The 143,577-nt window shown below is 41.1% G+C and overlaps 4 protein-coding genes and 1 long non-coding RNA gene across 17 annotated transcripts; 2 read left to right on the forward strand and 3 right to left on the reverse strand.

Annotated features, from left to right (window-relative positions):
• Nucleotides 1–3,054: 3,054 nt before the first annotated feature.
• On the reverse strand, nt 3,055–71,853 carry ABCC9 (ATP binding cassette subfamily C member 9). Of its 12 annotated transcripts, XM_069003340.1 has the most exons (43): nt 71,731–71,853; nt 70,339–70,416; nt 65,060–65,163; nt 63,416–63,581; nt 60,470–60,611; nt 59,979–60,100; nt 58,919–59,085; nt 58,006–58,248; nt 53,779–53,973; nt 51,122–51,286; nt 49,431–49,586; nt 47,510–47,644; nt 46,020–46,182; nt 45,475–45,515; nt 44,506–44,648; nt 41,256–41,364; nt 40,034–40,144; nt 39,400–39,472; nt 37,408–37,513; nt 35,751–35,789; nt 32,303–32,341; nt 30,343–30,444; nt 28,866–28,950; nt 28,290–28,370; nt 27,224–27,361; nt 26,611–26,736; nt 25,889–25,985; nt 24,721–24,968; nt 23,687–23,835; nt 22,851–22,920; nt 21,875–22,032; nt 19,696–19,788; nt 16,939–17,041; nt 14,579–14,680; nt 11,717–11,837; nt 10,627–10,757; nt 9,958–10,036; nt 6,971–7,079; nt 6,636–6,739; nt 5,759–5,892; nt 5,438–5,500; nt 4,132–4,311; nt 3,273–3,361 (listed from the first exon to the last, which is right to left on the reverse strand). In XM_069003340.1, exons 4-42 carry the CDS (start codon nt 63,558–63,560, stop codon nt 4,174–4,176), a joined length of 4,725 nt encoding a protein of 1,574 aa, XP_068859441.1. In that variant the 5' UTR covers nt 63,561–63,581; nt 65,060–65,163; nt 70,339–70,416; nt 71,731–71,853; the 3' UTR covers nt 3,273–3,361; nt 4,132–4,173. The 12 variants fall into 12 exon arrangements, with proteins under 12 accessions (XP_068859437.1, XP_068859439.1, XP_068859434.1 ...); XM_069003336.1 differs by lacking the exon at nt 4,132–4,311 and having other exon boundaries at nt 3,055–3,361; nt 65,056–65,127; nt 71,731–71,851; XM_069003338.1 differs by lacking the exon at nt 4,132–4,311 and having other exon boundaries at nt 3,055–3,361; nt 63,416–63,578; nt 71,731–71,851.
• A 12,084-nt stretch (nt 71,854–83,937) lies between these two features.
• Nucleotides 83,938–90,060, reverse strand: LOC138104751 (uncharacterized). Its single transcript, XR_011148263.1, has 3 exons — nt 89,763–90,060; nt 89,070–89,163; nt 83,938–84,096 (listed from the first exon to the last, which is right to left on the reverse strand). It is a non-coding gene; the product is annotated as an uncharacterized lncRNA (long non-coding RNA).
• A 546-nt stretch (nt 90,061–90,606) lies between these two features.
• Nucleotides 90,607–101,838, forward strand: CMAS (cytidine monophosphate N-acetylneuraminic acid synthetase). Of its 2 annotated transcripts, XM_069003347.1 has the most exons (9): nt 90,607–90,817; nt 93,487–93,629; nt 93,859–94,014; nt 96,579–96,712; nt 97,571–97,665; nt 98,346–98,517; nt 100,015–100,165; nt 100,928–101,210; nt 101,317–101,838. In XM_069003347.1, the coding sequence occupies exons 1-8, from the start codon at nt 90,657–90,659 to the stop codon at nt 101,200–101,202; spliced, it is 1,287 nt and encodes a 428-aa protein (XP_068859448.1). In that variant the 5' UTR covers nt 90,607–90,656; the 3' UTR covers nt 101,203–101,210; nt 101,317–101,838. The 2 variants fall into 2 exon arrangements, with proteins under 2 accessions (XP_068859448.1, XP_068859447.1); XM_069003346.1 differs by having other exon boundaries at nt 100,928–101,838.
• Nucleotides 101,839–108,015: 6,177 nt separating this feature from the next.
• On the reverse strand, nt 108,016–116,561 carry LOC138104273 (sulfotransferase 6B1-like). The gene is made up of 6 exons (XM_069003348.1): nt 116,333–116,561; nt 115,351–115,535; nt 114,172–114,298; nt 111,907–112,001; nt 110,679–110,865; nt 108,016–108,805 (listed from the first exon to the last, which is right to left on the reverse strand). The coding sequence occupies exons 1-6, from the start codon at nt 116,475–116,477 to the stop codon at nt 108,687–108,689; spliced, it is 858 nt and encodes a 285-aa protein (XP_068859449.1). The 5' UTR covers nt 116,478–116,561; the 3' UTR covers nt 108,016–108,686.
• Nucleotides 116,562–136,782: 20,221 nt separating this feature from the next.
• Nucleotides 136,783–141,054, forward strand: TMEM52B (transmembrane protein 52B). The gene is made up of 5 exons (XM_069003349.1): nt 136,783–137,259; nt 137,843–137,886; nt 138,578–138,616; nt 139,510–139,676; nt 140,071–141,054. Exons 1-5 carry the CDS (start codon nt 137,212–137,214, stop codon nt 140,319–140,321), a joined length of 549 nt encoding a protein of 182 aa, XP_068859450.1. The 5' UTR covers nt 136,783–137,211; the 3' UTR covers nt 140,322–141,054.
• The last annotated feature ends 2,523 nt before the right edge of the window (nt 141,055–143,577 follow it).

Below are 143,577 nucleotides of genomic sequence, written 5' to 3' on the forward strand. Positions count from 1 at the left end.
CTGGCAGTGTCCAAGGCCAGGCTGGATGGGGCTCTGAGCAAGCTGGGATAGTGGAAGGTGTCCCTGCCCATGGCAGGGAGTGGAACAAGAGGAGCTTTAAGGTCCCTCCAAACCCAAACCATTCTGTGATTCTATGTTTGGCAACAAGGGATCTACTCCTTCTACTTTGCTGTTTCTCTTCCAGAAATAGTTATCAGAAAAATGAATGCAGATGGGATGAGAAATATTATTTAGGATCTATCACAGAGATGACTTTTGTCTGTCCATAATCAATTTTACACATAGCCAGTGTTCACATTCAAAGCTCCTTTGCAAAAGGAAGAACTTCATAGTTCTGAAGCATATCACAATAATGAAAGCTTGCTTAGTTTAATGCTTAGAAAAACAAACTAACCTCAAACCATGATGCCACTAGAGTAAGTGTCCCCCTGAAGAGCAGGGGTGTTATGACAGAAAGACAGGAAAGGGGAAAGGAGAGTGAGTGCAGAGCTGTGTGAGAGAAGAAATGGGGCAGAGGGCATGGAGCTCAACTGGGAAGGAGTGGGAGGGCACAGGCAGAATGAGGAGCATCCTGAGATAAAGGAGGAGCCTCAGAGGGCTATGATATAAGAAGATGGTGAAGAAAAAAGAGCAAGGAGTCTGTGGAAGAGAAGAAGGGCCTACCAGCAGAAGAGGCAGTGTGAAAAGAGTCAAAGAAGCAAAATCTCCAGGCTAATGTTTCCTTTACTGTGCACATGCCACAGCCTTAGGAAACTGCTCCCAAGTGGGACACATTTTAGACCTTTACATGAAACCAAAACAAATTTGTTTCACAGATTTCATCCCTTCTGCACCCTTTTCAGTAACAAAACAGCTGTGCAGCTATTGGAAACACCCTCCTCCTTTAGTGGGAAACACAAAAACTGTTCAGCCTAAGCCCTTGGTGAGTCTGTACCATCATATGGACAGCAGCTATAGCAGGAGGAGATTTCCTGTGTCTGCAGCAGGTGGTTTATGTTCTCTTGTAAGATTTGTCTGTGTTGAATAGGATTAATTGCTTTAGAAATGAGATTGTGCTTTTAAACCTGCTGGGCAGCAGTGGGACATGCTGCAGTAGTCACCCAACACTTCATTCGTGGTGAATATAACACTGGGGCCAATATTCCTGCACTCCTCCCTCCAAACAACTGGAGCATGATGAGGTTCTCCTCACCACATCAGAGATTTTCTGTTCCACATGTTCAGACAGCAGAGCTCACTTCTACAGACATGGGTGAGCAAAGAAGGTGCTTCTCACACCTGTAATGGCTCTGGGAAAAACCTAAGAGAAAAGAGGTGCTAATTATTGGCCCTCTTAAGTACTACAAGACACAATTCCAGGCCCGTGGCAACCCTTTAATGTGGTGGGAACAGAGATCTCACTGAAGTGGTTGGCACCACTTAAAATAAATCAGGATTGCATCACCACCAAAGACACACAGATCAACAAAGCTTTTTGTACTTCATCTTTGTACCAAGTCTGACAGCAGGGAATCCAATTAGCTTTTCCCTGAAGACAATTAAATTAAATCAAGAATAATTTTGGCCTTTTGGCCGTGAAATTTGTACAACAATATGTGCTTCTGCTGCAGGCATCTGCTTTTTAAAAATGTATTTTATTTGTATGACAAAGGTCAGCATAGGGAATTGATCCAGAAAAGAGCAAAAATTTTTTCACAGCAGTAGACAGGGAAATCACAGAAGTACTTCCCCTCATAAAATGTTCAAGACTGAGCTCTTTTGTTTAGTTGTGTCACACAGCTTTTATTTCCAATAATTCAGAGAAAATAAAAACCTCCAAAAACCAATTAAAAAAGATAAACCACTGTAGCATTTTTACACTGCCAGACTAAATGTAATCCCAATTTCAAGTCCTACAACTTCTCCAAAATTATTTGCATTTTTGGGCATGAGGGGAAGGGGCAAATACTGTGCCTTATGTTATTTTAATGACACTAAAAATACGCTTAAGTGCACTTCATGGTCTTCCTAAATTTTTTAGCAGTAGGTGAGTAAGAATGACCTTGAGTATTACCAGTGAAGCTGATCTCTCAAGATGTACCTTTGAAAATATGCCTGTGAAACTCCATTTGGCTGTTTACTGCCCATGGGTCAGGATCTAACCACATGTGGAAGTCAGGTGCAGGCAGCCTTTGCAAAGCTGCCTGATGTAAATATGTGTCCAACTTCACCTACATTCTTGAGGATCTAGCAATAATTTGAAAATCACACCTCCTTGCACTAGATCTGATTTTGAGGTAGGCCACAAATGTGTAAAGGAAAATAAAGATTGTCCCCAAATATAACTTGAAGGACTAAAGACATATAAAAAAATTAGTGGTTGGCTAATCACATGCCATTTTAAGCAGAATATTTTAGTGGATATGATTAAAGGATCGGCTAATATCAAGTTTATAAATTCAGATCAACTTAAATACAAAGTCTGGAGGTACTGTACAAAATTCCTCTATAAGCCTAGCAAAACATGCATAATCATAGTATGATTTGAATCTTTGATGAAAATTGGAAGAATGAATATGGATTTAGGAACTGACTGTAGGAATAAACCATTGTTGTGCTGAAATAGTTTTGTCACAACTGAAGTGTGCTTACGAAAGTGAAGGACAGGAAGAATGTCCTTATTCCTGATGAAATTCCTTTCCCTCATTCACTGCCCCTCCACTACAACTTGGAGAGCAAAGTTTATGCCTTTGGAATGCAGCAGATTGCCCCAAGCATTATGGGCTTGGATGTTTTTCCTAATTTTTCCCTCTGGGGACAGAATGCATCTGGGGAGCCTCTTGCTTCCTTGACAAACTGCACGATTTTATTGCTGGATCCAGCATTAACATATGCAGTTTATAAGATCAGTGCATTCTTTTGCTCTCTTTAAAGGAAAATGAAGTCAATAAAAAGTCTAAGGAAAATGCCAAATTCCCAAGAAGTAAAAACTTCTCCCTCTGTGTGTGCATGTGTGTGTGTGTGAAGTTTAGTAGCTTTGAATAAAGTGACATTTTTATTGCTTCAAGGCATACGTGTAGAGCAATAGGCTTTATTCTTTTGGAAGATAGAAGTGTGAAGAGAGAAGCTCTAAAAAAGCAAACCAAAAAAAAAAAAAAAAGGTAAAAGTGATGTTACACTGAGTAGAAAATATTTGCATTTCATCTGTTTAAAAATAAGCTGTTAAAATGCATCGTGTGGCTCTTCACATGTCAGCCCGGACAAAGGAAGCGAAGATGCCATCTTCCTGGGAAAGCAGGTTCTCAGGAGTATCGTATTCCAGGATGTTCCCTCGCTTCATGACAATGACCAGGTCTGCAGTGAGGATGGTGTGAACCCGGTGCTGCCACGAAGGAAAGCAAACAGAGGTTTTCATTTGGATAATTCTCACTAATGGGCCTCATGCAAGGCAAACCCCGTCAGGGAAAGGCTGTCCCTGTTTACAGCAATATTTGGAATAGATCCCTGTACTTTAACCTGAAGAGATCTTCAATTACTTTACAGGCTCTGCCACCAAGCCTAAAAATACTTCAGCATGAACTTCACTTTTTGCCATTATGGGCAGCACAGCTGTTGGAATAAATCCTACTGCCCCACTGAAACACATCTTCGCCTGTGGGAAATAGGGATGAGAAGCATCCTGCACTGTCAGGTGTTGTAGCATCTTGCTCCTTGTTCTCTGCACCCCAGCAGTCTGCTCTCCATCAATCTCAGGGCACTCCTGGGCTGTTCCTTCTGTAAATCCCTCTGAGATCTAATTTGAGCGTGCTCCAGGCAACAGCTTAATCCCATAGGCTACAGGTTTGAAACCAGTTTAATTTCAAGGCCATATGAATACAGCCAGTCAGGTATAGATGGGATAAACTCTTAAAAGTGTGATATTTCACTACACAGGCTGAAAGTCAGAGATCACTTCACAGGTTGGATTTCCTTGACATGGTAGTTTCAATGTCAGCTGCATGTCTAAGATTTAGGTATGGTCAGCATAAATAATCATGAAATTAAACAAACCCAGGAACCACACAAGAAACACCTTCTTGCACTGTCCTCTCAGAAGCTGTGCAGTAGAAAGGAAGCAGAGAGAAATGAAACTGAAGAGGTAAAAATAACTACCAAAGAGCCAGAAGTCCTGTGAACAGGGTGGACTGAGAGAGTCTACTTGTGAGTCTTCACCAAAGTGGTGAACAGGCCGTTCTCTTTGAGGAGTAAGTTTGAGGCAGTGTCACATTCAACTAGAAAGCCCTCAGAAAGGACTAGGACAAGATTGGCATCCAAGATGTGAGACACACGATGCTGGAAAAAAGAACAGAAAAACAGGTGGGTGAAGGAAGGATCAGCTGTGAATGAGGAGAAAGAATGAAGCCAGCTCCATGAGGAAAGCTACATATTAATGTGTGCCATTTCACTTGGGACACTGACTTTGGAAAGGCAAAGCCAAAGAAAAGTGAGGTTCCAGCCAGAAGGACAATACAGCATGCAACTGAAGGACAACAACCTCACCACCAAGATCTTCGTCATTTACACAGCCAAGAACCTTGGAGCACATTGTAAATGAGCTGGGTTAAGTGGCTTGCCTGACACAAACTACTCACTGACAGGCTTGAAACCAGAGTCCAGGAAGCCTGGCTGTAATCTCTAACCACAGGACTGGATTCCAGACAAGGCAAATGAAACAGCTGTTGAAACACGTATTTATCTCGTGGAGAAAACCTCTGTTGAGTAATGCCACTGTCAGAAGGTGGAAATATTCTTAATGGTATCCAGCATGTCTGTGCATGTGTATGTATGGACATGCATGGATATATGGAACTTTTGGGCACTAGAAGGGGCAGGAAAATGGGAAAGAACATCATAAACCCCTAGCTGAAAAGGTATTATTTTGGGAGGTAATTCCCATTGTTCCAGTTTTTAAAACCTGTATTGTCAACCCAGCTCTTTGTTCCAAAAGACAGAAAAGATAGCCCAACTTGAGAAACCACACCAAGAATATTTTGAAATCTCAACTCATAAATTTGTGCCGTGATTGTAGGCACTATACATACATAGCCTTCAGAGGTAAAATTCAAACCTAGATTTTGATCCAACTTTCAGTTAATGGTTCAAGCCATGCATTTGGTTTCAATTTTTTAGTGAGAATGACTTCAAATTTTGTTGGAGACAATGCAGATATTGAAGTTCCCTGTAAAGTCTTTGTTCAGATCCAAGTGTTTTAGTTTAATAGCAAGACAGCATTTACTGCAAAATTTCAGGTTGATAGTAGGTGTCTGACTTGTTCTGCTTTCATGGGAATATTCTGGACTCGTGGTTTAGTTCTGTTTTGTGATTTTTTTTGTTTTATACAGTGGTGTTAACTGGTGGAGGGCAAGATTAACTGCCTGAGGAATGAGGGAAAAAGAGCTTTTTCTGGCTTAATACTTACTGCTATTGTTACAACAGTGCGGTCAGCGAAGGCAGTCATCACAACCTTCTGCAAGATGTTTTCCTGTAGGAGGAAAAGGCTCACTTCAGTTACTTCATCCTGTTACTTCTAATTCACTTGTTTTCCACACTATCTCTTTCCTAGCAGTGAAACATCACACCTGTGAAAGCAGGGATTCTCTAAAGCATTTCATTTTATCCTGAGAGAAACAAAACCACGGCCAGCTTTTTCTGCTATGGAGATCTCACGGCTTCATGGCTGACACTTAGGGAAGATGGCTTTCTCCTGGTAGATCCATAATTAGCTAATTGCTGTACTCACTGTGGCCATGTCAATAGATGCTGTGGCTTCATCCATGATGAGGATGCTGCTCTTGCGGACAAAGGCTCGGGCCAGACAGAAGAGCTGCCTTTGCCCCACACTGAAGTTCTCCCCTCCTTCTGTGACCATGGCATCTGTAACAAAACAAGTTCCTGTGAACCTTGCACCCCTGAAATGCTGCCCCTGAGAGTTCTGCCTGTGCACTATTCCAGGGCCAAGCAAAATCCCCATAAAAGACAATAACCATAATCTTGACTGACCAGTGGGATGGAGGGATACCAAGAAAAATGAGCACAGCCTCTTGGGAAAGGAGAAATATATCACTAAACAAACAGTTGGCACAAATTGTTAGGAAATCTGGTAGGCTGCAGGGTAATATCTTAGTAATATGAATATGCTTGATATGGAAATAAATGTATGAGTTTGCTTCATGAAACGGATCTGCAATTGTAAGAAAAATGCTCTGTCAATGTTTACAGCTCTGCTGGCAGAGCCAGGTTCTGCTAAAGGAGGTAAAATTGTTTTTTTTTCTCCTTACTAATTATCCCACTATGATCATAGAATCATAGAATATTCTGAGTTGGAAGGACCCCACAAGGATCATCAAAATCCAACTCCTGGCCATGCACAGGATAGCCCCGAGAATCACACCATGATGCTGAGGTGTTGCAGGATTTTTCCACAGTGCATGGGAAACCAGACTATTCTTCAGCTTTTCAATAAGAATATTCCCTCTAGCATGAAGAGAGAATCTTCACTATTTGCCTGTCAACTCCTACATGATGATCCAGAGTGTCAGATGGGATGGATCTGTTTATTTGGGTGCCTGCATGATCCCATTATTGGCCCATGGTCCCAGAGATTGGTTCAGACATACCAAGGCCTCCTGGCAATGACTTGACCATGTTCTTCAGCTGAGCAATCTCCAGAGCTTCCCAGAGTCTATCATCGGTGCACTTGCATTCAGGGTCCAAATTAAAGCTGCAAAGAAAACAGTAATAGGAATCTTGCTACTGCAATTACCTTCAGGCCTTCTGCAAATTAACACTTTGGCATTGTGTGTGTCACTGGGTGTCCCTTGGGCAGGCTGTGCAGATGGATTGGACTGAGCTAGGAAGGTTCCTTGCCTTTTCCATCCTCTCCTGTCGCAGAGCTCCCATGGCAGGCAGGCTGTGCAATGCTGCCTGCCACCCCCTGATGGCATACACCTACCGGATGGAGCCACTGAACAGGATCGGGTCCTGGAGAATGATGGAGAGCCGGGAGCGGAGCGTGTGCAAAGGCAGTTTGCTGATGTCTATCCCGTCAATCACTATCCTCCCTGTGTCAAACAACACGCAGAACATGTGAGGGAATTGCACAAAGCACATGATCCACAGATAGCTGGCAGAAAGGTGGGACAGCCCCTCTAGGCTGGTGTCCAGAGGATGGGACACTGTCTCTGTGAGCTCTCAGCACTGTCAGACACAGGGGGAAGGTGAATGTATCTAATAACACAAGCCAGGGATGTCCCAGCTTAGCAGTGACACTGCCACCTTGCTCTTCTCCTTTTTCTTCCCCCCACCCTCCCTTAAGGGAAATACATGGGTTCCTTGCTATGTGATTAAAGATTGAAGGATAATTTATTATGGGTCAACTTGAGTTTTACAGCCAAACAGAGAAAGAACAAGAGCAACTTAGGTTGCTGTGCCCTTCTTTGTTCCCCTTGAATTCAACAGTTGCAGAAGATATTTTGAGATGTGCACAATTTCTTTTGCTTAACATATATATGTATATGCAACCCATTCACCAGGAGCCAAAACTATCCTTCTGACTCCAGGAGGAGCCAGGTAGCATTAACTTTGTAAGGAGAGGCAGATCAGGAGAACAGAAAGGATGTTCCGTTCCAGGGAATTCTAATTCCATTCACCTATAGCTCAGTTTCATTTGAGTGTGTGGTGTGAATTAACCACTTATTGTGCTGCTATTGTGAGATAACTGGGAGCAGTCACATTAATCTTCACCAACAAGAAGTTGCTGCAGCAGCTGGGATAATTGGTAAAAAAGGGGATTTTTTTCCATTTCTAGTCACTACTTCAGGTCAATGAACACATGGATATCCTCTGAAAATCTGATTTACGATGTGATGGGTGTGGCAACTGCTGATATCTAGGCAAGGGAGATGGGAAAAATGTACAAGAGAAACTGGTTGTTCTGTAAGTAGAAGATGGTGAGAAGGGCAGAAGGAATCTTTTTCATTTAATCCTCAGGTAAAATCCAGGAGTGACTGACCACACTGACTTCCTCTGAACATAGAAACATCTTCCAGTTTATGGGGAAGGGGTGAGCTAGGACAAACTGAATGAGGATATGGTAAAGGGTATTTCCATCAGGCACTTCTGCAGTTTTCATGTGGATTGCTTCACCAGGCAGCTGCACTCCTCCCTGGGATGTACCTAACCCTAATTTCATCAGCTCCCTCTCCCAACAGTAAGAATTTAACCATGAACTGGCAGGCATGTGGATATTCAGAGTTGTGTATGTGTGTCCCTTCTGTCATTCCCAATTCTCATGATTCTGCATTTTGTAGGTTGTTCTCTGACCCTGGTCCGGTGGAAGATTTCATCCCCCCCTAGCTGGACTACTTCTATTATTTTAGTTTTATGCTTTTATTATATGGCCAGAAGAATCAAGATTTTATCTGTAAGGTGCAAAGTCCAATTATTTTCAGACTTCAAGAAAGTCCAAATCAGGTTATAGGACTTCTGCTTGAGGCATTGGTGATTGCATAAACTTAAGTAATTACTTTTCTTCATAAACAAGGACATTAGAGTGGGTTAGCAGAACATGAGGTGGAATAAGGAGGGAAAAATTAGTTTGGCATGCCTGGGGAATAGGGAAATGCATATTTGATATGGAGCTAGGAAAAGAAAAGAGGAGATGAGAGGACTAAGGGGAAAAGTAAATTTGAGAGGAGTTGGGAAACTGGGAAGGGAGTGAGAGATGGTCAAGCAAGACACAAGAGAAATGAGAGGTTGTTTGAACAGAGGGCAAGAGAAGGGAAACACTAAACAACAGAGATGCAAAAATAGGGAAATAAAATGGGACAGTTACAAATTTAAGAAGATAATGAAGACCTAATGAACAACATGAATGAAATCCTGGCTCTAGTAAAGTTACTCGAAATCTTGTTATATAACTTTTATTAGAGTCGGGATCCCACCCAGAAATGGACCAGCACAGAGGCCAAATATGGGTCCATCTGGGAGAGGGATGTGCACAAAGGATAAACAGAGCTTTGTTAGAAAAGGCTTAGACATTCCCATTGGGAAAAATCAGGGATACAGAAGAAGGAGACAAAGAAAAGATACAGAAAGAAGACTTAAATAGAAAGAAACTTCAAGCTGGCCATAAGCATAGTTATTATTTCTTTGCAATATTTATATATCCAGGAATCCTGGTCATGAATGAGAAGCCTGTGACCAGAGACGCATACAGGCACAGAACCACAACAAAAGCAAGTACTAGCTGCATCAGATTCACTTATCCTCCCACATCCTACTGGGCTTTCCCAGGCAAACACTCCATGCACAAGGGCTAAATTAGAAACGTGGAAATCTTTGAAACAAAAAGATGACTTTCTAGTGGTTTTCTATAGTCCTGCAACAGCACACATGTATCTGTATTATAAATCCTGAAAAGCAGTTCCTGCCAATTAGCTGGAACAGTGAAATGCTGCAGGAGTGAAAACACAGCAACATTTCCTCAACCCTTTAGTCAGAATCTGCTGCAGTTGTGGGAAAGCACAATAAAATAAAAAAAGAAACAAGGGAATGGACTTGTTGAGTTCTACTTTCTATTCTGTTAATATTTTGACAGCTATAATAAGTTTATGCTATCATTCTTTAGGGAGAAATTTAGACTCTAGAGAGTTACATATTTTTTTGTCCTATCTCAAAAATTGCAATTTGTTTTGTCAGACCATACGCAAAAATTTTTTTAAAAAAATTAGAAATATAATCTGTGCACAACATTTCCTGGAAGAACCAAGAGCTACTCACAATAGCACACTTTGTACTTTGAAGGCATGACACTTCCAATCAAGTATCTTCTGAGCCAGAGAACCAGTTTATAAACTATCAAAAAGGCTCCTCACTTCTTCTGAGGAAATAAGGGGGGAGCAGGTTGAGGAGTGACAACATATTCTGGGGAAAACTGACCATCAAAAATGTCCACCATTCTGAAGAACGCCAAGGACAGGGAGGACTTGCCGCTGCCGGTGCGACCACAGATCCCAACCTGCAACAAAAGGAGGATGTCACTTACTCACAGAGTACTCACTTACCACTTACTCCTTGCTCCTTACTTACACCTGCAGTTCTTTTGGGAAAGCTGCACAGATTGTGCTACTGATGAGTAGAAAGGTCCTTCCCAAGGGCAAGTGGCACACTAGGGAAAACACAAAACAGCACAGCGAGCGCACTCCCCTTTTCTGCCCCTCATCACAAGGATTTGTCCTGGGAGCATTTCAGCATTTTAACCAGGATGCCAATGACACTGCATGCTGAAATGTGAGATACACTTGTGTTTTTACACAGTCCACTTTGATGTCCCTCTAATGTATCTGCCATCTAGGCTCACTTTTATGCAAGGAAAATAGACTTGGAAAGACATGGGACATTCAGAAGGAAAACTGATCCCAGCCAAGAGTAAGCTTTTATCAGTGTAAGTTCTTGATCTGTGCCCAGGGACCTCCAAGAGGACTGTAAATGTATATATCTGCCACTGCAAGTTGTTAATCTTGTTCTTCTGGCACTTTAGAAAGGAAAACACAGTAACAAAGGATCTGCACCAGAATGAAGATGATGGGCACTTGCTTGACATGATACCTTTTGCCCTGGTTTGATATAGGCCTTCACATGCTTCAGAACAGGCTTCAGGTTGTTTTCATAGCGAACACACAAATTTTCAATCTTGATTTCCCCCTCCTGGGGCCAGTCTTTGGGGACCTGAGAGGGATCTGAAATAGTTACAGAAAAACAAACTGAAATGAGTGCTGCCAGAGGGTCACCCTTTATGACAGTCCCCTTTCCCTCTCTCTTCTGCCTGGGCACCTTCCTTTAAGCCACTGGAGAAACGGAGCCCCATTTCCCTGTCAAGGGGAGGCTGGGCTGGGAACTGCCTGGCAGGCACTTGGCTTCCAGATCTCCACACATGGGGAGAGAGGACAGATACTAAAGCATCTCTTGGCACTGCAACAGGGAGAAGCCAAACGAGCAGAGAACGTGGTGTCAGGGCAGTGTTAATGTGGCCTTGGATCAGTGACCAGCACAGGAAGGGCAGCTTGAGGAAGGAAGTTGTTACTGCCACGCAATGTGAGCTGCTGACATTATCACAGCTTGTGTTTCATCCTGATTTGTGAATACACAGCAGGTTTTGTCTCTGGACTAAGGAGCTTGGCTTTGCAGGGAAGCTTCTTGACCTACAAGCCTTTGCTTGCACTTCAACCACTTCTAAAATAGCAATCAAAGCCAATTTGAAGTGTGTGGAGCATGAATTCCAATGTGAAGCTCAGAGAAGAGTAGCTGAGATCTGCTTGCCAATATGGCCCTATCCTGTAGTCCCCACCTGCTACAAAGATCAGAGATTTTGAAGAATGTGACATTTCTAAATTTTATCCCTATTTTTGTTTTCTTAATAACTTACATGGATGTTTTGTTCATCTATAACTGCAGCATTTTCTGGTTGTACTACAGGATCCTGCTCTGTCTCCTTTGATAGGATTTATTTTCATGTTGACTAACATGAGCAACATATTTCATAGCTCCTTTTAGCTATCCTTGTCACTCACACCAGTGGCTGTTACTACACCTCAGTGAGAACAGATTTTGGCCAGAGAGGTGTGTACATTTTGCATGACCAAGTCTACCATTCTTTCACATGACCATGTAGAGCCCCAAAAGGATTAGAGAGCAATACCCAGGTAGCCTTCGTAGTTCTCCGACTCCATGTTCAGGAAGCTGTGTACTTTTTTCACTGCACCCATCTGCACCTCCAGATCAGCCAGATTCCTCACTACCCAGTTCAGGTAGTTGGTTATCTGCATCATAAAATGAAGACAAGGACAGGGTTCAGCCTTTTTTCTGTTCATCTACCCATTTGGAAATAAAGGTTGGATACACTTGTGAAAATCCTTGGCCTGACCCAGCACAGTGGGACTCTTTAACATTACAGCAGTTCAAGACCCAGTGCAACAGCATCAAATCTGTAAGAAGACAGTCATACTCCAACACTATTAGCCCTAAGACAGTAATTTAGTGCTTGGTATTCTCATCCTTGTTTCTTGAAGGAGAAGTATGGAAAAGTTGTACCTAAACTCTGACTGACTGAGGAAATCTCTTGTTTTCAGCATCTAATAATCAGCACTGAAACGTGTCTTCTTTAAGCACACAAACAGAAAAGAATCAAAATTGAAAGTGCTGCTTGGAAATATTTTCTATCATATATATTCTAATCTTTCAAAGACTGCAACTAAAGATTAAGAAAGTTCGCTGTTTGCAAATATATTGAAAAGATTTTATGATCAGTTCATTTCTGCCTGTGCATATTTAGATAATCCATTTATCTCTGTGGAAAATATGAGAAGATTTTAGGATAGAAATATATGAGGGAAAAAATGTGTTACCAGTTCAGCAATATTTCCTTCCTGGTTTTTATTCTCATTTGTAATGAAAAGGATTTGATCAATAATAAAATCAATAGTAAAGATAATACTTTCAGTAGATAATAGCTGATGATTAGTTCTCTAACAATACTCAGTAGCTCAGACAAACTCTTTTCTAGGACTTACTATTTAAGGCTGAAGATTGGAAATCTGTTTCCTAAGTCTGTATTGAGGTGCTGCTATAAAAAAGAACTGATCTTATTAGGAAGATTGCCAAGAACCATTAAAAATTGAGATATTTTATGTACCTGAATGAAGGTTTAGAAACTTAAAAATAAAAACACCTTATGCAGAAACATATTCAGAGAAAGGCTTTGCCATTTTTTTTTGGTGGGTGCCAAATAAGGACTTTATTAAGAATAAATCACCCAGTCTCACTTCTTTACCACTAACCTAATACTGATGCAATAAGCAAACGGTAAATAATTTTAACTGAGATTCAGAAAAAATTGTTGTTAATTTAGAGAACTTGGTTGCTTGCTTTATCCTTAAGATAGAGTTCTAGATGGGGTATTCTCTCCTTCACATTCAGAAACCTGCTCATTTGGTGTCCAGCTTTTGAGTTAGGAAGTTACAGAAATGGGAAAGTTTGCAGATGAGCAAAACATTGTGGAACTGCTGCTTGCAGTGGCAGGCTGTTATCCTAGATCTGGCAGATTTGCTAACACAGCCTGGCACCCAAAAAGCTCTTCCCACTATCTCAGGCTTCCTCACAGTTGTGCAAGGGAGTTGGCAGTGTTTATAAAAGAGGAGAGAAAAACTCAGGATGTCCACTGCAAACACAGCCTTGGTACAAATGGTTTACTCTCATCCAGGTCCAAATATCAGCCCTCTCTGAGCTTCAAAGAGAAATTATAAAAAAAATTATGTCAGGGGACACAGGTAACGATCCAGCTGCCTTCAAAAGTTCATCAGGGTTATTGTGGGGCCGGAGAGAGACAGGTGATCCCTTGTTGGCTACAGCTCTTCTTCACCTTCTGTGCCAGACTTCAGCACATGCCTATTTCACATTAATGAACTGTTTGCAAACACAGGCTAAAACAAAGAAGCCAACGATGATCCAGACATCCTGGCGCTTCCAGATCCCTGCTAATGAAGCAGCATTACCAGGAATGTTTTCAGAGTGAAGCTGAAGCCCTGGGACTGATTCTCAGTTGTTGACAGATTCTCACACTGTTGCAACAGCAGCACAGAGGGGATCTAAGGCCACCCTAAGGCAGCTGCTGAGGACTTTATTTTGTAGCCACGGGCTCACCAGCATTTATGTGCAAAGTCAGTGTTAGACCCAAACCTTTAGCCCTCCCTTACAGCAGTGCTTCAAAGCAGCCAGATTTTTGCCATGCCAGCCATGGTTTCAAAAGTTTTCCTGCCACTGTCATCATCCTGCCTTTGTCCCCACACTTGTGGTTCATGCAGTAATATTTTCTACTTTCTGTGGTGATTGTCATTCATTCTGTGCTCATGATAAACACTCAGCCTCTCTTGCAGCCAGGTACACTAAAATACTGTTCCTTCTTCTCACTGCTAATGATAGTGGCAAAAGTAACCAGATACTGGACCACCACAACCTTGTCATCTCTGACTCCATCACCTCTGAATTCCTAGTGCTGCCTGGCATGATGAACCATGCCCACAAAGATCCCAATCCCCAAATCCATTCATAATTGCATGGACAATCTTGGGCATCTCAGTAGTTTCCCTCCAAAGGCAAAACTGTTAATTCTGTTTCTTGGGCAATTATTTTATTTGATCTTTGGTTAAAGATTACCCAAATGATGGCAATCTGTATTTCCTGGCAGCTTTTGCCATGTAGAGGTGGAACCAGCAGTGTGTTGTACAAAACAGAGTGCACAGCAGGTCCTCTTACGCATTTTTAATTTTCCTGCTCCGCTTGGGAGCACACAGGGCCTGGGAATGGTTGTGTTTTTTTAATTGGCTCATAAAACCTGAAGCTAGTCCAAGTTGCCCTGAACTCTCTCAGCTCTGGCTCGAGTCCATTATTTTCAGGATTCTTTTTTTCAAGATGAAGAAAGCTGGGAGATGACTGTGTACACATAAAAATATTATAAAAATAATGTGTTGGTCTGCAAGTTCTTACACTTGGCCTTGGCACGTACCGTCAGAGCGTACAGGAGACCCAGCCCCACAAAGCCTGAGTGTGGCCCTTCGGTGATGGAAGTGACAGCAGCAGTCAGGACAATACAAGCACCCAGGTAATCCTGGAATGAGAGACAGGGGGACAAAAAAGGGAAAAAATGCAGCAGCCAGAACATTTCTTTACCTGCAGAGAAGTTTTGCTTTACCAAGAATTATTTATATAATGACACCTAGTCCTTAATTTTGGCTTGGTTTTTTCCCTGGAAAAGGTCATCGTTGTGATGCCCAACCTGAAATACTCAAAGCAACTTGCTGAACACAAGTGAAACAGGCCAGTAATTGCTGCAAATCCATTTGGGCTAGGGCATCCCATGGTGGCCACCCCAAAAAGAGCAGGGATCAAAAAATCTAATTAGCATATTAAAAAAAGAAATCATGAGAAGACTATAACAGTGACACTCCTAATTCCCAGCACTAAAACAAATCAATTCCACTCTCTTCACTCTCCTTCAGGTCTTCTGAAATATGGGTTTGCCTCCTCAAAAAAAGGAAATATCATTGACTTCACAAAGTCCATGAAGGCTTTTGATAGAATTTATACAGGTCATGCACATGTTTTATTGGCAGAAGCTTTGCAGGAGCTGGAACCCATTTTCTTGATGCCTACCTCAGGTTTGAAGTTATGTAACATGCCATCTCATGGAGTCAAGGTGCTCATTAATGGGATATAGTTGGTATTCCCACTCTCCCACTGCTGCCTGCATTACATTTACTTTGGATCAAATTTTCCATTCATTTTTCTCCTCCTGTTTGATAATGCCCTGTCAGGAATCTTCCTTCTGAGATTTGAAATGAGGGCTGCCTAGTTCATCTGTCTATAAAATGTGTTGATGAGCAGAATACAGACTCAAATTTTAGGGGGGAATGGATTCAAACTGACAGAGGGGGGAGTTAGATTGGATACAAGGGAGGAATTGTTCCCTCTGAGGATGGTGAGGCCCTGGCCCAGGTTGCCCAGAGAAGCTGTGGCTGCCCCATCCCTGGCAGTGTCCAAGGCCAAGTTGGATGGGGCTCTGAGTAACCTGGAAGAGTGGAAGGTGTCCCTGCCCCTGGCAGGGGTTGGAACTGGATGGGCTTCAGGGTCCCTCCCAACTCAAACCACTCTGTTATTCTGGGATTCTGTGACTCACACCTATGGAGAATTACAAGCACAATGGTCTTGAACCTCTGTCAGCAGCTTGGACAAGATTTAACAGCTGCTATTAAATCCCACAAACTTTTTGGTGATCTTAGCACCACTGTGCCATTAGGCAGAGCTAACTGAACTATTCCTTGGCAAGACCACATTCTTTCTAATGCTCTGGTGAGGTGAGGTGTATTCTTGGACCAAATTCATTCTGCATGTAAGCAAGTCTAAGACTATGAGACATTAGCAGGCGTGTTCCAGGATTGGCTGTTGCTCTGTTATTTATCTGTCTTAGATTTGGAAGCAATTTCAGCTGATCTTGGATGCTGTAAGAAGCTGAAAGCTTCGAGCAGAAGGGAAAGCCTTGCCATCATGAGAAATGGAGAGTAACTTTGTTGCTCCAACAGGAAAAGAAGGTGAATATATAGTCTTTGATGTGAGGATTAATCATGCCTGTTGCTATTTATGTCTAGCAGAATCAGGCCACTGCTCTGTTTATCCACTGCTCTTTGTGTTTCAGATAAATAAGGGAATCACAGTTACTTTGCTTGCCTCTTCTTGCCTCACAGATCAGGAAAGTCCCTCATAGAGAGCCCCCACAAAAACCAGGAGCCTGTGTCACTGTCAGTGGCTGCATTGTGCCCTGCTGCCATTTTCTTTCTGGAATCTAGTTCTGCTATCTTCCGTGGTATCAAATGATAAAACCACAAACAGCATGGCATTGCAAGGGTTTAGCTTACAGCCATGGGATGAAACCTGCTGCTGGAGAGATAGTTCAAACCTGGGAGATCAGTGTGCCTAAAACAGCCCTGGCAGAAGGATGGCACAGTTCACAAAACCACTGAAAAGCCATATTCTGCCTTGAAAGCAGTTCCTGCTGTGGCAGGTCTGTGGATGCTGCACAGTAGTAGAGAAAGCCTTGTTTGAAGTTATGTAAATGTTTGTTCTTGCACTCTCTTCAGACGCTAGACAGCACAGCAGCAGCAGATGAGGCAGACTTGTATTTTCTTACTCCTGGCCAAGAAAGCTGAAAAACCCCTCTGGGTTTAACATAACAATCCTGATCTATTTTAAGGAACTGTGTGTATAATCTCCTCGCGAGATTAATACTCGTTATTATCTTCTCTGCATCAGGCAAAGTCTCTGTTTGCTTCCAAGGTTTCAAAACCATGGCTGGGACAAAACTGAACGTACCGTCCTGACCTCCAGCCATCTGTTGGCAGCTGACAGAAATAAGTAGGCAATGTTGTTCGTGTCCGTCAGCTCCAGCATACGTTGTTTAAATCTGGCTTCGTGCCTGCCGAGACCAAAGTTGTTACATTACAACACATTACACACTCATACACAAAAGGGTGAAGCATTAACTCTGCTCTGCCTCCCCTCCCCCCAGCCCAAAACTTTTTGCCCTTCTGTTTTTGCTGAAGTTTGGGTTAAAAGCTCTTCCCTGAGGATGCGTATCTGCTGCCACAGCTCCCCATAGCCAGAGCGACATATAGAATGGGGAGGAATTTGTTTGACAAGCAATTCTGTTGGACAAGGGTGTGGACCAGAGGCTGTCCCCTCAAAGAGATTGCAATGACAGGGTGCTGGGAAATGTTTTGTTTCCCAGAGCTGATCCACTTTTTATAGCATTGCATTGTAGTGCAGTCCTCCCTCCCACAGGTGAGTGCTGCTGTGGCCCCTCAGCTCCTCCTCATAAGCTGCTAGCAAAGGTAGAGGGCTCCTCTGTCTGCTTAAATCTGATTTCAGAAGTTACCTGGCCAGCCTTAGGGCTTTTCAACAGGGTTGAAGGTTTCAACATCCCTAAGGTTTCAGGTAATGTGGATGTAGTGATCTGTAAATCAAACCTTTCAGCTACTCAGCTCAGCTGTTTTCTCAGCCAGTCACACTTTGCAACTCAGAAACTACATTCAGGGAGAGCTACAGATCACCTCTAAATTACAAAAATGAGTGGTTTTACCTCCACTGTCACTTGTTCCTCTCTCCCCCACACAATGCCATCAGATTTAAAAACCAGGATGCCAGAGCACTGAAGAGCCAAAGTACACACTGGGAGGGGAAGGGAAATCTCTATTGGTACCAGTGTATTAAATTCATGGAACCTTGTATAGTCAGATGGAAACCATGTTGTTGTTCCATATTCTATTGTCTGCTGAATACCCTCACTAGAATAAACCAGCTGAACTTCAGTCAGCAGCTCAGTGTCTGTTTTATCTTCCATTTCAAAGTCTCAGGGCCCTGCTGTGAAGCACCTGTAACACGTGTTCTTCCAGAAACTTCCTTTTTATTCCCTGCTAGTTCCCATTGATATTTTATTTCCCTCTGCACAGCTTGTAAACATGACAAACAGCCTCCCCAGAACAACTGGTAACCATAATGATGTGGGGAGGAGCAAGGATACACTGACTACTCTGCTCATCTGCCTTCCTGGCAGCAAAACTACTGCTCTCTTAATGGAAAATCTGACAATGCTCAATCTGTGTTCTCATCCACGTTCAGCTCATCTTCTGGGCACTTTCAGACTTTTATCCTGTCAGATGACGAACAGCAAAGGTCACTGAGATTGCTCTCTGATCCAACTGTACTGCTTTGTGGTAAGTTATGTGAGGAGCTGCTCAGTTTTATCCTGGAACATACTGAACCCAAACTGCAGAGAATGACTAACAGGACTATCAGTAAATACGAGCTTGCAGACAAAAAAATGCAGGAGTCTTCATGTTTGGTGGGCAGTGGAGCACAGGCAGGAAAATGAAATAGCTTTGACTAGCACCAGAGATCCTGAAAAACTCAGCTGTTGAGGTGCCCTCAGGCTGCCTTTTGCTCTCTGCCATCCAAGCCCACGTTGCCTTTTTGTGAGGCAAAAAAGAGTTTTTTGTGAGGCAAAAAAGCATTGAGAAAGTGCTGAGTTCCTTTGTCTTCCTCAGGAGACAACATGAGAAAGGCCACTCTGAACCTCTGGAGAGGTACTCTGCATACATCAGCATCAGGCCCTAATGATGACTTCCCATTTCATTCAACATCATTCTGTTGATAAAGCTTGTTAAAGAATTTCCTGTTGACCACTGGCTCACATCTCTTCAACACAACAATGTTTTTGCTTTTCCTTCCACAGGCTTTACTGCAACTCTCTCTGCTAATAGCTGAGGTCCTAAAGTATAGCTTGACTTGAGGAAACAGCCTTAAGCTGATCAAACAGGTGTGGAAATGGCATTGCAGTGGGATCTGCTCTGGTTTGGAATTCTGTATAGTGCAGAAAAGGTGCAGTTACTGGGGGAAAAAACTCAAGCTGGCACTTTGACAGAGTCATGATAACCATAATGGAGTGAACACAGGAGGACAGTTTGGCCTGTACTTCATGTAGTAGAGAGAAAATATATGCATGGAAAGCTGGCAAAGCTCTCTGGATCTTAGGGGATGTATTTTTCAGTTTTGATTAACAATGGGAGGTTTTACAATATTAAGATCAAGTTCTGTTCTGCTGCAATTTTCTTGGAAAGTGCCTCACGTTGCACACTGTCTTTCAGCTGGAGAGTGCCATAATGATGTCTCCTTGCTTGGGAAGTGGGTTAAACACAGAGCTGATTCAGGGGCACTTGGACATAGCAGCCGGTTTGAAGGGGCAGTGCCTCTGCCTGCTTGGAAAACAGAGCTCCCTGCTGTCCAGGTTAAAGGCATGGTTAAAATAGACTCATTAAAAGTTTAAATATCATATCTTAAAAACATAATCATCTTTAATTCAGTGGAACACCAATACGTGTGTGTTACTGAAAATATGCAAAATGTTTAAGAGGCATGGCAAAGCAACAGGAAAAAAATCTATTCTCTTTTTTTGAGATAGCTTAATAAAGTTCATCAAATTCAACAGTTTGCCCTCAGACATGCTCCAAGGAAGCTGCACAGGCCAGCCTGACCCCCAAGCCTCCCTCTAATAATTTGTTTTACAGATTTTACCCAAATGCTCTGATGGTGGTAAGGCCTTCAGCTGTCTCAGAGAAGTGACAGAGCAAAGGGAGCTGGGTGCTGTCATCAAGTTCCTGGAGGTCCCTGGGAGCATAAAAAACAGCAGACAACCATTACAATGTAAACATTGTCTGTAGAAATTTTGCTGCACAGCAGACAACAGTAGACATTCTGTGTATTGTACATATTCTTTTCAGGATCACACAAAATAGTATTTCTATAGTACAGAAAGACACTGGCAGGAGAATATCACATTCCTTTTTCACCACAGGAGCCTTTGAATCCTCTCCCAGCTGCCCTCTCCATCTACTTTTGGTCACTTTAAGTTTCTCTTGTCTCCCCAGGGATAATGACATTATCATGTGTCTCTTGGATAAAAACCTGCTGTCCATTTAAGACAGATCCTAATTACCTTTTATTCTCACAGATTCTGATATATTAATAAAATTAACTTAAATTCAGAACCATTGATTTTAAACTTTACAGAGTGCTATTTGTGGCTCTTAGGTCAGGTATATAATAGCTAGGGTCTGTGTATCAGGAAGTTTATATATTTTATGATAACATCTGGCCTAAAAAAAGGAGCTGTATTTCCAGATAAACCTGGCCTCATTCTCCATATCTGGAAGTACCACAACTGAAAATAAAATAAAACAGACAATAGCAGATCTTCTCTTTGTGCTGTTAACATTGGTTGTAGCAGAGACAGCACTGACAGAGAAATCATATGAATGATAAATTTCCCTAATTACTCAGCAATGGCACTTCCAAGACCTGCATGGAGCAACAATATTTAAGTCCAAAAAGTTCCAGTCTTTTGAAGCAGGAATGTTTTCCAAGCCACAGGAAAAAAATACATCTTTTTGTAACACTCTGCCATTGGCATAGCAGCCAGTTGTACAAACAGAAGAGAGTCCAGATCATGAGAGATTAAAACTTATCATCAAAATCCTACTAATTTTGCACACTGTATTAAATAGGCCAGGAGAAACAACTGCTCAATGATGCTGGATGTTGCAGCACACAGAACTGAATTTGCTGCTGATGTTTTGATGATAAATATCTCTCAAATGTATGATGGAAAATACACACAAGTTTTCAAAAGATGTAATGGAAAATACAACAAAGAGTCAAAGTCTGCAAGAAATACTGTAAATATTTGCATTTCTAAAAATTAGTGAGGCTTATATGCCTGCAGAGGACTGCATGCAAGTGAGTTACAAATACTTGCTGAAGCTATTCCTTCATCCTACATTCCCCAAGACTAATTTTTATAGAAATAAATTGGATGTTTTAATTTCTACTGTGCATCAAAAGAACACAAGTCAAGTCTGAATGCCTCTCAAGTGATTTAAAAGAGTTTATTTTAACAGATTAATTTGAGAGTGAAAACCGTGTCTCCTGATTCATCAGCCACCTTGAGATCTGGTGTACTGCTACATACAGCTTCAGTTTGGAGGCTTGGTGGGGCAAGAATAAGGTTTCTGAAAAATCTCAGAGAAGTTAAGCAAATTATTTCAGAATTAAACATTTCTGGTTGGTGAATTCTGATTACAGAGTTTTCTTATAAATAAATCTTCTTGGAAGATTCTGCCTGATAACAAAAAATTAATGGATTGAATGTAAGAAAAAACTTTAAATGCCTTGCTGAAGATGTTTTATGAAATTATAGAATGAATTTAGCACTAGAAGCATGACTTGCTTTTTGCTGAAAAACTGTACTCTTTACACCCAGCCAAACCACCCTGAATATGAAACACTGTACAGCAGAAATGACTTTCTGTGGAGCTTTTTTCCCCAATATGCAGGAAAAGCCATTTTTGATGTTAATCCAGGGAGTTATTTTCCATTCTCTACTAACCCTCAAATGTCAAAGAGGAGTTTTGACCAGATACAAGCTCAGTTGATTAATAAACTTCATGCTCATCTGACTCTAGAGCCAAAAAAATTGATTCAATTGGTGTTACTTCCTCAAATACCCCATTTATAGCCAGGTCAGTTGAAAATATTCTCCAATGCATGTCTCAAACTCGTGCCTCAGAATCAAAAGCAGGATGCCATGGACATTTCCCCCTTTTTTGGCTCCTACAACCTCACTGTCTGTTCCGCCACAGTTCATATGTACAATATTTCATGGAGGAAACTTTCAGGAAGGTTCTTTAATACGTACTTGGAAGCAACCCTGAAGTATTTCTGGATAAAGTAAAATGCTATGCCCAGGGGCACGAGGGCCACAAGGAACCATGGAGTGGCATAGGAGATCATCCCAATGGCTGACAGGCAGAGCAAGGTGGATCTGGTCAGAGACTCCAGCGTGGGAGGGATGTGCTAGTGGGAAATGAAAAACATCCATGATGCAAAAATCCCTGTAAGTACCACTAAAAGCCTTTTCCTATAGGAAAAGTGGAATAATACCACTATGCACTCAATGATATTCTCCTAATATCAGGAGTCTTTCTGTTTCTGTGGGTCTCATAGGCAAAGGTACAGGGATTAAAAAATTAGTCAGTAGGTTTTTGCTTTCTAAAGGTCAGAGTTTCAAAGATCATGGGGAAATAGGAGCCATTTCAACCTCATTTATATATCAGGCAAGGAAGAGAGAATTGTTCTTGATATCCCAGATATTTAGAGAAATAGAATGCTCAGAGTCTCATAATTTTTATTCCATGTTCCCACCAACCTTACATTCAGGATTATTGTTCATCCAAAAATTTTAACGCACAGCCATAGTGAAAGCAGCCCTTCCTCTCCCTGAATGCTCTAAATCCACATGTGCTGCAGCCAGGGTGGAACATTTATTTATCACATCCACTCCCACATATTCAAAGTTGTTATATTCTACTTTGTTTCCTGTTTTGAGCCCAAAATCTGATGTTTTCTTAATCCAGATCTTCCACCAGAAGCAACCAGTCTGCATATGAAGAAATTAAGAGCCACCACCTCCCATTATGTTTATTTTAATGGTTACCAGTCCTCATTACTACAAGTGTGTGTACTTTTTACTTTGAGTGTCCCTGTTATCATTCCCAGAGTGTGGTTTTGCTATACCTTTCCCTACTGAATATTTTAGTACATCATCTTATTCAGTATCTACATGAAAATTTGCAAAGCCAGGATAATAAAACAGAATATATTGATACATCTACCTGATCAATGATATTTGTATCAGCAGAGAAGCGATTTAGAATCAGCCCCAGCGGAGTCATATCAAAGAACCTGTTGGACAAATTAAAACCAAAAAGTTACCTATAAAGGGATTCTAGTTTTGGATTAAAAGTCCAGTCAGACAGACCACAGAGCTATGTACAGCCATTGTCCTAAACCAAGCAGTAAATATGAGTAACATACCAGATCATCTTATCTGCATCCTGACCGTCTAAATGCTTCTTTTGGCATTTTCCCCGGAAAAAAACTTTTGTCTCCTCTTCCAAAAACCTGCTGTCTTGTGTCCTGATCTTTCTTTCCTGCTCCATCAGGATTTAAGATCCCTTCCAAAGATCACAGCTTGTTCCTGGATGCTGCTCAGCCTCCTTCTAATGGGCACCAACCCCAAATGTTTCACTGTAATAACTTTATTTGTTATCCAGGCACCCTTTTTGCCATCCTGCTGCCTTTGAGACCCTGGCTATTGTTCATAGAAGAAGCCTTGGTGTCCACATGACTTGACACCATGGCCATGGCTCAGAGATGGGGCTGGGTGCCCTGGAGCCTGAACTGCCCTCCGAGCTGTCCTTGATGTCCCAGCCCTGAAGGGGTGCCAGCTTTCTGACACATTTCAGCCAGATAATAAACAGGGGCAAAATGTCACATGTTCTCTCATGGAATGTTCCCCCCCTCCCAATTGCTTCACTAACTATTTTCACTTCTTGAGACCTTGAAGAAAACAGGTCAAAACCAAGATCTTTTCATAGGAGTACCCTTGCAGTTACAAGAGGACAGGTTTTGACCATGTAGCTTTGCAGGGGCATCATTTTTGCTGCACCTGATTGGTCCAAGGATGATCTTGTTGAGGAGATTGTGGTGTAGGTTCTTGGCTGCTGTGAGGCCCATCCACTCCACAGTCAGGGATGTGATAAGGCAAAGGACAATCCCGGCTCCAGAGAGGATGCTGAAGACAGCTACATGATAAGTCTAATAGAATGACAAATACATCAATCCTAGAAATAAATACCCATTTCTCTTTCCTTCTAGGAAGTTCCCAGGGTACCTGATACTAATCTCTTATATTACATAGTTATAGATCATCTTTGGGAAATAAAAGAACTATGATGGAACTGCAATTCATCAAGTTCACATAATTAGAAGTTCTGGCAGTTCTAAGATCCCTCACTCTATTTTACCCCTCAAGACCTTGAAATGGTAGTTCTTAGAACTGTGAAGACTGACTATGTGGACAAATACAAAGGATTGTTAGCCAAGAAACTTAGGGGACCCAAGTAGAACCTCTCAAGAATTAAAGCATCTGAGAGATGTTGGAAAGTTCCACTTTATTAAGTTCAAGCATCATAAAATTCCCAGTGCAAATCCTAAACTGATCTGCCAGGGTTATAACACATTTAAAGCCTTCTGAAAGTTTAGTAAGTGGATTCCAGTGAGATACTGTACATGAGTCAAATTTACAACTAGAAGCAGATTGTACTTAAGCAGTACAATTGAAGACTTCCATTATTTTTTTTCTGGCAGGACACTACTCAACAGCCAGTACTTAGGAAAGTAGGGTCATTGACTTAGAAGACCAGTTATAAAATCCAGATGGAAAAGTTTAGTGTAAGGTTCCTTCCTTTGAAAGGCCAATTATTTTTCTACCCTCAAACATGCTTCTGTTTCAGTTTTGCATGTTCAAAAAAGACTGATAAAATTTGAATTGCCTTCTTTTAACATTAAGAATTTGTCCATCCTGTATAATAATCTACCTGTCATTTCAATCCAGCTGACTTCTAGATGAACAGCAAATAATTACTTCAGAACATGTTTTCTCTCATTTTTTTCCCTGTCAGGCTCCAAGATCTGGCTCACCTTCTCTGTAAGCTTATCCTCATCAGCATTCCTGGCTTCATTTGCATTGTCCATGGATGTCCATGTAGCAAGCCAGTAATCTATGGCCACGATAACTGAGTGTTTCAGCAGCTTGGAGAAAATCATCAGAAAGAGCAAGAAAAATCCTCCAGAGGTTAGATATCTCCAACAGGTTTTCCAGGGCATCTTTGTCCTGAGCCTCAAGACAGTTGACATGTTATCATCTTCATCGTCTTCCTCTTCCTCCTCTGTGACTCAGACATTTGATCAAGTAAGCTTGGATTCAATACTAAGAATTATACCTTGTTTTACCAGATTTGGTTGATTTTTTTTTCTTTTGAATTTAAATTTTAAAGTCATAATTCAGTTTGTCATTTAATAACCGCAAACACTTCAGACAATTTTCATAAGAGTTCCCCTGTGCCCTTTAAGCAATTCTATAGTTTGCCAATCTTTGACTTGTCACAGTTTCATTAATAAAATTTTTTATAAACCAAGTCTTCACTACTCATTATTTATAGCAGAGGCCAGGCCAACCTGTTCAGCAGCTTTTATTACACAGTCAGCAGAGTAATTTTGAAGATTTTAGAAAACCCTCCAAACCTTTCCATCCAGACTCTTCATCACCTGTTTGCATGAAAAAGTTAAACTTTCTCTTCAATCAAGAGTACTAAAATGATAATTGATCACATTCTACTGAAAGACAAATGGTGGAAGACTTCTGCTATGGAAAATACGTATTTCAGAGGTGTATAAACGTGAAGTTTATTTTTTTTTCCCAGATAATAAGAATATGTATCTCACAGGCCTGCAGGCCTCACTTGAGGAAGGGAAACATTGCCCTCCTCTTGACAGCTACCTCAATTTGTTTTCTTTACAATCCTTTCTGTTGTTGTACTTCTATCTAACCCATCAGTAACTCCAGGCACTGTGAGTTAGCAAAGAAGCTAACTTGTTTTGGTACACTCTTATCCCTGCACAATGTTCAGGGAAATATGTAGAGAACCCCTTAAACAAGTCCTGTTGTAAACAGATCAAAATGTTGGACTTTCCACTCTTATTGCCAAGTGTTATCAATAGATTTTCACTTTGCTGCTAAGAACTGTTAGCTATAAAAGTGGAAAGACAATGAAATATGGTGTTCATTAAAGTGAAATTGTAAACAAACCTTCATCTTCATCTTCCAGCTGTGACTTGGATTCTCTGGGGTACATGGCCCTTCTAAGGGTTTTTCTCTCAAGAGTGGTCTGGTCAGCTTCCATATCCTGAAACAATTAGGTTATCATTAATATTAATTAATTAATAATAGGTTTTATTAATTTGAGAGATCATTTATTAATTTGAGAGCTTAGCTGTTCACCAATTGTAGTAGTACCTGCAGTAACCTCAAAGAGAATTTATCTGGATCATATAACTCACAGAATGGAAAAATACAGTATTTTTCAATTTAAATGTCAGAAAATTTAGATTTGTCCACTTCTTTCCATCTCTCTTTCTGCCATTTTTTCATTCACTGTCTTCTGGAATAATAAAAACTTCCAAAATAGTCTTTAGAGAATCCTAAATGTTAATGGCAATAACAGAATAAAAGGGTAAGAGATACCACAGGAAGTTTCTGGGTCCAACCCCTGCCCCACCAAAGGATCAATTGTGCACCACATTTCCAAGGGTTATTTGCCTTACACATCCTTATAAACCATCCATGATGGATATACCACACACTTCCTGGAAAATCTATTCCAGCCCCTAAAACTGCTTACAGGTCATGTGGTTTTGCCCTAAAGTCAGGTTTAAAACTTGCTTCTGACACAGTTTGGTGGGTTTTTTTTAAATTAAACAACAAATATTTCTTTGCTGAAAACTCATGCTTGCCTAAATGCTCCCATTTACCTTTTCCAACTCTTGATCTTGGCGATTCATCAGAGTTTTCCAGTGTTCATATAGCTCAACATCCTTGTTTTGGATATCCTTTAGTGTCCCTTCTCTAAGCACCATTCCATCCTTCATTGCTATGATCTAGGGGAGAAAGCACCAAGCACTCAGCATCACAGATACCATAATCACTGACCCAGATCCTACAAGACATGTGTCGTCATTAATGACAATACCATTATGCAAATTTCTGTCTTCATTTTATTCAATATTTTATTAAAAACTTCTTAAGTTTGCTGGCACAGCTCATGAACTGAAACTCCTGTAAGTCATGCTTTCCTGCACGTGTAAAAAAGCATTGAAAAGAAGGGATAGACATATTTGCAATTTGATCAAAATTCTCCAGGCCTTTCAATTAACAAAAACAAAATCTACTTAAATAATGTAAAAATAAAATAGTTCTTCCACTATAAAATCTGTGTTAGTTAAAGTGGCAGTTAGTCACATGGCATATGGAATAAAGGAGGGACTCTGTTGCAGGGAAAAGTAATAATCCCATTAAATGTTATGGTGTTAACTTCAAGTGTACATTCATCCTTAGCAAATTTTCCCCTGGTACCTCTTCTCTTACCCAGTCAGCATGTGGCAGATATTGTAATTTATGTGTGACCAGAACAAGAGTCCTCTTGTCTTCTTGCAGGAACTTCAAAATCCCTTCCTGCATTAAGTGATCACTCAAGTGAATGTCCAGTGCAGAGAATGGGTCATCCTGCAATCACATCAAATTGAAAAATACTAGAACAGGATTCAACAGTGAGGATTATTCCTAAAATAGTATTTAAAAAAAAAAAAAGCATCTGTCTTTACTGGTGTTTTATCTCTCTCTAGTGACTAGGACCCAGTCAGAGGGCTGCACTCCAGTGAGCTGGAATCCACTGCTCTTCAGTTCACAGCAATGGACTCAGTTTCATTTTTTGTGTCTGGCTGAGTGCAGTGCTGGTGCCTCACTGAGAGTGCAGGATCACCAGAACTGAAATTTCCCATCCAAATTTGAAAAAGCCAGGATCCAAATACAAGCTTGGGCCCAATTTTGATGTGAAACTGGCACAGGAAAATTACATTAGAGTTAGCAACTCTTCTCATTTCCTCCAAACTAAACTACAGACATGCTTGGTCTTCACTTTGAGTGAGTGTGGCTGGAAATAAGGCAACATTCAGATAAGGATATCAGTATGCAACCATTTTTTTTTCAAGAAGTCTCTACTTAATTTTGAAGAGGTTCAAACAGCCCCCAAATTCCTGATATGCCTTGAAATTAATAACAGATAAGGGACAGTCTGTCCAGCTCCACAGCACTCTGCAGGAGACTGCTGAGCCCTCATACTGTTCATTATGGTTCCTTATCAGAAATCCTGCTGATTTCTGTGGGACTCTGCTGATTGTAGGTCACCACTGAGAGCAAGGAGAAGACAACCTGTTCCACTCTTCCAGTGTTAATCTGTACAGGAATTCCCACCTTCACCAGTCTCCCAGGATGTTTTGATGCTGCCTCTGATGGACGCTTATTTCCTATCTCTATAATTGGGTTTTGGAGTTGAATACAAGTCCCCATAGGTCTTCTAAACATAAACTAAAGATATGGAATTACAGTTTTATTACTAACTTCCCACACTCCATGTGAAAAAGAAAAATCTTACCAAGAAGACAATGTTGGTGTTCTGGTAGAGTGCTCGAGCTACACAGATTCTCTGTCGTTGGCCTCCACTTAAATTAATCCCCTAATGAGTAAAATGGATCAGAAATAGGCATCTTTGAATAAACATTATGACAGGCCTTTGGAAATGTGGTTTTTTACAATTATAGAGTTCCAATAAAAATAAAAAAAACTTCATTAAAATGCTAATTCTATTGATAAACAAGCATAATCCTCATATAATATCAGAATAAAAGTTATTGTTCAGGGGTGAGTGTAAATTATGAAGAGCTGCTCTGAGCACAGTAGGCTTTTTAGATTGAAAAAATGTAACCAATATCAGCATCAAATTCTGCAAGCAAAATATGGGAGACTCAGGCCAAGAAATCCCATTTGAGAAATACCTGAAGAAGCAGAAGAGATTTCAACTTCTTTTGTGGCAACCCTTGGTCAATTACAATTATTTACCAGTTTGGCAGTCCAATACAGACTAGAAGTGATGTCACTAGTCTGAGTGACATCAGGGAGTGTCTTCTTAATACAAAGGTCAAGCAGAGATTAAAGAATTCACATTATTTACCCTTTCTCCAATTTCTGTCTGGTCACCAAATGGCAGTAAATCAATATCAGGCTGCAGAGAACAGGCATCTGTAACAGCCTTGTACCTGGAAAAACAATATGGTCATTGCAATTATTTATGCAGCCATTGACTCTACCAACACAAAAACCTCCAGCTAGAGGTCACCACGAAGTGTTTATGGCTCTGGGATGGCTAGATAATTGCAAAAATAAGTAGGGCAAAATGATTATTCAGAACTAATTGTAAATTGTAGGAGCATTGTAAACAAAAATTGACATATTTATTAGAGATCTTTATTGGCAAGACTGCTTTTTAAAGGTTTAATTATGTAAATTATTGAGTGCATTCTTCCCTGTCATGGAGTTGTTTTGTTGGACTCTGGAGTATTTTAAGCTCTTTTCCATTGAGTTTTTATTCTTCCCCCTTTAAGTGCCTCTTCATTTTGTTTAGAGTGATATTACAGGACAAAGGATTCTTAAGTTCTTCTGATCTTACCAGAAACAGCAAACCACTTGCAAAAATTTGAAATTTTTTGTGTGAGATTTCTGGGTCTGTGGCAGGTGATCTGCTGATGAGCAGCTGGGATCAGACTATTTGCATGATGAAATTTAGCTTTTCCCCATTGAAGCTAGTGGAACAGGCTGATGGATGCAGTGGCGAAGAATTTGGTCCCTGAAATTTTGGTGCTTTTCTGGATTTTGAGGTATTTGGTCATGGTTAGGTTTTTATCAAGTCAGAATGGAGTCATATATCATAACACAGCACAGACTGAGAGGAACAGGGTGTATTTCTGATAACTGAAAACAGAAAGAGTGTTGCCTTTGAAAACATCAGCAATTTGTTTTCTTTAGGTCCAGTCACTTTTTCCACATTTGTTAATTGACCTTTTAGAAGGATGCAAGAAGCAGGTGCTGGATAGGCACAATACCAGCTGTGCACCTCAGCTTTCACACTCCCGTCTCCTGTATTTTTAAAGGAAGAATTAAGGCCATTCCCTCGAGGCACCCCATCTTCATAAATATTGTTTTTGGAAAGTGGCTGCTCCAGTAAATTGATCACAGCAGGATTAGCACATAAACTCAGTGGAAACATGCCTAGAATCCCTATTTCCAGAGACCTCTGGTAGCCTCAGGCTCCATTAAACAAAAGAAAAACATGTCAGTAGTCTCCAAAGATGAGATTCATCTCACCTTGGCAATGACACATATGGCTTCAGCTGTGTTCCACAGAGAGCCATGGCCACTGTGGGATTTCTCACAAACATCTTGGACACATACTCTGGTTAGAGGAGCAGCCTTGAAAGACTAACCAGAAACCTTCCTCTGAGGTGAACAAAGTCAGGTCGGCTAAATCCACCCCGGTTTTAGCATGCACTGATTGATATTTACCAGAATCTACAAAGTTCCTCCAGAAGATGCTAAAAAACCCTCTTTAAAAGGAGCTGCCAGGTGTTTTTTGCAAGAAGGTGGATATTTACCTCTGCTTATTAAAGGGGCTGCCAAAGATGATGTTCTCCTCCACAGTGGCATTGAGCAGCCACGGCTTCTGAGCTGCATAAGCCACGGAGTACCTGTTCCTACTGCAGACAGACACAGAGCTTTAGTAAGAATCAAAGCCCTCACACTATGAAATGTCTGATAATCAGATTTTTTTAAAGTTAATTTCATGAATGTGGATTTAGAAAAATACAGGGAAACACATAAGCAAAACAAAGTGAAGGGAAGAGTTTTAAATTTGATGTTTTTGTTAGAACAGCACCCAATCTCTCCCCTGATGGCAAAATCTACACTCTAGGTTGTATTCTATTCTACTATAAATGCCTGGTACCTACCTCATTCTAGTAACTGCAGTTTAAATCCAAAGGCAAATTATAAATAACAGTAAGAAATATTAAATTCTCACAGGAAAAGTTATTTGGCATTATTTTCTCTAACATCAGAACAGGGGGTGAAAAGGCACTGTTCAAATGGCTTCAGCACACTTGAATTGCTGCTGTCTGAAGTTTTAGATTATTTTATGTGGCCACACATATAAAATACTTTTTTCTCAGTGAATACTTTTTTTTCCTTTCAGGCTGTTAGATCCTCAATGATACTGGAATAGAGAGCAGTTTAATACAGATTGGGAAGGAAGCACTGCAGTCTCCCAAGGATTTATTAGACATACTTTAGATGTGTCTAAATGCCTAGTGACATGTGTCAATAGAGGCATGAATGCTCTTTACTTCTGGCTGTTTTGCCAAGGTACAGCAGCAAAAAAGGTCATGCAATTTCAGACATTTTTCTGAGATGCCCAAGATGATGTGAGGAAGGAGGTGTGAACTGGTACTGGCTCATGGATCCGAACACTTATCATGGAATCATGGAATGGTTTGGGTTGGAAAAGACCTTAAAGATCATCTCATTCCATCCCCCTGCCATGGGCAGGGACACCTGCCACTATCCCAGCTTGCTCAGAGCCCCATCCAACCTGGCCTTGGATACTGCCAGGGATGGGGCAGCCACAGCTTCTCTGGGCAACCAGTGCCAGGGCCTCAGCACACTTACAATAAAGATTTTTTTTCTAGTATCCAATCTAAACCTGCTCTCTGTCAGTGTGAAGCCATTCATCCTTGTCCTGTCACTCCAGGCCCTTGTAAATGGTCTCTCTCCATCTTTCTTGTTGGCTCCCTACAGGTTCTGGAAGGCCACAGTTAGGTTCCTTCTCAGTCTCTTTGATGGTAATTCTTCCAGCAAAGCATTTGCTTAGCTTCATTTGTAAGCATGTAGGATTTACTATTGAGAGAGGAGATGCTAGGGCAGGAGAAACAGCTGGTTAGAATCTGTCAGCAATATCCCAAAACTTCCAGGAGTTTTAGCTGTTCATATGCACTCGTATGAAATATGTCCTTGAGATTATGGGCAGCAAATCATTGTGTGGCTCCCAGCCACATCTCCGTGTGCCACTACCTCTCTGTCATTTGTGACATGCTTTTAGTGGAGCTTGTCCTTCTTTTAAACCTGGAGCCAGGGGTGGAGTCCGTGCTTGGCTTCAGCTGGAGCTGAGCTGGCTCCCTCTGTGCCCTGCTCCATCCCATCCCAGGTTAGGCACCATGGGGAACCCGGTACTGGGCAGAAAACTCAAAAACACACTGAAGGAGACAACTAATGATGCCTCATACCTAGAGATCCTGTCTTGCATGACAAGGAGCACACTAAACTCCCACTGAGATCAGCTGGGAACTCAGCATCTTTCAGAAAAGACAGAGGTAGTGGTTCACTGGCTGGAGAAGTGGGGGATCCACTGGATTTGCACAATCTATCAATTAATCCCACAGCAAACAATTATCAACATGTTAAGGAAACACAGAGATGGCTTAAGAGCACAGAGATGAGGATTTGGGGAGATTCTGAAGAAATTAATGAGTGTTTTATGATACACTAGAAAAGAAGTAATACCTTCTGGATGCTTCAAAAGAAGGTTCAGTTTCATTTACACTGTAAGTTATGGTAAATGACATTTAGTAAGCAGGAAATATAAAGAGTAACATTTTGTGCTAGTTTTACATACAGTGAACCTGGAGTTAATTACATACTTTAAAAACTCAACATAAGTTTGGGTTTTTTGTTCTTGAAGGGAAAGCAAACAAGGTCTAAGCAAAAGCATAACACTTTTCTAAATTTGACAGTTTCATATCTACAAGGCATAGAGGCTAAACAGGCAAATTACATTGTTAGAAAATGCATTAAAAATGAAAATTGTCTCATAAAACCTTTTAAAAATTAAAATATTGATATTGCCTGGCAAGCAATAAGTTAGCTTCTCCACACAGTTCTGCCAATGGCCTGCAGAAGTTGGTGACTAATGACAAATTTCCCCTGGAGTAAAGATAAACTTTGCAGCTACACTGTAGGATCAGAACAGATTTTTAATCTCTTTGTAGCACTAAGGCTGCATAAAGCTGTGCACAGCACTACAACATGTAAGCTTTCTTTGTCATCCTCCACTTCTTAAGGATCACATCCCTAAGAAATGCATTCTGAAGAGCATTCAAATGGCAGCAATGACATAAATGATTTTGCAGCTCCCTCTATTTGTTAATTGATTTATTAGCAGTGCCAGGGGCCTGGAATGGCAGGGAAAGCAGTTTTGGACCAGCAGTGATGCTCATTCCAGGCATGGTGATGCATGTTTTGCAAAGTGCAAAACTTAAAAGAGATTATACCAGGTGAATAGAAACAGGCATTGGAAGAGGGTGGAAAACTCATGTTACGTCATGATTTTCCTGACTTTAAATAAATGGCCATGAACAAACAAATCCTCTTCTCTCAGGCCTATGAATACTCCAGATGAAACTCTTTAATGCTGAGACAGAAATGACTGCTTGACTGCTGGGATACCAGTAAATGCAGCAGCACTCGTTAGCAGGATATCCAAGTCTAGAAAGGGCATAAAAATTCTAATAGCAAGCAGAGTCCTTGTAATGCCAGACTCATGTATTAAGCATCTTCCCAAAATGCCAGAACTGAGACATGTTGTTTTTTGTGCTGCACATCATCTCTCTGAGGACTTGGATAATTCAGGCCTCCTAAAATGCACACTCTGTGTTTTCTTCGTGCACCAATTGTGAGAGAAGGTGCTGCATCAGAGGGGAATAAGTCCCAGAAGTGTCAGAGAGCCACACATTGAGGCTCAAAACAGAAAGCCCCTCACTTTAGTGATCTCTCAATCAGCAGAAGCTTCCAGTCTTCTCTACCATGGAAAAAAGTTACAAGAAATCAAAAGATGGAGTCTAAGGAGAGATTGAAAAGGAGCTTGGAATTAGGTGAAGGCAAACAAGAAGAAGAAACCCTAAATTTGCTCCATTCAAGACCCCCAAACTTTTATCAGGAGAGCACTGCAGTGGTAGAGAAGGAGAAAATGCTTTCAGGTATAAGTTTGGGAGCACCTTCTGAACTACAAGTTAACAAAAACCGGGCACAAGCCTTGCAAGACTCTTTGCAATTCCATACCAGATTTAGCATGCTTGCCATTATAACCAGAGTATCTCAATGGGCAAGGACTAATTTTAGGATCTTGGTTTCTTAAACCCTTTTTCCTTGGTTAGAAATTTCATTCCCGGTTTAGCTTGACAAACAGACTTTGATTCTCCCAAATTATGAATGAGATTTCTGTGAGAACCCACATTCACCAATAATCCCATGAATAAACACAGAGAAGACCTTTAGTGAGCTGGGGCCTTCCCAAACACGGGGATTAAGTATTTGGTTTTATACTTTATTACCCTGCTGAATCTGAGAGAGTAATGTGATTGCAGGGCATGGGAGTGGGCTGAAAATGAAGCTCCTGAGATTTCTAAAAATGGTATTTTATTTGCCTGAGGGGATTAGCATTTATTTCCTCTACTTCATTTATTTATTGAAATGTGGCTATTTATACTGATTTTTAGCTGTACTATAAAGTATACATATTGCCCAAAATGGGGTGTGGTAAGTTCAACTCTGAAATGGTAGGAAGGACCAAACTAATTAGTCATTTTATAGGATTTTGAATACATAAGATGGAAAAAAACCAAACAACAACAAAAAAATCAATTTAAATCAAGGGTTTAAGGAAAAGTAAAAAAGACACCCTGTTGAGGATTATACACTTTTATGGTAACTCATAATGTTTTAAAATAGACTAAAGCATCTCTAACCAGGCCCTGATTCCCTCATCCTACAAATGAAAAAGGGAGGAGAAAAAAGGTGTGTAAAATCTCTGCGATAACCTTGGAACCACAGAATGAGCCATTTCCTCTGCTAATATAGGCTGGAAATTGAGGCAAGATGAGGACAAAGCATTTACACGTATTCCATCTAGGAGCTGAGAGAAATTTAGGCCTGTCCCTGCAACCAGAACTGGTAGTTCTGCTGATTTTGGCAACTGAGATTTATGTGGATGATCATTTATCCCTCCAGTGCCCATTATGTCCTTCAGTGCCTTCTGTGAGCTCCTATGGTTGTAATCTTTGGGTGAGCATTGCACTTGGCAATCCTTCTAAGGGGAGCACTGACCTTTCCTAATTTTTGTCACATCCTTCTGGATACTAGAGGACAGAATAGGTGATTTGTGAGGACCTATTTAATAGTTCTTGTGTTTCCTGAGCTTTTCACTTAGTATACAACAAGCTGTTTGCACAGAAACCATTAAAATGTACAAAAACCGTGTAGCAAGTGAAGGGTTTCCACTTAGCCCCTCTTGGCTTGGCAGTCTGAGAAGATGGTTCTGACTGTTTGGCTTGATGTGCCTGAGGGGAACACATCTCTGCATAATTCCAAAAAATTAATAAGAAATAATAATAAATAACTCAGATCTGAAACAGGCTTGGCTGAATGACTGCACCCCAACAGCCCCACGCATCAGTGTCTAACAAGCCTCTCAAGCTGATTGCTCACTAGGAAAACAAAAACCCAGCTCCATGTCTAAGGATGTCACATTTCTGGGACATGTCTCATATAAGTGGGAAAAACTGAGACCCAGCCCACAAGATTTGCCCCAGCCAAGATCTTTTACAGAAAGATACGCTGCCATGCTTTATTTCCCTGAGATGCCAAAGCAGTGACAACCCTGGCAGCAGGACACATGGCTCTCACTGCAGCCAGCCTCCACACCAACAGGGTATTTGAATCCCAGTGATGCCTTGCAGGATTGTCCCAGTATAACTGGGGCTGCAGTCTTATCCATGCTTACAGTTACTGTGTTGTTACAGCTGAATTTGTAAAGGAATTCACTTAGCCTGCATTTCATCCCTGGATCAGTAGCTGCGTTAGTCATGCATGGAGAATCACAGGGAAAGGGACTTAAAAGAGTAAATAGGACCTTTATTATGGTTTTGCAAAACACAGGATCCACTTAGTTAAATACCTGAAGTATCCTTCTGTATTCATCTGTCTGCCAGGTAGTCTGAAATTACCAGCAAAACATAACCATGTTTGCATCAGCTATATCACAATTATAGTGTGCAGTGAAAAAAATGTCTGAGGTGTTTGCTAAACCCTGTGTTGTGGTTTAGCAAACAAACCCACGACACCCTGAGTTGCCTGGTGATCTGGTGGTGTACAGACTAATCAACTGACAGCATGGTCCTATCTCTTGAACAATACTAAACTTCAACTTTTATTTTTTCACAATTCATAATTACGAAACATTTCATAAGCTGTACCTATTAGGTTTCTAAGACTTCTCATTTTTCTAATCTCTCCAAGGTTCCATATCTTTATCTAGGAAATATCTGAGTCTTTCTCAAATACATCTTTCAAAACAGTTATGAGAATAATTTCAAGGTACATTCTACTTACTCCTGTCATTTTTTTAAACTACTCAGAAAAAAAAAACTACTCAGATGGTGGTATGAAAACCTTCATTACATGTCTCAAAGAAATTAACTGTGGTGGGTCACATATTCTTCTTCCTTCAGAGCTTAAATTCATATATAATTAAACTAAATTTAGTCTAGCCTTGGCTTCAACTGTACCTGCTACTCCAGTGAGATCATATGTTTAGAATAGCAGAAAGTGAAATAAAGCTAGACTGCAAAAATGCCATGGATACTATCACAGGAAAAGCAAAAAAAAATACAGTTTACAACATTGCTGTAAGAAAAATATGACAAAGGAGGTTACTAGTCAAGGGACAGGGCAACAAAATATTGGTCTCTGTGACAAAATTCCCTCTTTTCTCAGCAAAAAAAAGCTAATTGAGAGGATTTTGGCTTGGTAGTTTTAAGGAAAGAGAACTGATCTTTAAAACCAAAGAACAAGTCTTGGGGTTACAGCACATCACTTCCACTGTCTCTGTCCTGCCTAGGCTTGAAGAGTGCTTGCTGCCCCACTCTAGTTTCTGTAGGAAGTTCTCATTCACTGGTTCCTGAATCCAAGGCCTGACCTCATGGGCAGTTCTCCTTTTAGAAACAGCTTTTTACCAGCCTTTGCTCTTAAGGTGTTTGGTGTGTTCAGGCTTTTTGAGTGTATTACTGTGAAGAGTGACACTGTTCCATAGGTGGGGTTTGTGCAGATACCAGGGAAGGAGAAAAGCACTGCTCACATGTAATTACATTTTTTTTTCTGCCAGCAGCAGCATTTCTGAGTGGGAAATGCATCCCTTCCTTTAGGCTGGCACCCTACACATCCCACTGGGCTGGAGAAGCTCCAGCCTGTCACACTTTCACTGCTGGGTACAGGAACAATGTGACAATGCTGACTTCAATTATAGTGAGTACTGAAGCTTATTTGATAAAAGGAATAGCCCATGCTTTCTATCCAGGCCATTTGCAGGCCAGTATATTAGATATTAATCACCAGACTGGCCTCCTTCCCTTCCTGAGGCACCCTGCTCTGCCTGCTCTGAACATGACAAACAGTGAAAAATCCTTCCTGAGTTTGCAGGTGATGCATTCCAGAGAGGATCTGGATGATGGTAATCACTCAACATGCAGTTCTGAGGGATGAAGTTTACATTTCTCACAGCAAATCTCAGCCTCCTCCTTAAATGAATACAGCAATTAATAGCTATATAAACATACTTGCTCCAGTGAACTTTTCCCTCCAGGGTCTGCATCTCTCCCAATATAGCAAGGAGAAGTGAAGACTTGCCACAGCCAACTTGGCCCACAATCATTGTCATCTGACCTATGACAATAGTAAAAACAACAGAACACATTTTAAAAAGAGAAAAAAAAACCAGTTATACTCCAGTTCACAAGGCCCAGCTAGGTTCAGCTCTAGAGCACTTGAACTGATTATTATTTTTTTAGCATCCACTACATAAATGGGCAATATTGCCTATATTCATCTGTGGAAACATTAATGGATTGCAATAACACACTAATCTCCAAAAGAATGAGACTTTTGCTCTTACCTATATTAAAATTTGTTTTATGGGACTGTGTTACTCTGGTAAAGTTATTTAGGGTCAAATGATATACGGTGAGGAGTGATTATTCAGTCTGAAGTTTCATGAAAATTTGGACCAATCTAACAAATGAACTGAAATGAATTTGGGCCAATCTAATAAATGAGCTGAAAGAAGACCCATAACTCTTCTCTGCTTTGCTGTACTTCTCCTTCCCCTCACAGAGACACTTTCCTACCTCCAGACCTACTCTGCAGTGACAACAGTGCTTCTCAGATCTTCCCATAACTGATTGAATTCACTAACTGAGCTGGCCAGTGCATTTCATAGACTTACAGAATGTGTTGGAAGGGACCTCATGGATCACTTCATTCCATCCCCTGCCATGGGCAGGGGGACCTTCCACTATCCCAGCTTGCTCAGAGCCCCATCCAACCTGGCCTTGGACAGTTCCAGGGATCCAGGGGCAGTCACAGCTTTTTTGGACAATCTGTGCCCGGGCCTCACCACCCTCACAGTGAAGATTTCTTTCCTCATATCCAATCTAAACCCACTCTCTGTCAGTGTGAAGCCATTCCCCCTTGACCTGTCACTCCAGGCCCTTGTCAAGAGTCTCTCTCCATCTTTCTTGTAGCCCCTGTTTAGGTACTGAAAAATTCCAGTTAAGCTTCTCTCCAGCTGGGAAGCCAAGGGTCTTATTCCTTCCATAGGAGGCAAATTCTGGCTCACCCAGCCTGTGAACCCATGGCCTCAGACTGTAAACTCCTTGGAGCAAAGATATTTTGCTGGTGACATTCAATGCTACATGGAAACAAATCATACAGGCTTAGGGATTACTAAATTACCATGTGACAGCAACCTAAAGTAATACTCTATTTTAAAACTAAGCCCTTGATTGGAGATCAAAATAAAGCATAAGGCTATTCAATAATACGAAATGCCAACAGATGGTGTTATGAATTCTACAGCATTAACAACAACAAAAATAATAAATAAAATTATTTTTGTTATTAATAATAATAGAAAAAATTAGTTGCTACTTTTCACATTTGTTATGCAAGTCTTCCAAAACAAACGAGCATTTTGTAAACCTGTGGATTTCCTAGCCAAAGACATTGAGGATGCAAGGAATTGCAGCAACTCAGCTTGACAAAGAGAAATTCATTGAGAGACAAAATAATTGAGGACTTCTTGACAGAAAAACTGCATTCTCTGAATGAAAATAATTGTGAACTGGGAGACTATAATGATGATAAATGGCAGGAAAAGTATAATACAGAAGTGTTGCTGAAAAATAATATTCTGAGTTAGATGGACCTTTGGTTTGAATGAGTCTGGAGTCCTCCCTCTTTCTTTTTTTTCAATTTTCTATTAAAAATAATAACTAATTTTTGGCAGCCATTTTTTCATGTTTATTCTTACTCTTGACTCAGTTTGGGCTATTATAGAAATATATAAATTATATAGCTATGTTAAAGCCATATAATTTATCTAATTATATTGCTATATGTACAATACAGGTCATGACCTTGTATGCACTTTTACCATCAATTTTTATTATAAAATTCTCAGTGTGTAGCTTTGTGCATTTCAGACTCAATAAATGGAATTAATAACAATCTGACATTATATATTTCATGTTGAAGGTGTGCTTTCATCCTACCTGTTGGAATTCTAATGTTTATGTTGGACAGTGTAGCTAAACCACTTCCCCATGAAAAGTATCCATTGGTCACCTGCAAAACAATTACGACGAAACAGATATTTAAACACTGGAGGGGGAAAAAATAGAATGATTAGTTTAGATTTAAAATGCAATCATAAATACCTGTGATTAATAGATACAGTGTGGTATGGTTGTACACACACAGAAGAAAACTAAGCCAACTTTGTAAGGATTGCCAAACCCACAAAAATTGTGAACAAGAAAAGATAAATACACAAATACATAATGTATGTAATGCAAGAAAGGGATGTGCTTGAGCTGAGTTCTATTTAACAAACACTTTCATTCTGTCAAATATGAGACTAAAGACTTAGACTTTAGACTCATGATGCCTCTTTGTTTCCTGAGAAGACACAAAATAACTACAAAAACTGGTCTGAAGCTCACTCTTCTCAATGTAAATTTGGCTAAAGTGCTAACTTATTTAAGGGCTTGCTCTTGCCATGGAAAATTTGAAACAACAGCAGCAATTGGGCACCATCAGGTGCTGTTGCAGGAGGATCTGCTCCCTGTTTTCATGAGGGAAAACATTTTCATCTCATTTTTCAATGAGATGACATTTTCAAACCACCTTAATTGCCACATCATCGATCTCCACAGGCCGTGTCTGCTTCCTTGCTGGCTGCTCGTAGTTTTCCAGCTGATACCTCAGAGGCTGCCTCCTGTTGATGGCCTTGGTGTGCTACACAGAGAGAAGTGAAGGAAGGAGAAAAGTTGGACTCCTCCAGGGAAGACAGAATTTGGTGCCCTGTAAAGCAAACAATCCATTCCCTTTCCTGCCATCATTCCAGCTCAGGAGAAGCAGCCACTGCTTTTCAATATGTGATAATACAGACATACTACTGTCTTGCACACTTTTTAAATGTTTGAACACCCTTAACTGAAGCACAGAAAATACTGGGATTTTTTTGCTTCCTGTGCATGACCATCTCAAATTTCAGCTCTGCCATCCTCCTCAAACACTCTCCCCATCATCTGGACTTGGCTGTCTCTGTTGGACTAAGCAAAAGGTGGACAGGACAAACAAAATAAAGGCTGAAACAATCTCATTTTTATTTCTTTTGTTATCAGAAAACCCAAGAAAGGTGTTGTTTCAGGTTGGAAAGCTAAAATAAAATTTATTTTGTGCTAATCCTTTCTTTCTATTGCCATTTCAAGTTTCAGTCACATTTCAAATTGTACGGTCAGATTGAAACTGCTGAAATATATAGCTTTAGAAAAATGTCAAAATGAAAAAAAAACACCTTTTCCCAATTCATCTTTGTTGTGGGTTTTTTTGTCCTCAAATTTCACTCAAATTTACTCTATGTTTAGTACTCCAGAAACAGCATTTTGGAATTAATTCCTATTTAACAAAGATTGGTGTTGTTTTTTTCCACCTTTAATTCTGGATTTCCCAGAGCAGGAATTGTTCCTCCCTAAGGATGACCAACATAAGATGCATTGTATGGGCAATATACAGTACAAACCCCATAACCACAGGAAATCTACCTGGGCCTTTTATTAAAAATTAATAATGTTGAATTTTAGTAATATTTAAATATGTTGGTGTGTTATGGTTCTTTTAGGTTGGTTTTTTTTTTACTATTGGCACTTCAGCAATGCTTAAATGCATATGGGGACCCTTCATGTCACAAAAAACACAGAGAGTAAGACAAAAGAGGAAAAACTGGTCAATATTAGAGCCAGGCTAGAAGCCACAGCTCTTGGGCTTTGTCAACTTGGCCACTGGCCCTGTATGGGGCTATGTGGCCTCTCTGCTTTGAAATTCAGTGTCATGAAGCAGAACTTACAAGTCCTGTGTGCTTCTTGCAGGATTCATAAGGTACAGAGCTGTCCCCCCCTCTCCAGCTGTCATCTCCAATCTCATCACTCAGGAGAAACTCATTCAGCTTCTGTACACTTGAAAGAAAACAGGACAGTGAGTTTCATAAACCCAGGTTTCCACGAATACATTTCCTTTTTTGTGCAGTCACGCCAGCAGGATTTATCAGAAATGTTCCAAAAGGAGTTCATGGGATCTTTTCATCTGCCACCCTGATGGCAAATGAAGATTTATGTGTGTTGAAGAAGGACAGATGAAAATAATTAAGCATTGTACTGGTAGCTGGGAATGAAGAGCAGAGAAAGTCATGAGGGTGCCAAGGGAGCTCCGTGGGAATGGCTTCCATCTTGGCAAGCTTATCTCTTCCATGCCTTTCTCATGCCTGTGCAGTCAGAGTGCAGAAATGAGTCATTCACCCACCTCCATCCTCTGGAACTGCCAGGACAGTGGGTGCATCCTGACACCGCTTTTGCTTCATATAAAAAAAGACATTAAAGCTATTAGAGACTGTCCAAAGGAGGTCATGAGGATGGTGAAGGGTCTGGAGGGGAAACCATATGAGGAACAGCTGAGGTCACCTGGCTTGCTCAGCCTGGAGAAGAGGAGGCTGAGGGCACACCTCACAGCAGTTCTGCAGCTTCCTCATGAGGGGAAGTGAAGGGGCAAGTACTGATCTCTGCTCCCTGTGACCAGTGACAGGACTCAAGGAAACAGCATGAAGCTGTGTCAGGGGAGGTTTAGGTTGGATATCAGGAAGAAGTTCTTTACCCAGAGGGTGGTCAGGCACTGGAATAGGCTCCCCAGGGAATGGTCACAGCCTCAAGGCTGACAGAGTACAAGGAGAATTTGAACAATGCTCTGAGGCACAGGGTGGGATTCCTGGGGTTTTCTGTGTAGGGCCAGGAGCTGGACTCAATGATCCTGATGTGTCTCTTCCAACTCAGCATATTCTGGGATTCCATGGTTCTATGCACTCCATGCACACAGGGGCTGGGTACTGCACACCTCAGCACAGCTGTGGCCTGGAGACACACAGCAACTCTTTGGCTAGCTCTTAAAATTGTCCACTGGGAAATATAGTGTGCAGGTTCAATTCATTCTTCATCACAGGAGGATTTGATCCTCTTTCTGTCCCACTTCCTTTCAGAGAGCTGTAAGCACTTGGGTCATTATCATTCTGGGGAAGGGATGAACAAAATCACACACCAGTTGTGGTGAAGCTGTTACTTTGCAAAAACTAAAATCAAGGTGCATTTGGCGAGAGACTGAGAAAGCAGAAGGACATATGCCTCCAGATGAGTTATTGGAACATTAATCTGCAAATGGGAAAGTAGTGCATCTCAAAGCCTGTCTGTGTATTTTATATTAAATTATCAATACACCTTCAAGCCACGGAGATACAGGTTAGCAAGAAAGTACTGCTGTTGTCATTATTTCCTCCTGCCAGCATGCCTGTTCCCATCTCCTCTCTTGAACAGAAAATTTATGTGACACATAAATTCTGATATGTTTCCATATGAGAATTTCAGTCTTACTTAGGTGACTAAGCAAGAATTCATTTTTTTGTAGAAGATACAAGACCTTGTTTTGATCATGCACCTAAGATGACATCAACCCTTACTTTGTGTTTGAATGAGGTACCCTCAGAAGTTTTATTGGCACTAGAACTACTCTTGAACAGAAAATTGAGATTCTGACCAAAGTATAAGCTCCTAATCACAGAAATAATAAGCACATAGTCGTGTATGTATTTGATTGAGAATAGAGTCATGGAGTGGCCAAACACACAATCTTTATCCTTCACCTGGGGGACATGATGTTCATGGGAGAAGGATGTTAGGAAATGAGTTTGAAAAAAGGATGCAGTTTGTTTTGGCAAATCTTTAAATATTGCCCTGAGGGGTGGCCAGCAGTGTTAAGGAAAATATACACACCATTTTGATATTAGGGCTATGCTAAACATTGTACAGAGATGTAGAGGCTTGGATGATTTATAGAGGAGCCTGGAGATTTTCCACTACTCAGAAATAATTTTCAACCTAGGGAAAATGTCTCATGTGGCCTTGCTCCTGCTGCTGCTTTGATAAAAATAAACTCTGTTTAATTATTTTTCTTTTTTGAAGTCAGAGCATCCATGACTGTGTCCATAGAGGCCACTGACACAACACCCAAAAGCCTGAAATTTGATTTATACCAACCAGCTCCTTTGAGAGTAAGTACTCTATAGCTCAGCATGAAGGAAGCTGCTCTGTTGGGCTGTTTTGCAGAAATAAATACCTGGAACAGGATGCAGGACATCACTAAATTCTCACTTATAGCCCAATGCACCTTCTGTGGAGGGGGTTAAGCCAGTTACTCTTCCTTGCTTCAGAAGGGCTGGTCTCACTAGAAAGCTTCACACCAGCCTCTCTCACCCCCTCAGTGCTGACAAGAGCCCAGAGAGTGCTAGGGAAGAGTGGTGGGGGGTGGCCACACTGGGAGAACAGGAGCATCTCTCAAGGAAGAACAGTGCAGCTCTGAATGTGAACTGCTAAAGTTAGTGAAATTGTAAAAAGAATGGAACATTAAGAATCATAGAATCACAGAATGGCCTGGGTTGGAAGGAATCTCAAAGACCACCTGGTTCTGACCCCCCTTCCACCAGACCAGCTTGCTCAGAGCCCCATCCAACCTGGCCTTGGACACTTCCAGGGATCCAGGGGCAGCCACAGCTTCTCTGGGCAACCTGTGCCAGGGCCTCAGCACCCTCACAGTGAAGATTTCCTTTTTAATATCCAATCTAAACATCCTCTCTGTCAGTATGAAGCCATTCCCCCTTGCCCTGTCACTCCAGGCCCTTGCCAAGAGTCTCTCTCCATCTTTCCTGTGGGCTCCCTTCAGGCACTGCAAGGCCACAATGAGGTCACCCCAAAGCCTTCTCTTCTCCAGGCTGAACAATCCCAATTCCCTCAGCCTTTCCTCACAGCAGAGCTGCTCCATCCCTCTGCTGCCCTTGGTGTCCCTGCTCTGGACGGGCCCCAGCAGCTCCCTGTCCTTCCTGTGCTGTGTTTCTTTGTCTCAGTGTCCTGCAGTGAAAAGGAAGGGTCACTGATTTCTCTCACATCTTTAGCATCAGAGTCCCACTTCATAACACTCTTCCACTTGAGCAGGTAGAAACAACCATTTCTGTTATTGAACATGGGTGTTCAGGAGTTGGAGGAAGGAGAGGGGCCACTTACCTCACGATGGCCTTGACTGCAAAACGAACCACGGTGGAGAGCAGGAACAGAGGTGTGACCAAGATGTGGAACAGTGACAGGGATGCAAAGGCCTGGGCGGGCTGTAGTGGCCTGTCATTGGTGTATGCATAAGTCACAAAGGTCTGTCACATCAGGGAAAGAGCACGTCAGGACAAGGACTCTTGAACAAGATGGACAAGGACAGCAAGAAAGATATTTTGCTCAGCTAAGGCTAATAACTACCACAGTTCATTGGGAATCAAGATGAACTGAAGAGAAAGGTGTGTTGTGTTAAAGCAAAATAGATTTTAAAATCTTGCCAGTGATTTCAAGAGGTTTAAACATTGAAGAGTGAAAAAGTTTTCACTGTAAAATCTAGCATTTGATTACAGCTTTGTAACTGACTTTAGGGTTTACAGGAAACACACAGCTCAGAGAAAAACCCAGTAAGAATCTAACAAATCTTAGGGTTTTTTCACAGATAAGACTTAAACCTGGCTAGAGAACAAGCAAAATTTATTCCTCTTTAAACTGCAGAGTACCCTTTCTTGAAAACTGAAATGATGCCTCATAATGCATTTTGAAACAGGAATGAGTTTTCTTGCTAAAGAGACAAGAAAAGACACTCAAAACCCCTTTCAAAAAGAGCTTTTCAAAATGGGTCTTCTTTCAAGTGGTAATGAATTCTTTCTTTCTTTCTTTCTTTCTTTCTTTCAAGTTGTAATGTTTTTTCTTTCTTATAGTAAAAAATTATTTTTCTCTTTGGTTTTGCCAATCCACCTTCTGGGAATGACAACTTCCAGTGTCATGCTGTCCTACAGTTAGCAGGGTCCTCTTAACTCATCTGCTGGTTTAGTAAACAGTAGGTCCTACAATAACAATGGTGTCCTGTTCTTCCTTTTTACACCCCCTCCCCCCACTTTTCTCTCCCATTTTTATAAGGAAAACTGAAAAAAACCCATATCTTACTGCAAGAACAGCTGCTATTGGTATGGCTGCATTCATAAAAACTGGGAAAGAGAAACAAAATAAGCATCAGATTATAGGAAATAAGAAAAAACAATTTTACAGTAAGCGTATGACACTAAAAGGATCCAGTTATTTCCAATTCAAGTAATTAAAAAGCCCAAAGGAAAATTACTCTGCAGGAAGAAAGACAACTAAAACATTACTCAACCCTTCTACATTGCAAAAAACACAATTTATATGCAGAAAAATTTTTGCTGCAATCAGAGCTGCCAATATTATCTGGAGCCTCCTTACTATAAAGCAACTCCTAACTGTAATGTCACAATGAAGGTAACAGAAAAACTACTGCAAAAAAAATCAGCAATATACATTTTATCCCTTTGAATGTCTGTGTTATGTATTTATCATGCCTTTTTATTTTAATGCCATTACACACAGACAGAAGTGTCACAGGCACAGTTGTATCTCTCTTTAGTTGAAGTTGGGAAGAATGTTCACATGAAAAACAGGATACTCTTCCAAGCACTAAAAACACAGTTACTTACTGGAAAGAGACGTATGGAGTGCAAAGGTTTTGAGGCTGGTGAGCTCTTTCATTCTTGTTTCTTCCACACTTGTACAAAATATGTGCTCCCAGGCATATAGCTTTAATAGCTTAATGCCTTTGAGTATCTCATTGGTTTTCTTTAATCTCTCAGTAGAATAGTCCTTCATTTCAAAAGAAAACCAGAAGAAAAATTGACTGTTTGTAGTCTTAATGAGAACCCTCTTTTCTCCTCACTTCTGTTGCAAAATTCATTAAAAAAAATTATTGTTTGTTTGTGATTTTGTACAGGCACCGTACTGAGAAAAAGAATATAAAATTTCATTTTCTTTGCAGATATTAAAATATTTACAACCATGAGGGGAAATTAAGTGACCTTTTTCTGCAAAGAAAAATAACTCAAAACATCCCAACCCTTCAAAGAGAGGATGAAACTCAGGGAGGTGGGTTAGTAGGTCAATGGTGTCCATAACAACAGACAGAAACCTAAATGTGTGTATTTGTTGATACAAGAAACATTCTGGGATCCAGTTGTGCAAATAATTGAGATATTTATCAATGTATTTAGCTAATTTCCCCTCATTAAAAAACAGTAATCATAAGTTTTGGTAAAATCATGGATTTTGGTAAAATCATGGATTTTGGTAAAATCGTAGTCCAAAAGATGTTATGAGTCAGAGGAAGTCAGAATAGAGCAGCAGGAAAGACTGAGATTATTTCTGAAATTATGCAAAGATAAACCCTCTGTTAAATTTTTACAGGTTATAAAAATTGGCACAACTCAACAGGATTGAAGTGTGTTGCAATTAGATCCATGCATGTCTAATTTGCTTACTGAATGTTAAGATAAAAAGGATCTCTAAATATTTGGCAACTTAAACATCAAAGACTTATTTAAAAAGTTCAAGGGTCACAGCAATAAAGTTAAAAATTAGACAAAGGAGCAGAAAACATTTCTAACTGCTGAACTAAATTAGGCAGCAAAACAAACTTACAGCACTGAAGAATTTAGATATTAATAGATAATAATCCATCAGTACCAACTGATTTTTAGAGAATACCAAAGCTTGGGCTGAGATTAAAAAGTCTCTAGACTTTACAGAGGGAGGTTGTGCACATTCTTTAATACTTTCCTGCTATAATTTATCAGTCATTTGCACTGTTTGCTAACATCCCATGAAATACAACATCTGCATGTGGGAATAACACCCTTCCATGGAGTGGAATTCAGACAAAATTGTGCTAGTTGGATTAAAAATACTCTTTTCTGAGAAGGCACGTCAAGGCCCACATACTTTTTTGAGATTCTCTTCTGACAAATGTGAGGAAGGAAGAGACACTGAGCCTCAGAAAAACAGACAGGGAGGGACGGTGGAATTGAAGGATGGCCTGCCCAAACACACACAATGGTTTTCACTAACTGCAAGAACAGAATCCAGAAACCCTGTTCTCATTTCTGGATCACAAATATCACTGAAATAATTCACTTACAAGAGTGCTCTTCTGAGCCTCAGCCAGCTTGGTGGCTATGAAGTACTGGATGGGAGCTAAGAGTACAATGACAGCGGCCCCGACCAAGGCACTCACTCCCAGTAGGTTGTAGAGGAGGATCACACCCATTATTATCTGTGAAGAAAAGAGCAACACAGGAGGAAAAAAATGTAGATTTCAATAAGCCAGCACCACACCAAGAGAAAAATGTTTGTTCTTCTAATAAACACTTAAATGGTTCATAGGAATCAGCTGAGCCCATACTTCAGGAGATCACATTTGGAAAGTGTGGGAAATAAACCCAGAAGCCTTTCTTTCTGACATTAACTAAATAGTTTGTGTTAGTGCCTGGTAGTTCTAAATCCAGACTGGGTTTCCACAAAACTAAAGGAGCATTAAAATGATGGTGCTTGCCCCGAGGCATTTTACAGAGTTCCTGGCCTCAAGTCCTGTTTACACTAGAGCTCCTTACCTCACTCTGGAAGCATTCAGAGGTCTTAGGGCTGTCTTGGATCACATTTGCATTCTGTTGTAGTGTCCCTGTGCAACTGCAGGCAGAGGGACATCTCAGATAGGCACTGAAGCACAAAGCAGATGTGCTGGGACTGACACAAACTGAGCTTGGGCATCAATACCACGCAGCTCTGGAGGAAAATGCTGCCTTAGTCCTACAAAGGGTTTGGGAACACTTCCCACAGAAGTTTACCTGGGAATGGCTGTGATGCAACTGCTGTGATTCTGGTTCCTGAGTTAATTCAAGCTCTGCTATATAAATATTTCTATTAAAAGCTCCACTTTGTGGTAGAGAGATGTCCTCAGTGATAAGAGGGTATCCAGAATTAGTTGCATATCTCATATTTTTATCTCTTAAACAAGTCTGTCTTTAAATCTCCTTTCTTATTATACAACATCAGAAGTAACAATCAATGGAGTTTAACATTTTTAAAGCAATATTTAGCTTTTCAGGCTCCTGCACTGCAAATTGCCATACCTAGCCACAGCAGTTAGATCACCTGACAGCAACACTTCCACCCACTTCACTGGATGTGAAACAGTGAAATGAAACCCTCTATATTATTTTTAATTTCTGTTGCCATGTAACCTTTTTCGCCTTTTATCCATAAACTATTTCATGACACTCTAAACCCTACCCAACCCATTAGTAGTAGTAATATTGCTGACTAATGAAATAGATTACACTCTTAGGAAATTCAGCAGATCTACTGTAAGAATTGGTTCTATCCCCTTTAAAAACTCTTTAATGTCACTGAGATCACTGAAATGTAAGTCCATGCCAAACACAACCTGAGCTAAAATTCTGAACATGCTACAGGAATTCAAGCTTCACAGAAAATTCAGGATGGCTGAGGTCCTTAAGTAGGTCCTGGCACTTTTGAAGATTTCTTTCAAGCTAATTATCCCAGCCTTTCCTTCCTAGAGATCTGCCTCCAGTTCTTTCCCAGCCCTGTTAAGAACCAGATGTGTCCAGTGACTAAGTTTGTTTGGAAGAGAGCTCCTCTGAGCATTGTCAGTGCTCATGTCAGTCATGGAGCAGGATTCAATTGCTGTTGGTCCTGCCACAAAACCCAGTTACAAGTGGACACTGCAGAATCAATGCTTAGTTCTGATGCCAGGTGGCAAAATAAAAGCAATGGATATGTGTCAGCAGTGGAAGAAATATGAGCAGGAAAAGGATTGCAGGTCCTACAAGCCACAGACATGGAAATCCTGCTAAAAAACCCCTCTCTCTTCACTGGCCCTTAGAGAGACACCTTTCCAGCCCTTGGGCCACCTTTTTGCTTGTCAATCTTAGTGGGAAGTGCAGGTTCCTCTCTGGATTTTGTAGTAGTGTCCCGGACATGCATTCTCCTCACCCAGGCTGGAGGATCTCTGAAATCAGCCCCTTACTTTGATGCTCTACCTGAACAGGCATTGCCCACAGATTGGGGCACAGGAACAAGAACCACATTAACTGGTTGGTTTCTATGGCAACCAAGTTATTGATTTGTCCCAGTGTCATCTCTCCCATGGACAAGTTGGATGTAGAAAGCCTCAGGATCTTGTTATATATCATTGCCTGTAAGAAAGGGGGGGGAAAGGAAGTTATTAAAATAATGTAATTATAAAAGAACAGTAGCAGTGGGATGTTTCAAACTGCATCATCAGCCTTTACCTAGGACAGCCCTTCTCCCAGTCTCTCACCTGAGACAGCGAGAGATGGAGACAGAGTGAGAGAAAGCACAAGAGAGAACACTGACTTTAAAAAACTCCAATTCCTCTTAAAAGATTTGTTGCTTAACGCAGACCTAAAACAGAACAAAAATGACAACAAAACATCAAAATTTAGGAAATTGGCCAAAGAAACTTTTTTAACAAGCATTTGGTGAGCCTGCTTTTCTGTGACACTGTCTGTCAAAGAGATCCTTGTTTCTGATAAGACAGTTAAATTCACGCTGTGAAGTTTGATCAGAGTGGGTATGTATTCCTTTGGGTTTCTCTCCCTTACCTGGCCATTCCTTTCCATAAAATTTGTAGGAGCTTAACAGGGTTTAAAATGAATCAGGGATAACATCTACTGGATTTTAAAGACAAATATTGTGAGCCCAGTTTGCAGTTATGACCAAACATGAAACATTGCAGCTCCAAGGAAGTTTTAAAAATAATTTGTCCTTTTTGACCCATTTTCTCCATGAATAAAGTATGTCCTGCAGAATTAATCAGAAATGCCTGGTGAATTAAATCAGCTGCATATGGCCCTAAGAGTCCCAATTTTGCTTAGTGGGTGTCACAAAAAGGAGTCATAAAAGGAAACAACCAGGTGCTCTTTCATCCCCAAATCTGTACCATCTACCCTGGGAGAAGGCAGAAAATGTTTGAAGCAGCTCCATCAATCAGGGTACGCACACACACACAAAAAAAAAAGAAGCTTCCATGCTGAGATGATATTCCCATGGTTAGTTACATCTGGCAAAACATCAGTTCCAGCTTCTGGAGTGCTACTGTTGCCTGTGGAGTTTGGTCTGTGCAGAGCCCAGCTACACCCCCACCACGTGCTGGGCTGGAGCTGCTGGCTCCACTTCATAAACAAGGCTCTCACAGAGGGTTAAGGGATGCTGGGGTTACAGACACAGTCCTGCAGATGAATCACTCCCATCCCATCCCACAGGGCTCTGTGCTAAAGGGCATAAATATCCAGAGTCACCACCCCCGATGCATGCAGAGTTCCCATAAAACAAGGACGCTCTGCAGATGACTCCATCCACAGTCAGCAGAAGCAAACCCATAAGCAAACGAACAAAGCAGATGCAGAGTCAAAATGACACTGCTGATCCTCATCTATCTCTCATTGTCTGCAAAGATGTATTTTTATATGCATGGGTTTTTCTGGGTGTTAAACTTCCGCAGGTTAAAATGACGGGATTCGTTTTTAGCAAAAGGAATTGCTGCCAGCAGTTTGCCAGCACTATTTTGTCCAGTTTTCTGTATAAAAATACAGCACATATCTTCTCTGAAATCATCACTTCAAGCTTGGTCTTCAGATAAAGAATGAGACAAATGAAAGCACAAAGCTGGAGCTGTTATTAGTGAATCTCCTGGCAGATCTTTGCTCACCAGTAAAGCACCCCGGAGGTTGATGCCAGTCTCTGTAGTCACATAGTAGGAGGCCTGCAGGAATGTCCTTTGCAGGATAAGGGCCAGGAAGAGAAGGACTGCCAAGACATAAACATTCCTGAGGAAATCCTCCAAGGCAAGGTATGAGTTTGATGGATCCTTTACCTGAAAAGAAAGGAAAAAATGATGCAAGTGCCATAGGAGGGATTGTATATTCCTGAGGAGCTGGAAACAAGCAAATTCAATCATTGCATTAGAAAGAAACATACTGGTGGTACTATGGGAAAGCTATCGAAATCAGATTTCTCATTGACCTCTATATCAAAATTATTTGGATACAAATTAAAAACTCCACTCCTGTTCCAAAGACTAAGGATTGAGATCTTTTAGCAGTTCTAAAATGTTTTAGTTTTAGCAGGAAAGGAACAATAAGATCACCATGTCTGCCTTGTCTTTAGTTTCCTCATCAAATTCTGGTGATTTGTAGGATAGAAAAGCTACTCAGTAGAAAATAAAGCTCATTCCACCTGTATCACAGAGAAGCTGCAAGAAAATATTTTTTTATTGCATGGGATTAGTTATTTATGTTGCATTTGCATATTATGGAAACAATTCCTTCCAGGAATATAGTCTATGATACCCATAAAATCTGAATAACATAAGACTATACATGCCAGTATTCCCCACAAAATGAGATTTAAATGCCTCAACATGGAAGAGAAAAAAAATCTTGTTTAAAGCCCTTTGTTTTCATTTTCTAGTTTTTGTGTTCACTGTTCTGCTCTGTTTCAGGCAGAAAAGGAAACAAATGTACCAAAATACTCCAAGGAAGACTGTTCCTTTGGTATTTCCGATCCAGCTGGAAGCAGGATGTACTGGAATTCTTACAGGGGAAAAAAAAGGAAAAAAAAAAAAAAAAGAAGGAAAAAGCCTGTTCTACTGAAATATCCAGCCTGATTCTGAGATTAAAGGTTTGGGCAATATAGGAAAGAAGGCCATCTGCCCAAGACTCATTGAAAAAAGGGTTGCTTAAGTGCATGGTTGGTCAGACAAATATATTTGAAAACTTTTCTCTTAATGTTCTGCTGCATCTAACTTCCCCTTGTTTTTATAGTGGGGATATAAATAAGAAAATAACATTTGTAGGTACCTTTTTTCAATGTATATAGAGTTCTCAGGAATTAAGGCAGAAGAAGCATAAAATTAAATGTATTCACATTAATTGGAACTAGAGAGAATTTAAAGGAGAAATGTTTAATAGCAAGAACAGCCAAGAGAAAGTTTATCAAAATCCATAAATTAAAGGCAAATGTATTCTGAAATGTATCCAAGAGAAATAGTGACTGTCACCAAGCCAAGTGGTTTCAAGATCTCCAATGATTCCAACCTTCTCTTTAGCCAATGCTGATTAAAACTTTTTAAAAAGCCACAACTGAAACCCCTCCACTGAAGAGTACAAAAAGATAAAGGAAGCAAAGGATTCCTAAATCTGAGATCCAGAAATTATTTTCAAGCTTAAATACCTTGTTTATTCACCATGAAAAAAACCCCAACATTTTTGAAGGCAAAACATGCACTTTGCCCTGTAACTCTGTGGCTCAAATCCAGCTTGTGCAGGTTCAAGGATGATAAAAAGCTTTGTTTGATAAGCTGTACAATTAAACTCTCCTTCAGTGCAGTGAAAGCCTCAAGCCAAATTGAGACCATCAGTCAAGAAAATTAATGTCAGGAGTGAACAGCCAAGAAAAAGATATTTGGGTAGTGATGATAGTCAAATACTTTATCTGGAGAGGAAAATGCTATTCCATTACATACCTATCTGCTCATTCAGAGACAAAACACTCCAGAAACTGTATGGAGATGTTTCTCTATCAGAAGACAAATGCAGGAAAATGTCTTTGTCATTTCTTCTCTGCTGTCAGTAAAATAATTTTACCTGTATCTTTTAATTAGTTACTAATAAATTCTTTTTCTTGTAATAGAAAATGTTCTGTATCAGAGGCTTGCTCAGTGTTTAGAGGTGATCTCAGAAAGTTCAGTCTCAGTGAAATGTGAAATGAGCAGTGATCTGGCATCTCTTGTGCATCTTTATTATCAAAAATGCCATTGAGTAAAGTGGATACTTTTCAATTTCTCACATGTGCCAACACATTTCCTCACAGCAGCAACCAACACAATCAGCTACAAACAGGGACTGGCTACTCTCAGCTTCCCAGTAAAAAAACAGATTTCAGAGAGCTCAGAACTGTTAATGAAGTATAAACTGACAAATGGATAGGAATTAAGCAAAATTCCCAGGCTGAATGCATCACTGAGGCACCACCAGTGCGTGTCCTGCCTGAAACAAACAGGCACACTTGAAGAGGAGCAGAAAAGTCGTTCCTTCCCAGAACTGCTGGGGTGACTCCATCAAGACAGGCAGCTGGGGAGCTGAGGGGAGCCACCACAATCTGTGTTCCATTCCTACCCAAGGCTCCCACTGCTCAGGTTTATAACTTGACTGTCTCTCACAACAGAAATATTCATTTTGCTTGAGAGAAACCACAATAATACAGTGATGACCACAGATCTATCAAAGCATGCAGCCAGCTGTCTTAAATACCTGCTATGACTCTAAAACTACTACCAGAGCCATTCAATCCACGTTGTCAGGTTACCTTTTCTGTGGTATTTGTATTATTAGTTGTATTCTGGAAGCCCTGGACAATGCCAGAAATGCACAGTGGCCCAGCAAAGCCCAGCAGGTCGGCCAGGTAGCGGAAGGTGCTGCTGAGCAGGATTGGCCGTCCAAAAGCGCTGTACATGGCCAACCAAATGGAGGGGCTCCGGTTGGGATGGTCCTCCACCTTTTTCTGGAAAACAGAAACAGGTACCCATGCATTAAGAGTAGCCTCCCAGGCTCTATATGGCAACATTCCTGTCTGGATGCCTAAATGGTTCCAGAAAGGTGTTTTGGACCAGGTGAGGCAGCAAACACATTGTAATTATCAACAGATTTCAGGCATTCTTCACAGCAAGTTCAAATTCTGCCTCCCCTTGCTAACTGTGGTTTCTCACCTCTATATCCTATCACTTTCCTGAACCTGTGAACACAGGAATGCAAGCACAGATTATCATCCTGGCAGGCAGCCATTGTCCCTTGTACATGTGTGCTCAGGGAGAGCTCTGACCTTTCAGTCCTTTGCTCACGTGGGTAATCCTGGTTTCACAGTAGCTGTGAAACCACTTGATCCAGTAAAGGCTTCTGATTGCAGGAAAAATACATGACAATTACAAGAACATAGTTTAATTTAATTTACCTGGAATTTTTTCCATCTCTTGGATGCCTTCCAGGATGACACACTTCAACCAATCAATGATAACTGTGCTCAAAAAATTAAAGCAGCAGACCAGGATGGGAGGCAAGATTAATTCAACCGAGGGTCCTTTCTAGCCTTCAGATCTGTGAATTTACACAGTATCACAGCTCTTGGCTAAAACACCAACCAGCAGATATGTCTTAGTGTAATCAGAAGAGTTCTGATATCTCTGAGGTCCTTTCAATTTAATGAAGAAAGAGTTTTACTGACCAGAGCTATGCTCTGCAGAGTGCTTCCTTGCAGTTCAGGCGGCAGCTTTTGACACTTTAAACAAGCATCTGTCATTTCTCAAGCAGCACAGATGCCTGCAAGCTGCAAGCCAAGCCAAGCCCTTTTGAGCCTTCACAGAGACATTTTAAGCACAGCCAAGCAACAACCACCCCCTGCCCCAGCAAATTCACAGAAGAAAAGCAAGTGTTTCTGTAACCTCCCTGGCTGCCTCGTCTTTTTTTCCTTTTTTCTCAGTTTTTCCTTTTTATGCCATTTCCACAGTGAGATGGATCATGTGTGTGGTGCCAAAATGTGCAGGTGGACCAGGTGGCTGCCAGAGACTGGGCCAGGCCAATGCCAAGGAGCTTAGGAAGGAGAAATAAGCACCATGAGGTCAAATCAGAGCTACCATTCCAGAAAGGGGTGAGAATGAAATTGCTCTCTCTGAGGAGGTAAAGAGCACTAGGGCCTCATGTGAGTTGCCCAGAAAAAAGGCTCTGAATTTGTGGCCTAATGGGTTTTGAGCTTGAGTGCCCTAAAAGGGTTAATCATTTAATAACTTGAACAGCTTGAGAGGAGCTAAGCTAATTTATTGGGTAAACAGCTGCCATCTTTTGGAAAAAAACTGTTGTATTATTCTGGGCAGAATTATTCAATTAACAGTAAATTTGGTAAATGGCAAAGGTAAATTCTTATTTCTCTAACAATTTAATAGCCATTTTCATTATTACTACAATTCACACCTTGGTCATCGCTACGTGAAATCTGTTTCCTTTCAGTTGGAAAAATACTAATTAATTTATCTAATTTATTGCTAAACACTGTTTTTTCTTCTTTTTAAAATCAGGATTTCATATTAGCTGAAGCATGTAATGGGAAGAGGGGAGAAAGATTTTTTCTAATCATAATTTATTTTCCAGAATGGTCCTTGATTGTTATGGGCTTGCATAGAATGTTGCTGTGTTGATTAACCAGTCTGGGCTACTGTTCTCAGCTGTGGCACTTGATCAGGTTTTCCTTGTCTTTGTCAACTTCCTTTCAAATTCCTGTAATTTTCTCTACCTTGGCCAATCCACAGTTGGAATAAAGGGCAGTGAGACAGTGCTTGCTGATAAATCAAGTCACCTGTAAGGTTTGCCTCAGTAAATGTGGAAATCTGACTCTTCTCATAGTTCTGGAGCTGGCAGTATGAGCCTGGTGATGAAGAGCAATGCCCTGTTTCTGTGATTTCTAGTTAACAATTTCATTCATCCTGGTTTTTTGCCCTAGCAGGTAAGATCCATAGTGGATAGCAGGCATAGGAAACTAATGGCCCTTGACTTTAAAAATTGATTTTTCTATTACATGCCCAAAAGAAAAGCTTTCTATTGACCATTGGGACAAATTATACAGGATTTAGGTTGGTGGGCTAAGCCAAATGTAATATCAATGTGCTAAATCTATTTTTGGATATGTGATAGATGATGCACTGGTATGTGGTGTGAAACATGTAGGCTGCTTCTACAGAAACTGAAACAAAAGCCAAGCAACAACAGACACAGGATCTCAGAGGTTTTTTGGGCAGGGGGGCAGTAAATGGAATTATGTGAGAATTGATACAATTTTTTCCATTTTCATAGCATGCAGAAGAAATATCAAGACAATGTGAGCTGTCTCAAAAGCATTTTACAATATAGAGTATTCATGGTCATGTTCAGCACCTTTCATCAAGGTGTGATAAGAAGGGTTTGGGAAGGAACAGGAGTTTTCTCTCTGCAGGGCCATGGAGCACAGCTGAAATCAGCTATTTCCAGGCACAGGCAGGGGTAACCCAACTTAATCCAGAGGAGGCTGTGGGGCTCCCCTCCCCAGTTACAGGAGATTAGTGTAAAATACACACTTGGCAGCAGAGACAGTGGCATATCATCTCCTCCAGACTGCAGACCACACTCCAATCTGAAGAATTTTCCTAATTATGTGGCTGTTTTCTGGCCCAACCAGGCACAAGCCAACGCATTTCTGGACAGGAACGAACTGCAGTGAGTTCCACTGCCTGGCTCCTTGGATCTGCTTTAGCCATTTGGTTTACTTTAGTGTTATCTACAATTACCAGTTTACTTCAAGGTTACAGCCTGATTTTGAAGAGTAGCACAAATGTGTAGCAATCTCAAGTCTTTGGACAACTACAGAACACAAAATATCTGATGTAAGGCAGCATCAGAAATGTAGGTGAGTGTAACTGCATAAATAACATTTATGCAAGTGTTTATATGTGCATGACACACACTGAGGGAAGCTACACACTGAAAGTTTGTGCTCATGCACACAAGCAATAGCACGTTTAACTTGCCTTTTGGCATCTGAACTGCATTTTTGGGCAGGCACAGACAGCACCTGCAGATGTGAATGAGCTACAGACAAATGCTGGCACCCAACTGTTGTGCCTGTCACAAAGAATGGCACAGACTCGGGTCCTTGGGTCATGTAGGTGCATATCCCTCTTTAAGTAGGGTTTAGGCACATTAAGGATATGGCCTAAGGGATGTATCTCTCCCAAGCTGCTGTGAAAAGCTCAGTTCCAAAGACTCAGTAGCTTTCTGCCTAAAGCAGAAGGATCTTGATGTCTGGTCTCTGTAATCCTCGACTGCAGAAGGAAAGAGAAGCAACCTATATCTATTAAAATATAACCAATTGTACTGATCATTGTTTCATCTCAGAAGGCACAGAAAGGAGCCTGCAGCTCCATTAGGTGGTAGGAGCAGAGAGCTGCATAAATGCATCCAGAAGTTTCCCTGGAAAATCCTGCCCTACCCAGTGAGTTTTCCCAGCCATGCTTTCTGTACTGGGTCTGGCTGGGTTGGAGTTAATTTTCTTCATAGCAACCTGTAGGGTGCTGTGTTTGAGTTTGGTGACTAAGTCACTGCTAAGACACCAGTCTTTTGGCTATTCTTGATGTGTGGTTTTGGCTATTTCTCTGTCTGGAGAAAAAAAGATGAAGATGAGTGTTTCCAGCTGAAATTATGGACAGAATGTCTTCCAGTTTCATAAGTAGCTAAGATTTAAACAAATCTTTCACTATTAAAATCTAGCAAGTGATCAGTCTGTTGTGGTTTTAGTTTCCAGTTGCACTCAGTTTGGCAACTCTCTCCTGCTATAAATCCACTTAAAACCAAACAGTAACTATTGGATTGGAACTTCCTAGGCCAATGTTTCACCTTGGAACAAACAGTCCTAAGTTAAAAGTTCCTAAAACGAGGATTTCATGAAAGCTGAAGAAATTCAAAGTGACGCTTTGGCTTTCTAAGGCCAAACAGTGACACAGACATCTGTGGTTACCTTTTGCTCCTCATAGGCTTCTTTGAGACAGACATAATTTGTCAGTGCTCTCATTGCAATTGGGAGCTTCCCGATAGCCTTCAGGTCCACAGGTTTCTTGTGAGCAGATATAATGAGAGTGTTCATCCACCAGTAAGTTGCCTTTGAGAGCAAATTGACAAAGGGCTGCAGGAACCTCACCCCGAGATCCTGCAGATCCTCTGGAGGCTTTACTTTCTGAGGGTTCATGAAGAACACATACCTCTGGAGAGGAGAAAACAGACAACATGGGCTCAGGAATTATCTTATTCATAGTAATTTTTTAGTAAAAACGATGTGCAGGACAACCACAAATTTGCATTTAAAGGTAATTATATGTTGAATTTAAATATAAATTTGCATGTAAATGGGATCATTTCCATTTTGACAGATAAGTGGCAAACAATTGACCAACATGGGATGTGGATACAGCTCTGTACCATATCAGTACCACTTATCTCGAGCTGAGCAACAGCAAAAATTAATTCTTGGGAAATAATTACATTTTAAATTATCATGGCTAAGAACATATGCTGGCACATTCACTACATAAATAGTTCATCAGCACTAACACGCCACATATTTTATAGATTGCATCCACACACCTATACCATCCTCATGTGCACAAATACACATCTATCTATACAAATATGTGTGCACTTTGTGTGGGTAGATACACACAGGCACACACACCAAGCCCAGGGGATACATCAAGAACATACATTTTAAAGAGATTAAATCACCACTGATTTCCACAGAATTAACCAAACATTTATGGCCAAGCTAAACTCGGGCCTAAACTTGACACAAGCTGGAGTTCCTGGGACTAAGGACCCATCTTCATCCCCATGATACCACTGATGTTTTTCCAGATCCTGAGGAAGAAGCCACATACCCTGACTCGGATGACATTGATCTCCACTGCCATCAGCAGCCCATAGAGGATGACCATTATTCCAGTGATGCAGAAACGCAGCTGAGAAAAAGGCACCCCGTCCTGGCAGTATCTGACAAGTTTGATGGTTTTGGTGACAAAGGCCATTATCCAGTAAAGGAAAAGAGCTGTAAAACAGTGCAAGTGCATAATTTAAAAATAAATAATAAATAAGTGTAACTACACCATTTTAGCTTCCATGGCTTGGTACAATGCAGGCCCAGTGATCCTCTATGTCACCAGCCACTGTTTTCTTTCCTGGGCCACAACCCTTCAAAAAGATCCACAATGGCAGCTCTTCACACGGGTAGGAAAGTCCACTGAAGGGGATTTCCTCTGAAGAGGAACTTTGTTCTTAAAGTGAAGGAAAAGGCACATAGCTTAACAAATGTCATATTGCCTCTTTGAAAAAGCAAGGTGCCTCCCAAGTGAGAATATGGAAATGTGCTCATTTTGAAAACGAGTTTATGGAATGTAGTGTCATCCTGCATCCTGGCTGGTATCTGTCAGGGGCTTGTTCAGGTGGTAGAGTTATAGGCAGTTTGGACAATATACCTGTATGGAACATTATTCTGCAATGTCTAGTCTGACCATCTCCTGACTGAGAGAGCGGATGGGATAATCTCAGAATCAGCTGCAAAATATGTTGAGAAAGAGCAGCATCTGCACAGGATGGTTTGTGGTCAGATCACTTTTCAAAGTGGCCTTTTGAAACAGACCTTTTGAATGCAGACAAGGTTTTCCTCAAAATAATGAGCAGTGTCAAAAAACACCTAAAAGCTCATGACAGAAATGCAACAGGCATGCAAGGCTTTCTCTTTTGTGATAAATTTAAAAGCAGTTTTCAATGTGTACCTTGTGAAAGGTGCAGTAACTCCTATGATACTACCAGTTGGAAGAGCAGAGAATTATTCCTCTCTCTTTTAATATTCTCTTCAACATCCTCTTCAACCTACACAAGCTGACTTTGGCTAATATACTGGGATTTGTAAGAGTAAATAAATTTCAGACATAGACTTACCCAGCAATAACTTTGGAAAGTTGGATGTTTCAATATTATGGTAATAGACTATGGATACAGTGGCAGCCACAAATCCCATTATAGCTGGTAGAAAGAGATGCAGGTGGCGAGATTTCATTTGTCTGAAAATAAGTAAGGTACAAATTAGTGAATTTGGTGCCTTTTTTTCAGCATTGTGTGAAACCATAGGTGCTCTGATAATCTATTTAAGAGGACAAACAGGACTTTCCTAGAGACAAAAAGATTTTTGTTCTCATGAGTGCTTTAACTTTTGGTCAATATTTGCTTGCCATTATAGCTCAAAAGAAGAATAAATGCTAAGAACAACAGCTTCACCTTCATCCCATTAAAACCTGGGCAGTTCATGAAAGGATTCTATGAAGTTTTTGGGGGAAAGCCTCCTCATGGCTTACTAGCCAGCCCAGCAGGCATTAACACTGTTCATTAACAAATGCAATTAGCGTGGTTAGCCACCACACTCTGCCACTTACGTGTCAGAAACAATCCCCTCCGCTATTTCACACACGTGCACGAACAGCAGGGTGAACGTCAGGATCCACCGCAGGTTGTGCCCGGGGAAGTGCAGCCAGGTATTGTGGTGAATCTGCACTTTGGAGCTCTGGCTTCCCCAGCCTGGGAAATGATAAGATGGGAAGAGGAAGGTTGTCTCACAGCCAGTCAGTGACTGATCTGGTTATCAACTTTCTGGGCATACTTATACGCAATCAACACAAGACTACAAGGGCTGTTGTTACTAAAAAGATGACCCAGCAGTGTCTCAGCTGCCTCATAATTTAAATCAAACCCTGAAGACAAGGAGACAATACTTTTCCCAAATTACAGTCAAAGAGAAGTTATCCCTGGCCGAGAAAAAGGATAAGAAAACAAAAGAACCCCGGACATCCCAAGCGTCACGCTCAGACAACAGGGACTGACAGATTTGAAATGATGGCGTCCTCACGTCCTTCACAGTCACAGACAAGAGCAGGAAAAAATCCCAAGTGATATAAAAGCTGGATCCTCAGACGAGGCCTCCAAGATACACTTACTTGAAACAAGTAACATTTTTGATCTGTTTCAGGCCTGTTTGGGAGCACAGTCTGAGGGAACGCTGAACAGTGATTTCACAGCTTCTGTCCCTCAGGCACAGCCCAGCCTCCTAGGCCTCTGCATTCCTGGCCCTTTAAAGCTCCCAACACAGTGCCAGGACTCAAATTAATCAACAAATTAAACCTGAAGCCTATTTCCGTGTCATCACCTCAGATGTCACCTGTCCTTTCCAGGCAAGATCCTCTCTGAAGCCAGCAACCCAGCAAGAAGGGGGACACAGAGGATCTGAGGGAGGTGACAGGGCTGGGGGAAGCTGAGGCCTGACCACAGGCTGACTTCTCATGGTGGCGAGCCTTGGCCTCTGTCTCCTTCCCACACAGATACAGGGTTGTCCTGAGTCAGGAAGCCCAAAAGTCCCTCTTACTGTAAGGCAACTCCTGGAGTTCCCTGACAGGCTTCCCAAAGCCCATAGAGAATCTCAACAACAGCACATTTTGGGGAAATAAAGAAACCAAACAAAAAGAAACAATTTTGATTTTGATTTTGTGCTTTTGATACACAAGGATGCAGCATCTCATTGTGCTTAGAGGCTCCTCAGGTGACTCAGGAACACACAAACCAGAACCTAAGTTAATTCATTCTTGGAAACTGTCAGGATTTCACCATTTCATCCTCGTTTAAGATGCAAATACTGCAGGAACAAATTATTCTCTCTTCTCCTTGAGAGAAGCATATCTCAACCATTTTCCATCATTCTCCGAAACTTTTCTAATCTAATGTGGCTTTCTTTGACCTTGCTCCTATCTTTGTCTCTCCCAAGCCGCTTTTCATTTTTTCTCTGCCCATATATCTGCACAAACACAGCTCATCACCAAATTTCTGGTTTGGAGTCAGTCTGTACTAGGGGCTCCAGTTGGCTTTCAATGCTCTGTTCAACAACTATTTGTCCTGATAATTAGCATACAAAATAGAAACCAAATAATTGCATACTTACATAAATAACATACAATTTAAACTAATTTTTTTGTCCTAACTTTATTATGAAATAGAAGGAATTTTCAGTGGCTGCAGTACTATTTCAAAATTGATTGGCTAATACCTCTAAAAACAATCGAAGCAGCACTTGATGTTAGAGTGTTCTAAAATATTATCTCTGCCCTCAGACCTTGCACTGTACTTCCATCAAACACTTCTGCACAAAGCCCTGTCCTTCAAGGATGACTTGCATCTCACCTCAAAGGAAGAGCCAGCACTGAGGTAAAAATCCAGTGCTGTTGGAGAGAGTTTCCATAACCCTGGGGTTTCTTTCTAGTCTTTGGTTATTAATTTATTAGAATTTGTTTCTTATTCTCTTGCTTAATTATTTAATTAGTTTTTAGTCACTGGATCATGTCACAGTTAGGTAGAGAGTGTCTTAACCCACAGGTTCCTGTAGCCTTTTATTCAAGCACTTTGAAGTCTTTTACATAATGAAACCCCCTAAATCTCAAGTTCAGATATAGTCCCAAATTCAAATCTTCCTTGTGGAAGAAATTAATACAATGTACATATGCAACACCAGGAAGGTAACATGGAAGAACTGACATGGCCATTTCTCATGCAGTTGTCAGGAGAATATTAATTTTCACTAATACTTTTGATGGTTATACAAGTCTCTTGATCTCCTATGATCAGTTAGCCACTGTTTGACATCTCTGGAGAAGTATTAAACTGCGTTTATTTCACCACTGCAAATTAACTGGGATAAAAAGACCACTATAGAACAAAAGTATCATTAGAGTACTAGTTTAGATGGGTTTTTTTACAAGACTGTGTGAATTAGAGCCCCTCCACTGTCCTAAATTCCTCAGGAGGGATTTATCATTTCTTATTATTCATTCCCGTGGGGAAAAAAATTCTCTCTATTGCTCTACTTTCATTTACAAATGCTGGCAAAAGAAGGAATTATTCTATCTTAAATATTTCCTACACTTCTCCTAGCCTTGGATCCAAGGTGAACATTTTGGATATTCTCTAGAATTCCTGTAATTTCAAGGAAATTCAGACCCACTGCTCTAAGTCTTCTAATATCTAATAATAGCAAAGGTTGCAAGTTGCCAGTTTCAAATCTGAAGAAAACTTCTACAGAGAGGTTTCACAGCATTTGGATCTGATCTCTCTGGTTCTCATCCATCTCTTCATGCTGATTAGCTCAGATTTGTATCTAAAATTCCCACATTTCAGTGGGTTGGCCTCACATCCTCTGAGTGAAGCCATTCTGACTCTTCTTTTTCAGAATTCATAAATACAAAGCATCTAATGGTTTCACCAAGCCCATGCAAACACGACTGAGTATAAATACATGCTCTAGTGTTTGTGGGATGGCAGAGCTCCATGGAATAACTCACCAATGAACAAAATTGGGAAGGTGATAAAGAGCAGGAAGACATGAGGGACCAAGTTGAGGGCATCCACAAAGCAGACGTTCCTGAGGACGCCAGCACTGATGTTGTAGGCTGAGGTATTGTCATTACCACAAAATGCGAGTCCCATCTCTTCCAGAGGGTCTGGCTACTACAGAAAAGAGAGAATTGTTGACTACCAAGAGTGCTGGCATTCCCCTTGGCTAAAGACAAAATAAATATAATAAAGAAACCGGGAAGGAACAACCCATAGAGAATAACACAGTCGTATTTTGAAAATTATTTTGGGCTATGTCAAATACAAGCACATTAGAAGGCTATGTTTATATGACATTAGTATTATTTATATTTTGATAATATTCTTTATATTTAGCTGCATTCATTATTTAAGTGCTATTTTTAAATACATTATGCTATAACTTCTAGTGCTCATTATAGGCACAAACACCATGCTGCAAAAACTCTGTAAGAATATAAAGAAAGGAAGTAGAAGATTTGAATAATAAGTATTTCCATTTCTCATAACAAAACCCAAATGGACAGAAGCTGATTTCTGTGTGTTGCTGTTTCTTTGGTGAGCCAACACTGTCTGTGCAATATCTCCAACAATTTGTTGCACTGCATTCCCAGTGCAAGTTCTGAACCTTTGGTATTTGTGATCTGGCAGCCTTGCACTCACTGATATTTTGTATTTCTTCATTGTCACATAGAACAATGGACACATACGTGAGACATTACAGATAAATGACAAACTCTTAACCAAAGTAGATTGCCTAGGCAGTAAATCAGCACTTATGCTGGATCCTGAACACCCTTATGCTTAGACTCATCCCAGCAGTCTCTGACTTCCATGATTTCTTGTGAGATTATCTTTGTATACCAAGATAAGCTCCTGTGTTTGTGCTTGCAGAGCGTGGGCCATAGAGTGACCCAGAATTATGGCCAGGTTCCGGCTCATGGCAACCTGTGCATCATTTATTTTCATTCTTCTCTATAAGAAGATCAAACAGGATTGCAAAGTCTTTGCTTGCTCATTTCTTTGCCTGAGACTTACACAGCAACAGTGCTGAAGAATAAGTTATGCAAACTCATTCACCCACACCTTTTTCCTTTCTCAAATTTTACATGCTAAAATAGAAGGAATATATTTAATTCAGCAGAGCATCTGTCTGCAGCAACGTTGGCATTAATGAGTTTTGCAGAATCAGAACAGGATAGAGATGCAAAAAATGCATGAATGCTGTTTAAAAACAAAAAAAATCAGCTGAATGGGGAGAAAAAGGTTTCCGTCTTTCCTCAAATAGTTCAATTAGTTCTGTAAGTTTAAACAAGGTAATCATAACAAGGTAAGCATAAACAACACAAGTAGTCCCTTAGAGACAGAATAAACATGCAGACTTTCACAACGATACAGAATTCAAAGAGGCACTTTGAACCTCTGCTAAACCCCCTTCTCGCTTTTAACCAAGATCTTTTTGGATCTGAAAGCATAACCCATATCAAAACACGTCAGTGAAGAGGAGTTTCTTTGAAAGGAGTGTGATAAATGCATTCCCTTTCCCAAATATATCAGCAGTTTATAGCTGAGATTTGCCAGAAGTTAAGCGTAACTCGCATTCACGTACTCACTGTGAGGCAAAAGCTGAGGCTCAACCAACTCAAACTTCAGGAACCACCACCTGCTAACAGTCCATGTGCTGTAACACAATTTGATGGAGAGTTTGGCCCATTCTCTATAATGAATAGAGTGATATGACTACTATCATTCTATCAGTTTGTTTCTCTATCAAAATACATTCATAAATGCATAAGGCTAATAACAAAATAGAAACATTCTGTTAATGTGGGCTCTGTCTGAATATATCGAGGAGTTATTAGCAAAAAAATATGGAATTTTAAAAACAAACACACAGAGGTTGTTTGGGTTTAATTTGTAAAAGCTTGACATGTCTTTTTTAAGGGAAACATAATGATAATGGTAATCTCTTGAAAATCAGAAGTGCTGTTTCCTCATTTTTGTCGAAGGTCAGAAGTCCAAGGGAGTTCTGCTGGGAATTTTCCTCCCTTTCCCACAAGGATGACTCTTTTCTGAGGCAGCATAAGATGCTGTTGTGGTCTAGTGGTTGGAGTGGTAATGAAAGGCAGGAGAATCCTGGGTTCAGATGAGCACTGAATCATTGACTCCCAGTGTAGCTTTTGGCTTCTAGCCAAAAATCAATCTGGGAGAAAAGATGAAAACCACATCCAAGGGAAGCTAAGGGAACTGGTGGTTTTTTTCCAATTTTTCTGGAAGGGAAATGGAATAGAGGCAGCAAATGCTCAAGTGAAGGACTATTAACTGCAGGGAGGGTGTTTTCTCCTAACTAGAACCCACCATCAGTTTGCAGATGTTTCCTATTCCACCTCAAACAATAGTCCCTGAAAGCTCTCGGGAAAGATGCATCTTTGAAGAATCACATCTGAATCTTCACAAGAATCTGTGCTGTGCCTGGTTTTGTGATGGAGTATGTCCAGTAACACTCTTAAAACCAATTGTCCTTCACACATTGACAGGGCTGAGAAAAGAACCTGGTCCTATTAGTTAATATTGATGTCTAGAGACAGTGCCCATCATACTGGTGATATTTTTCAAGAGAAGGTATGGGCAGTCTTTCACCATACTTTTGTTACAGGTTCATTTCAAAAAAAGAGAAGTAGAATTTAATCATCTTCTCTTAAAATGTGAGAGAAAGTCAAGCCTAGGTTGGATAGCTTGAAAAAATCCTCAGAAAATAAAAAAGATTACATTGCAAATGAAATGAGATAGGGTAATTGACACTAAATTCCTAAGATTTTTAATAGAGAACTTCATCATGAATCAGTTTATCTAGTCACCATGTTCATTAAACTTCCACAGGCTTAATGTCTATCAAAATATTCTGATCAGTGACGTGATGCTGTATTGAGTATTTTTGGCCAAACCACTACACCAATACAGCTCATAAAATGTCAAATCAGAAAATGTACAACTTCCTTGCTTAGCAGCACCCTGCTCAGGACACACATCCAGTACAGTTTGGCACTGACAGGGAAGCATTAATAGTCCAGTGATCCCTCCTCCCTCCATTCCTTCCTTTCTTCCACCTATTTGTCCATCTCCCCTGTGCTGGGAATGAGCTGTGGCTGGAAGTGGAGGACTCATGTTCTGCATCTGTTGGCACATCCCAAATTTCATAACACAATCTGCTGCTGGCAGTTCTCTGGGTATTCAAGAATGGTGCATGAAAACACCCTGCACTACCTTAGAGCTCTGAGAAATAATGTCATCTCCAGTGTGCCTTGTGGGGAGACAGGAACCCCTCCATCATTCCCTTTCCACCCATTTCTGGTCCAGAAAGCAGATCCAACACACCCTCCACAGTTTTGTGACACAAACCACTGGATCTTGCTGTGTTTTTTGGAAAACTTAGACACAGAGGAAATTCTGCAGGTGGAGAGATGCACAGACCCATCACCCCCTGGAATAAAGCATGTAACGTAGTTCCTACCTCTTGGCTCAAGTTTCCTAGATAAGGGGAATATACTGGACGAAGTTTTGCTGATATCAAAGGGAGGATGCTTTGCATTTACAGTCAGTGCCCTTTGGTTCGAAGCTGAAATTAGCCATTACTTTCCGCTGCATCAGGGCATGCCCCTAGAAGATCATTTTCATTAGCCTCAAAGTTTAACAAGCTGTGCTCATCTCCAAAGAAGGACAGAAAGAAAAGCCCCTAAGGCAGAAGAACAGGGCATAGATTTCTCTAGACAGAACAGGGCATTTTTCAACATTGCTTTTGCAGCTCTGCTAAAAATAACAGGAGTTGGACCATGACAAGTTTTCAGATGCAATAGCTCATCCAAGAAAACAGTGCAGCCTTCAATCTTTTTCAAATAAAAATTTGATAATACAATGGCCAAATTCCTTGTGTGCATACTCAGATCCTATGCTTGGAAAGTTCAGTGTAGCTATAGAAAGACACATTCTTAGGGCTGCAAACAGTGTAAATGGCACGTTCAAAAGCTTCGGACTAATTAAGAGTGTCTAAGTTGCATTTTCAAACAGTATTTCATTAGTGGGAGTTAATGCTAAAGAGATCTTTAATAATTCTAAGAATTTTAAAGAGTTTTAAAAGGCCTCAGCTGCACTGACTTTTAATGAGTCCTAGTGAAAGCTTTCACTCAAAAAACTGAGCCTGGAAACTAAGAGAGATTGAAGATCTTGACTGCAGTGACTCAGTGAAAGGATGAAAAGACACCATTCCCTTCTTTCTGTACAACCATAAGATTCCATGAAATGAAATGAAATGAAATGAAATGAAATGAAATGAAATGAAATGAAAATGTGAAGAGGAAGAACAACAAATTAAAAAACCAAAAGAAGATGAACAAGAAGAACAAAGAATTGCAGTTGTGCTTACTGCTGTAACTCATGAAAAAACTGCAGCAGGAAGGGAAGATGGAACACTTCTATGACTGACCACTGAACAAATTTGGTTCTCTTAATAAAAATAAAATTATTCTTCCCTTGGCTTTAACTCTTCTAGTAAGCAAATGCTGGACTTCAGTCAGAACTAGATCTGTAGAGAGGGAAATAGAGGTATCTTGCCCATGTGAGGAAGTGCTGTTGGTTTCTCTCCACATAACTAAATACACTGAATATTTTTCTGGTTTCCCCACAAAAAAAGACAGAATGCTGATCACAGAGAACAGCAAAACCTGTAATGCTGAAGGTCTTTGAATTAGACCTAAGCAAATCAGAATATAGAGCTGACTCAAGTTTTCCCACCCTGTGGCCAAAGGTGATTTTCTCCTTCCCAAAGATGAGGAGACAGACTTTTTAGGTGGCAGTAAGTATGCAGGGAGAGATCAAAGGGGTAAAACTGGGCTGCAGAGCCACATTAAGAGAAATTTGAAGAGATTTCTGTTGTAACAGGGATGGAAGAGATTAAAGCCTTTAATCCTCCATCTCAGAGGTTATCACATTCCATAGCAGCAGCTGCCCTCCTACACCTGCCAGGACCCTTCCTTGGGAGCACTGGCAGCAGCATAGAGCCAGCCTGGCTGGGAGGGTACACAGATGAATTAAGCAGCAAAGCCAGGTGGGCTTATCACCCTCAGCAGTCTGCCTGCCTTGCTGTGGACTCACAGTCCAGCAGAGAGCCACGCAAACATTAGTTCAGTCTCCCAATTAACAGTCTTAATCTCCGTGGTGCTGTTCACAAGATAAGAAGCCCTGCTCACATCAAGCTTGACATCAGAGCTGAACTGCTGCAGTTACCCTACCTCAATTCCCAAGTTGGCTCATGCAGGACTTCTCAAGGACATATGAGTGGAGAAATGTCCACCAGCCTCTTAGCAAAACTTTATCTGTGGGTCCCAAAGGAAGGGAGGAGGCGCTGGAAAGCAAAGGCCTCTTCTCATATGGATTGACCTTTTCTCTAAGCTCGTGTTTAGGCTGGAATCTTTGGGGCTAAAAGTTTCTCTACAGGAAGATGGCTTTGACTGGCAAACAGCAATGTCTGAACAAAATGGGAGCAGTCTAACTGCCACACTGAGAAAAGAAATTGTGTAATCTAAACATTAATATTCTGGAAAACAGATGAAGGGGTAGCAAGTTAGTTGGAAATTTGTTGGTCATCTGCAGTTATGAACCACTACTTCTCATCAGGTAGTAGCAACTTTTCCAAATAACTGTTGAGGTGCTCATAAACTCATTTAAAAAGAAAATGTTATTCATAGTCATTACAAAAAATGGCTTTCCCAGAGAAAATTTCACTTGCTGTTGAATACAGTAGGCCAACAAGTTATGCTGGGGTGACTGCACCAAGGTGGGTACACCACAATGTATTTGCTTCACTGCTAATTATTGCAGGAATGTTATACTTTATAATAATGTTGCCAAGCATGATAGGTTTAATCTATCATTTCGGACATGGAAATGTAGTAATGGGACAGAGATCATCTGATAACCAGCATGTGCCATCTGAGGACACCAGCTGCATTCAGCAAACCCAGCAGGAGTGCCGAGTGCCAGGTAATTTTTTGTTTTAACACTTGTAGGCTGGCAGGCCTTCGTCCTTCAAAGTTACTGTCAAATTGCTCACTTTAACTTCTGTCTTTATGAACTCTACAACTCATCAGAGATTCTCAGAGGTGGTTTTTCCTTCTCCCTTTGAGAATGGCCTGTGCTGAATAGTCAGTATGAGCTAAAGCTACCAGCCACACTTCACAGAGGAGGGAAATGGGAAGAACAATCTGGAGGATGGGCCCATGTTGGTACCAGTGGAAGGCAAGTTTCATCTCTCCTTTACATCATTTGGGAATCTGATTCCCTGTTGGTTTACTTTAATGAGATGTGAACTATCTGAACAGCAGTTCACCCTTCAATGAAATAGCTAAAAAACCCCTCATGTTCTTTAACCATTTAAATTTTTTGCTAAGGTCCCCATTACTGGCAAGTCGAGACTTCCCAGTTTTAGGCTAAGGTGGACAGACACAGTTGAAAGAGAATAAACAGAAAACAGCACAAAAGGGATTCATTAATAAATATTCACTGGGAAGAGGAGAGAAGTTTTGGGAAGAAAGAAAATAGGTCAAAGTCGTAAACATGGAAATGACAAAACATTGAACCTAAACACTCACAAATCTCATTTTAACAAGCATAAATGGGGATTCTCAGGGCACTAAGCCAGTTCATGAGATATATTTTCCATAAGCAATTCTGAAGAAGACAATGGAAAAATGGTAGATAATCTAAATTTCCATTAAAATTATGAGAACATCCTCACCAAGTACAAAACTATAAGAATTCTAATTAAAGACATTTTAACTACCTTAAGGGTCTTTTAAAGTGGACTTAAAAATCTTCATATTCAAGAGTTTCATCTTACCTGGATTATCACTCTGATCGTCATGCTCTGCAAGGTACTTATGACTATAAAGAGTATAAGTACACTCCTCAGGTGGAGCTTGTTTGGGGGAATAAGAATATTTTGAAAAACATTTATTGCAGTAGTTCTGTTGTCCATATTAAAAAAAAAAGATATAAATTGACAGTTGCACTTCCTAATTAAAATATATCCATTTACAGAGCATACTTGTGTCTCAGTTCAGATCAAATTTAATTTTGGTCTTACATATAATGTGCATTATATGCCCATATATACATATAAACATGTATGTATATACATATGTGTATGCATATAGGTGCAGGGTGGAGAAAGTAGTTTTACAAAAGTACTTAGTTCTTATCTTCTGAAGAAATCACAAAAGCAAGAATTTGTCTTTCCTTCTGGAATTTCCCATAGTAAATTTTAACTAAGGACAAATGATTAATTTAGAGCTTTGAATGCACACAATGGAAGGCCTAACTCTGAGGTTTTCCACAGATTTTAGGTTAGTGCTCTGAATCTTTTTCCTTTCTAGGTTTAACCCTTCTAGTTTGCTCTTCTTACCTTCCTAAAAGCACTGTAACCCAACCGATGTGATCTACAGTCTTGCAAAGAGTTCTACTGAGGTAACGGCTTAAAGCACTGCCCCTTTAAAATCTATTTTATCAAAAATGACCCAATACAAAATACAATTTTCTTTTTATTCCTTATTTAAGCTGTGACCACCTATGCTCCACAGACCCCTCTTCCTTGCTAAGCACTGTCCCAGCTCCCCTGGGCCTCAGGATGATGAATTACCTCTGGTGCTTGTCAGCATTCGCAGCGCTAACTGCCGTGTGCTACAGCCTGATCCAAACGGTGCTGAAGTCAATGCAAAGAATCTCATTGACTTCGGGAGCCTTCTGGATCAGGCTCCAAACACAGGGAAAATCACAACAGCAGTGGTGCTAAACAGGCTATTGGCACTGCAAAGCATTTCACACAAACATCTGCAGTGGTCTCACACATCTAAATACATCGCTTTTTTTTTTCTTTCTTTTTTGGAAAGCTTCTCCACACAATGCGATCCCCAACACCAGCGTGCTACGCTGCCTGCTGTAAAACCTTCGACTTCACATTGCCAAGACAGGACAGTTTAAAAAAAGAAACAGAACCCTGTGAACAGCAGCAAAGAAAACATCAGCAGGAGGGGACGGTAAAGGCTGAGAATGCCTGCGGATGGAAAAGGAAAAAGAGATTGGAGTTGTAATCCCAGGAAAGAACAAGGAGCAGCCCTGTCCCACAGATATAAGGGGAAGGAGGAGGAGGAGGTGGTTAGTGGGAGATAATGGGGGGAGGGTCATCGCATGCCCCGTTTGGTTGCTGAATGTTAGATCAAACTCTGCAGCTTACCTTTGTAAACACAACCCCAAAATACCAACCCAAAGTGTCACTCGGTTGTGCTATGTGATCAATATCATCCCGATGGCAGGATTTTCCTCCACTTAGTGAAGCCGCTCCAAGCCCTGGAGTGGATTATTTTTAGGCTGGTGATGGGAAGATCAGCTGCTGCCTCCTATCGAGTTTCCAAAGTGCACAAACTCTTCTTGCCTTTCTCATACGCTGAAGGGGGCAGGAAACTGGGAAGAGACAGGCAAGCAAAAAGCACCAATTTTTCGCCTCCTGAAGCTACAGTCCCCTGGGATTTCTTCTGCTTGCTTTTATTTTCATTTTTCCTTGTCTGGAGCAGTAAGATTCCAAGAGGCTGCAATGCAGCACATGGACTATTAGCAAATGGCTGATCTGAAGGAATTGATTTAGACAGGTAGTCTAACTTTTGGCAGGATTGCGGACATTCAGCTTTTTGATTTCTCTGGAATTAATCTTGGATAATTTGAATTTGGCAACATAATTTTGCATCTCTTCCACCATCTTAAGCAGAAGAGTCTACTCAGATATTTTACTTTACTTACTTAGCTAAATCCCTCCAGCTTTTTTGCTTAAAATACAGACCAAATCTTGCTTTTTGATCATAGAGGTCTGTTTCCTTTGACACAGCTTTTTTAAAACTTGAAATAAAATTCCAAACTAATTTGATGCTCCTACCAGGAATATAGTTTTGAATACAATAGCCCTTATTTACATGGGATAATATTTTTTAGTTGCAAAATCCATTGTATATGTTTACTTAGAGGTAAGGAAGTCCCAAGAGAGCCTACATGCGGTCGGTTGGTTTGTTTGCTCATTTTCTCGCAGCACCATCAAACAAAGACAAACCAAAATTCAGATTTTTCCATCGTGACAGCTTCACTTGAGCCCTACAACGTGAGGCCATAAATTGCAAAGATCTGGGACTTGTGGTGCAGCACAGGACATGTGGCAATGCAGGGTGGTTTTGAGTACAGCTGTTGGAATCACAGAATACCCTGAGCTGGAAGGGACACACAAGGATCATCCAGACCTATTCCTGTTCAGTCATTAGGTCCTAGAGCTGGAGGCCCCTGGGACAGAATTTTGCTTAGACCTTGCAGAATCCAGGGATTGTGTCAAGATGATTAGAGAGCAAATGGTTTCCAAGGGATTGAGGTCAAAGTTGTTACCATGTTTCCATGAATGGGGTTAAAGTGAACTGTGAGCTGAGGATGGAGTTGGATGGCTGAGGCCAAACACTGCAGGATTTATCAGAACCTTGGCAAACCCAGACTGCTCCTTTTTCTCTGATGTTTCAAACCTGACTGTTGTAGGGATAAGAAATCAGAAACCTCAGAGCTAGAGATAACTAGTACCTTTTGTTAGCTCCCATTGATTTGAAACACCAACACAGCTTTACGCTGAGCAACTGAGACAGACCTCAGCAGTCCTCCAAGGCACGTGAAATCTTTGACTTGAGTTTACTTTTTTTTCCTTTTATTCCTTCCCTTTTCATGTATCAAATGCTTTAGAAAAAAGATTGTGGATTGGAAGTCTCTGAGCTCTGCTATATATCTATGTTCGTTAAAGAATATTAAAAAAACCAATTTTTAACCTATCTGATCATAATCTGGAATAGCATTGTCATGTGATGTTTTTGAAAATACATATAATTTCTGACAGAAGTGCATGACATTTATGGTCACGATTTTCTTTACCAAAACATGAATATTTAGTTCATTGTTATTCAGCTCTGTTTTTTCTACAAAATTGTTTAAACAGGAAGGAAAAAATAGCGCAAAATGAACATGGAATCAACCAGCATGTTTCATTTTGCTGTTTCTAAATGGGGTGCTTTCAGTCCTCTACATGACAAGCTAAAATGCATTGAAATGCATTTTAAAAGGATTAAGAAAAATGAATGGCTCTGAAATGTCAGAACACTCAGCCCGGATCTGGCATTTTGTTTCAGTGCTTTTCGATTTGCCAGGCGGAGGGAGGGGGGAAGGAAGGGGGAATAAAAAGGTAATTACAGGAATCCAAAATGTTTCAGGGAATGTTTGGACCTTTAAATGACTGGAAACAACCACAGGCCGATCCTCAGGTACCCCCACGTCCAGCACGTCACCAGAAGACGAGCTCTGGTACCAATATCTCCCCACGCCGGAGCTTCTTCGGCTGCAGAGCTGCCAGTGGTGCGGGACCGAACCGGGCACCGGAACGGCGGGACCGAACCGGGAACCGGCACCGCCAGCACCGGGACTGCCGCCCGGGCAGCGGGTGCGGGGGGGGGGAATGCGGAGAGGGATGCGGGGAAGGATGTAGGATGGGTGCAGGGAGGGATATGGGGAAGGATGCGGGGAGTGATGCAACGACGGATGTGGGGAGGGATGCGGAAAGGGATACGGGGAAGGATGCAGGGAGGAATGCGAGGAAGGATGCGCCACCCTCTCGGGCGCCCGCCCCCGCCGCTCCCCGGGGCACTCACCGGCGGCGGGGGTCCCTCCGCGGGCTGGTGGCCCCGCGGCCCCGGAGCGAAAGGAGTGCCTGACCATGGCGGATGGGCAGCTTAAAGGCAGAAGCTGCTTCCCCTGATGGCTTTGGGAGGGAGAGGCAGAATGCAAAACATTCTAAGCGGATCTTAACAGAACCTCTGAGTTTTGGCTCCTTTGTTCGGTAAAATCCACAGCCCGGCTGGCACTGATTTCCACACCCTGGTGGGCTTCCATCAGCTCGACCAGCTGAACCCAAAAGAACCAAAATGGTGGAGGAACAGCGTGTGTGGGAAAAGATTTTCACAAATTAGGACTCACCGATGTGAGGAAAATGACCCGGCAAGCGCTGCAGCATGGATTAATTGATGAAGTGTAACAGAAGCACCTCAGATATACCCTACTGCAGGTCCTGGCTGAGCACTCTCCACCTGAATTGTCTTGGTTTATTGAACTCACTAACCAGGAAAGGAAAGGCAGCTGCACTCTGGACAGCGTTCACACCACAAGCTGTTCTGGATTCAGCTGCCAGCAGCTCTCTCTGCCATTTTCCATATTGTGGACAAATCCGTGGGTCTCCCTCTACGTGTACTTTACGGCACTCCAACACTTGCCATCAAGGCACGGGGCTCTAACGAGTTCCCATTCATTAGCCAAACTCAGGGAGCTGCCTGCAGGCTCCTTGTCTTTTCCATTTCTTAGGTGAAGAGCTGAAATCACCATCATTTCATCCACTTGTGCAGGTTGTCACTAAAGTAGCTGTTTTGGAAAAAACCTCTCATTGTGCTGAGCTGGATAAATTCCTTGACTGATTTTAAATCAACTTACATAATTCATACCAGGGTTTTATTCTAACAGAAATACCAAAAGATATTCAGAGTAGATTATATAAGTTATGGACAATCAAGTCTTTATTTTGCTTCTAAATTTGTCACAGTGACAGAATCCCCACAGTGCTGTGTCAGAACTCGTGCCACCATATAAAAAGATCAGACTGACACAGCTTTCAAGATTAATTTTACTTACACTTGCAACCCTACTTAAAAAAAAAAAAAAAGTTCTGTATTTGTTTTAATTATACATTGCTCATTTTATCAAAGAAAAATTAATGGATCTACCAAGAAAATTGTAATGCAGTAGCAAAGACTTAGTTTTTAATTTTAATTTTTTTTAATGTAGTAGAAAATGCAGCCGGGTCTTTGGATAACTTCTCTGGCTGTTTAAAATACTTATTGTTATTAAGCTTGGAGTAGGGAAGCAGCAGAAGCTTAAAATTATTTGAAATATTTTCCACAGCTTTTTTTAAAAGTTATCATGCCTGGTTTCTATGGGGAAAATTGTTGTGGAAAATATATACAGCAAGATTTCAACAGAGCAATCTAAGCAGCAAAGAACTCTATATGGAGAAGGACGACAAAATCCCAGACCTCAGAGCTCATCTCTATAAAAGGTGTAGAAAGCCACAGGCCTTGAACAGGGATTTACAAACCTTCTGATCTTTGAGGGACAACGGCGCCATGGTGGAGTCAGAGGCACCAAATGCAATGCTACCATTTCCCTTGGTAGCTCTTGATCTTTGAAAAAGTTAGATCCTGCACACAATACAAATTTTCAGATCTCCAGGTTTATTTGTTCTGTTTGAGAAAGGTTGTTTTATTAAAAAAAACCAAAACAAACAAACTGACCTGGGCAACCAAACGTGTGGTTTGCATTACACTCTTTTGTTTCCTTCAAAAACCCCACAAAATCTGAGAGCTATTCCTTTAATATTAGAGGGCTTTTCAAGGCTGTCAAGAATAATGGAAGATTTCCACATCCTCTGAGTGTAGAGGAGTTGCATCATAAATATCACAAAGTAGACCTTTTGTACTATAATTTAAATTCTACCAAACCCATAGATCCACTTTTATTATCCTTAACAATGATATTGTGGATTTTGCATGTGTGTCTGTGTGTGAGGGACTGGGAAAAGGGGGATTCTTTTTGTTTTTAAAGAATCACAGAATCATTAAGGCTGCAAAAGACCTTCAAGGTCATGAAGTCCAACCTGTGACCAGTCCCTCACCTTGTCACCCAGCCCAGAGCACTGAGTGCCACATCCAGTTGTTCCTTGGACACCTGAAGGGGTGGGGGCTCCCTCCTCTGTGCTCTAGGCTGACACTGGACAGTTCAGGCCATTCTTTTGCATTGCCCAGAAAATCTTCTTTATCTCTAACCCAGCAAACCCACCAGTCAGATTTTAAACCCTCTGCAACCAAAACAGAACTAATGTAGGATCAGGTTCATTTTCTCCCATTAAACTCAACAAGGCACCTACATTGTTTAGTCCCATTTACAAATGTTGGCTTTTAGAGATGCAATAGTCAGAAATAAAAATTTTAGGTGTTTAATTTCAGACTGAATGCCTGAGAGGGGCAATAGATACTAAACACAGAACTCACCTCACCCAGGATTAAATGGCAGATACTTGACTGCTTGTGTCTCTGACTGTTACTAGACTCCCTATAGAGCATTTGGAGAGAAAAATACATTTTCAGATGATTATTCTTTTCATCCTAAACCAGGTATAGAAGATCGTGGGAACTACTTCCCCGCTGGATATGACAATGTCACCCCGTGGAGAATGACAGTGTCTACATGGTTGAAGTTTTGAAAACTTTACTTGTATCTTTTTCTTTTCTTCTTCTTTGATGTATGGAAATAAATTTTCAGCCTGATATATTTTTTGCATGTATCTGCCTTACTTTGTACAGCAAGAGAATATTTTAAAAGGGTAATACCCATGACAAGTGTCTTGTAGAACTCATCCCCACCATTTTTACTAGACCTGGTAGAACCCACACAGAATGTCTCTCCCATCCCTTTCCATCTCTGTAATTCCGGAAGTTTTCCTACTTGAGCCCTGCCACATTCTATGTTGGGAAAAATGCGTAGCATAAGGGAAAACAAACCATCAAAACTATAAGAAATCTCTTCTATAGGAAAAGATGAAATTCATTTGCCCATAGTAACCCTGAAATCTGACATCTGTTGCATAAAAAATACGGTTTGGGGTTTTTTCTGTTATTTGTTCCATACAGAATACATTCTTTAAAAATCCACTACCATAAGAGGATGTATTTAATCCTTAAGAAGATCCATATCTTTTTTTGCAGGCAAGATATGTAGCACAGTGCCTTGCTTTCAGAGAAACATTCAACCATAAAGGGTCCCACATCTGCCTTTTATCTAAATCCTCATCCTCCAGTCTCTGGAGCTGCATATCTGTAAGCTGGAAGCTTCTTAACAAATCTCTGTTCAGACTTCTGGGAACAGAAAAGAACTTCTGTTCAAATCCATTTCCATAAAAAGGACAAACCCCAAATACATTTAAAATTATTGTGATCACATTTTATGTTGTATTTCAGTTAATAGTATGTCATCCAGGTAATTCAACTGCTGCAGATTAAGTGCAGTAGTTCAGGATTTAATACACACTGCCCTGTTCTTTGTGTTATTTGCTACCCCTGTATTTAGCACAAAATACTGATGTCCTGGATCTGGGATCTTTTCTTGTTCTCTTCTTCATGATGTCATCTGCTACACTTGCTGGAAATAAGGAAATGGTAATGTAAATCTAAATTCCATTTTATAGCACACAGAACTTTATTAAATCTCACTTTACATGGATTAAAATTGGGAATGAAAAATTAATCAAAAGATCGAGATTAATTAAAATAACTCTACTCCATTACAGTAGGAGGTGTTAATGGCCCAGCAGTGGAAGGCAGTGTCTTAGCAGAAAACAAATTTGAAAACAAATTAAAACTTCATAAATTATCCAGTAATCAGCAGACTGCAGAAACTTTATGTCACAAGGAATGTTGCACCCACAGACTCTCCCAAAACACTTTCTGAAGCTCCTGGGTAGGGTATATCTAAGGTACTTCTCTTATACTTCAGCACAAGCCTGTGACACCATTCTGACAGTGTGGTTAGAGGGTTTATATAAGTAAAGAAAAAATGGGAGAAATTGTTACAACACAATTGGTCCAGGTCCAATACAGCAGCAATACCATATGGTACAGAAATTATAGAAAATTAAACAGCCTTTGTGGTGAAAACAGCAGTTCCCATAGAAGAGCAGTAGCAAAACACCTCCCTGAAGTGCACAATGCTTCCAGGCAGACTCTTGGCAGACAGAATAAGATTTATCAATGTGAGTTCAGGGACATTTACATCAGATTTGCTGTAATAAAGCAAAGGGTCTGAGAAATGTCAAAGGGAATTAAACAGACTTTCATCATTGTTCACTCTCTATTTTACATCTTGTCCCTGTAGCAGCCAAGATCAGCACCATCTCATTTCAAGTGGCCCAATGGATTATTTTGCAGTTTTGCATATGAAATACTGGCACACTGAGGCAATCTGGACACCACCAAAATAATATGACCAGAACCACCCTAGCCAAATCTTCACTTTGTGAATTGGTATGTAAATGGGCTGCACTCAGCTGTTCTGATGAAGTAATTAATCCCTCCTCCCAATTATCTCAGGAAGACCCCGCTGGTCTACGTGCATTGCTGTGTGCAACGTGTTAAGCATTGTCACTCTAGCTGCAATTAAAAATGAACCTCATCTGTAGAACCCAGATCCAAATCTGGTCTGTACATGTACAGACATGTACATCATCATCCAGCAGTTGTTTACAATTATGGGGTTTTATTTACAATGAGACAGATTCTGTGAGCCAACTTGCAGCAACTAACTGGGATATGGGACTGAGGGATTTCTGAGAGCAGTCAAACATAACTGGGTTTAAATTTGAACCATAAGACAACAGCCACTAGTGGTAAGAATCATACACATATGACATGTTCTGCCTGAAAAGATTAAATGATACCTTCAGGAGGTCAAACCCCCCTTTCCCTCTTCAGAAAATCCTAGATGGAAGTACAAGTTCATATGTCCAATACTCATTTCATACATTGTAGGGTGCCCTGAGCAGCTGATGTGAGTGTGCACTCTTTTATTTAGACTAAAAAAAACCCACAACAAACTCACTTTATCTGTTGCTATGGCAATACTATGTTGGAAAAAAGTAGCTAATGATATTTTGATTCATGTTGTTCCACAGAACTGAGAAAGAAACTGTGAGAAAAAGGAGAGATGCTTTAGAGGATGTCTCTGGGAATATTTTTGCCTTTCAGAGAAAACAGCTGCACATCCTTCTTACCTTAATTGATCAGACCCCTTGTGGTTTCATCTGAACTGGATATTTGGCTAAATCACCACTCAGCCCAGGTAGCTGGTGTTTAATTAAACTGGTTCAATGCTAGTTGATAGGAAAACCACAACTAGCAGAATTGGTTGGAATTTTATTTTGAAAAGCTTTTGCCGTTCTGCCTTACTCATTTAAAAAACAAAAAAAAGCAAAGTATTTCTGTAATGTATTTACTTTTTGCTTACAAATATACAATATCTTTTCTTATTTCTACCTATTGCTCCCTCTTTTATTTCCTCCCTCCTTTTAGAAGCAAAACACAGAGCAAGAAATTGGAAAATCTTATTTTTAAGTCTTATTGTGGACACTTTTAAGGTCCATAGTACCTCATATTTGTTGAGATGAAAATTATGATAACTCTGTGAAAAGTCTTACACGTGAAAAATTTATCTTTCTCTTTCCTGTGACATTTGTTTCAGCATTTTCAAAATGCAATATCCTAGGACCCATATTTTGAAATTTTTAACTTGTCTTCTTAAGAGGCAGTGCTAACAGTGCTCCTACTGAAGCTGGGAGGAGATGCAGATTCCTGAACCCTTGAGGAATCTTCCAGACCTAAAAAGAGAGATATTAATTAAAGTAATAGAAGATGGGGAATATATGGAGGCATGCAGTTACTCAATGTATTAAAGCATTTTATGATGTCTGGGGAACCCAATAAAATGAGATCCTGATAAATAAAACAAGATTAAATGTTTATTCACCACAATTTCTGGACACACTTTGATCAGCAGAAAACCAGACTCTTGTTTAGAAAGTTTTCTCTCCTGCAAATAAGCATTTCAGCTTTCACCAAGAAAATTTACAAGGGTGGAACAGTTATCAAAATAGTCTGTGTTTTGGTATCAGATATCACCAGTAAAAGTGACACCACAATTTTGAAACAGCCTCCTTTTCACCCTCAGTTGGAAGCATTCAACACTGGTACCTGAACAAGGTGTACCAATACCCAGGCATCTTACATCTACATAAGGAGCTGTGGGAAGAGTGATACAGGGGGAAGCTCCTCCTCCCTACTAAAAACTTGTTTTCAGACCAATGGCTGTCATTCCTCCTGAGTTCTGAGAAACACATCAATTAAGACAGAAAGTTATTGGTTTGAGATCACAGAGTACTTGATTAGGGAAAATAGGAACACAGACAGGAGGAAAATCAGCCTGCAATTTAACCTGGAGACAAAAATGGTTGATGGAATAGTTGTGTGCTTATGGTCAGTGTGGCCATGATCAGTGTCAGGAGGAGCTCTGGCTCCAGAACAGCATCCCCTTGAAGCTACCTACACTTTCTGCCTCAGTACATCTAAGCCAGCCTAAGAAAAATACGTATTTCCATGTCAAAGACATATATTTTAGGTAGTTTTCACAGCTGGTGAGGGCTAAAGGAGATGTAATGCCTTTCAAACATTCTAACAGGTAAGAGATCTGATTGGCACCATTCACAGTACAGGTCTTTGCAAGTGCTGTACTGTCAGTAGTTACTAATATTTTCCAGGAGTCCCTTCCTTAGAGACAAAGCAGAGGTGTGATGTCTGATTGTGGTTTAGAGTATGATTTGAGGTTACATAGTAGGACAGGTTAAAGTTTGAGTCCCCCATTACCAAAACCTCCTGGACTGGTCTCATTTTGAAAAATGACAAAAACTTGCAAAGGCAAGGGTAAGAGTATCATAATATGGAAGATGATAAAACAACTAGATAATGTCTGTCTCTAAAAAGTAGAGCTTTCTGTGTCCCACTATTTTCCAAGACTTAGCAAGGAAAAAGTCCAGGGTACGAGTCACCCAATGTCCTTTTAGTCATCTCTTGGCCCACATGGTCACCCCAGCTTCCTCTTTCCCCTCAGGAGGTACTTCAATCAAAATTGGATGATTGAAGCTCATCACCACAAATCAGAGTTAAAGCAATCAAAATTGCATGACTGAAACTACTTAAAACTAAAACCAACTATAAAATCATTTCATAGTACAGATATTTTGAATGTTCTGCGTCTTCATGAAAATATAAAACCAATTACTTACTCCACAATCAGCACAGTACTAATTTTCAGTAGGGTTAATTTAATGAAAAATCAAAATTTATCACAGATGTCCTATGGCTGTGTGCCTCTAGAAATACATATTCAATTACTTGCTTTCCCAGCATCAATGACAAGTGAAATGTGGCGTGTGGGCACGTCTGGGTAGTCCAAAATGAGCCTTTGCTCACTGGTGAGTTGGACTGTGAGAACCACCTTCTGTAACTTCCCATGGTAGTGACATGGGAAGGCAGTACATACAGAGCTGAGCTCTGCAATGCTCTCAGCAGCAGCATTGAGGCAAGTGACCCTGAGGCAATGTGACACAAAATATCTGAGAAGACAGCCAGGCCCACGGGGGGGCACGAGAGCTCTGGGAACTCTCTGGCTCTAGCGGCCATCGTGCAAGCCATGGGGAATGGGAAGTGGATTTCCCAACAGCCTCAATTACAAAGGTGGGATCAGGAGCCCCTGATTGCTGCCTGATCTTTTGTACAGCCTTCTGCAATTCACATGCTCACAGAGAAATTATGAAGAGGATTATTTATCTGACCCTGCAAATTTATGCTCGGCCTGCGCACGTGATTCCATCCCGGGCCTGCTCCATGGGTCACCAGCCAGCCATGAGACTGCAAACAGGAACAGGGCCAAACAACAACTCTTCCCTTATTTGTTTCCCATTCAGCTTGGGGCCTAGACACAGGGAGGGAAGACACACTTTGAAAGGAAGAGGAGTAACATGCATGCACAAGGGGTTCATTTCACTTAAAGGGAAACGACCACTGCTCTAGACCTGTAAGAACAGGAATTCCAACTCAGCTTAGCCATTAAAGAAACAAAAAATACAGTGTAGGAACCCAGAGTGCCGAGAATATCTGTCTGCCTGTTTTTAAGGGTTCTTACCCCCCTGAACAACACTGTTTTAGCTTCAAACCTTGGAAAAAATTACCAACAGTCAGACAAGAACTAGAAAATACAGTGGTGTGAATTAGGTGATAGACTACTATGTAAGATTGTCACAGGGTGACAAATTTAGAGGTTTTGGGCTTCTCTTTGTGGTGAATAGGTAAGAGAAAAAAATATCAAAATGCAGGATTGTTGTTGTTCTCTAAACCTCCTTCTCCTTCTTCTACTACTCCATGTTCTGCAGTGAAAGTAGTTTGGAATGATTGGATAGAAAAATCCGCAGTTCCTAGTCGTGTGACTGAATAATTGGTAGGAAAGTGAAAATAATGTACATTTTTAGTAACTATTGGTTAAAATATCTTTAAAAGCTGTGTAAATCTTGATAACTAGAGCTCACTCCTGCTTTTCTGTGCTCTATGCTGTACCTGGGTCACGCTAGTGGCTCTGTTCCTCTGATAAGACTTAATAAACAACTATCTGGAAGCATTGAAACTCAAGGAAAAGTCTCGGTTTATCTTTGAAACTCCTTGCAAGGACATTCAGCAAATTCTCTCCCATCAGGAGGGACTTGATTTATGGCATGGTTCAGTGTCAATACAGTAATTAGAAACTGCAAGCAGTAATAGCATAATGGCATCTGCAGAAGCTATTCCTTGTGCAACAATATTAGATAACTGTCTGGAAATCTGTCTACAGTAAAAATAGTGATTTTGCTGAGTTCTCTGTGGACACATTTTGACATCACTGTTAAAGTAAGAAGGGTAATTCATTGCACTTCTGATGATGATTCTCTCAGTTGATTATTACTTGCTGCTGTGCCACATGGTGTTAATGCTGCTATAATAATGGCACTAGACAGTACTGGTCCCACCAGCTGCCAAAATGACATGTGAACACTGCTTTGGGTTGCTAATTCTGAGTTACTCAGGGCTATACCAGGCTGTGCTACAGCAGCAGTTTCAGAAGGCACAGCAGACTAAGAGCTGCATGAATCTATAATCAAACCTACTGCTTTAGACAGACAGAGGTATAAATGGCTTTCGACTAGGCACAAATAAAGCTCTGTTCTGATTAGGCCACAATTTCAAATTGTGGATCTCTCTCCTACTCAGAAGCAACACACAAAGCCTTGCACTTGGCAGACCAAAACCATTAGCAGCAGCCAGGGATGTCTGGTGTCAGGCAAAAAGGAGGCACTATATACAAGTTCCTGTGCTTCAAGTGAAAGAATTTGTTAATGTGTAAAATAAACATGCATTTCATAAATAGTTTTGACATATATTGTGGGCAAACTGCAGCAGCAGATTGAGGATGTTTATGCACTCGGCCAGTTTAATGACCCAGTGCACAGATAAAATGAGTGAGCTGGCTGCTAAAGTGGCAGAGATTTATAACAAACATATTGAGAGTGTTATGAACACAGGATAAATGGAAAAACATGTACGTGAAAGCAGCAGATGAGAAAGCAGAGCAAGGGGTAAAAGAATAGTCTGTACTGGTAATGGAGAACACCATTTCCTTGACATTGTTCCCAGAACATTGTTCTCAGCAGTAAAATTGAGTCATGTGATGTTTAGGGCAAGCCCAAAAGGCCTGCACTGAAGCCCACAGGACAAGATGACTTCACAGTAGAAGATGCTCCAGCATCCTCACAACAGGATGGCAACAAGGCTGCAGCCTTTTGTTCCCCACTGGCCTGTTGGAAAAACAGATATAAATTTCAAACAAACAAGCAAAAATGGGCAAAATCAGCAACTTTTCCAAAGGTTTATGGAGGCTGAAGTAAGCAAGAACCCGAAACAACAGACTGCCCTATAACAAACTCTGACTCCTAAAGGTTATCAAAGATCCATCAAAAACCCAATCATTGTCAATCAAGAAAAGTGCCAGAGAACACATGACAGACAGTGTCCTTTGCTATCTGTGCTGCACACAAGTGATCCTTGCTGGGGAGACACACGTTGATGCTTGCAACTGTGACATGGGACTGTGAGTGAGTGAAATGTTTGAGGGAATGTTACTGCAAACATCAACTTATACAGAGATTTTATAGATAGGTAAAAAGTTCTTTCTCTAAGATTTTATTATGTTGAATTTTCCTTTTTTTTTAATATTTTCATGTCCCTTGATGTCTTCACCCCTAGCATTTCTAACAGCTGGCCATAATGTAACTCATGCTTGCAACTTGTCCTAAACAAGCCATTGACATGACAAAGATTATTTTCTTGCAGAAATCTTCTACTTGTGTGACAATAAATATCAGTTCCTCTCTCAGTTTCTACTTAAAGAGCTCCATTTCCCTCAACAGTTCTTCACAGTTTCATTATAAGAAGGAAGACCAGGCAGGATTTTTTGCTTTACCAGCTGTTAGCAACTTTTTTTTTTTTTGTTGGGGGGCCACTTAGAATCCTTTAGGCTGGTTGATGGAGAAAAGCTATAAGAACAATAGGCTAGAAAAAAAAAATAATTTGTTCATGCATGTGATAGAGATTTACTCTAAAAAAAAAAAAAAGAGAGAGAAAAAAGAAAAAACACCCAGAAAACGCTGAACCATGAAATTCCCTGACTCTGTAAGAAGATAAACACAAGCTGGAATAAAAAGAGTGAAAAGCCATAAACTACAGAAAGAAAACACCATTCCTGTACTAAGTCCCTTAAGTAGGAGGGAATTTTTGAAGGTTTTAGGGATGATCAAGATTAAATCACACTGCTAAAGAAAATTTTTAAAAAAACCAAAACAATCAAGGTAACAAAGATATTTGCAAGTCTGAACTCAAAGAAAAACTTTCTGCTTGCAGATCTGGCTAAAAGCTTGACCATGTCCATGTAAGCAGGACAAACTAACCTGGCATCTGAAAAAGCTGAGTATTTTGTGATACCTAGCCCTTTTAAAACTAATTTTCCAGCTGGGGAAAGCTGTTGATGTCCCCTCTCTGAGGGTAATCCAAAGTTAAGTTGCTTTCAAATGTTCTGTACAGGTACTTCCTGAAGGATATTTGAATTATAAACTTTAGCTGTACAAAGAACCTAAGGTATTCAGGCTTCCAGCTCATTGCCTCATTTGGACACCTGGATTTAGACAGGACAAATGTAAGTAATGGTATCAAAAAAGATGTGTAAGTGTAAATGTCTGCAATATTGACTTGATTTACCAAGGTGTTTGGACTCTTTTATAGTAAAAATAAATCAGTGTTGTTACTGCAAAAATTAATAATTATTTTCTATCCAGGCAGGTAATGTCTGCACTATTTGTCAAATAGTGCAATAGTCTTGGTGGTAGTAATAGTAATAGTAATAGTAATAGTAATAGTAATAGTAATAGTAATAGTAATAACAACAACTTCAGCAGTTTGAAATTACTCTTAAATATTGATATTTCAATTCTGACTTCTTCTGTGTCCATGAGATTGCCAAAAGGAACACAGTCCATCCAGGAGGCACTGAATTAAACACAGTGCATTTCATTTCATTTCTGCAGAAAGTCCAAGAAATACACTGGTCAAGTGTAAACTCTGAGCAATCATACTCCTTCCTGCCTGTTTTTAAGAAATTTCAGACCCTTGAACACTTCCTTGGCCTTTTTTATAAACATGGCAACATTTATTCACCTAACTCTCATGTATGGTCAAACTACATTAACCCAAGACTTGCACAAAGCTTCCAGTAACAGGAATGGGTAATTTGATAGATTTTACCAGGCCCATTCCCTGTTTCCTTTACACTGGTGTGACTCCAGCCAGCTCCACGGATTTCACTGGAGCTCTCCACGGTTTAGGACAGGAGATTTGGAATTTTGAACTTCTGTTGCTGCAGAGAGACCTAGAAAGAGCATATCCTAGTTCACCCAGAAAGGATATCCCAGAACTTTCCACTACATGCTTTTATTGAGCCTTTCTTACCTGTTTCCATAGTATTCATTAAATTAGGTATGTCCTAGGAAAAATTAGGACCCTGCAGATGGGGCCACCTGCACTTATGGAGCATAAATTAAACTCCATGCACACATGACCAGACCCAGCTGGGCCAACAGCAGTTTGGCCATTGGTTTTTAAAGCATTTGGCTTTGACCCACACTCCACAAGGCTCGTTGTGTGAGCTTCAGAGAACCTCTGTGACATGTTTCTCCTGTCTTTTCACAGTACAAAGTGTGGCTGCCAGAAAGGGCAGCGCAGATCTCGAGGCTGGCAATTTGGAAGGGCAGGGTTGATCTCATGCCAGGCAGTTCAGAGGGTGTTGGTGTGAAAGCAGACCCCAGCCACCATTACTGAGAGGTTTCTTGTCCAGCCATGCCTGATGCATGTTAATAACAGCTACACACTGCAGAAAATTTCCCTAATTAATCAGCTAAGTTCCATGATGTGCTCCCAGGTAGTAGGTTACAACTTCTGAGCATTAACACCTCAGCACACACCTACTGAACACCTCTGGATTTGTCCATTTTTTCTTACACAAGGACAGGAATGAATGGACTTCTTTCTTCAGAGAAACAGTAATCTAATAGTTTATAGCAACTGAGTGGTGGCCAGAAAGGAAACTCACAGATTTTACTATTCCCAATGGAGTCATATGGCATGGAACATATTTTTTAAATAGAATTTATTCCCATTAATTTTAATTCTATACCAGCATTTCCTTGAAATGATCCAGTTTGGCTCTTCTTGTTCAGGGACAGTCGGGAATGACAGGATGGGGGTATTAGTGAGGGGAAGGGAACCTGTGCAGTTCCAAGACCTTGTCCACACCATGGGATGTGGGAATAAGTGCTGCACTGACTGGTGCTGATGGGGCAGCTGAAACCCCTCCCTCCACACTGGGAAACCTGCAGGCCCATTTCATGATTCCCTAAAGCAGGGTACATGTTCCAAAGATGTGGAAAACATTATATTCTTTGTTCTGTTCTCCACTTTTCTATTATTAGAATAGCAAATGTTCTTATCTCCCTGAGTGCTGTGACCCACACAGTCCCACCAGGAGCAAGCTGTCAGTACAAACACAGAGAAAGGAGTTAGAATGTGTTTAGGTGAGTAATGTGTGCTCAGAGCTGAGTTTCATCCGTGGATACTGGAGCAGGTGGCTGATGAACCCTTTGAACCAGGCAGAGTTACTGAGACCAGAAAGCACAAAATGCTCCCTGTGTTAAAAACAGGGAGAAAGGAAGAGCCTGGGGACCATCCCCTCTGTCTGCTCTGGCAAGTAGTGTCACACAGCAACAGCTTAGGTAGCTGGAGAGTCAGTAGAAATGAACTATTGAGCTGGACTAAAATATTGATACAGATGCATTTGAACCATTAGTCGAACACTTGATCCTGGAAAAAAAAAAGCTGGAATAAATAATAAAAAGGTTTTGATGAGCACATAAAATAAATCAAAGCATTAATAGCAGTCAATAAAATTTTACAGAGAACGAGTCAAGCCAGTATAATTTCAATCTACAAACCCAGGCCTGTGGCTAGGAAGAGATTGAGTAGATGCCCTATATCATAAGCTCAGTGAAACTATCAATAGATTTCACTTAAATAAACTACAAGAATGGGGTTTTCATGAAATTATTTTAATGGGGGGACAGGTCTGGTTGCTGTAGGAATGACTGCAGGAAACTGCCTTGGGGCACACACAGAGCCAGAGGCAAAGGCAGAGGTTTGGAAGCATCTGGCTATGCCCCAGCTCTTGCAGAAACAAACCTTAGGTCAAAGCAAGCCACTGGCTGAATTATGTCAATATTGCACAAGAAAAGGTAAATTATAGAGTTGTATAAATGAGGTATGTGAAGCAGTAATCCTTCTGCTTCACTCCCTTGCAATATCCTGTTTAATTCTGAGCACTACATTATAAGCAGCCCAGAGGAGAATAATGGTGATGATGGGAAGTCTGGAAGATCTGAACCAGGAGAAACACTGAACTCACAGGTCTGATCCTGAAAAGGAAAAGTCTGAGCTGAGATGGGGCCTGTTTTCAAATAGGCACATGCCTGCTGAAGAAATAATCTAATCTCCAGATCTGTTTCAGATAAGACAGGAATGAATGGACTCATATTACAGAAAAGAAGATTTAGTAAAGACTAGGAAAATCTTTGCTATCATACAAATCTCTATATTGCCTGGACAGGTTATCCAGTGCACATTACTGATAGTCTTTAGGACTGGGTTACATACCTGTCTGTGAAAAAGAACAGAAGTATTTAAGATGCTTGTGTGAGGATCGTTTCAGCTCTGTGAGTGAAAGATTTGCTTTTGATATGAAGAGAAAAAAAAATTAAATCAGTTTTAATTATTCACAGACCTGCAAAAAAATTCTTATTAGCTGAACCCCATCTAGCATGGCATCTATGATGTGTGCCAGATGTCCTAATGTCATTTCTTTTCTCTGTAACTGAAAGTTGAACCCAGACTCAGCTCTCTGCTTGGGATACTGCTAGACTGTGAGAAGGGTACCGAACTGTATTACGTAGCTGAAGTATTATTATTGATAAATCATAAAATTTTCACCATGTGGTGAACCAAATTACAGGCGGTTTTAACTTCCTCACTGTGGTCAAGCATTGGAATGGGCTGTCCAGGGAGGTGGTGGAGTCAAGAAAACACTGGATGTGGCACTTAGTGCCATGGTCTCATTGATGTGGTGGTGTTCAGTCAAAGTTTGGACTCGATGATCTTGGAGGTTTTTACCAACCTTAATGAACTTGGTCTGTTGTGGGCACAGCAAACTCTGACAGAAGTACAGTGCTAAACATGTGGGAGCTTGGCTCTGGCAAAGGCTTAAAATCCTAGAGTTTAAAAAAAAAAATAAAATAAACACATGGAAAATAACCTGCAGGAATCACACTCTTCAGAACCTTACGGCTACTAATTTCATCTTATTAAAAAATAAAGGCCTGAAAGGAGCTGCCTTGATCTGCAGAATAGAAGAGCAAGCTCTCTATCTCTGCTGGGTCTCTTGGAATACCTCAGAAAATAAAACAAAGCCCCGATATGATTATTTTCTTAAATGTCTGTCTACAGATGAATGTAAGTGGGAATGTTTTGCTTAGCAGTGATAGATAAGGTCCTTCTGTTCCACAACACATCTTGAATAACCAGAGCACATCGGTGACCCACATGTGGTCCGTTTTCACTACAGACTGACACAGGACTGAGACCCGCCAGGAGTAACTTCGTGATTTCTTCAACAGCCTCTACTTTCCATTTTCTAAACCATATTAAACCCCAAATTCCCGTGCAGACTTATGTCAGCAGTGGATTACTTGATTTTGCCCATTAGGTTTCTGCAAGACAGTTGGAACAACATCTTATGTTCTTATGCTTTAGTACATTTTTAGGAAGGGGAAAGGAGAAGCGAGGAGCTCTTTCCAGCCCCCCTTCTCACCACGAGGCTCCGTGTGGCTGCTCTGCCCTCTGCCGGGGCTGCTCAGGAGGGAGACGCTCAGGAGAACGACGCTGGAGAAACCCCTGGAATGTGGGGACGAAAGAAACCTCCGGAACTGTCTGTCGCGGTGCTTGGGCAGCGCGCTCGGCTGCCGGCGGCCGGGGCTCCGCGGGATGAGCCCAGCGCCCTTAGAGCCACGTCCTGTGCGCCCACAGGGATGGCAGCCACGTCCTGCTAACGTCCACAAACAACTGCAGAACCACAGAATCGTCAGGGTGACCTCTGGAGATCACCCTGTCCAACCCTCTGCCCAGGCAGGGTCACCTGGAGCAGGTGACACAGGAGCATGTCCAGGTGGGGTTGGAATGTGGAGAGGGCTACTCCACAACTTCCCTGGGCAGCTGCTCCACGGCTCTGCCACCCTCCGTGTACAGAAGTTCTTCCTCATTGCAGAGCTTCTTGTGTTTAGTTTATGGCCATTGCTCCTCGTCCTGTCACTGGAAAGAGCCTGGCACCATCCTCTTGGCACCCTTTGAGATATTTACATGCATTAATGAGATTCCCTCTCAGTCTTCTCTAGACTAAAGAGATACACACCGCTGAGGTCCGGCCATCCAGCCAGCCGTGAAAGCAGGCAGACAGGGCTTTGCGGGGCACCTTGTGCCCAAAGAGCACCCTCTCCTCACCAAAGGCAGACGATCCCCCGAAACCCCCCTCAAGCCCCCCAAACCGCGGGTCCCTCGGTGTCCCCCGGGGTCTCCCCGACGCGCTCCCAACACGCATGCGCGGCAGCGCAGGACTACATTTCCCGGCATGCCCCGGCGGGGCGGTCCGTTCGCGTGGCAGGGCGCGGCGAGAGAGGAGCGGGACGGGAACAGGGACAGGGACACGGCCATGGATGCGGGCGAGGGGCGGCCGCAGCCCCACCTGGCCGCGCTGGTGCTGGCGCGGGGCGGCAGCAAGGGGATCCCGCTGAAGAACATCAAGCTGCTGGCGGGGGTGCCGCTTATCGGCTGGGTGCTGCGCGCCGCCATCGACGCCGGCGTTTTCCACAGGTGCGCACGCGCTGCATCCCCCTCCGCCTCCCCTTCCCCTGGAGGATCCTGGTTGGGGATGGGGGTGCCGGAGGGTTCTGGTTCGGGAGGGAGGTGCCGAGGGACCCCGGCGTAGGGAGGGGCTGGGGGAAGCCGCCGCTTCGTCAGGAGGGTTTCAGAGGTGCCTGTCAGCGTCTGCAGGGAGGGCTCAGAGCTGGGACCAGGCTCTGCTCCGTGGAGCCCAGCAGTGGGACAGGAGAAACGTCAGGAACCGGGCACGAACTGATGCCCGGGAAGTTCCACCTGGACATGCGGGAGAACTTCTTTACTGGAATAGGCTGCCCTCAGAGGGTGTGGAGTCTCCCTCGGTGGAGATACTCAAAAGCTGCCTGGATGGAATCCTGTGCAACCTGCTGGAGCAGGGAGGTGGGACCAGATGACCCGCTATGGTCCCTTCCAGCCTGACCCATGCTGTGACTCTGCCAATGAGTGTTGGAGAAGATCCTCACTTAAGACAAAGGGGTGCAGTTAGTGTGGCACCAGGTTAAGGGTCAGGCAAGGCAAGCACCCTGTCAAGAGCTCAGCTGTCCCTTCCTGCTGAGGGTGAGCAGCAGAGGAATGAAGGAATCAAAGTCTTATAACACAGTAGTTTAACATTAAAGTTGTTCTGATGCGTGGTTGGGTGGGCACTAGCTGGTGATGTTTACCAGCAAACATTGATGGTTTTACTTTATTAAGACATCTGCATTAAATGGAACTGCCAGGCTGGCGATGATCTCCTGTGATCTGCTGAAGCACAGGATGACTTTGGTTCGTGGCCATCTTGATGCCCAGGACTGTGTGCACTGAGTTTGGGATCTCTGAGGATGGAGACCCCACAGCCCTTCTGTTCCTTTTACTGCACTCACCCAGAAAAAGCTTCCTTGTTTTCTCTCTACCTGCCCAGCACTGAAGACAACAGTAAAGTCGCCTCCTTGCTGAGATGTCTCTTTCAGCATCTCCTGGCATATGTCTGCTCCCAGGCCCAGTCATCGTGCTGGCTCCTGCTGGGCTTGCTCCCATTTTCCTATCTAGTATCAGGGAGCCCACAGCTGGACACAGCACATCAGAAGCATTCTCACTCAAATGTCAAGTGGAAGGAAATAATCTTGTGTGCTCATGTGACTCAGAAGAGAAGCTCAGTTTGTGGCCAAGTGCCTGAAACTTCTGTAGCAATAATTAGAGCTAGATAGAAACAAGGGTGTTGTTGGTGTTGAGAATATGGGCATTACAGATTTTTCTGCAGGAGCAAGACTGAGGATTTTCTACACATTTGCTGATAGTTAAAACCATGGTTAGGATGTGCTTAGTTAGTGTAGCACACTTAGGGGAAGGTTCCCAGTGCAAACCAGCTGCATAATGCTCAGAGCAAGTCAAGTGGAAATGCAGCCCAGCTAGATCCAGAGCAGTCTGTATCTCATAGCTGCTGTATCATTATCTAGCCTGGAAAACCTTTCTTGCTGTATCTGAAAAGTAGAGGATGCAGCATCCTGTTTTATTTTTAATAAAGTAGCAGACAAGAACACTTCTGACTGAGGTCACTGATAATTTCTTAATGATGGTGAATCTCTATTGCTTAATGGCCTGCTGTGGCTTCTGTTTGGCATCTGAATTTTCCCAACAGGAAGCCAGTCAGGGTTGTGCAGGCTGACTTTGAGGCATGGCAGGTGCAGTTGGTGGACGTGCACCAGGTTTACCTGGTCACCTTTGGAAAGGTGTGCAGGGTACCTGCCACACAACAAAACTCTGTTAGCTGAATGGGGAGTGTGTATTTAGTTCACCATCCCAAAGCAGTTTATAGAGAACACCTCTTGGGTGTTTGTTCTCGTGGGTGTGACTTGACATTGCTGTCGCTGTCACACATATTTTACTTCTGATGATCCCACGGTGTCTTTGGGGGAAGAAATGTAACTGCAGCACCATTTGCTGTGGACAGTGCATTGCTGAGAGAGGAGGGGTGACTTTTCATAGCTTTTGTTTTTACACCTCACATGCTTTTTTGTCACAACGATGCCAGCAGTGGCTTCACAATTGCTCAGTGTTTGTCATCACATGATACTCAGAATTAGCCCTTCCTTTTGTAAATGTTTGTTTTCCCTGAACGATCACAATCTTGCTTTACCAGTACTGGAAGTTTTCTGTGCTAAACATAAGGAACTTGAACAGCTCCTTCTCTGGGATTGTATGGAGCCCAATTAACACATTTTAACACACTTGCAGCATAAGCTAATCTTTAAACTTCGTGATAGTTTTACTTGTTGTAAACTAAGCTCTTACATGATTCTGAATGCCACATCCAACCCATTCACTGTTCATTGACCTGTTAACGTGCCTGAAAAATTCTGTGTGCTGACACTGGCTTTTTCTGAGAACCACTTTTAAATTTCATGTTGCTTAAGCTTCCACTATGGAATGCAATTTAAGATTCAGATTTTAGTGAATGTCCATGTTTTATCCCCATTGTTCCAAGCTGCTTGTTGGACCGACTGGGGTAGTTTTATTAACACAAATACAAGAACTAGTTCCTTTCATTGCAAGGTGTAATACAGACATAAATAAGCTGGGGTTTTATTCAGGTTAAATTACAACAGGCAAGTCAAAAATGATGGGATTTATTCTTTATATTAATTTCTGTCACTGTCTGCCAACAGCATATGGGTTTCCACAGACCATGATGAGATCGAGAAGGTTGCAAAGCAGTTTGGGGCTCAGGTCCATCGCAGGAGCCCTGAAGTCTCTCAAGACTCCTCAACTTCTCTAGAAGCCATCACAGAGTTTCTCAATCATCATCATGGTAAATCAGGGGTGAAATACACTGAGCTTTTATATTGTAGCCCCAGAGGGATGATGCTCTTAGTATTTAGAAAAATAAGTAAAGCATTGAGTAAATAAAAGCTAGAAAGATTCTCCTTTTTTTGGTTTTTTTTTTTTTTTTGGTGTGTGGTACCTACTCATACCACGCTTTGCTGTTGTGTTACTGAAAATATGAATTGTTTCATAAATGTCTCTTTGTTTTTCTTTAGAGGTTGATATTGTAGGAAATATTCAAGCAACATCTCCCTGTTTACATCCCAGTGACCTTATAAAGGTAGCAGATCTGATCCAGAAGGAGGGGTTTGATTCTGTTTTCTCTGTTGTGAGGCGGCATCAATTCAGATGGAGTGAGGTAAAGAAAGGAGGTAATATTTAGGTGTTTCTGGTTACAGTAGTACTTAACTTTTTTTTTTTTTTTTCAAATGCTTGCTTTTCCTACCCTTGGTATTTTAGGAAGTGATGTCTGAGGCATGGACTGAGTTCTCTGAGAGGTGTGAGATGGCTTAGAAATTCCTGCCAAGCATGGCTGTCTTGATATTACCAAGCATTGCTCAGCCCTTCTGTAACTGTTTTGTAGAAATTAAAATATTTTAACTTGTCTAGGCTGAAAATACAGCTCCAAAAAACCTGACATTTTAACTTCTTCCTAGTGGGTATTCATGACACTGAGGTCCTAACTAGAAAATTGTTTGTTTTTGCTATGCAGTAGCTAACAAATGACCAATAATGTGAGGTAAAATCTTGGTGAGGATGGGATGACAACCTCTTGGCCTGGGGATTTAGGCTTTGTTTCATCCTGATAATTTGGCTGCTGACTTATGTCACACTGCAGACTGCCTGTGAATCATGAGGGCTGAACTCATGTTGGTTAGCTCATCCAGAAGAATATGACTGGTTTTTCCCAGAGAAAATACGCCTCTCAGCTACAGTGGCCAAGATGACCAGAGACTGAAATTTTACAAATAAAGATTCTACCTTGCTTTAGCTATAAAGCACCTTTTGTCCTTGTACAAAGAACTGTTCCACACATTATGTATATTGGTTTTGTTTCTGTGGTTAAAGCAGAAATCTTTTCTTCGTTTTTTAAAAATTATTATTTCAGGTACTGTCACAGTGGGGTTTTGTTGTTTTTTTTTTTTTTTAATGAAAGTTACTCAGACATTGCAGTAATTACTTCAGATGAATTTTAGGTGAGTTTAGAAAGCATCATGCTGTAAAAGAGCACATGTAATAAATGAGGCTTGATCCGAGAGATAAGTTGGAATAAAAGTTAAGCCTTTGTTTAGAATAAACACTTGAATGTTGTCGTTGTTCCTCATAAGAGGAGAAATAAATGACACTGTTTGTGCAGTATAAGAGGGGTATCAAAAGCATGGGTGGCAATTTCAGGATTCTGTGGATTGCAGTTTAGGAAGCCACATGCACATCTTGAGATGCTGGAAGGGACAAACGTGAAAGAAAAAATCTCGCGTGGATGTGTCATGTGGCTTCCTGAAGTTATTGGTGCCATAGGCAGATTGTTAAATAAGAAAGCCTTGCTTGCTCTACCTAAAAGACCAAGTAATTCTCCAGCATAAAATGACATCCAAAAGTTTTTAATGTGGTGAGAGATAAGGAATCATTCAGCTGCAAGGACTGAGGAGAGCATTGTGCCAACACGAGCAGCTTAAGGATAAATGCAAATGGCCTTTCAGGAGTGTGGTGTTTCAGGGGACAGTGATTCACAGCAGCATTGTACAATGGTTTTTCTTCTTTTTATTTTTCCATACAGCTTCAGAAAACTGATTAAATTAAAAGAATTTCATGGGGTTTTTTTTACTGTGTAGATCTGGTGCTCCTTCTGCATTAAGGTTTAATACTGATAGACCCTGAAAGAGAAAGGTGTCTCTCTCTTCAGTGTTTACTTCAGTGAGCACAAAGCTTTGGTTGGTTATGAAACACAAGGTGTGTGTATATCTACCAAAGCCTCAGGATGTTTTGGGTGTTTGAAAATGCCCTCTAACTTTCTTGTTAGTCATGAGACCTGGTGAATTTTGGCTGCTTTGTGCATCTGGATTGAAGGGGCTTAAGGACAAAAGCCTCTGGTCCCTGGTTTGGTTTCTGCTGCATGTACAACTGTCATTGGTAGTAATATGGGATCTTTTGGGATGGTATTTGTGCAGACAGCTCTTTGTTTATTTGTGGACACTGATTAAACCACATATGAAGAGTTAACATAATATCCTTAAATAGGATGTATTTTGGGGAAGTGCCAAGATGTTTTCACAGGCAAAAATTATTCACATATGCTCTTTTTCCACCTTGCAGATTTCGGGCTGGTCCTTTCAGGTATCAGAGTGCATTCAGGCATTCCTGTGTGCACTAGGAGATGGAGTACAGGAATAGTATTTCTTTCACATTGGCAAGGACAGTCTGCAAGAATGTCCCTCCTATTCCTTGTAGTAACCTGTTTTAGAGCCAATAACCTCTTGGGTTTTTGTTGTTGATTTTTTTTGTTTGGTTTGGGGGTTTTTTTCCAAAGTTGCAACGAAAAATTCCCTTTTCCACTACTGGGCATACAGAGTAGTCCTGCAGTTTATCCACAGTTCCGAGAGAGAGAAGCAATTCAGTGATTCCCCAGAGAAGTTGTGGATTCTGCATCCCTGGAAGTGTTCCAGGCCAGAATTGGATGGAGCTCTGACCAGCCTGGGATAGTGGAAGGTGTCCCTGCCCATGGCAAGAGGTTGGAACTGGATCATCTTTAAGGTCCCTTCCAACCCAAACCAGTCTGAGGTTTTTTATAAAGTTGAGCAACAAGAGGCAATAATGAGAGAAGTTGGTGACTGAATTATGCCCTTAATTTTTGAACAGAAATTATTTAGGAAGTTGAGTGACTCTGAGCAGGAATTCTGTAAAGCTTATTTTACCTTTCTTTTCCCTCTGTTAACAGAAAACAAGATGACAGAACCCCAAAACCTGAATCCAGCAAAGCGGTACCGGAGGCAAGACTGGCCTGGGGAGCTCTATGAAAATGGCTCATTTTATTTTGCCAAGAGACATCTGATTGAGAAAGGCTACTTGCAGGTTAGTATTTCTGGTTTTTCATGCTCTTCAGAATAATACATCTTCTACTCTTGCTATAGAAGGTTCTGAATTCAATATTCTGATTTCTGCTACAGTCAGTGTGAAATAACAGCACTTTGACCTCAGAACAGTTTGCTAATTATTTGTAATTTAGCAGGGCTAGTTATAGCTAGAGCAGTTCCAGTAACATCATCCTCCATAGCAAATAAATTTATGCAAATAAATGTATTATATAGCTATAACCCTAAGCCAATACAATACTGAGTTGAGTTTTGCATGAGTTCACCGGTGGATCTTAGAATTCATTTTAATGCCACTAAGGTGTGAAACTGAGCTTCATGCAGTGTCAGAGCCTTGTCATAATCTGTAAATTTGCATTTTCAGCCAGTTTAATCTTATGCCAATTTTGTACTGTAACTTTAAAAGTCTTTTTCCGTTTCCTGATGTTTACATCCCAATGTAGTGATGCAGAACAACACTGAGGTGTGGTGGATATTTTTCCATTGGTAATTAAGTAACAGTAAGCAAATAATAATCATAGCCTTCCTTAGCAAATGCTGAAGGTATTACTATTTTGCTGATTAAAAGATTTAGTGAAATTAGTGTGATGTAATTGCTATAATGCATAACATCTTGCACACTTTCTCTAGTTGTAAAGTGGAAATAGTTATTAACCTGAAGGTTCCTTCAAATGGTTCTGTGTCACTGGCAAAAACATAATTGATGGTTCACTTTTATATAAGCCATGGTGGCCACTGTATAACCAGACACCTGGCTTTCATTGCATGGTGCTAAATTGTAGAGTTTTGTGTTTGGGTTGACCCAAGCAGAAAATTTCCATGGTTTGTTTTCCTTCAGGGTGGTAAAATGGCCTACTATGAAATGCGTGCAGAGCACAGTGTGGATATTGATATAGACATTGATTGGCCTATTGCAGAGCAGAGAGTGTTGAGGTAAAAGTACTTTTTATTCCCTTATTTCTTTGATGTTGCTTGTTTCGAAGTGTGGTCATGTGAATTCATAATGTATGGAATGGAAACAATGGAGATCAAAGATAATTGGGCAGCTTTATTTCTGCCCATCATTTTTTCCTATCTCTGTTGAAATCACCTGAATTACCTTTGTTATATGGCAGGGTTTTGGTAGTTTGGTGTTTTCTTTAAAGTTCAGCTTGGTGAAAAGTGTGAGCCCCACTATACCAGAGCAATGTGTTAGCATCATTTCTGGATTTCCCAGCTGAGGTGCCCCAGATTGCTGTGCTCCACACCACAGTAACTGATCCACAGGAATGGGAGTGTTTGTGTAGAGGGCCTGAGCTGATTCCATCTCAGCAGCTGCCTTTTCTTTGCAGCTACTCTGAGGAAATAATGGGTGGGAATGGAGTATAATTTCTGTGCCTTTGTCATCTTAGTTTTTAAATGGATAACATAACTGAGGTGTCCTTTGGATCGTTCTGTTTGTTTCTTTGAAGAGGGAAAATACAGTTGGAGAGTGATGGTGATGAGAAAAAACATTAGAAAAGAAGATTTTCAAAGCTATTTCTTCTGTCTGAAGATTACAGTTGTATGGGAAATATTTGGGGCTTTGAAGTGTGCAAAAACTTCCATCCTAAAAAGATAATTTCTTTGTCTAGCTTTGGCTATTTTGGCAAAGAGCCACTAAAAGAGGTGAAGCTCTTGGTTTGCAGTATTGATGGATGCCTGACCAATGGTCGCATTTATGTGACAGAAGATCACAAGGAAATGGTCTCCTATGATTACAGAGATATTGTTGGCATTGATCTGCTAAAGAAAAGAGGAATCCAGGTAAGTGCCGTTCTGAAGTGTGAGCCTTCATGTCTCATGTAACCTGCACATTAAAAGATTCTAAAAAATTATATTCTTGCAGCATAGAAGTTGAAGTTTCTTCACAGTACTTGTGATCAAGCAGCATAATATATTGGTTGGGACAAATGTTATCCTCAGAACTCTTAGAGGAAGTTAAGAGTTTTGAGAAAGTTCTCAATCACAGTAGTTACAGCATCTTTCTCCATTTCACAGAACCATAGAATGGCCTGGGTTGGACCTTAAAAATCATCTTGTTCCAACCCCCTGCCAGAGCAGGGACACCTTCCACTATCCCAGCTTGCTCAGAGCCCCATCCAACCTGGCCTGGAACACCTCCAGGGATCCAGGGGCAGGCACAGCTTCTCTGGGCAATCTGTGCCAGGGCCTCAGCACCCTCACAGGGAACAATTTCTTCCTCATATCCCATCTAAACCTGTTCTCTGTCAGTGTGAAGCCATTCCCCCTTGTCCTGTCACTCCAGGCCCTTGTCTCTGTCTTTGCTGTGGGCTCCCTTCAGGCACTGAAAGGCTGCACTTGGGTCACCCCAGAGCCTACTCCTGTGAAATGGAGTAGATGGTTTTTCAGCAGTCCCTCAGCTTAATTTTCTGTGAAGCCAAAGGGGTGGGAAGCTTGTAGTCATTGTTTTGTTGCCTGTGGGAGCTCATTTCCATACCTTCTTTGACTTGGAATGTTTCATTAAAAACCCCTAGGTCTTTGTGCTGCACTTCATTCATTTCTAGTATATGTTGCTGATATAATCCTACCTTGTGCTTCACTTCTCTTCATTCTGTACTTAAAATCAGTGCCAAGCATTTGTTAGTATTTAAAAGCAATTAGGGAAGATAAGCTTGTCTACATCTTGGACAGAAAACCTGAAGAAGTTGCATCTGAGATTTCTAAAATCCCTGCTGCAATTATCTTCTGGTTTTAGCCTACCTTGTACATCATTCCTGAAACTTCAAATTTGGAATGAACTTCCAGAGATAAATGTGCTGTGCTGCTTCAGTCTGTTTAGTGTTGGTTTGATGCTCTGAAATGCTGCTGTAAATAAAATTATGTTATTAAGTAGAAGGGCCAAATTAAAAACTTCATATTCTACAAATACTATAGAAATCTTTCTTGGGAATTCTCTCATTCCATACCATGACTTAATTAGATGATACTGCACTAGGTAGTCACCACACCACCATACTGTGATATTTAGTATTTTATTTGTACATGTTGTATTTAAAAAGACAAATGTTAATTTTGTTTTGAGCATCAGGGAGCGCTGTAGAAAGGTATTTCACTTTCCTCAAGGAACCTCAAGACTGTCTGTGGTTTTGGATGCTAATCACTTCTGCTCTACGTTGTGAAAACAATTATTCAATGCTTTTCTGATGCCTGGGAGAGCTTCTATTAGCAAAACTACTTTTTTTGCAATAGTAATGTTGTATTTCTTTGGATGTAGAACTTACTCTAATTTTATTTCAATAGGTTCGACTCATCTCTGACAGAGATTGTTCAAAAACACTGTCAGCCATGCAGCTGGGATGTGTAGCAAAAGTTAATGCAACAAATAAACTACAGGTTCTGAAGGACTGGCAGGAAGACATGGGTTTGAGCTGGAAAGAGGTGGCTTACTTAGGTCAGTTCCTTTTCTTTTGGTATATTTTATATTGGTCTATCTTTTATTTTGGTAGATTTAAATAGTGTAGACAAAGAGAAATTTCATAGTGCTGCTGAGCTTCAAACCACTTTTCTCTTTGTAAATACACTGAATTTAATGGGATTGCTGTGCAAATTGCAGCACACAATCACCAAAAGCAGGTACTTTAAGGCTTGATAGGGTACAATCTAAATGATGAATCAGTGTTTCATTTGGTAAGGGAAGTCTTCACTGTTTTTCCAGTGGGATATAAGAAAGCTTTTGCTTTTAGGAAACATTTTGATATCAAAATGTTGATAAACATACACTTAGAGCTGACAGTTTTGAACTGATTCTAGTTTGTTTCAGAGGGATATTGTATAGATTATGTTCTGAAATGGTAATCACAAATGGACAGAATCAGAACTGAAAGCCATGTGGTTCTGTGCTGAGCTGTATTTCAGTGTCAGGTTAAGTGTGGGGTCCTGCCAATGCTTATTGAGCTGCTCACATCATTTTACTGCTCTTAAAAGTACTCTTCTCTTGCCTGAAGATTGTGAAGTGTGATCAGCATTTACATGGATCACCAAGATTTTCCAACAACTGACTTGCAGAGGGCTTTTGAGCTGCTGAGATGAAGATTGTGATAAAAAACCCCAAATTTCAAAAATCAGATGAATGCGTACATAGAAAAACACTGAGAAAAGTACTGATTCTTTCCCCTGTGTGATCTTTTGCCTTGTCTGTCATCTTCCTCCCTAGGAAATGAGGAGTCTGATGTGGAGTGCCTGAAGCAGGCAGGCATGAGTGGTGTGCCTGCTGATGCCTGTGCAGCTGCTCAGAAGGCTGCTGGGTACATCTGTAAGAGCAGAGGTGGCTGTGGAGCTGTGCGGGAGTTTGCAGAACACATATTCCTGCTCTTAGAGAAAGTGAACTCTGCAAGGAAGCAACTGGAAGAAATCAGTTCAGCAGGGAAGGAAAGGGGCAGGAATGAGAACAGCAGGAAAGGAAATAAGGAGCTGATGGAAAAAGAGTAACGCTGTTGGTCAGTCCTGCTTTTCTTCCTCAGTAAATCTGTATCCCAAAGGAATGCTTGCCTTTCAAATTTTACAGCACAGTAGAGTTTAAAAGGTGTCTCCCTCTAATTCCAGGTCCCACATTCATGATTATATGCTGAAAATAGGAACATATCCACGATGATTTTAAAAGCCATTTAAGTTCAATGGGAGGAATGCTACAAAAGAGCATGCCCTGTAAATCTACTCTTAATCATCACACCTGTCCTACAGGAATGATGCATCTTTATTTCATAATCTGACTGTTTTCAGGGATCAATGATTTTGCATGACTTGAAGATTTGTAATTCAGGCTTAAAAAACCAAACAAAACTTCTGTCAGTTTTGCTCATGTGGTTTGCATTTCTTTTACCAAATGCATGGTGTTGTGGTCGTGTGATTGCGTTTTACAGGCTTTGTCCTTAGCAAGGAAGTGTTTTAACATATGCTGGGGAGGTCAGGTGTAAAATACTATTAATAAAACTTCTTCCTCTGTTTTTAAACTACAACATCATTACTGTAAAACAAGTTAATATTAGTTAAAGAAAGCACTTTAGCATGTGTTCAGTTTTAAGCTCATAAGTAATTAAATCGCGTTTGGAGTTGTGCCTCTTGGAATCCGTTTATTTTGGGTTTTATTGAAGTGCTTAAATTAATATTTTGCCAATTTTGGAGTTAAATTTCCCATTGGCTTTGAGATCTCTGCAGAAACTCAGTTTCTTTGTATGAAGACTTTATTGCAACCACAAATGAGTTAAAGCCAAATAAAAGTCCTAAGTTTATTGTATGGAAAAGTAGCTGCTGTTTAAAAAAAAACCCAACAAAATCCAAACCATAGTTAATGTGGGTTTATATAAAATATATATACAGACCACTTTAACATGTTAAAGCTGGTTTACATGCTTTATTTATGGAAAATAGGATTTGCATTGTACATTACAACTACCATAGTATTTATCAGAGTCAAGTTTTGTTTTGGATTATGCTAAAAAATAAAAATACCCATGTGTCCTGGGTTGCCATGTATTCTATTACCATCCTCATGAGCTGTGGAAATCAGGTGGAGCAGTGTTTCCTTGCCTCCTCCCCCCAGACTATCTTGCTGTTAATGGCCCATCATTGTCCTGCTGCATGACTCAGAGATAACTCCCTCCGGACCATCTTCTGTTAATGAGCCTAATCAACACTTGGCCTCATGACTCATTACCCTATTGTGAGATGCTCCACCCAGAGGGAGGAGCCAAGCATTCCATCCTGGATATAATCTGGGACTCTGAGCACCAAAGACACTGGCTCCACTGGATTTCCAGAGGACAGGAGCTACACAGCCACCGCTGGACTTTCTGAGGAAGAGCAGACCCCTTCTACTACAGGATCACCACTTCAGAGGACTGCAGCCACCATTCCACCAGACTGCTACCACCACCCTGCCTAACAGGGACTCAGGTTGTATCTTGACTCTGTCAGTGTTTTCTTTTACTTTCTTTTCCTTTTCTTTAATTTCCATTAAATTGTTATTCTGACTTGGTGCCTCTCACTGGTTTATTTTCAAACTAGTACACCATGGTACACAGGCAATTACAAGTGAGGTGAATTTTAATGGCTTGTCATTTTATTTTCTCTGCTAAATAGACACTCCCAGAATAATATCATCTGATATATTGGCCTCTGATTAATTTTGTGTTTACTTCCTTTCACAAAGCAAAATGTTGAACTGAAGTTATTTACTGCCTACCTACAGTTAACAGATTAATTGTTTACTGTACTAATCAGCTCTTAAATCACCTAAATTGAAATGTCTCCTTTCAGTCACATTTTAGGGTTCTGTGCTGGATAAATCCATGGACTTTGACAAGAGGAGAGCCACATTTTGGACATCAGTGTTTTCACTTTGATGAATTCTTGTTTAGAAGAAGGTGGTATAATCTTACATTGGAGGAATATGAAAGATAAGAAAGCTGTAGAAACCATTTACCAAAAAAAAGATATGGGATATGTATGATCTGCTGCCTGAAAGGTTCAGATTTGGATTGCCCACACTGCAGTGGAAAGCCTAATTATAGAGTAGGATGAGGGATGTCTTAATTACTCCTCTTGATTTTATAGAAGAGCCTCAATCATATGAAGGATTTAGGGGTCAGAGAGGCAATGAGGGTAACTGTCCCCTTAGAGGTGAAATCCCAAGTCCTGGGAAAGCTTCAAATATGTAAATATTTTTCCAATGCCTGTTCCAGTACATGTGACACCAAGACTGCCTTTGATTAGAGGGGTGTTACTCATTCAGACTGGTCATTTTAGTTATACTGGGTTTATTTTGAAATCATCTTTTGGTCACATGAGCACTTGTTTTTTACTTTAAAATGCCTAGTATATTCCAAAGAAGACCTTAGGTAATGTGGGCTGTTCTATCATGATTATGTGAAATGGAAAAAAAAGGAAATTATGTAAATATTTGTAATATGCTGTTATGAAAAAATAGCTGATTATGTCAAATTTTAAATAAACAGCTTTCCCTAGTCTTTTGAGTAGAGAATGGTTGTGGGCTGGCTTGTGGTGAGTTTCTGTACTGCAAATCATATACTCCCAAGTTCATGTGCCACATGAATGGCTTATGATGGTGGAGGTGGACAGATTTAATACCCAAACTAATCACCTGCACACCTTCACCTACTTCTGACTCCGTTCATTTATTTTTATCTGCTCTTTCTCCAATTCAAATTATCTTCCTCTTCAGTTCCTGTAAGGTAATGCAATGAGTTCTGACCTTAATTAATTTCAAGTCAATATGAATCACATATATCTCAGTCTTTTGAAGTCAGAGATATTTATTAATACTTGCTGATTTCAAGTTTTTAAGACTTTTAAACCTTGAGCACACATTAGTTACCTGGTTTTTCCAGAGTCCATGTGTGAAGGTTTTTGGTTTTAATTATTTTTTTTTCTGGTAGTGTGTTCTTAAAACACTATTTCCTTTTTCCAGAAATAGCTCTAAATTAATGTAGTTCCACCCAGCAGGACAAATCCTCCTAACTGTCACCATTATAAGAGCAATAATGCTGTACAGAAGAAAATCACTATTATGTGTGAAACTGATGCATAAATGAGTTAGAAAAACTTACCAGTAATGCATGTGTCTGAAAAACCTTTGGATGGTGGGTTTGTTTCTCTCTCATGTTCTGGTTGAGGTTGGTGTATCCCCATTTCTGATCCTAGATATATTTCTGGATGTGGCTCTGGTTTATTAGAGCATTTCCCCTGCTCTGGGGGAGGCATTAAAGAGAATGAGCAGTGAGCAATGTGAAGGCAATGATACCAAATTATTCAGGTTAGTTAAGAGAGGGGCTGGTGAAACTGAGGATTTATATATAAAATAAGATGAGCTCGATTGAAAAACAACCCTAATGTCATATGTATTAAAATATCCATTTTCACTGAGCAGTTATAATTCAGAAGAATATGTACTGGTTTGAAGTGTGTGCTAGCACTTAAAAAAGCAGGAATTATTAGAAAAAGAATATATAGCAGATAGGATAAAAAGAATTAATCCAGTGTATAATTCAGTGGTTTGTATCTTGAATACTGCTTGTTTTGTTTCTTTTGTGTTGAAAAGGCTGTAGCATTCCAAAGGTTTGTGGGAGGATAAAATGGGTGGTGGAAGAAAGGAATCAGGTTCAGTGGCAGCAGTAACCAAGTCAGAATTCTTCACTTTGGAAGAAGGATGACTGAAGGAAGTTATGTTAAAATATCTGTAAAATTAAGGATGGGAAGCCATGGAAAGGCCACTGAAGAAGCTAGCAGTGGCCAAAATCAGGTGCCTGAGGAATATAAATTTATCATGTTCTATTTGGTGGTGCTTTCCATTTTTTCTGTGGCCTCAGCACAATTGCAGCTCGTGGATTTCCAGAGTTGGGCATGGGCTACAGGCATTTAATGAACCTCAGAACACTTAAAGAGGCTTTGGCCACGTGTTTCAGGAGTCTGATACCTGATACAGTTCTGGTTCTGAACCTTGGATTCTTCCTCCTATTTCTTGTGTAGGAAATACGCAACTGCATTTTATTTTCATTTCACAATGTGTGTTAGTGGTTCGTTCCACGTCAACATGTGGCTCTGACACAGTGAGAAGCAGGACATGGCATTACTATTATCAATAGGAGTAATCTAATCTTAAAAACGTGTGGAAAATAGGGCAAAAGTGCATGCAGAATTATGTAAGAGTACAGGTACTCTTACCTAATCAGTGGTCATTAATATCTGTAGTCAGAGATACTCACAGTAAATTGCTGGGAAAGTTCTTGGCCAAAATGTACTCAGAGGTTGAGAGAATGTTCTGGAAAGTACCACATGTTCTTCCTGATTTTTCACATGCTTTGCAGACAAGTTTCTGGCCTAAATTGAAATATACCTGGACTAGTTAATGGCTACTATTGTATTAAACATGGAGATAGTCCATGTATGTCCATCTCCTGGGATGTAACTTTTAACTGAGGGTATAGTTGCACACCTGTTCATGGCTAGTACAGCCCATGTTGGATTATGTTTTTACTGTCCCACCTTTTCTTTCCTGGTTACACTTTGTCCACAGCAGTTCAGGCTCAAGCTGGGGTCAGTCACCACTCACTGATCCTTCTGAGCAGTGAGGCCCAGCAGAAGTGTTTCTATTCATGAGATAAAGCTTGGTCTAAAAAGCTTGAAAATGGGATGAAGTATCACAGAATCACAGAATAAGCTGAGTTAGAAGGGACCCATCGGAATCAGGAGTCCAGCTCCTGGCCTTGCACAGACACTCCAACAATCCTGTGCAAACACTGTGCATCCCTGAGAGCACTGTCCAAACACTCCTGGAGCTCTGGCAGCCTTGGGGCTGTGTCCATTCCTGGGGGAGCCTGTTCAGTGCCCCAGCACCCTCTGGGGGAAGAACCTTTTCCTGATACCCAGCCTCACCCTCCCTGACACAGCTCCAGCCGTTCCCTCAGGTCCTGTCCCTGGTCACGCAGAGCAGAGATCAGGGCCTGCCCCTCCTCTTCCTCTTCGTGAGGAAGTTGTGGACTGCAGTCTCCTCTCCCTCAGTCTCCTCCAGCTGAACAGACCCAAGTGCCCTCCGCCACTCCTCATTCACCTCATGGCCTTTTACCCAATTTAGACAAATATGAAACACTCCCATTCATTTCACTTAATGAACTTTAAGTTTTCCTGAATATATTTATCATGATCTACCTTTGGATTAATTCTGTTCTCTGAATGCTGCCTCTTAAAAGACCTGGAGCTACACTTGTCTGCTCCTGGAGTCTGAACAGATTTTATGGGCAGTAGTTCTGATAACTTGCAAACAAGCCCTAGTCCTGACTCGCCACATGAGTATATCAACTCTTGGAGCACTTTGTTCAAAGAAAGCACACGATTTACAATGGAAGTCAAGAGGTTTCAGGGGATTTGGGGATAAAGTTGCAGGCAGTGCATGGCAATGTGGAGAACAAACTGGATCTGTGCCTTGCAGTGCCTCTGTACTGCTGCCCCTGCTGAGGAGCAAGGGAACTCAAGTTTGGGCTGCTTCAATTAGGCTGCTGTCATTTGTGTCAGAACTTGGACAGCACAGAGACACATGGCCTAGCTCTGTTTCATTCACCTGCTGATTAAGTCCTGCTGTACTTTTTTTTTTTTTTTTTTTAAATTGTAATCTAGGTAAATCCTTAATTCAGCCAGTAGGCAATGCTGTAAACTGATTAATTCCTCATCCCCCCGAAGTAGCTAGGGAACTAACTGCTTTTTGAGCAGCACACTGTTACCTCCCTGGCTGATGGGTAGGTTTAAATAGTTTACCAAGTTTACCTTGATCCACAAGACAAGTCCTCATCCTGTCCCCTCACACACAGTTCCATGTTGTATGTTGTTGATGTAAATGATGCTTTATGTGTGTGCATACAATGTGTGATGCAAAAGCTGCTTACAGCAGTCTTAGTGCAGCTAAACTCCCTTGCAAACCTCATTTCCCCAAGGACACTCTGGCTTTTTTTCCATACTCAAAGGACCAGAAGACAATAAGTCTCTAAGTAAAATGTTCAAGCATTTTCATTAGCTGATCTCCTGGCACTTATTAATAGTGGAAGAAGGACACCTGAAAGGAGGGCAGCAGTGGCATTTTGGGGGGAGAGTGAGTGATTTTAATGTCAGAAGAACAAAGTCACACATCAAATGGGTCATTTGCATAGAGCAGGGCATCATCTCCCTCCAGCTGTGTTGAATTGGTAAATGACAAAGGACTGCACACAGGCTTTTCTCTCGCTCTGCTCAGCACCATAACTTCTGTGTGGTTTGTGCAGGTGCAAAATCAGCACGTGTTGATGCCAGCTTGCACAAACCAGGTATGAAATGAAAGGGCTGCCTGGAAAGTGTGAAGTGTGTGGCTGGAAAGAGATCAGTGTTGATGAAACAAGGCCCTACCTCAGCTATTCAGAAACAGCACACCCAGAGGAGAAGCTTCCCTCACACACAGGAGTCAAAACAGTCATGGTGCTTGTCTGCACGAGTTTCTTTTCAGTCAGCTTTTGTTATGATTGTTCTGCCTTGGAATGGTGTAGTTGGGTGGAACAGTCCCTGGGATGTGGACACAGACAGCTGATTCTTGGAAAATCTGTTTTACCAGGGCAGAGTAAATAAATAAGTGGTGTTCAGATTAAGCTGTCTCTGAGTTGTGGTTTGGTTCTGTTGCACAAGGAGTGGGAAGTAAAATAGGTCTCATCAAAACACTGGGAACAGGCATTTTGCAGGAAGAAAATCAAATGGAAAGGAAACACATTTATGGTTGCCCAACATGTGGTGCTGAAATTTATTTGAATTTGTATCAGTTGCATTTAAAACACAAAGACTCTCTGGTACCTAGCCCAGAAATAAGTTACATCAGAGAACTACATACTGTTAAAAAAAGAAAAGAAAACAAAAGAAACATTTTTGTAAACAGACTTCAGATCCTCAAATGCTGCAGTTTTCAACTTAATTATCAATAACAATGTCCAATAAGATAGGCACTTCCAAATCATGGTGTATCACAGAAAGAGCAAGTCTGGGGTCAAATTTTTGATAATTTTCTTATTATGTGTTTTTAGATTTCTTATATATTCAGTTTCTTAGAAGTTTGGTTTTTTGCTCTTCTCTTCATATTATCTTGGGTAAAATTCCTAATTCAGGTCTACGGAGTCTGTTCATATCCCCTTGGAGCAAAAACAATAAATAAATGATGAAGTAGATTTGGTTGCCAAACACCTGACTCTGTGAAACCATCTACACCTGCCCTTTGACAACTGAGTTTAGCTCTGCATTGTGTCAGAACTTTCCTGTTCTCAGAAACTCGATGTTTACAATCCTTCCTATTGGAAGCATTATGAAGTGAATGGAGCACCCATTCAGAGCTTCCCCCCAACTGGTCTGTGTATATTTGTTGATAGCTGGATATGGTTCTTCACGTGGACTCAAAATTCATAGATGAAACTGTCTGCCATCTTGCTGAGTTTCATTTTCTCGTTAAATATCTCCTGAAACCTAATATTCTGCTTTGGAGTGAAGTAGTTCTTCCAATCACCAACAGCACCTAGGAAAGCAGGAACAGAAGTGAGCAATATGTGGAGCAGAAAGTGATTTAAAAACAGGCTGATTTTGTTAATGTTGCCGTTGGCACAGATATTAATACATTCTTAACCACGGTCACTGTGGTAGGTCAGGATCACAATTGTTCTGGTGGAACTCTGGTAGAAGGATCTGGATCATCATCCATACAGGCTGATAAACCCCCATCCTCAGAGTTGATTGGTGTCAGCAACACAAGTGGTGGAAGAGCAGCAGCTTTCCAAGGTGGAATTAGAGCTCCTGGTCATCTGGGCAGATGTAAAGGTCTCTGCCTGGGGTTTTTCACAGTCAGTAGAGGAAATTGTAGAATTACAGAATGGTTTGGGTTGGAAAGGACCGTAAAGATCACCCAGTTCCATCCCCCTGCCAGGGGCAGGGACACCTTCCACTATCCCAGCTTGCTCAGAGCCCCATCCAGCCTGGCCTTGGACACTGCCAGGGATGGGGCAGCCACAGCTTCTCTGGGCAACCTGTGCCAGGGCCTCCCCACCCTCACAGGGAACAATTGCTTCCTCATATCCAATCTAAACCTGCTCTCTGTCAGTGTGAAGCCATTCCCCCTTGTCCTGTCACTCCAGGCTCTTGTCTAATCTCTAGGAATTTTTATGGATGAGATGTCCAGCTACTTAAGAGGGCAGTTAAGTACTTCTGGGTGGCCATGGACACTGGTGATCAGAAGAGTGTTTCAATGTTACCCAGTTCAAGCAAAAAGGAAATTGTTATTTAAACTGACACATTTTTATGAGACAATGCTTACAGTTTCCCCTCATGTGGATGCTCTAAAGACCCTGCATCCCAAACCTGACTAAAATAGTCATCCCATTTTCTGACTAAAATAGCATTCAGACAGAAAGGACAAGAAAAGACAGTCTGAAGCATAATATATTCATATAAATCTTTTGTAAACTGGCTGAAACTAGCTAAATGTCTGGGATTTGCATAGGAACTACTTGTAAGTGAAACTGTTGGGATTTTTCAAAATTTTTATCATATCTTTGTCAAAGTTCACTGACTTAGAAAAATGCATCTCATTTTTTTGTTTCTTTTTTATTGGCAGACTGTATGTTGTCATTTGTTTCTGCCAACTGGTAAAACCATCGTGAATTAACAGAAGCTACGATTTCTCTGCTTATTAATTGAAACAACTCTTAGTTTTAAACTGCCAATTATTGTTCAAAAATTAACTAAATAAAGATAATCAAAATCCATGTAAAAACAAGGGGTTTGATTTGCTTATTATCCAAAACTGTGGAAGTTTCTGAAATGCCAGAAGCAAGAAAACAGCTCCTGCGGGTATTTTAAAATCACATCTGAGCTAAGCACTGTGGAAGATTTTCCAGGGTCTGGAAGTTACCTATGACCATTCTTTTGTTGTTGTTGTTGTCAGCATATTCCTTCCCCAGGAATATTTCAATAAGATAAGGGGTGATAAGATCAGTCTCATTCAGAAGGAATGTGTCTGGCTCTTTTTTATTCTAGTCAAGTAAGCGACCTTGGTGGGTGATATCAGAGAGACATGTTGTAAAACACTGAGGTGGTCAACTTTTAGAGGAAAAAAAGACAGATAAAGAGTAATGCTGGGTGAACCTTTCATTTTGGCTCAGCAGCTCCCACAGAGCAATATGAGCCAGGCTGTAGTTCAGACCCCCCTGTGCTTCTCTAGTACAAGTCTGAACTTGCAGCCAGTGAACTTCGGAAGTGATTTTTAAGAGGGCTTCAGATTGAAGAATCCTGTCATCGCTTCCCAGAGCTGACCCGAAGACTCCAGGAAAGACCTGCATTGCAGCCTCTGTCTGCATTCCCACTCCTTCTGCTGGGTTAGGCACACAGGAATTTACCTTTTCGGAAGATGAGCTTCCTGTTGGATGTCAGAGCACACACGGTGTGAGTGGGATCGCTGTTCTCCTTCTCTGTGTCATTCTTCATCTCTGAGAACGAAGACTTCTCGCAGATATCTTGGATATCACTGTCACTGACATTTAAACTCAGGAACAAAGTGATTTTCTTTACAACCTTAGGGAGATCCTGAGGTGTAAGAAAAAGACAGTGTTTATGTTTCTGGGTGGATTATCTGACTTCTAGCTGATTTGAAAAGGATCCCTTTTATTACATAATGAGCTTGTCACACGTTTATTTGCTTTCAGGCAAAGCTAAATATGTCATTGGACTGTGCAGATGACAGGTGCAGTAAACTTGCTTCCCCTCCTAGCCATACTCACAGAAATGAATAAATACAGAATATGACATATCACATACAGTCACATTGGCAGTTTTACCTCCCAGCTCAGGTAAAATGTTCTCCTGTCTCTCAGAATTACTTCACTGGAAATAGAGGAACACTCAAAGCCCAGCTTCCTGTGTAAGTAGCTTATTTCATTGGAGGTTCTATATCTAGAGATCTCACAAGTGACTCTGCATCCAAAATGCTTTGTTTTTATTCCTAGTAGTGGAATTTTTTTTTCCCCCAAAAATGAAAAAACCTATTTTCATGGAGACACTAGAAAGTGTTTTCTATTCACCTAAAAATTCATTCTCTGAAAGCTAAGGTATGTTGATATTTTACTTTTTCTTTTTTAAGAATAGCAAATTGTCTGCATGATATTTTTCTTCCATCAAAATTGTTTCCCTACCCCTCCAGCCTCCGATTTTCTTTTTTATTGGGAACACAAGACCCAAACATGAGTAGTTCAGTTGTCTTACATCACTTTTGGAAAATTTCACCTGAAATGTCAGGCATGGCAATTAATGTGTGGCCCTCAGTGGATGTCCTTGGTTGGTCTTTCCACAGGACAAAAAAAGAAGATCTTGAAGTTCTTCCTGAGCCTGAGGAAAATTGTGTAATGAGTCCCAGTCCTGCATCTAAGAAATGCAACTCTCACAGGATTTAATATTTCTATAACTTGTGCCATCAGAATTATTTCACTAATATAAAATTCTATGCAAATATAAAATATGTCCAAAGATATATATTCTCTTTTTCCTTCTTTCTCCTTTTTCATTATAACTTCCTCTTTGATGTTTTAAGGATGCTAATTTACAAGTAATGCCTTCTGAGAGCATATTTACCTTCTTCATGTCTTCATAGAACAAAAAGAGGATGTTTTTTTCATCTTCATGTTCTTCCCAGCTTAGGAAATGATCAAACCAGGATCCACAAACAACTGAAAGGAAAGCCCATGTAAAAGAGATTCAGATAAACTTCAGTCATTAGTAACTGTGATGGTATCTCACTCATTTAGGTGAATGATCCTTTTGTAATATATACCATGTATTCCTCTAAAACAGAGGCAGTTCTTTGTGTCAAGTGACTCAAACTTACAAAGTAACATCCAAAGAGGTTTCCATTCTTCTTGGAATTTGTTTTCATACCAGATACTATGCTGAGATATGATTCTGTAGTGGAAACAGGCTCCAGATCTAAGGAAAGGCAAATAATGAAGGAAAATGCACTGGCCTAACAAGATCTGAACATCTCACAGATGACTGCATGTCTGAGATGTGTCACAGAGATAGGATCACCTCAGCAGGAGGTGAAATGAGCAGTCTGGTAAACGGGGCACACTGTTGTTACCTCTCTTTCATCCCAGCAGAAGGGAATCTGTATAATTTTTAAATGCTGAAGAAGAATTACATAAAGAACTTATGCAAAAGCCTCATCCAGCCAGTGACACAGATAAAGGGGTTTGTAGCTGATCTGTTTTGTCTGAATGTACCATTTGCTGAACCATGGGAACACAGCTGGATTTCAGCTTTCTTTTAAAAACCAAAATTCTGACCTCTCCATTACAAAGGCAAGATGAAAACCTCCTGCAGGGCAATGAGAAGAGGCATGAACAGAGCAAGCTCAGCCAGCATTCTCCAAAGCTGTGACTTTGCTTTATAACCACCACCACCAGAATATTACAATCTTGTAATGGGCATCATTTTGGTCACAAACTCTGAGTTATAATTAAGTATGAATTATAATTAATAGCTATAATTAAGCTGGATGCTCCAGTCTGTAGCCCTCTCCAGCACATAAAGCAGTTTCTAAGTGCAAGGCATGTGCAAGGCTCCACAGTGTGCAATTAAACCCTCCTCCCCTGGCCAGCTACTCTGGGGATGTGGCCAGTGATAGGACAGTCCTGGTGACTTCAGGAAAGCCTTGGAGACTCCAGGGAATTCATTACAGTTGTCCCTGTGTGTCCTAGCCCTTGTTTTGGACTGTTATTAACTCTGCAAGAGTACTGCAGGATTTGGATCAAGCAGCACAACCTTGAAATGTTTCTACCAGGAGCAAAATTTACCACCTTTCCCTCCACATCACCTCTTACCTACATTTCTGTTGTAACCTACATGGTTATCTATTCATGCCACACATAAGCACTTGGAAAATAGAAGCTGGCTAATAATTTACGGGTAAATAGGAGATGCTTTTAAAATTTAATCATTGAAACACAGAATGGTTCAGAGTGGAAGGGACCTTAAAGATCATTTAGTTCCAACAGATCCCCATCCAACCTGGCCTTGAACAGAATCCTCTTTCCTTTTTTTCACTACTGTGTGTTCAGAGTTGGTACTAAACAAGCCAAGATCCTGCAAATCACTGGAGCACGTGCCTTAGGGCTGCTCTGAACTCAGAACACCAGACCTGAGCCAAAGCCTGGAAGAGGCAGTAAACAAATCAACTTCTGGAGCTCTGCTGTGAGCCCATGATGACTGCAGTAGCACTTTTCTTTCAGTTTTCAAGCTGATCAGTCATTATTGCTGTTATCGTCACTGTGGTGACACATGTCCTCAAAGGAGCAATAAAACACTAAAAATGGGAGTGCTCAACATGAACAAGGTCCTGTTGCCAGCTGCCATCCCACCACTCCTAAAAAATCTCCCTCTTGTCCTTGGTCTTTGGACCCCATTTCTGAGACAACACGTCAGGGAGAGTGTGGCTTCAGGAACGTGTCCAGGCTCCTTTGTTGGGCTGCCCAGGGCTGTCTCCCAGCCTGGAGAAGACACCAGACCTGCAGTCACAGCTGTCCCTGCAGCCTGGTGACAGTCACCTCATGTGCCCTGTCACCAACCACTGCTCTGCTCGCCCAGGGTAGCAAAAAGCAGCAAAATCTGTGAAGAGCTGTTGTGCTGGAGTGATGCAGCTGCTTCTCAGAATGACTCCTTGCAGGGCTGAAGGAAGCATCCTGTTATTTGCTCTTGTTTAGCTTGGCATTAGAATTTATCCCCACCAACCCCATATGGATAAAGAGTGCAATAAGGAGTTTTCACACAGTTCAAATTTCTTAACTCTTTCTGTGCACAGTAAACTAACATGAACTGCAAGGAGAAAACATTTATCCTTACCATTGCCTTTTAAGAACAAGTCAAAGAAAGCAGTCCAGGTGTCTACAGTGGGAAGGTTTGGGTTATCTCTGTAGTAATGAAACATGGAAACTGCAGTGTCTTTTGGATTTCTGCTGATGTAGATCATCTGTAAACAGAGAAAATGTAGTTATTAATGATAATATCCTCCCTTTATTTTAGAGAAGCTCTGTGTGTAAATAGAGCATTGTCATAGGCAGTTTGCAGTGTCAAAACCCTTTCCTTTAGGATTCCTCCTTCGGTGATCATGCCATTAAATTAGAAATGTATTTATCTCTACTTAGTGAGGAGTCCACAGTGATTAGTAAACAATTCCATGTGGGCAGGCGTGTGTTTGCTCCAGCTGGGTAATGTTTATGTTTTATGAAAGAGTCTGTGTTAACTTTAACCTTGAGTCAGTATATTATCTCATATATCTCACATATGAAAGCATTTAGTAATTAACATTCAAAGGACAGCTGTAAAACATAAATATTGGCCTTTCATTCAAATTAGCTTTGTCTCAAAAGTCTGGATCTGAGTGATCCTGAAATGTTTGACTTTTAATATAAAATCTGAGACCCAGAGCTTATTTTTTAAAGATCTCCCACATTAGCATGGGAGGAACTGGTCTAGTAAGTGTCCCTGCCCATGGCATGGGGGTTGGAATATGATCATCTTTAGCTCTCTTCCAATCTGGGTGATTCTGTGATTCTATGAACTTAAAACTGTGATCTGAATCTGCATCCCACGTTTCATTTCTCCTCTTTTTCCCAATACCTTTATGGGCTCTTCCCAAAGCTCCAGCAGGAGGGACAGAGTACTTTTAATCCCAGAACAGCCTATAAGTACCCAAGATTTTCTAAGACAGTAGGAAATGGGGTCATGAGGACACCCCCATTCCTAATGGGAGATTTCTGATTGAAAGATGTTGAAGTTCTGTGTGGTGCCTGGTGTAGAAATCACCCATGGGAGCAGTGGGGCAGGAGCAGAACCCAGTCCCTAGTCCAAGTCTCTGTTCCTGCTGCCTTCAACAGCTGGTCAGCTGTGTCTCCAAAATTCACAGCAAAACACTTCTAAAAACTGCAAATCATTCGAAGATTACTAAGGATAAAGAGGACAAAATAGATTCCTAGTAGACTTTCTATGTATTTTACTGCTTTGAGATCATTTTTGCCTTACCTTGCATTTCTTATTCTTAAAATTTGGAGGCAACATGTTGTAGTCTAAGTGTGTTGGGATGATTCTCTTTGATGAGAGTTTATTCAGCTTCTCCAGTTGGGAAATGTCTCCAAACTCAATGGGAGATGTTATTGTAACTTGAGTATTGTAAAGTTTTGTTATAACTCCTGCAAGCCAGTGGGTCCCTACAGAAATGTAATTTTAAGAAAACAAAACAAACAAACAAAAAAGGATTAATATTTATTACTTTGAAACATGCATTGCTCACATGGAAACATCTTGCTAGTGAACAAGGTATATTTCTAATCCTCCAGATTCAAGAAACTACGTGACTAAGTAATCCCATTGGCTCCAAATATATACACACTTAAAAATACTTGGGCTGTAGCTGAATTACAGTGTAACTCTGAGAGAAGTGTTAATATTGGTACCAAAACCATCTCATTAGACAAACTTCTGTCAGCTGAGAGGTGGCTACATTGTTTTTATAATTTATTTTAGAATAACCTGTTTGTTTGGGGGTTTTTTTCCTTACAGTAACTTGAGTCTGTATATTTGGAAAGTACTGATTGAGCTCCCCCTTGCTGTGTGCTCCTCTGTGCAAGAGAGGCGGGTGAAGAGAGGATAGGAAACTAAAAAATGTACAGCCAAGAGCCACACAAATAACTTCATACAATTCTTGACTAATTGAATGTAGAAAGTCCTCAAGAAAATCTTGCAAGTGCAGATTTTGCTTACAGGTAAGGAGTATTTATTTGCTTTCCAACATGAAAACACCTGAGATTATTTTCAGTTACAGAATCAAAATGTAAATGACCCATCTCTCTTGTAATCTGAACACTTACTGACAGAATAATATATTCACATACTCAAACACCCTTTCCTATTTCTTTCACACAGACATTTCCCAAGTAGTTTAAGCAGAGAACATGAAACACACACATGAGACTTCATGCAATTAACATTTAAAACTAGAACTTACCAGATTTGGGATAGGAAACCAGAAGGACATCATCTTCTCTAGCATCAAAAGTATCCAAGGATTTTAAAAGTTCTGGAGAAGACCTGGTGGTAAAGGGAATCCCCTTAAATGTGTGCAGGAGCTCTGCCTCACTGGAGTTGGACATGGTTGCTTAAGTCTTGGGTTCCTGCAAATCAGATAACAGGGATATGAGGGGGATTTAAGAGTCAGTTCTCAGTCAGATGGTTCAAAGTGACAAATTGAGACTGAGCAGCACAAACCTCATGCTTATATACTTTGCTACACACCACGATGCCTTATCAGATATTGATTTTTTTTTTTTCAGGTAGTTGATAAAGGCAACTGAAATATTAGAGCTAACTTAATAAATAACTGAAATGCTGAGTCATGAAAAATGCTTCCCATTTGTCATTTATTGGCTCTCCAGATAAAGAAATGAGGTAATGGTCAGAATGTAATTTAAAAAAAAATAGTGAGCATGAACATTACATGGTGCCTTAAAGTATGTTTAATAAGATTATTCTGTAAATTATACTTTGTTGGAAACGATTCTTACCTTCCAAGGGAAAAGCTGCATCTTAAAATAATTTTGATTATTAGAAAAACAGTGTCTTATTTTACGTGAATTAGTTTTTTTGTTTGTTTCATTTTATCAATTATACAACAGCTTGACAATTCAAAAGTGCAAACTGATTCCAAGTGCTTGAATCTTGTGATGTTAAGGAGCCAGTGTTTTGAAGATTTTTTGATTTCAAAGCAGAGGCACTTAGAAGCACAATCATTTTTTTAAGATGTTATATGTCTTTATAAGAAGAGTACAGGCAAAAAAAGTCACAAACTGAAAACAGATATTTAAATAGATGTATTATATAGATATTTAACATGGGCTTTAATCCTGTGTGTTTCATGACCAGAAGTGGTTGAAGACTTTGAAATCTTTCCACAGAATATGCAGATTTATCAAAATAAAAGTCACTTGCAGGAAAGAGGCAGTTCTCCATTAATAAGGTGGTTTCAAATGTATTTTTTGGAAAAAAAAATTAATCTCTGGAAATGATCATTAATACTTTTCAGACAGAAAGCTCCACTTTTGTTTAATGTGACCTTAAGCAACGCGAATGTATCACAGTAAAATAAATAGTTATGAACCAAAACATTTTAGACTGTTTAGTATTTTCAATTTTCCTTTCAATAGCCACAAAGTAATTCACTCTTTTTTTTCATCCTTTCCTTCAAAAATCCAGTAGCTTCACCCTTCCTGTTGAAAGACTCCCTCAATTTATTCAGCCAAGGCCCTTCAGTACCTTCAACTCAAGAACCTCCATGCAGATCTTGGTTTAAAATGAAGCAGTGCTTTGGGGATTTTCCAGCTTTACCAATGTTCTTTTTTTATCAAAAATAACAACTTGGGTTTGGTCAGAGGAGCTGATTCCCAGATGTACTCCCATGAGCCCTGGTGAGAAGTTAATAAATAGACATATCCTTCCAAGAAACACCTGAGCAGCCAGGATTGATCACAAGGAGTAAGGACACTTACCAGCTTCTAATCCAATCTCAAGGAAAGCCAGCACTGTAAAATTGATTTTTCCCCCCTTTTCTTTTCTCAGCCTCAAAGACAAGTGATCTTCTCACCTATAAAATTGCCCTTAAAGTTATTGCCTGCAGAATGTGCCCTGTGCCATCAGCAAACTCTGAATTCCACTCATGCAGGTCCTAGTGGCATTGAAAATCATGGAAAACATGCTCTGGAAAGAGGTTTCCTGTCACTAAGGATGAGAGGTGATGGGGAATCTTTCCAGTGGGGGTACAAGAAACACTTGGATCCTGGCTCTCAGGTAGGAATTAGGGAATCTCTCAGAGGAGCTCAACATTTTCCTCTGGCTCCCAGGCTGAACACCTAAGCCACTGCTTCCTACCTTAAGGTGTAAATATTCAAAATCTATCCTCTGCCAGCAGATTTCACCATGGTTACTTCAGGTATACAAAGTATGTCCAAAGGCTTAAAAAAACCCTCTTCCTGTGTTACTCTGAATGTCTGTATTCATTTGAATACAGAGATTTCCAAGGTTTATTTTGCAAGTCATAATTCCAGATATATGCATGTAGCACAAGCTAGTAAAACTTTATTTCCTTGGCCTGGCAGAAGTAATCTCATCGTAAAATGTTTTGCATATTTACCATGCTTATTCTCTTTCATTTCCTCCTGCATTCCTGTTATGTTTTGAATCAGCACATTTGCCTCATCTAATAACTTGGATCTGAATTAATCATTCACAACAGAAATTGCTAAGGTGTAGAACAGAAGCAATACAGTAGCCAGAAAAATCCCAGTTCTTTGAGCTCATTTCAGTTGCTTTTTTTTAGTAGCTTGTCTTTTCAGTGTGCATAATGGCAATCCAGGGGAAATGAAGTTGAAATTTGTACTCCCCAAATGATGCCTATACTTGGAAAATAAGGCCTATCCCTTCGAGGGAACAGTATCCTGAATTGCAATGACTTAAGGAACAAGAGAATATTCAGCAGCTTGCAGGAAAAAGCTGCTATTAAAACTATGCTAACTACATTGCCATAAAAAAGTACATTATTATAGCTACATTATACAAAGAGAGCACAGGTGTAAAGACTGTGCCAAACCCTCCATCCAACTTTGATTTTCTTCTTTATCAATATATATATGTCTATGTATATATGTGAACATGTATATGCAGACACACCAGGACTGCAGTACCCATTGCCTGATCTCTGCACCAGGCTCTGAGGAGCTTTTCCCAGCATCAAGTTCTCCTTGTCCTGGTCCCTGCCATCCATACTGATGGAGTGCACAGGGTACCAGCAGGTTTCACAGGTATTTGCTTGCCAGGGAGCAGTGCCAAACTTGGATTTTGGGGGTTCTTTATGATTTGAGCAAATACAGTGGGCAGTTGGACACTGCTTCAGTCCAGCTCTGCCTGTCTCCATGGCTGACTTACCTTCTCCCATCTATATCCTTGTTGGGTGAGCAATTTCTTTCTTTTTTAATGGCTTTCAAATTTCAGTTGTTCTGTTCTTGCCTCTGCCCTGCAAGCTTCAATTCACCCTCTTCTTCTCTGCTTGATAAAAGGCAGTACCATGTACATCTCCTTCAGCTGAAGATTTCCCAGCTGAGGCCAGTCTGTTCCCCTCCAAACCCCTCTCAAGGCAGCACATGCTAAAAAGATATTGTGCTATTGTGGAAATATGCAGGCAAAGCCACGTGGGTTGGTTGCACAAGTGAAAATTTGCGTGTACATCCACAGGGTTTGGAGTGGTTTTAGCTAGAACTTTCAAGCATCAGGTTCCTCAATTTTTAAATGTCCTACAGCTGTGAAATATTTCAGTGTTGTCTTAATGAATGGAGTGGTAAAACTGACATGGACAAGAACTGAAATGCCTCCACTTCATCATTGTTTCAGGTCTGATGAACCCCCATGTCCCTAAATGACAAAGGATTTAGCTTCACCTGATGCACCTGGGAGAAGAATTTCACTTGAAGGGCTTCAATGAAATCCCTATTTATTTTAATGTTACAAGTGAAGTGTCTTGTCTAAGTTTATGGCCAATGGCTATTTAGTAGAGACAGCCTGCAAAATATTGGATGTGTGTTGATGGTGAGTGCTCGGACTGTTTGGGAAGTTAGGGCACCTCAGTGTCTGGACGCTGAGAATTTAGGAACCTAACCAGGGGATTCTGTGTAGTTCTAAAGAAATTCAGTTGCAGGATGGGTGTAGGGCTGCCCAACACAACAAGACTCCTGTAACTCTCCCTCTGTGTACTCTGAGCTGGTCCCAGCTATCAGGGAATGTGACTTAGCCAAGGCTGCTTTACTGGAATGGGCTGCGCTGGATCCCTGCACACTTCCAACAGCAGTTCTCTTCCTGGCAGGGCTTCCCTGCAGTGTCAGAGTGCTTTCAGAGAAGCCTTCCTTCATTAACCTGTAGTTCAGCACTAATCAGAGCTCTGAGTTGACAACTCTGAGTTCAGAAGTCTCTGACTCCACAGGCACTGCTGTGTGAGGCAGTTCCGCCTGCGTTTAGGTAACGCTCCAAAGGAAGCCAGCCCTCTGTGCAGAGTCATGTTGCGTTTATGGCACGGCAGATTACAAAGTTCCCTGATCTTCCTCCATCCCTCTTAGCACAAGTCATCACCTGAGGATGTTTTGTGCCACATGCACAGCTGATAGAGCTAATCAGAACAGTGCCACTGCTGCCAGCAGGGCGCTGCCCTGGCACCGTGGCAGGCCAGTGCCACCGCTCAGGTCACCTCTATCTCTCCTGCCCTGCAGCTGCACATAACGACACCTCCGGGGCATAAACACACACGGAATGAGGACATGAAGGGAGGGCAGGGGGACAAGTGGGCAGAAAAGAAAATCAAATGAGGATTTTAACCTCCACTGGTCCAAAAAAAGATGATGCTGGGTGCATGCAGGTGAGCTCAGCCAGGTAAGCCCTCTCCCTTTTTTGTCAGGGTGGAGTGGCCTAGGGGCATTCCTGGGAATCCAGGGAGAGACGACAGGCCACGGAGGCCTGATTTATTTTCTGCTTATCTTTATTGGCGTATTGGCATAGGAATTAATTACAAAACCTAATGAGTCACCCTGTTATTGCTGGTGCACAAGCACTTCAAGTGGAGCTAGGAGCTTCATTGGTGGCTTGGAATGGTTTCAGCTTGTTTTGATTTGTCAGCATAACTGGACAGTAATATTTTGAAGCACATATACATTAATAGGCCGAAGTATTGTATGTGGAACCAGAAAAATTCCAGAAAAAAGTCTTTTGATGTGTGTGTTTTTCAGAGACCTACACCATGTGGAGCATCACTGCACGCAGCAAAAAGGTCTGATGGCAAATGCTATCCTGTTGGTCCACACACTTCCTTTAAATCCAGCATGTAGCTGGCCACAACTATGTCTTAAGATCATCCCTGATTTCAAGGTTCTTTGAGGTCTCTCAGTCCCAAGTTATTAGTCATGAGCTGTAAAATGCTACAGGAAACTCAGGAGATGATAGAGGGGAGCTGGGAAGCACCGGGAAGAAAGCTGACTCCTTCCCACCCAGCACCAGTAAAGCTTGATCTTGCCCAAAATTGTTAGTCATTCCTGGACATACAAATTAATTCCAAAGTCCAAAGGGAAGTTATTGGGCTGGTATTTGTAACAGCTTTCTGTGATTTGTGATGGGAACAGCAGTCAAAACACAGATCCGGACTGGATAAGTGAAACACAAGTTTTGTGCCATTTCTCTGTGTCATTCAGTGGCTGGGTAATATTCTGCGAAGTTTATATTTCTTCTCTCTCATTATGAGTTGGGGTTTCTTTAATATGTTCTTGTGTTACATGAGCTCTTTAAGCACAGATGTCTCATACAGGAAAGAGAATTCCTACTGCACACTTGTCCTCTGGCAGAGTCAGGATGTAGCTCCGAACAAGGGAAGAACAAATCAGAAATCTCTGCCACACAGTATTTTAGTCTTAATATTGGACAGAGTTTAAAAAACCCCAGATTTTTGTGGTTCCAAAGGAAGCTTTCAAAACAGATGTTTTACAGCTGCCCAGACCTTTTCTTGGGATGGAGCACAGCTCATAACTCTTCCCATCCTTGGAGATATCATTTTGGTTTAGACTAAAAGGTACAAATGGCTCCATAGCCCCTGTAGTCTCACCACAAGTCTAACACACCGTGTAATTTCATCCACTTGCACCTGATCAGATGCCAACAGCCTGTTGCACACAGCTGTATTTTCCATCTAGTCATGTTGGAAGTCTTCATTCAAAAGGACAGGGAAGTCACTTTAGCCATGCCTCTCCTGGGAGATAATCATTGTCAGTTATAAGCAGTGTCTCACTGCTAACGGAGAAAAGGGATTTTTCCAAATGGCAATAACCATGAATCACCTCACCTTGGGGTTTTTTACACCTTTCTGGGAAGTGCTGAAATAAAAATGGCTTAAAATCCATCATTCATCTTACCTGGATTTTCCATGCACACCACCATCCTAAGTATTACAACCAAGATTTACAACATACAGTGCAGGAGACTCGATGGGTCCCAGTCTCTTTGGGATTTATTCCCACCATAACTCTTGAACCAAGCAGGGACAAAGGGGGAGGATGTCTGTGGGTTTGGGCAGCAGAATGCCATGAGGAGTGCTGGCTGCCCAGCTCCAGGGGCTAAACACCTGCTGCTCTCAGAGACCCCAGGTGTGATCAGGATCCTGCTGGGCTAACAGAGCACACACAGTCTGCCTGTGCACTGTCTGTGACAGAATTACCCTGGGAACTGCTGCCTGGAGTGTGTCCAAAGAGGCTGGAACATGTCCAAAGAAGGACAATGAAGCTGGTGAAGAGCACAAATCCCACGAGGAGCAGGGAGTAGCCTTTTCTCTTTTAGCCTGGATAAAAGAAGGCTCAGGGGGGGCCTTGGTGCTCTCTAAACCCCCCTGAAAGGACGTTTTAGCCAGGTGGGGGTCAGTCTCTTCTCCCAGGTAAGAAGTGGCAGGACAAGCGGAAGTGGCCTCAAGTTGCAGCAGGGGTGATTTAGACTAGATAATAGGAAATTTTTTTCATGGCACAGCTTGTCAAGTACTAGAATAGGCTGCCCAAGGAGGTGGTGGAGTCAGCATCCCTGGAATGCTCAAAAAACACATGGATGTGACACTGTAAGACATGGTTTAGTGACAAACATGGTGGTGGTGCTGGGTTGAAGGTTGGACTTGGGGATGAATGGTCCTTTCCATGAATCTAGAAACCAGGCTGATTTTAGGCCAGGTCATCTCCTCTCTGAGCTGATGTGATCATGGTTGTAATCTGCAGGTTTAACAGCCCTTTTTCTCTATCAGATGTCTGAAATTGGGAAGGAATATTAAGTTGAGTCAAACCAATCAACCCCTTCTGTCTGGTTATTAGATACTGCTTCCATTTATTAATCTATATTTATAGAATATATACATGCTTGCAAACACCAATTCCAGTAGCTATTTTGTGCATTCAAGTTACTGCAACTTTTTCCCTGAAGAGACACCCCAGCAATTCCATCCTGTGCATCCCTGAGAGCATTGTCCAAACACTCCTGGAGCCCTGACAGCCTTGGGGCCGTGCCCATTCTCTGGGGAGCCTGTTCAGTGCCCCAGCACCCTCTGGGGGAAGAAAACTTTCTAAAATCCAACCTAACCCCTCCCGTGGCACAGCTCCAGCCATTCCCTCAGGTCCTGTCCCTGGTCACACAGAGCAGAGATCAGGGCCAACTTCAGTAAAATAAATGAAGTTAAAATATTGGTGGGGTAACTGCCACTGCCAGATCTTTCTGAGAGGGTGTTAAGTACACAATTTCCACGTAAATAATCAATAAAAGAACAGTCACCCCAAATCCAACCATGGTTCTACCTAGGTCAGTTTTTGTTTTCATTAGCAATTCCTTTTTTTTCTGCAGAGTATACCAGCAAACCCCCAAAGTTCACTGATGCAGAGTGGAGGTGGCTTCCCCATCACCACTAATGAATGATCACTTTCAGCCCTAAAAGCCTTGGGTAAGGCCTCCAACACCTTTGTAACTTTCAGAATGTACTTAAGGAGTAATGTATTATATGCAACCACATCACAAAAACCACAATGTAACTTAGCTGAAATAATGATCCTTATTTACATGCTTGAGAAATCAGGATCCAATCCAGATTAGCAAAGCTAAAAACTTTCAAAGACTGCTGGGCCAACATCCACATCAATCCTTAAATTCATGGATCCATATTAAGACCTCCTAGATGTCATCCAAGTCCCCAGGATTAATATTTCACATTGTCTGTCTCTCTTTTTCTTATCTTGCCATAATAAATTATGTGATTAAGGTGTAATATGGGGTTATCTGTGAGTTCTTTTTTTTATTATTCTGCTTGTTAACTCACTGGCTTCCACGCAGTCAGCCAGCTCCAGAAACTTCCATTCACAACAGAAACACCTCAATTACCTGCCTGAGTGCATAATTTCTTCAGATGCACTTTAATCAACAGAATTTTTCGAAATTCTCTCCTTCTGTCATCTTAGTAACAATGTCATTAGTTATTTTATTTTTCTCTGAAGAAAAGAAAATGCTTCTGAAGGCCAACAGGTTAAATGCAAAATTGAGCAAATTAATGCCACCATTTACAGATCTGGAATTCCAGCTGCTTTTCACAAAATTGCCCTCAGTTTTCTGCATTTTCAGATGATTATTTCTTATACTTGTACCACTCTGTTATTATTATACAAAGAGAAGAAAATGGAGATGTCTGAGGAATAAAAAGAAAAGCTAATGGGAGAGAAAGGACATGCAGTTTATTTCTACATTTTGGATTGCAGTCAAATTCCTAAAATTATCCATAAAATAAATGAAATGAAATGAAATGAAATGAAATGAAATGAAATTAAATACAGACAGCAAGTGTAAATATCAAAATACAGCCTCATATGTCTTCATGGTTTCAAGTGTATCCACCATTTTCCTTCAAACCCTTATACCTTATTAAAAAATATTTCTTCCTTTCTTGCATGAATGTAACTCTAGACTAAGCCCTGTGTTTTATCCTTAAAAAAATGGAAATAATACTGGCTTTGTTTGGAACAGCATGTTTATGCATGGATGCCAGGATTTTTCATTACTAGGTCTGACTGATGGCAAAATAGGTGACTTTTAGGCTAGAAATAAAGATATTAAATGTTACCAGCTGCAGTAATGTCACTTTGCAACAATTGTTGATGGCTGAATATCAAATGAAATAATTATGTGCAAGACTTCTTTAAATGTGTAGGAAGAATTCACACACGTATACGAAAGACGACTTTAGAATGTGGAAATGAATATATGAATATATTAAAAGCAATATATGTAAATATAATCTGGATTGTCTTTTATTCTTAAAATCAGAGAGACGGTCAAATAAATATTTATGGTTTGGGCAAACATCTTACAGAGTTATTCGGTCTATTTCTTTTATTTAAGCTTGTAAAGTGATTTGTCTGGACAACAAGAAAGATTTGGCATCGCAGGTCTGCCCTCATTATCTGGCAGCACAACAAGCAGTGGCTACATCACTCTCATCTGATGAAGATGGCTTCAAATCTCCAAGCTACTTTTCCATTTCTTTGGTTGCTTTTTTGATGGAACGTGAAAGAGGAGTGCAGCAGAAAAATGGTGCAGCCAGCCAGTATCAGCACCTTAATTCAAAAAGAATGCTTATTAATTTTTGAGACATAAATCTAGAGGTGTACCTTTTGTGCTGGGCATTTTGCCACTGTTTGGCTTTAAGTGAGTAGATAACACTTTGATTGGTTTGAATTAATTTCTAAATAGCCCCTAAGTTATATTTATGATATTTATAGTGAACAGAAACCAGTTCTATTATAAAGGCATATTTCTTCTGACCAGCAACAAATAGTACAATAGACATTCATTCTTTAATAAATGTATAAAATCAGCTGTGGCAAACATTAGGGCTTGAATGCAGTTCCTAATCTCTTCATTTCAAGCTCTGGAATGTGATGATCCTGGTTTTTGATAACAACAGAAATACCTAATAATATGAATAAGAAGGGCAATTTAAAATTTATAAACATGTGTTTATCTTCTGAAGCTGAGGAAGTGAAGTTCTCCCTCTGACTGACACTTCTTGCTGCTGTAGAGGCAGACCAGAGCCAGAGGGTTGTTAGAGGATGTAAAATCAGGCACTTTATAGCTGCTACATCTCTCCTGCTGTGTGCCTTCACTCAACACCTCTGAAAGTCCTTGTGCTCCTTCTCATGCCAGGGAGGGAACGAGAGGTGCAAGACCCAGAGATGTACTAGACAATTATAACTTGTCTGGAGCTCTTGGAAAGGTGTCCAAGACCCCAAGGCTAAGTCCCTTTGTCTCTTTATAAATGAGCAGGTCCAGAGTCAGTGAGATCTCCCCAGACATCCACAGCACACGCAGGCTGTGGGTTTCTGCAGAGAGCAGCTCATGTGCTGTGGGCACTGAAAGTGGATCAGCCCATCCTTTTTCTAGCCAGGAGACCTCCAGATTCCTGATCAGCAGAGAAATGGAGAAGGCTGGTTAAGCCATGCCCCTACCTTGGGGAGATGCTTCCACTGCCTTTCTTACACCTGAGACCTTCCCCACCAGCACACGCAGAATCTCCCTTTCAGATCCACCAGCAGCCTTCCCCTGTCACTCTCCTGTCCACACCAACCTCAGCCACACCTCTGCTCTTCTCCCCTCTCTTTCTGGTTAGCTGCAGTCCTCATAATCCCCAGCTCTTCTCTTCCTGAATCATTTGCTAATAAAAGTACACCAGTACCAATTTTATTATTTAAAACATACTTCAAGATTTGCATAATTGAAGGTGTCTGAACCCGACAGCATTTATGACCCTCTCAAACAATACTGACAGAAGCAGCTTATGGCTTCCTTTATCTGGTTTCTACCTATCACTTCAGTGTTACCCAAGTGCAATTTAGATTTGATAACACAACATAGCCCTTTGGACTATTCAAATCATATGAAAAACAGCATTACTGAAACCACCCTAAAAAGTCTTCCTGCACATATGCACTGAGGGCATTTTGCACAGATGGATCCAGACAGCTTCAGTCTTTTTGTGTGTCACTGCCTTAATACTGCCCTGGATGTGTAGGGTTAGCTCTGCAGAAAATTGTGAATGTCTTACATTTGGGGATCATTATTAAAACTCTGGAGAATGAGAAACATTGACAAGTGCTTTGTTTCATTTTTCAACCGAGAAAAAACCCTAATTCAAATGACCCCATTTTTAGGCTTTACTCTACAAGACATTAATATGCAAGCAAACTTAAGAGAATGAAGGATTTCAAACACTTAGAATTGATCTTTAAATTGTCTCTTTATGATACACTGATTATATAAATGATGGTGCCCTGTAATACAGGGTCATAGGCAGGATGATTTTGTGCTTGAAAAGAACAAGATGCTTTTAGGACCTGTGGGAACCTAAGTCCTGTATTATCTTCTGGAGGATGCTGCAGCTGCTAGCTAGAAGAACAATCACTTGACTTGCATTAGATTTGACAGCTATGAATGCATTTGGTATCCTTAAAAGTGAAACATCACACATCAGTGTAAGCTTAGGATAATTTCCTGAGCTGGAATTTACAGGGGACTAAGAGAAAAATGTTTTTCTTAGTACTGGGTAACTGGGTTTATCTGAAAAAGAAGGAAAAAAACAAAGTTAAATATTGAAAAGCAAAAATGCAAATATCTGACTTAATACTTCTCCCATAGTAGAGCAAAAGGCACGACAGTGAGATCAGACTCAGCAATCCAGATTCCTTGCCCTAGAGGACTGTTTTGCTATTAATTTTTGTTTGGTTGGTTGGTTTGTTTTCAGAGGGCTCCATTTGATTTCTTGCTTTTCTGAAATGCAATAAAAGCTTTTTAAAAAGCTGACTGATGAACTGTAGTAGGCAGATTTCCAAAGCAGAGGCATCTTCCAAAGCCTACTGAAATGAAACAAAGGCCCTCCCGTGTTCCTTTGGTCCAACAGAAATATAGATCTGTTGCTCCTTTATTTGGAGACCATCCCCTATAAAGCACTGACTCAGGCTGACCAGTCCTTTAAGTGCTCAGTCCAAATGAGCTTAATTCTCTTCCCACATAATCTGAATAGTGGTCTCCCTTCATCCATCCAGGGCAGGCCTATCTCTGCCTCCAGAAAAAGGATAAATCTCCTTTTCATTGACATCAGGCACCAAGAGATGACCAGCCAGGCATCAGAATAACTGTGACAGCTGTCTGACAGATCAGTGACAAAACATACATTTTAGTCATCAATTATCTTGAATTATTTCTACCTGAATGTCTAATTTCAGCCCTGCCTTGTGCAAAGCTTCCTTCTGAACTAACTTGCATTGGGCTGATGGCATTGATTGATGGCACTGATTAGCAAATGAGCCAAATGAGCACCAGGCCAGCTGAATTATTCAGTCTGGCATCCAAAGGCATAAACATGCATAAAACAGGCTGCTGACTGCCCAACACTCTGCTTAGCATCATAGTTTCCCGAGGTACCTGTCTCTGAGAAGTGCTTCTCAGAATGCAGGAGCTCAGCTAAGGGGATTAGGTGTGACTGACAATCAGTTTTCCCCCACTTGAGCCCATCCAGAGAAATCCTGAAGGCTGAGCCTTTGCAAACACTTTGTTTGCCATGGTTACTCCCTACACTAAAGCTTATTGATTTTCTGAGATATCTGCTTTACCCCTTAGAAATATTCTCTGTCTGCCCACACAGCAGATTGTGCTTTGAGGCATCCAGTGAGTGTAAGAGAAGCTGAGGGAATTTCTATTTCACATCTATCCTTCTCCTGCAGCGACAAAGGTTTCAGCAGGAAAACCACTCAGCTTTTAAAGAATCAATTCAGATTCTCTCCTGTGTGAGCCTGAAGCATTTTGCAGGCTGTGGATTTTATACTGGACTCATGTTCAGGGCTCTCAGGTTCAGTCCTTGACTCAGCAGAAGCTGAGTGCCTGTGGCCTTTCCCCTGTTTGCATAGCAGAGGTGACGTGGGGATATCGGCACAGAAGTTCTCTGTCAAAAGATCTAAAGTCAGAAGGATCAAATGTTTCTCACTTCAAAGCAGTTGCTCATTGCACCTTGTTATGTCTTTTCACAGACAAAGTGGAATTTGGGGAATTAATTTGGGAGATGGATGTTTATTTCCATAACACCAAGGTGAGAACTTTGCAGTCCTAGCTCTCTTCCCTTTCCCCTACTCCTACTTTTAGAAGGCTGTGTGTATTTTAACTAGAGGTAGTATTGATCTGGTAAGACACAAAATAAAATCCTAACAAAATAATCAAGTGAGGAGAAGAAAAAGGAAAAAAGAAGTGGCCTGAAATTTTCCTATAAGTGCTTGTAGTATTTCTAACGCTTTACAGAGATCAGCCTTCAGTAACCCAAAGGATAATTTTGTCCTTTGCTCTCTTGCAAATTTTTTCAATGTGCAGGACAGGATGCATGTATTTGACACAAATCAGTTACCTAAATATAAATAATATCATTTAATACAAAAAAATATCATTTTCAGCTAAAGCCAGGCCAAGGTGAGAAGAAGCCAAAGCATTAATGAAAAGCAAACAAGGCAGTTTGCAAACACTTCTGAAAACAGGAACAAGCAGCCAGACACACTGAGGTTCATCTCGCCCAACTTTAGTGTCCACCAAGGGGACACTAAAGCTCCCTCTGAGATAACTGGGAGCAGCTTACAAGGTGTGTACAGAGGACATCCAGCGTGGTCACTCTCAGCTGACTTTGCCCAGGAAAGACAAAGGAATTTAAGGACGCAGCTCACTTAATTTAGAAATCGACAATACACTGAGATAAATTGAGCCCTAGAAATGCTAATTTCTCTTTGCTGACCAGAATGGAAACTTGGGGAACAGTTCAGATAAGGGCTAGGTTTAGATTAGATACTGGAAAGAAATTACTCCGTTTAAAGAGTGCTGAGGCCCTGGCACAGGTTGCCCAGAGAAGCTGTGGCTGCTCCGTCCCTGGAAGTGTCCAAGGCCAGGCTGGATGGGGCTCTGAGCATTCCCCACTCCATCTGTTCCACATGTTTCGTAAAACAGGGCATATCTCTCATCCTAAAGACAGGTGAGTCCTGTACTCCATAGTCTCTGATTCCCCATCTGGCAACATATTTATATACACAGATTTTCAAGACATCAGACTTGTTGCACATCCTTGTTCCCAGAAGGGATGAGACTACTTGTGTAGCCTAGGAGACAAATTATTTCAATCTATAGGTGTAAATACAAAGGGAAAGTCTGCAGTTTGTGCTGTCCAAGAGTCTCAGCTATTATTTGCTAAAAGCTCCAAGCCCTCCCCCTATGAGGTCACACAGGATGCCATCTCTCCACCTCCTGCTCTTCTGCAGAGGTGGGAGGGATAAATTCAAATCTGCATCCATACAAAATCATGGGAAACTCTGGAGTCTGGTTTTAGATACAGAGGTTTTAGTTACAGAAGTTCCAGAAAGGGTAGTCACCTCAGACTAGAAAGTTGCTCATTTTCCTCTGTGCTGAGAAATCTCTGGGAGCAGTTTCTCTGAAGAAGCGAGGTCAACTTCCTGCTATCAGCAAAGGGGACCTTGACCACTGCATGAAACAACCACATCACAACCCAGATAGGAAAGATAGCACATTTTCAATCAATTCCTTTCCTTCAGGAGGCCCTTTACTTTTTGTGCTGTACTCCTTGTACAAATAGAATGAAGTAAAACCCTGTGTCATAAATAGGGGTGGACTGCAGAGGCATTAAGTTTATTGAGAGACAGAACAAGGGATCACAAGTCAAGGGGGGCCATGCTGACCTGTGGGTGCTCTATAGTTACGAAAGCATGGTCCTTGTATCAACAGAGAAATAAACTGTGCTTTTACCAGTTGCAATCTCACACATACAGTTCAATCATAACTAACTAGCTGATGCACCCATTGAACTATTTTTGGGTCGGAGTTTCTTTCTGTGCTCCCAGGAAAAGCAACATCAGCATCATTTCCCAGGCTCGTGGAAAAAGTGAATCGACCATGTCCTGTAGCTGTTTCCCTGTATCTTTATTTCTTCATTTCATTAGGTGTGTGGCCCTCCTTCAAGTGTAAGAAAGTCTGAATTGCAATGGAAAGCACAGGAGTGACACCACTGAAGTCTGTAACATGAGCCTGGATATGTATAGCATATATTTCCCCTTGTGATGGCCTTCATAGATGAGCTAGCAGTGAATTTGTATCATCCTGTGCTCTGACCTTTCAGGATTCTTGGACACTGGCAAATGCAGTCATTTCAAATTGGCTGGTGGGCTTAAAGCTCAGCTCATTAATAAAACTGCACTTGTTTTCATCATTTGCACTAGCTACTGTCTTGCTTTTTTGGGACTATGCCAGGCAACTCTAGTACTTGCTTTCCTTTGTGTTGTGTGGCTGAATCAAGGGAATTAGCACAACATGTGGCATTGCTTCAGTATCAGTCAGTGAAGGAAAAAGCTTCATTTCTTCAACAGACTGTGTTTTCTGCAGCTTTTAGGAGGAACATTTACAAAGAGGGCTTTCCAAAGCCTTTCTGGTCTCACTCCACAGAATAATTTCATATACTATTTGTCTGCAAAGTTGGCTGGGGGACAATGTTATTAAAAAGTTCAAGCTAAAGCAGTAGAGAAAGGGAAAGAAGGCAGAAAGCAAGGGACTTCCCTTACCCTGAAACGTGGAAAAACCTAAAAATAATTTGGTGAAGTCAGAGTGGAATGAACTGTCCAGGGAGATGGTAGAGTCACAGTCCCAGGAGGTGTTTAAAGAAAGACTGGGCATGGCACTTATTGCCATGGTCTGGTTGACAAGGTGGTGATCAGTCACAGGTTGGACTGGATGGTCTCAGAGGCCTTTTCCAACCTAAATGGTCCTGTGATTCTGTGACTACTAAACCAGGGCTATCCCAAACATCTGGAATTACACCAGGAACCATAACTAGGACTCAGGACCCTGACTGGAATGATACACAAGTAATGATACACTAGTTAACATCATTGGTTAGTACAGAAAAAAAGATGGTGTTGACGGTGGGCAGAAGCAGGTGGAGGGGGCACATGCTCACGGAGACTTTGAAGGAACTGTAGATCAGAATTTTCCTTCAACAGACCCAAGGTGGGACCCTGATTTACCTGGGCTGGAGATCGTTTAACAAGGTACCAGAGATGGGTGTTATTTGGTGTAAAGCATGCTACACTGAAAGCCTTGAACTGGTCAAAATTGTACGAGGTAAAGCAGGACAGGATTGCAACTTTCATCGAATGATTGAAGGTCACTGCCAGAAAATACACTAATCTGGATCCTGATAATCCAGAGGAGGCTGTACAGTTAGCAACTATCTTTATAGGGCAGTCGGCCCAGATATTAGAAGGAAACTCCAGAAAATGGAAGGACTGGAGTGGTGTGATTCAGGAAAGTTGTTAGATGAAGCTTGGAAAGCATATCTCAACAGGGACAGAGAAAAGGAAATGTGACAGGCTGGAAGGGAGAACAAGATACACGAGAACCTACTTACAACTCTAGAGGGTGCTAAGGAACTGTCCAACAGGGGAGGGGAAAGAGGAAGGCGAGGCAGAACAAGGGGAAGGGGAGGCAGGAGGCTCCCATCGTTTCCCCGACAACGAGTAGAGGAAGACCAGAGCGCACTTGGTAAGGAAAAGGAGCATTGGAAGCGGGAAGACCTGCAGGCTGGGAAGCTGGACCCTGCCTCACTGGCTGTTATATGAGAAGATGAAGACTGAAGGGACACGGGGGATTCTACCCCAGCTGAGCCCCTGAAGCTGGGAAAAGAAGTGGAAGTTTTGGTAAGCACAGGAGCAAATTATTCTGTATTGAGTACATGTAAAGAAAAGCTTAGTAAGGATGTGGTAATTGTAAATTGGTAAATTGTAAATTGTAAATTGTAAACTGTAAACTGTAAGTTGTTACATGTAAATTGGTACATGTGATAAATGTACACAATGTGGTAAATGTAACTGGTGCTACAGGGAAAAGTGAAACTCGGTCCTTTTTACAGCCCATGAAATTAAAATTAGGAAAGAACTGCACTACCCATCAGTTTCTCTATATGCCTGAATGTCCAATGCCCTTGTTGGGAAGAGATTTATTGGGAAAACTGGATGCCCAGATAACTTGAGGGGAGCTGGGAGTCCTGATGTAGAAATTGGGAACCTGGAGACCTGTGGGCTATTTCTCCAAAGTGCTGGATGATGTGAGCAGAGGATGGCCAGGATGCTTGCAAGCAATTGCTGCAGCTGTTCTACTGATCCAAGAGGCCAGGAAACTCAAGACTGAACAGCACATCACTGGTTTTGTGCCTCACATGGTGACATCCATATTAGAGCAAAAGGAAGGGCATTGGCTGTCCCCCAGCAGGATGCTCAAATACCAAGTAGTGCTCTTGGAGCAGGATGAGGTGGAATTAAAAATGACAGCAGCCACGAATCCAGCCGTGCTCCTCGATCCAAAGGCAGTGGATGAGGGAGCCCTGTCACAGGATTGTCTCCAAACCATGGACCAGGTATTCCAGCAGAAATGATTTACAGGATGAACCAGTAGAGAATCCTGATTCAGAATTATTTACAGATGGTAGCAGTTTCATGAAAGATGGAAATAGATGGCAAGATGTGCAGTGGTGACTGCCACTGAGGTATTAGAAGCTCAGCCTTTACCAATTAATACATCAGCCCAAAAAGCAGAGATAATAGCCCTAAAACAAGCATTGAACTTGGCAGTGGGCAAAAGAGTGAACGTTTGGACTGATCCTAGATATGCATTTGTTGTAATTCATGCCCATGGAGCCATACGGAAGGAAAGAGGACTGCTATCAACTCAAGGATCATCTAATCAACACAAAGAAGAAATTTTACAGCTTTTGAAGTTAAAAAACCAAAGGAGGTGGCAGTGATGCACTGCAAAGCACATCAATCTGGACAAACTAATGTTAGAGTGGGAAACCGACTGGCAGACAAAGCAGCTCGAGGAGTAGCTGAAAAAAGCATCCCAGAGTTAGTGCCACCAAAAAAAAAATTGACATATCTGAATTTAAGGCTAATTCTGACAGTGAGGATCAATATTTAGAAAATATATTAAAAGCCACTAAGAATCAAGAGGGATGGGGGGCAACAAACAGACAACAGGTTATAGTTCCACTTCCTGTAAGGAGGAAAGTAATGGGAAGAGAACACAACAAAACCCATGGGGGAATTGAGTCCCTGACATCTAGTCTCCAAAACTCTGTACTTAGTGTGGGAACGACTGAAATAGACAAATCAGTAACAGTGAAATGTCCAATTTGTTTAAAAAACAAACCCCTAAGCAGGAAAAGGCCACCTCCTGGAACAGCTGAAGACAAGCTTCCCAAGCCTTAAAGGAGGGAATGTTGCCAGATGAAGAATTGTTTGCACCTGGTCAGTTAATACAAGGATCATTCTTGAAAAACCACTGGCCCATGGAACTGCACAATGCTTATTCTGTAGGAAGAAGAACTGGAGAGCAACCAGCCCAGTTGTGCCAACTTTTACTGGTTCACCAGGCAGTCAGGTTTGACTTGGGGGTCACCAACCACCAGGGACCACCAAAGAGACCCCCAGGACAGAAAAACACATCTGCAGAGAGGAGGGAAAAATATGTTAATGATTTTGGGGAAATGATTATCAAATGTATATTTATTCCAGGAAAATCAAGGAATATATGTGTAAAATAAAGCCTCTAAATAGGAGCTTTTACTGGACTCAACATCTTTTTCTGTACTCAGAATGCACAGTATTTCAAAGGATATCCCCTCATGCATCCAGCCAAATAAAGAAAGCCTGCTTCTTAATGCTACACTGTGTTAAGGAGTTTGTATTTTTACCTATTTTTGGTAACACTGGAAACACATTGTTAATAGCAATGCCATTGAAATTGAAGAAAAGTAACCAATAAGTTTCAGTAAGAATTAATTACATTGTGCTTTTGGAGAGGTCACTGTTTCATGTCACACTGCTGCTTTTGCTTTAGGGAATTTTTTGTCACTTTATATGATATTTCTCCAGTTGGATCCTTGTAGAATTTGAGATTATCATATGACTGAATTTCAGCTAAAATCAAGTGATGATCTATTGAATTATCATGCTGATAATTAAAAGCCCCCAAAAACATAGCTAAATTTGTACTTCTTTTCCACATTTAATCCCACCAGTTTCAAAAGCCGTGCACACATATTTTACAGTTCTGCTGGGTCTTTCCTTCTAAGACTTCTATAATACACCATAGAATTTAGGAGAAGGAGACAAAAAGAATATTGGTCAATTCCTATGTAAATACAATGTCAGGTAGGCCATGTTTCTTTCTTTCTTATTTGTCCATCAGGACTCAGAAACCTCCTTCCAGCAGACTAGGATGGATGGATGGATGGATGGATGGATGGATGGATGGATGGATGGATGGATGGATGGATGGATGGGTAAACTACTGCTAAGGCATGTTTATACTGCACCACTACTTTTATAATTAGAGAATGGCAAACGGGTTTTAGCCTGCCTTGGGAGAATACATTATGTTCATGAATCCATTGGTTCTGCTCTGCAACTCTAAAATGCACCACCAGGGCTAATGATTCACCAGTGTAATGGGAAGGGGCTGTGATTGCAACAAAGGGCAACAAGTCTCACCAGCTGCTATCCTGCCTTTAACAAACATTTATGCACCAGTCCCAGGTGGTTCCCAAACACAAATAGTTACACATTACTGCAGAGCAGTTTTTTCTGTCTCAGCTATTCAAAAGAGAAAGATTAGGAGAACACAATTACATGCCTGTAATAACACTTTGGACAGCCATGAGCACTAACAGAAATTTGAAGCAATTCTACAAGACAGAGAAAATTAATGGGTCGTTGCATGGCACCTGTGAATATAACCAGCTGTAGGACTAATAGTATGCAGAACAGGATAATCAACACAAATTCTCTCTGCTGCAAGGAATTTAGGGGGACTTGGCTGGCCACACAGGAAGTTTGGGAGTGGGACCTGTGAGTGAACAGACTCTCAGCTGCAGGACTGACATAGCACGACACGACCATGATGCCTTAAGAGGCATCCTAGATACAGAGGCTAGACAGGAGTAAGGGAATAAAAGTAGGTATTTATTTGAAAGGCCTTCAAAGGTACCCCCTGGAGGCCAGAGGCTACTGCCAAGATGGACCCCAAGATGGATGACAGGTCACAAGTTCTTTGCACTTTTATGGGTTTGGTTCATTTGCATATCAGGGCTAATTCTCCAGTTAAAGCTTCAGTTAATGATGTAATTCCCCTCAGCTTACTCCTCCTTTAGAAGCTCTTTAGTTCCTTTTTGGCCTAGGATAGTCTTGATGTCCTTGGAGAGCAGACCTGGAGAGGCTTTGTTATGTCTACCTAGCACAAGAGAGCAGAAGTTAACAGGCTACAAGAAACTTCAGAGTTACACACTAGGCAGTACAGAATTTGAAAACCATAAAAGTTAAAACCTAAGGCATCAACCAGGTAAGAGGGATAATGGCAGAGCATTAAAACAGGAGATACAAGAGTTGCTGCATATGAGTATATATATATACACATATATATATATATGCATACATATATGTTGCATATGTATACACATCTATATCTACATACACACATATACATATACCTGCACATATATACATATATATATATAAAATACTGGATATAGTTATTATATGGCAAAATCTTTCACTTCTAAGTCGGTAGATTGGATCATCAGAGGTAGGACAATGTGAGTGCAGGGGCAGAAAAGGTACTGGAGGATGGAGAGGAATCTGAACTCCATTTAAACAGGTCAGTAACATGACCTTCAACCTACTCCCCTCAGGGTAGAGGCGGGGAGAGAAATAATTGGGAATGAACAAACTCTGAGACCCTTTCTGCTCACAGAAGGGAAGGGTCAGGCCTGCAGAGATCTCACGATGCCCTTCACTGAACTAGTTAAACATCTAAAGTAAGAACCTGTAGCCACTGCTGTTCTCCTGATCTAACTGGAAGGCTTTAGAAATCCCTTCAAAAGGGGAAGAGAACCAGGCCAATAGAATAACAAAAAGAGACAGGCAGAAACAATCAGGAATTGCCAGTGACAAAAAGGGGAAGAGGAAAAGCAAAAACCTGAAGGGCAGAAAGAGGTAGAGGAGGAGGAAGAGATTGGATTCAACACACAGCATAGAAGCTGCTCCTTCTCCTGGCCACTGGACTGGTGAGGATGAACTGAAAATAGAAAGGACAAGAAGACTCCGAGCAGCTTGAGACACCAAGAGGCCACAGAACCACCTTACAGGGATGCATAACTCAGACATGCTCTGCTTTGTTGTAGGGAGTTTCTTATGGGTAAGTCATCTTTGACATTGCTCTTTATGGGTCTCTGCTCGGATATGGAGTTACCTTGGAAAGATGGAGGGCCATTAGCAATAATAATTTCCCTGATTTTAGAAAGAACTGGCCACAAAAAAGGCACACACGGACAAGATAATATTTGCTGGTATTCCAGGGATGGTAACTCAGATGTCAGGGTACCCAAGGAAAAGGAATGACAAGGGTAGGAGTGCTGGAGGGATAGAGCAGTTTTCAAGCCAGAGAGGGTATAACATGAAGCAGGGTATTTAAATATTCTTAATATTTGAGAATGGAGAAGTACCTAAATGGCTTATGGTGGAGAAAGGGAAAGTTGTGGTGAGGATGAAGAACAGTACTAAATAGGATTTTAGTGACTACAGGGAGTTAATATATGAAACAATGCTGTTGGTATCTGAGTAACTTCAAATCTACAGCAGAACATATGATGGAAAAAATGGAAGATAGATAACAGTAAGTCTTTACCATAGGAGATCCAGACTCATAAAAGATTAAAAAGATGCATATGACAAAGATTCAATTCACTCTAGCTTTGTCTTTTCTGGTTTTCCCCTTCTAGTTCCCCCAGGTGAGAGGTGAGGAAGGCTGCCTCAACACTGAACTGTAAGTATTTGTCAGTCTTGTTCTTCTTTTGAGAGACAATGAACACCAAAGGCAATACTGGACATAGGTGTTATGACCTGATGGTTGACATTTTCCAGAAAAGCTTATTTAATTGTATTAGCAACACATGCAAAATGAGCATTACTTTGAATGTGAAGTGTATTAATTACTATTTTTATTGATCAACATACTGATCATGTGGTACTGCTCCTGCTGCCTATTTGCATTACTGCAATAGTTAAAAGCTTTCTGGTGTAATTTCAATTAATTGGTATTATGAATTTAGAAACAAAATTTCCTTGAATAAATTGTTTGAAATATACTGCTTTGGTGAATATTACTATCAGTGATGTCATTTGTAAGAATAACTGAAATGGTATATTGACAAGAAAGAAAAAAACAAACATGAACACAGACTTCTAACATTTGCACTTGGAATTGGGCAAGAATAAATATCAGGAAAACAACAAAGAGATAAAGCCAACAGAAGGGAAATTCACCTAACAGGGATATTGATGAGGTTGGACAACTGTGTCCTCCACAAAGCACAACGAGTTTCTCATCATTGTGCTGTTTGGAATCTGCACAATAAGTGAGGAGCATGAGGGGAGATGCAGGAGGGTACCACAGGGATCTTCCCATTTATTTGGTATTCTGTGGATAACTATTTCTTGTACCCTCTTCTCTTCAGCTGTTCAGGTACAGAATGGGACCGTTTGTGGTATATCTGGTAAGATAACATGTTTACTCTAAATATCTGCATCTCTAGACAATTCCAGAACCAAAGGGTGGGATTAAATGTGACTTGCTCAAGAGTGATGCCACCCCCCCTCCTTTTCCCTGGAATTCTCTAAAGCTCTACAAGAGTAAGGCAACCCCTCAGCTGTCTCATCAACAAAAGCTGACCTACCAGCCTCCTCTTTTATTCCACATATATAGTCATATGAACAATATTAATAAAGCATTCACGGCACAATATGCCTTTGAAAAGACTGATTTTTAAAGTAAGTTCTGTCTGATTTCTTAGTCATTCCCACCAGGATGAGATCAAAATGGATGGTAGCTGTTGAGCATCTAGAAGGCTGAATTAATAAGGGTATGCTAGAAGATTGTGAGATCCAATTTTTCCTCTCTGCTCATCACTCATGACAAGATGTTTGGAATACCTAGTTTTGGTCCCCTAGTACAAAATAGATGCAGAGGACCTGAAGCCAGTCCCCTGGAGAGCCAATAAAAAGAACCAGGTTTCTTGAGACTGGAGGAAGCTAAGGGGACAAGGTAATTACAGTTTTCCACTACCTAAGGGGGATCTTGAGAGAGCATAAAGACAGAGACTTCTCAGAGGTGCTCAGTAGAAGCACATAAGGTGGGTGACCAAGCTGCAGACAGGAAAATTCTGATTAGACATGAGAAAAAATGCTTCCCCTGAGGATGGTGCAGCACTTGAACAGGTGCCTGGAGTGGACAAGGGATCTGCATCCCTGGAGACTGTCCAAACTCAGCTGGGCAAGGCCCCGGGTGACTTTGTTTAGTTTTGAGGTTAACCATGCTGTAAGCAGTCAGAGACATTAAGAGGTGTCCTACAAACAAAATCTTTCTGTCCTGTGTCCCCTCCCATTCCAGGCTGGTGCTGGTGATCGGGGGGCTCCTGCTCCTGTGTGGCCTGGTCTCTGTCTGCGTGAGGTGCTGCTTCCACTGCCATCAGACAGGGGACGAGTCGGGCCCTCGGCCCTACGAGGTCACCGTCATTGCGTTTGACCACGACAGCACCCTCCAGAGCACCATCACTTGTGAGTTGGCCTTGCCAGATCCTGGGGACTTCACCAGCCTGTGAAGTGTGGGGGCTGCACTGTAAAGCCCAGCTGGTGACACCCCAAGGCTGACAGAGGGAAGTTCATGGCAGGATGGAGGGGAAGCGACCTCTGTACATGCTACAAACTAAGGTGCTCAGCTGTGAGATATGTTTGGGTGGAATAAGGGCAGCTACAGGTTTCAGTGGCATTTCAGGAGAGGGTAACTGTGGGATGTTGCTAGCAGGATTTCACATCCACTCCTTTTAGGGGAGACTGAAGGGGCAGGAAAAGGAAATCACCCTGGCTGTGGGAAAAGAAAACCCTGTGGATATCCTCTAATCACATGATGCTTTCAGGATGAGGCAAACAGCTTTGGTCTCCTCTCTTCCAGCTCTCCACTCGGTGTTTGGACCTGCTGCCAGGAGGATATTAGCAGTGGCACACTCCCACAACACTGCCCAGGGAACACCTCCCCTCTCCACATCAGACACCCCTCCAGTGTATGAAGAAGCTCTGCACATGAGCAGGTTCACAGTCGCCAAGGCAGGGCAGAAGGTGCCAGACCTGGATCCGGTGCCGGAGGAAAAGCCGCAGGCATCTGCCGAGGGCAAGGATGCCCAGCCAGCCCTGCCAGGACACTAATGTCTGGTTTTACTAACAGCAAACAGTACAGGATAGTTACATGCAGAGACTAATTCAGCTGGGCAGGGTTTTAAGAATTTCAGATTAACTTCCTTAGTCAATTGAGAAAAGAGGGGGGGAAAAAAGTAACTGAAATTCCAAATATTTTCAGATCTAGCAGAGTCTAATGGCTCTGACACCTCCTTGAGATAATTTGCATTCTCCAAGCCCATTTATTACATTCACACAACACTAGAATCACACTTTGCAGAAATAAGCAGGCAGCAGGACCAAGGTGCTGAGCCATTTTGTAGGTTAGTGATCTACAGGGTGGCTGCAGATGCAGTCTCATTCCTCTTGCCTTAAGCCTAAGTTTCTTCAGGATGGCAAAGAGGTCTTCAAAACAGAAGAAAAAAAAAAAAAAAGAAAGATGTTTGCAAAGGTCTATTACGACCCAATAATAACACCAAACTTCTGGAAAGTGCCAACCATTTATAGTAAATTTAAAAAAAATAAAATAAAATAAAAGTAAATCATCTGCACGTAAACAAAAGGCACCATACATACAGACAGTCTGCCCTAAATGCCCTGTGGGATACAGAGAATGTATTTGTTCTGAATAGGATATATAGCAATTCTGAAATAGTAGTCACAAACTCTTATAGTTGAATTAAAAAATACTATATATGCACAGATCAAACAAGGGAAGGAGCAAGAACACTACCTCTGAAATAAAGTTCAATCATATTTTCAATGCTTTCATATAGTATCATTTATTAATTCCTAATGTTGCTGTTAAAACCAGATCAATTGCAGTAAGACCATTTAAAACATGCAAGCCATTTCTCAGACAGAATAATTTGTGAGTCCCTCCTGGTCAATACAAATATGTTGAACCATCCAGAAATATTAATGAAACTGGATGAACATAGGTATGGCCCATCTGTAAAACCTTGGTCTAGGCAATCAAGTGAAGGTGAGTGTTAAATTACATCAGTGTTGTCTCTACCTTGGACTCAGCACCTGAAAACATTAGAGCAGAACAACATTAAATATCACATGATGATACATTCAGCCATGAATGAATGGCATGTATATGTTCATGCTGATATGAATGCACAGGTCACACCTTTTTGAAATGCCTGCATTGGCCCTTCCTGCTGAAGTACCCAAATTCCCACTTTAGTTAATATGCTGGTCTTCTTTCCTGTGAAATACAGAAAATAGTTATTCTGTAGATAAGAAGACCAAGGACAATGTTGGACAAGGTCCAACAAGGACAAGGTCCCAAACATGTTTAGGAACCTAACTGATGATGAGATTACAACCACAGAAAATTTTAGAGAAGATTGATAAGATAGCTTCAGGGATAGAATAAAACTAAATTGAACAACCATCATCTTTGATGATGCCCCAGGCCTTGCCCAGTCACAGGAATTTTGTATCTAAAGGAATTTAATGAGGGTCTTGATTTTGAGGCCACAAATTTCTTCCTAAATTGTCTAGTCATTATTAACTGTATCATTAGCAAGTGATAAACTGGAATGCAATAAGTAAAGAAGTGACACACAAATTTATGCCCCTTCTGCTACTACACCTTTCTTCAATCTTAGAATTGTAGAATGGTTTAGGTTGGAGAGGACCTTCAAGATCATTGAGTCCAAACCTCCCTGCCATGGGCAGGGACACCTTCCACTAGACCAGGTTGCCCAGAGCCTCATCCAACCCGGCCTTAAAATAAAAAATAAAAATAAAAATAAAAATAAAAATAAAAATAAAAATAAAAATAAAAATAAAAATAAAAATAAAAATAAAAATAAAAATAAAAATAAAAATAAAAATAACAACAACAACTGTTTATGGAACACCTGTTAGAGTGACCTATTTTATCAGCTGCTCTCTGAAGTGCTGTTCAAGCCTGTCTTCACCAAGCTGCAGAACATTTCCTGGAAGGCTCTTGTTCACTCCACAGTAAAAGCCTGAAGCAAGCAGAGACATTTGAGTCTGCTGAACATGTGTCAAGTACTGTCAAGCCCAGAAACTCCCTGGAAGTCTTCACAGTGGTTTCCAGGGAGAACATCCAGCTCCTCCTGCCGGAGAATCCTGAGCTGTGCTGGCATTTAACACGTGATGGTCACTCTGCTCCACAGGGCAGCAATTCTGCCTAGAAAGCTCAGTAGTCCCAGAGCAGGAGCAGTCATTAAAGCATCTTTCAATTCCTGAAAGTCTTTCCTGCAGTCAGGCTCAGCTCCCTCTTAGAAAGGGGCTCAGGACTGGACAGACAGCCTCTTTTTCTTCCTGACCCGAACTCCTTTGTCCTTGTGAGACAGTAAATATCCTAAAGCAGAAGTCCAGTTCCGAGGTAAAGCCTTCCCACATGACATTCCCCGAGCAGCCCCAGTGCTGAGCTGCACCAGTCCCTCAGCCCCAGGACAAACTTGCCCAGCTCATTGTGCCACAGGAGCCCGCAGCCACACACTTGGCACTGGGGATTGAGCCTAGACTGCAGCCAGAGCAGCATCTTTTGAGCGGTTTCTCATCCCTTCTGTTCTAATGCTAACACCATCGGATCTCTAGGCACATGCATACATTCCTTCCACTAATCAGAATTACTCCTCAAATGAAAAAATTAAATCGGCATACGGTGGTGTCTGTTCCATTCCTTCTACAAAACAGCGTTAATTGCAAAATGGTATTGTAATTTTCAGTCCCATTAACAGGCCACTTTTCACCACCACTAAGTTTATATATCAGCCACCAGTGATTACAATACTCAACAAGTTGTTTTTGTGTCGGGGGTCACGCCTCCCAAACCCCCGACCTCTCCCAGTTCCTTAGGACACAACACAAAGGGGAACCCTTCAGGATCCCTTCTCCTGGGAGCTATGAAGATAGCCCCACTCCCATATTTACCATCTTAGGAAAAAAACCTCTTAGCACTTTTAAAACCTTTTACAAGCTTTCTATAACCTCTTACAGTATTTTACAACTTTTTACAACCTTTCACAGAACCCAAGCCAGTGAACATTTACAAAACCTCTGAGCCTCACACTGCAAGCTTTCTATTAGTGCAACTTATGTGCAGGGAAAATACCTTCAAATAAAGTGCCTTGAGTAATATTGTATTCTTTTTCCCAGAAGGGGCAGAGTGCTCTACTCACCAGACCAGAGAATGGGAAGATCTCCCTGAAAATACTTCAGTGTGCACTGGAGTGCTGACAATTCCTCTGGTCTGTGGAGCCGTCACCTCTTTGTCCCATCTAGGGTACCAGAAACT

Source organism: Aphelocoma coerulescens, chromosome 1A, assembly GCF_041296385.1.
Source record: "Aphelocoma coerulescens isolate FSJ_1873_10779 chromosome 1A, UR_Acoe_1.0, whole genome shotgun sequence".
Classification (NCBI taxonomy): domain Eukaryota; kingdom Metazoa; phylum Chordata; class Aves; order Passeriformes; family Corvidae; genus Aphelocoma; species Aphelocoma coerulescens.

What these genes read in the sequence shown, in the direction of transcription:
- ABCC9 (XM_069003339.1), bottom strand. Translation starts at nt 63,560, where the DNA reads ATGGGACTCGCATTTTGTGGTAATGACAATACCTCAGCCTACAACATC. An exon ending in TCAATGTCATCCGAGTCAGG is followed by an intron (nt 58,249 to 58,918) that starts GTATGTGGCTTC and finishes TCTCCTCTCCAG; the next exon opens with AGGTATGTGTTCTTCATGAA. An exon ending in TACTTCAGGGTTGCTTCCAA is followed by an intron (nt 19,789 to 21,874) that starts GTACGTATTAAA and finishes TTATGCTCCCAG; the next exon opens with GGACCTCCAGGAACTTGATG.
- CMAS (XM_069003346.1), top strand. Translation starts at nt 90,657, where the DNA reads ATGGATGCGGGCGAGGGGCGGCCGCAGCCCCACCTGGCCGCGCTGGTG. An exon ending in GCAGAGCAGAGAGTGTTGAG is followed by an intron (nt 97,666 to 98,345) that starts GTAAAAGTACTT and finishes TTCTTTGTCTAG; the next exon opens with CTTTGGCTATTTTGGCAAAG. An exon ending in TAAAGAAAAGAGGAATCCAG is followed by an intron (nt 98,518 to 100,014) that starts GTAAGTGCCGTT and finishes TTATTTCAATAG; the next exon opens with GTTCGACTCATCTCTGACAG.
- LOC138104273 (XM_069003348.1), bottom strand. Translation starts at nt 116,477, where the DNA reads ATGTCCAACTCCAGTGAGGCAGAGCTCCTGCACACATTTAAGGGGATT. An exon ending in GGTTTCCTATCCCAAATCTG is followed by an intron (nt 115,536 to 116,332) that starts GTAAGTTCTAGT and finishes ACATTTCTGTAG; the next exon opens with GGACCCACTGGCTTGCAGGA. An exon ending in CTTGTTCTTAAAAGGCAATG is followed by an intron (nt 112,002 to 114,171) that starts GTAAGGATAAAT and finishes CTTTCCTTTCAG; the next exon opens with TTGTTTGTGGATCCTGGTTT.
- TMEM52B (XM_069003349.1), top strand. Translation starts at nt 137,212, where the DNA reads ATGCATAACTCAGACATGCTCTGCTTTGTTGTAGGGAGTTTCTTATGG. An exon ending in GGCTGCCTCAACACTGAACT is followed by an intron (nt 137,887 to 138,577) that starts GTAAGTATTTGT and finishes TCTTCTCTTCAG; the next exon opens with CTGTTCAGGTACAGAATGGG. An exon ending in GACCGTTTGTGGTATATCTG is followed by an intron (nt 138,617 to 139,509) that starts GTAAGATAACAT and finishes CTCCCATTCCAG; the next exon opens with GCTGGTGCTGGTGATCGGGG.